The 144,179-nt window shown below is 38.5% G+C and overlaps 1 protein-coding gene and 1 long non-coding RNA gene across 11 annotated transcripts; one reads left to right on the plus strand and one right to left on the minus strand.

Moving 5' to 3' along the window:
- The first annotated feature begins 6,812 nt into the window (after nucleotides 1–6,812).
- Nucleotides 6,813–66,467, plus strand: TRIQK (triple QxxK/R motif containing). 6 transcript variants are annotated; one of them, XM_068185058.1, is made up of 6 exons: nucleotides 6,814–6,937; nucleotides 8,891–8,986; nucleotides 24,515–24,586; nucleotides 25,102–25,182; nucleotides 53,375–53,460; nucleotides 63,360–66,467. In XM_068185058.1, exons 4-6 carry the CDS (start codon nucleotides 25,122–25,124, stop codon nucleotides 63,471–63,473), a joined length of 261 nt encoding a protein of 86 aa, XP_068041159.1. In that variant the 5' UTR covers nucleotides 6,814–6,937; nucleotides 8,891–8,986; nucleotides 24,515–24,586; nucleotides 25,102–25,121; the 3' UTR covers nucleotides 63,474–66,467. The 6 variants fall into 6 exon arrangements, with proteins under 6 accessions (XP_068041174.1, XP_068041159.1, XP_068041155.1 ...); XM_068185065.1 differs by lacking the exons at nucleotides 6,814–6,937; nucleotides 24,515–24,586 and adding exons at nucleotides 7,264–7,413; nucleotides 7,768–7,869; XM_068185073.1 differs by lacking the exon at nucleotides 24,515–24,586 and having other exon boundaries at nucleotides 6,813–6,937.
- LOC137471076 (uncharacterized) lies at nucleotides 28,569–30,361 on the minus strand. 5 transcript variants are annotated; one of them, XR_010997400.1, is made up of 3 exons: nucleotides 29,599–29,877; nucleotides 29,377–29,483; nucleotides 28,569–29,121 (listed from the first exon to the last, which is right to left on the minus strand). It is a non-coding gene; the product is annotated as an uncharacterized lncRNA (long non-coding RNA). The 5 variants fall into 5 exon arrangements; XR_010997401.1 differs by lacking the exons at nucleotides 29,377–29,483; nucleotides 29,599–29,877 and adding an exon at nucleotides 30,190–30,361; XR_010997398.1 differs by lacking the exon at nucleotides 29,377–29,483.
- Nucleotides 66,468–144,179: the final 77,712 nt, after the last annotated feature.

A 144,179-nucleotide genomic window follows, 5' to 3' on the forward strand; every position in this document is an offset into this window, starting at 1 on the left:
AGATATTTTCAGGAAAAATATCCTTCTTGATGTATATCTATATAATGCATAATTCAACATATCATTAGTTAACTATCAGTAATTAATAACTATCAGTATTAGTGACAATGTATTTGCAAAATGTGTTGAAGTAATTCCAGTCAGATCTGGTTGCCCTTCATTTTGGTACATGTTTTATTTGAATAAAGATATTGAAAAGATGGCGCACTTCAGCTGTACTAATCTTGACTATCCTTTTGAGGTAATTTTAGCTTATATTTAGATAATTCTGATATATAGCTCATAAAAAAAATAAAATCCATGCAGCCATTAAAGCAAGGCAGCATCAAGAAGAGCCTCAATATATAGCAGATAGGATGAAACATTACAGCTGCATCACTTTGGTTCGGTATTGTCTCAGTTAATTGGAACAGTGTTTCGCAGTTATTTGAAAGGTGTGAGAAGTTCCAGCTTCTCATTCCTCTAATCTTATTCTACTACTGCAAAGAAAGGAGGAGAATAGAGATGCTCTCCATGAATGCTGTCTGCCACTCTGCTGTTAAGATTCAATGTCTGAAGTCTGGGTTTGGTAACATTTAGACATAGAGGAGAATGACACCTACCAAGCCATATCTTAGTAAAGGGGAATTCAGGACCTAATCACCTTACATCTTTGGACTCATGGCCAGCCAGGAAACATGGGCTGTCTCTGTACTTACTGTAGTGGTTTGAAGTGCTGACAGAAAAAGCATACACATTATTCTTGAATTCAGGCTGTGTAAAAATCCCATCTGTTTTCCCTCACAGGTGATGCCAGGATCTTTCTAGGACGGATCCTTCTGTCTTGTGTCAATCATTACCAAAGGGAAAAGGTGTTGGGATGGGCAGCCTTGCCAGGAACAGCATGTCAGACACACAGCAAATGAGCTGGTGCCTGCATGGCTGAAGAGCACTTGCCACCATTTCTGCTGTCATCCCTCCCAGCCGCAGAAAAGGGCCAGCAGCAAAAATGGCCGAGAGGACAGTGCTGAAGTTGCTCTCACACTTCAGGCCGTAAGTCACAACACATGCCAAAAGTAGCCAGAGGCTGTCAAGCTAAAAGACCTAATTTCTAATTGTGAATTTGTTACTAAACTTATTACAGAATTTTGTCAGTCCACTTGTGTTTGTGGGAAGAAATGGTGAAGGGTGACTTTTCTAGTAACAAATCAATAGAGCACACATTAAAGATATTAAGAAAGACACAGTGAACCCAAAAGATAGCTATTATTGAAGATACATTATAATAAGGTTTTTCTGGGAATGACAGTGAGCCACAGAGGCTTTAAGGTTTTTGCCAAAGCTCCAGTTAGGAACAGAAACTATTTTTTTATAAAAAACTGAGAACAAAAAGTTGGCCAACAGCAAACAACATTGAGGATGGAATTAAAAGAGTGATAAGAATCCATTGCTGGTCTGGAATCATTAAACCATTTTTAAATGAAGCCAAACAAAAGATTACAAGTGATGCTTAAAAAGGTGGAAAGCTTTATTCCAAAAATAATGCTTTTAAAATATTATGGTCATTGCTTCCAAATGATTTAATGCAGTTTGCCAAAGCAAAGCTTTGACAAAGCACATACTTACTTGATGGATAATAAAGTAACTTCCAGGGTTAATGACATGCTTTAATTCTGAATTTGTCACTGATGGGATCATTTTTTGAATAAGTTATACACTCCTATCATCTGTATTTTGGAAAGTATTTTAATAAATTAGGCAGACTGCAGCAGACACCTGTAAAAATTATGTGTAAGAGCTGATGGAAATGCCTAGTGGTAAGAAATCTTAGCAAAACAACCCAAATCTCAGTTTATTAAAAGTAGGGTTAATCTGTGGTCTGATTAGAGTATATAAGCACCTTCCCAGTTAAAAGATGCTGAAAACTACTCTGATAGATAATGACAAACGAACATTAACTTCTGAAGTAAACTATTAATCTGGAGAATGCAGACACCATTGTACTGCTGTCTGTGACAAACTAAGCTTTCTCTGAAATTAATTATATAAAAGTTTAACACTGTCCACATTAAACAAACATTAACTGAGAAATATTTCCAAGTAGCCTTAACTGTATCAGCCTAATAATTTGGGACTATCATGCAATTTGGAGAGAATGGATCTCAAAATATATTACAAATAATTTATAAAATTTTATGTAGGTTTTTGTTTCCTAGATGAAGACACTAATATTTGGAGGCAGTGCATTTCTGAGGTTAATTCTGGCATTGCAAAATCCATATTCATTCTTGGAAGCTGAGCTTTTTATTTGATCCTGTAATAGATAGCTATTATGCTGATACTTAGCAGGTTAGCTTTTTAAAATAAAATGAACCAAACTAGTGTCACAGTAACTTTCAAAACATGCTATTTTCCCCAATATGAAATACATAATTGTAATTACCTAATTAAATCAGCAAATAAGAAAATCTTCTTCCACAACAAAGATGACAGTTGTTCAGGTATAACAACTATGCGTTATGTAGATAATTCTATGTGTTACGTAGAATAATATTTGCAAGCAGAAATTGTATAAGAAAATGATTTTATTATAGTGCTATCAATCTTCAGTTGGAATCAGGATATACATCTATAGATATATGGGGATACATATATATATATACACATACATATATATAGTATATATGTATACACATATGTATTTTTTTAAGGTAAGTGGGGAGGTCTAAGTGTCCAAATTTGCTTCACAAGAATGAAAAATCTCTACCATATAGAGAGATCTGTTAATATTGTAGAATATAAATAAGTAGTTTTTCCTTTTTTATTCTTCAAGGTTCCCAAACAAATCACAGCTTATTTCTGTCTTGTAATAGGGCCTGTTCCAAAGATTTCTGACGCTTCCTTTGACTCAACAGGCTTTGGATCTGGCCCTAAAGTAGTAAAACCTTTGTGGAATGTTTACAGATAACCACTTAGTCTGTGCCAGCTTAAAGAAAGCAAAAGGAAATAAATTAAATGCATCTTCCAGTGACATAAGTCTCATGAAGAATTAACTAGGATAAGCACTTACTCTAGTTGGTGCACTGTCAATCTGAACAATGCAGACAAAAATAATAATTAAAACATAGCTTCATGCTGAGATGAAACTTTCAAGAGTGTCTACTGTGTTAAGCTTATGATTTTTTCTGGTTTTGTATTTGCAAGCATAATTACATCCCAGAGGCAACAGGAGCTAGAGCTTGTCAGTCCCCATTTCCCCCTCTGATAGGAGATTCATTTCTTTACACAGAAATCCAAAAGTTGATGCCAGAGCAGTAATAATAATAATGTAAACAAATCTTTTATTCTTTTAATCTGGAATGCATAATTTAATGGCACAGTTGTATAAATAATGAAAATATCACATCTACTTTAGACAACTAAGGGTAAACTGAAGGTAACATTTAATGTAGTATTGATTGACCACATCAACAAATCAACGGCAGACATCTGTATGGATGACGGCATTTAGGAAAATGCTACCAAGTCTATCAATACAGCTTAAGTAGGGGTGGGATGGAGCAGACTTGATGTCTCAGAGTCCTGGTAATGGAATATGAAGCCTTTCACCTCCAGCACGCTGACTTGAGCCAACCTAGGTCAGTCTGTCACTGAAAGTCATTACCATCAGACGGTTCAGTGAAATGGGTTTGTCCTAATGGCAGGCTGTCTGTGTCACAAAATGCACCATCTATCATGACTGACATCATGTTGAGATTTTCAGCTGGAAGGCTAGAAGGAGAGAGGATGGGCTCCACAGCCCTCCTATCCCCGCAGGAAGCATGGGTAAGGACAGTTGTCTGGGGCTATTCTGCAGACTATGCTGGGATTTTAGGAATGCCTGCTTTTAGAGAGAGTGATGTCAAGCGCGATAGGAGTAGGCACAGCACAGCAGCAGCATAAAGTTACAGTAGCTCTCTTTTGGATGTATTTGAAAGAAACAGTGACACGTGGGGAAAGCAAAACAGGGCTTGGGAAAAAAAAAAAGTACCAGAATCAGAATTCTTTGTTACGCAGAGGCGAGAAACGACATATAAAAGCTAAGTGAAAACAGGACAGGATAGGAAGAAAGGATTTGAAAATGAAGGCATAGTATATACAGAGCCAGCACAGGGAGACATTGGAGAGATCCAAAGTGAGGAATTACAAGGATAATGGGATGAGCTAAAGTGATTATTTCTTTCAGTAGCAGTTCTGGTTGTATATGAGAAGAGCAAGACTGTATCTGTCAAAGCCACCAGAAATTACATTGTTAGGAAGTGACAGGAGCATGAAGACAGTTTTAGCTTTGTGGTTAGATGGGGAATACTATACCTTTTAGAAGTTCTGAAGTAAGGTATTACCTGAAAGTTTCAATGTTAGCCTGAATAGTAGCCCAAATCAAATAGCTGTTTTATTGGCAATATTGGTGACAGCCTAGGAGAAGAGATGGAAAAAACTGTTACTTGGTGATAACAAAATTAATTGAACAAAAATAATTAAGAACATTGTTTCACATCTTTGAACTTAACTTGGTATTTAGACATACATTAGGAGACATCAGGTTAGACAGTAGACAAGTTGCTGCCCTTCAGGGAGATAGTTTTCTGTATGTTAATTTAATCTGTGTTGTCAACTTGGAACAAAGATGTTGAGCATCATTTCCCAACCTTTTTCCTAAACTAACTAAACTCTAAAAGCTCAGGAACAGCTTCTTGGAGCTTTGAAAAAGATAAATAAAAAAGGAAACCTATTTTCAACGGGCTTAACTACACTTCTGTTAAAAAAAGTTTCATAAATCATAAAATTATTGCATATGAGAATGAAACAGGACAGACTCTTGTTCAGTTGTGAGAAGAAGCTGAAGATCTTGTGAAAGAATGAAAACAGGAGGAACTCCAGGAAAAGACAGTCACTGAAAACAGTGGCTGATACATTTCCTTAAAAATTGTGAGATAAAACTATGTAATTTAAAAATACATTTAGAATTTTACATTAATCTGATCCAGGGATGTGACAGCAAACGGATGGGTGTGACAAGATCAACAAAAATCCCTCTCTGATTGACATGCATTTCAGTTACAGTCACATAATAGTAATGGTACTTCTATTACTACCTATAAAAAACAGATTAAAACTATCCTAGGACACATACACTCCACCAAGGCTGCTTCTAATCCCACAAAAAACAGCAAGCTTGTCAGTAGCACTTCACTGTCTAAAAGTCAACTGCCCTTCTTACCATTCCATTCTGACCAGTGTGAATCCCTTCTTAGAGAAAAAAACTGCAGTAGGAAACAATTTTCCCATAAAATGAGGATTAAGAATGAAGATATGAAAGAGTAAAACTAAAATGGTGAAATCATCTCAGTGCATATAGAGTTCTTTTTCACAAAGTCATAATTCTTTATGGCTTCTTTACAGATTAAGTATTGAGGCTGCTGGGCATACACTGGTTTATTACTCAGAACAACTGAGCAGTGAAATGAATATTGTGATTAGGTCAAATTAGGTGAAACTGAACTAGAACCACATGTATTTTGCTACTAGGACTCACATGGACAAAGTCCTCAGCAGTGGTTCAGATAATACAAAATAGTGTATTATCTGAATACTGATCCTGGTATTTCTTAATGGGTTTTTTTTTATTGTGATTCTACAGTCAAAAATCATGTGTAATGTCTGTTTAAATGTGATTGCTTTTTTTTTTTTTTTACATAATACTATATTCAAACATCCATGAGCAGAATCATGACTTGGGTTTAAGTGAATCATATTAAAACAATAAGGAATCGAAATGAAATATTAAAATATTTTACACATACAGGGTTTCTGTCCTACCATTAGGAATACGGATGAAATAAAATTATTGTTGAAAATTCTGAACACAGAAGTTAGAAAAATCAGAGAAGGTGCCCACAGTGGTTGTGGCAACTCCAGTCCCAGAGGGGCACACGATTTCTTGGGAAGAAAATACAAGGTTGTGTCCAGTGATCTGCCACATTCAAAACAGCTAAATACCCTTAGTGTGAGATATCTTGATAAAAGAAAATGGTACAAAAAAAGAATTTTGTCTTACGACTCAAAATCAAGACAGGCTATCCTTCTAAGAAAGCTGTACCATTTAAAGATCTATTAATCTTGCTACAGAAATGGCTGCAGAAGACTGTGGTTTGGTATGCATGCCAGACACAAACTCTGAGTAATCAACTTTTCTGCAGGCTCATTCTCCACTCTGTCTGCATGTCATCTAGAAAGATGGGAAAGTTCAGCTGGGTATGGCTTTCATTTCCAAAGCTGCAGAGGTAAAAAAATGCAATTTTTTTTTTTTTTTGTGTGTGTGTATCTTTCCCTACAGGGAGCGCTACCCTTGGTCATCAAGTGCCATTTTCCAAGAACCAAGGCATGCACTTTCAACATTCACCAGTACACTGTTCTGAGAGTCACTGGCTTGCTTCTTGCATGGAAGTAAAAGAATTATCTATTGCAGAAAGCTCAGCACCATCTCAAGGTAGCCAGAGAATTATCTGGTGGAGCTCATAATTTTCCATGTTTTGTTTTTAGGATTTTGAGTGTAAGTTCCCACTTGGCTTGTGATTAGTGAACACGATGGGGTGCTGGAACTGGATCATTTTTACGATCCCTTCCAACCCAAACCATCCTGTGGTTCTACAGCGTGAAAGCGGTTAATTGCTTTTCGCTCTACAGGTCTGGAGCAACACAGCACCTTTCCTGGAAAACCCTGCAACACACTCGAGTGCCACAGGCGACCGGGACCCGCCGGGCCTCCGCCAGCGCCGCGAGGCCGGGGCACAGCGGGCGGGACCGGGAGGCGGGGACGCTCGGGCAGGAGGTGGCGGGAGCCCCGCTAGCACAGGAAGTCGCCCCGGCGAGGGAGGAGGGAGGAGGGAGGAGGCGGAGCTCTGCCGCTCGGCCCGAGGTACCGCGCCGCGTCCCGGGGCGGGCGAGCGAGCGGCCGCGGCCGCCGGGCCCGAGCGGGCGCTGCCCCGGCCCCCGCCCCTCGCGCGCCGCGGGGGCGCCGCCATTGGCCCGCGGGCAGGGAGGACTCGCGCCGGGGGCGCGCGCGGCCGGCCCGCCGACCGCCGCGGGCCCGCCCTGCCATTGGCCGGCGGGAAGCGCGCGGCCCCGCGATTGGCCGGAGCGCGCTGTCAATCCGGGCGGCCCCGCCCCCGGAGCGCGGGCTGGCGGGGCTGGGGTGGGAGAGGGTCGGCCGTGCTGCCGCCATTTTGGGCGTGGGCGGGAATGGCTGTGGCGCTGTGGTGTCCTGCGGTGGCGTTTGGCGTTCCGTTTCCCCGTACCGCGACCCCTGGACTGCCAGGGCTGCTTTTCCGTGCTCGAAGAAGTACGACCCTGACTAGGCAGCCAAATTGGAGAGAAAACAAACCCCTCACCGAGGTGTCCTCGGCGGGGTCGTGTTCGAAGCCTGGCCCGGGCACGTCAGCGGGGCCGAACTGGCCGAAGCCTGCGATTCCTCCATGGTTTTTTTTCGTGCTCACGGTTTTCCCTTGTTGGCACGACTGCTTTCATGCTGCCGGCCCGTGTGGTGTGGTTGGGTGTGTGTGTGGAACTCTGTCTTGTGTGAGGTTTTAGCGTGTCTGGAGCTGGACAATCCGCTGCTCTGTGTGTGCTGGCCCCCCAGGTGCAGCGAGACCAGGCCGTGTAGTGCTGCTGGATGTGTTCGGCCGGCTGTGGGTGTGCAGTAAATCTGATCCAGCCCGGAGTGCTGAGCTGGCTATGTTTGCCTTACAGGCGTGATGTGTTCCAGGTACATTGGACTTCTTTGTGTCCTCTGCAGAGTGCTCTGGTCATGCCTGTGCTCAGAAAATCCTGGACAGAAATGTGTGAGAATATGTGAGCTGCAAAAACTTCTAAATGTGAAGTGTTGGCAGGGGGTTCTCTGCCATGCTGTTCGTGTGGCTCTCAAGCTGCTCCACCTTCCATCAGCCCACGCAGTTACAAGGACAGATCACAGTAGTATCAGAAACCCCCTCTGAAAGAGTTTCTGGTGTAATTGGGCTGTATGTGCAACGCACACCTTCACACTCAGTAATTCAATTGCATGTCATAGGTTTTGAGTTCCTTCCTGTTGGGGCCCAGGCTCATTCCCAAAGAGCTAATCAGAATGGAAGGGTACTTGCTATTAAAGATACATTTCTATACTGGAAAACTGTATAAAGCTACAATTAAGAGATACATTAAATTCAACAAATGCAGGGAAAATTGAACCCTTTCTCAAGTACTGCAGTTTGGCATATGATCCTTGGCTGAATCACTTCACTCTTTGGTACAGAATGGGCTGGGGACAGCCCATTGTTCAGAAAATAACTCTTCTCACCTAAAGAAAAATTTGGCCACTTTTTTAGTTGACATGATTATCTTTCATCATGCAGTAATACAGTTTATTCTCCAGGACTTCTTTTCTGTCACTGTGAAAGTTGGAAAGGTGTAAGTCTACTTCATCTGCTTAAGTCTTCTAGCTGAACTTGGTTGAGCAGGAATAGGTGAGCACAAGTAGATGATCTCAAAAGGTCCATCAACAATCTTGGGAATTCTTTGTATTTAACTTATGTAGTCAAGAAGAGATTACTACAATGTCTACAATGTTCTTCAGCTGACTTCTTATTGTGCTTAAAATAGTATTTAGTATCTGCAAAAACAATATAGAAAATACTTCTTCAATGCAAATATGGGAGCTCTTCAGACATCTAGGTTTTGAAAGATTACTTCAAATCAGATTACTAAAGCAGAGATGCCTTTCAACAGGGGTAAAATGCTTTATATATTTAGCTTCAAATCTTACACTGAGTTTAATCAAACACACATATGTGGCTTTTATAAAGTCACATAAACAGGACTATGCCTTCCATTTCAGATACAAACAACTGAGTTCCAGAGTTAGTTACTGCATCACATGGAATGACCAGGATTTTTCCATACGCCGTTCCTTAAGAACATACTTTAGTGAAAGGTAATGTGCAAGGAGATACATACTGTCTTTGTAAAATCGGGAATAAGGCAGTACCTTTATTACTGTTTTTTGCTTGGTTAGTTGTGGTTTTTTTCCATGAATTTGATCTATGCAGAGTAAATTTATATGCACTGAAAGATGCTACAGTCACTTCCACCTGTTCTAGATTTCATAGTTCTTGCTGTTAGACTCTGTAGCCCCTTCAGATTAAGAAGCCGGTTTGTGTGCCAGTGTGAAAATCTTCTACTTCACTATTGGTCAAAAATACAGAATGAAATTTAGTCATGTAAGCTAATATATTAACCTCTGGTACCTCTTAGAATATCTTTAGGATTAGTTAATTCAGATATTTCAGCCAAATTCCCACAGCCCAGTCTAAAAGGCATTTGAAGCTCAGTGTACTTTATGGCAGTAGCTCCAGAGAACATCCAGTTTTAGTAGACCCTATGCAGGAAACAAGACAAGAGATGGATTATATCTTTGGATTATATTTTTGCAGTGCAGTGAAGATACTGTCCTTGCATTTTTCTGTGAAACTTGTTTCTCTAGACCATGAATTAGTTCTGGTTAGATTATTTTAAATAGTTTTCAAAATTAATTGATACCATGAAGATTAGTTACTGTTAATTGCAGTTAGAATTTTAGAGTTTCTGTGAGATTTTTATCATGACTAGGAAGTTGTTGGGTTTTTTTCTTTGGGTTATTTCTATATTACATCTAAACTTTGCATTAAGGCAAGCTGTGAATTATAGGAGAGGATAGGAGTTGGGCTAATGTTACAAAATTGGGTTGCCTGTTAAAAAGCTGAAACTGGTTTAATATCATTGTAGGGAGCCGAGTCACTCGGTTAAATACTTGTGAAGAAAAAGTGAATTATTATGTTAACACGTTATGAGATATGTGAAGAGAATGCAACATAGATGATTGTAAGATGTAGACAAAGAAGGCAGTCATTTCCATTTGCAGAAGTCTCCCCCAGTCCTCTCACTCTCATACAGTACTACTCTTGTAATGCAGTTACTCCTGGGAAACAGGAGTGTGAAAGTCAGTGTTTTCTGACCCAAACTCTGCCTTAAGTTTTTCTGCTGTTGTGGATTTTTTCATTTACTTGCAGGTTTACTTTGCTTGAGGAAAATATGTGAAGAGATTTACAGAATAAATACTAGCTGATCGTTTTTCAAAATAAAAAATGAAGTGCTTTACAGTGAATGGCTATCCTCATTCCAAACGAAGTCTGCAATGATTAAATATTAAAATGATCCATGGTTGAAATTAATACAAAATTTTTTCAGGAGATTATTACAAAGATTAACATTTTTAATGTTTTAATAGTCCCATAGTTGATCAATCATAGGCACAGTGAAACTGCTTTTATTTAACTAACATGATGATCCTATATATCACTGCAGTATTATGTACAACATAAACCTTGTGCTGGGGTTGGTAGAGGAGATGAAGAAAGAGTGTCCTTTATAGCTCTTTAATAATCAGGTTTGTTCTTGAAGTATTTTTTGACACATAAAATAAGCAGGTAACAGTTTTTTTGTCATTTTGAAAAGAAAATATGAAGGAAAGATAGTTCCAGAAAAACTGTGGTGTTTGCTGTAGAGGAAGGAGCTGTTGTTGCATGTCATGACAAACATAGATCGTCACTGGTATGGCTGTGAAAGAATAACAAGTTCTTGAACATGTGTCTTCAAATAGAACTTGCATTAATGCAGCTTTAATGTTGCAGAATTATCTGCAACAGCCTATGATTCCTGATACATTTTTATTCTTTAGAATTATGTTTGAAGGTCATGGGAAAATGTCATGGAATCCCAGGTGCTTTTATATCAGTAGCTGCGCACAGATACCCCTGTAATCAGTGAGTTGAGTAAATACTTGAGGCATTCCTGACAGGGACAGTGCTTATTCCTTTGTTTCTCGTTTCTTTTGCATTTTTTTAGCCACAGGGCACAAATCATCATTAGTGATTTTTTAAGTTTGATTCTGCCTTCTTAACACACAATACAGTGATATAGTGGAGCTTTGCACAATACAGTTTATTGTGTCCCAAGATTTTTTGCAGTTTCAAATATAATACATACATCATCAAAATATTGTTCATTCATGTGTTGTGATTGCTCTTGTCATCATCGTTCACTCAGTATGTTTGACAGTCAAAAAAGAGGCAGAATTGGGAGGAAAGGCTGATGAATTAGCCAGCGTAAACCCAGAAGGGTTTATAAAGAAGGATTGGAGCAATGAAAGGAAGGGCGCAGTAGAAATCCGGGGCTAGACATTGAGCTGGTAAAATAAATAAATCAGGAAAGCCTGTTCTGACATCAGAAACTTATGGTGGAAAAGTCAACTTCAGAAAGCACAAGTGTGAGAGAGGGAAAGAACAAATGATGGAAGTAAGTTAATTGGGAATAATAGTTGGAAAGTTAAAATCCAGAGGACAAGCTGAAGCACACCATTTTCTACACAAATTTGTCACTTACTAATGCTGTTATTTTTAGTTTTAGGTAAGACAACAAAAATGGGGTTGCATTGTCTGTAGTTGTTTGCCTGTAGCCAGAAAGCTAAATTAATTCTCATGTATTTCTGTTGAAATAAGTAGTGAAACAAAATAATAACCTTTTCATGTCATGAACTGTTTTTTATATTGGGGAAACAGATTGGGTTGAAAATGTAGTAGGTTTCAAATTCTCAATTTTCTTCTCCCTGCTTGTGCTGTGTGATGTAAATGAAGAAAAGGTTAAGTTTACCCATGATAATTCCCTCTCACATTTACATTATCAATCAGCCTGTGTAGCTTTTTGTGGTTTTATCTATTGTGTTTTCATTGTAATCTTTACATATGAAGTTCTCAATTCTACAAACTCTTATGGTGAAATTTATTCACAAATGGCTCTGACAGATGTACTCTAGAAGCCTTAAATGCTGTAGTTTAAAATGGTGCCAGCTGGTTGCTTCTCCCCACCCCTCAGATTGCATTCTGTATGGAGGAGCTGGCAATACTTGCACCACAGTTCACTTCCCTCACCTGAGCTCACATTCCTTTTTGGGTGCTGTGTGCTGATGTGGAGGCTGGGAATCAGATCATGGGTCCTGGGCACAGAACATCCCCCCTTTTGTTGTCCTTTCTTACAGCCTCCTAAACAGTGGCAAGAGATTAAGCACCTGGGTCAGCAACATCTTAAAGCCTCTCAGACACCCAGAGCTTGTTGATGAGACTCCTCTGTAGTTTTAAGTTGAATAGGTTCAAAACTTTTTTTTTTTTTTTAAATTACCTATATTTTCAGTTTGTAACTGTATCAGGTCAGTGTGGAGGACAATTCCAAGCTTGGCTTTACCATCTCTGCTTAAACTCTGACTTTTGGCTGCTTTTAAAAGTGATCATGCCTAAGAGCGTATATTAAAAACCATAGATCTTTCTTTCATGTAATATGTATGCTGTGGAAATTGTTCATTAGGCGGTGTGTTGCTCTCATTGTCTGAGGAGCTGGTTACACTGCCTCCGATTAAGACTGCATCACTTACTTTACTGCTAGACCAGTTTTGTATTACTTACACTCTTGCCAAAAGGAAATTGTTAACTTGAAGCAGTGGATTACTTGTTTTGTTTCTGTGTCTTGGCTGTGAAACTGAAAGCACGCTATTTATATAGTTAACATTTAAATTTGGTTAGGTCCTTGATTTACTGTTACTCAACTAAAATTAATTTTAAAATTAGAACTGTACAGTAACAATAAAATGGATAAAGAGCTGCTGAGCTGCCAGCACTCAGACGTAATGGCTGGGAGGCCACTAGCGATGGTTGAGAGCCTGTGGGGACTTGTCCCAGCATTTGCATCAGATGTGATGAGCTTGTCGTTTTGGTCGGTTGTATGTAAACATACAGGCATAGTGGCAAAGGACGAATAGTTCAGTGATTGCTGGACTGATGAAAAAAGGATGAAGTTTAAAGCATGGCTGAGATCATGGTAACATGTGTCTGTTAGAATGTAGTCCGTGTGCATGTGCCAAGGAACAAGGAGTGCTGGATTTGTGTGCAGAATGGAAAATTTTTATCTTCTAGAGGTGTGGCTAAGGGAAAACTTAGAGATTTGTGAAGAAGGTCCTGTAGACAAAGGGGATTCAAGTGCAGGGCAGTGTCAAGAAGGGCTGGTGCTGCCTAGGAGAGGTAGAAGCATCGTTTGAATAATAAGACCAGTGCAGGAATGTTGCATCTAGTTTTGTTTTGATGGAAAACATGTCCTGAAAAATTTGAAGGCATGATGAAAGTCCTGAACAGACTTAGTTCTGTTTGTAGAACTGCCCTTGGGAGATGGGTTTGAGATTGGGTCCATGCTTGCCATGGTGTTTCTGACCACACATCTGCCTTACCTCAGCCAGCTCTGTTAGCTCTCCCTCCCACCTGGTTGCTGCAGAGGCCCTCCTGCATACATACTGTTTAGTGTCCTAGGCAAAGCTATGCTGAATCTGTTTGAATTTGTCATTTCTTCCCTTTGCAGAGGACATGCAAAGCATTGTTTCTGTTTTGTTGTATATATATGCAGCATGAAAAGCTTTCAAGAATATGTTTTTTCAATAAATTTGAGTATTATTTTAACAGAGCTGCTAAGAATTGCAGCAACTAATAGTTTACTGGGTTTTTTTTTTTTGATTCTGAAATCATGAAATGGTAAAAACAAGGGTGGATGTTGCTTTCCTTGGATTTTTTTGACATGCTATTTAATTTATGAGTGAATCTTCCTGTAATTTGGAGTGAAAAGATTATAAAGCATTGTTAGATTGATGCTTACTTTTTATTCTGAAAGATAGGATTATTTGAAAGCCTGGGTTATTTTGGTATCTGTCTGTGTATACAATGCTGGAGACCAACAGGCTAAACAGGAAGGGTTTCTGGAAAAAAATAGGGACAAAACCTATTGAAAATGCTTGAAACTATTTTCATTTTAAGTACACCAGTGGGGTTAAATAATACTAATAACTTCTGTTAGAGTAACAGATCATAATAATTTAAAACTAAAGTTCTCAGCACACTTGCTAATATCTTTTATGGCTTCATTAAAATACATCTGAAATAATTTACAGAGCAAAGCTTCTGGGTGAATTCTTCCAGTTCTGCATGGGAAGAGTGCCTGTTTATCTTTGTGCATGTTTATATAGACCCATGGAAATTATGATGTAAATGTGGATGCAGTACTAAAACATAGCCATATATGCAGAGTAAGGAATTCAAAGCATTTGTATTCTGTCATTTGTTAAACACAAGTAACATATGTTGTATAGGCTTGGTTCAATTCTGTGTCCTGACCATAGAAGGGCACTATAGAATATGTACTTTACCTTGAGGGGACCTTGAAGGGGAGGGAATAATGTGTGTAGGTAAAAGCCTAGGGTGCTGACTCTTACCAAACGTGTCTCTTTTCTGGTTTTGAGCCTTCACATTTATGCACATTGCTGGAAATAGTGAGGAGCTGGAAGGGTGTTTCCCTTGTACTATACCATTACGCATTTTTATTTACTCACCTTATTAAAATAAATATATAGATCAGTGTGGAAACAACTGGGACAGATGTAAAGCTGAGTGCATGGGGTAAAGTCTTCTGAAAGGTAAAAGAGGAAGCAGCTTAGCTTCATTTTCAGAGTTGACACAGCTCTCCTTAAACTTTTAAACTTAGTTACAGAGCTGCACAGCTGTTGATACAGTAGTGGCCAGACTGGGCAATTGTAGCAGGAAGAGAACAGACCTCCAGTTTCTTGTGATGTTGGTGTGTTCTTAAGAAAACCAGTCTGAACTCATTTTAGTATATGCTCTAGAAGGTTTTAATTGTTGTATGTCATCTACAAGGTTAGATTTCAGGCAGTGCAATCACCTTCTCCTAATAAAATTTTATGGCAGAAGCACACATTCTGCTTTGACTCTAGCCAAGGACATGTGCAAACCCCTTGTCCTGGTTTGTCTCCCAAGGGCACCTCTAGTGCTTAGAGAGATGCACTCAGGAAATTTGAGCAAATGGAGTGGATTGTCATCTGCCATTTTATCTCAGGCTATGCTCCATAAGAAATGCTCACTAACTGCTTTTCAAATGATGTCTTTTAGCAGTCTTACAACTATTCTGTTTGTAAATGGTTTATGGTATAGGAATCTCTCATCAGAGGTATCTTAGGCCAGAAAAGGCCAACCTTTAACACATTAGAATTCAGGATCTTAAAAAAATGTGCCATCTTCTAAAGCAGCCACCCATAAAAATGTGTTCAATTTTGTATTTCACTACTATTTTTATGGTAAATAAAATTTCACTCATACTGAATGACTCAAAACAAAAGGAATACTTTTTTTTAATGTTTTTGTCTCAGTGTCATCCTTTCTTTTGGCATTCTTCTGGACAGTGAACCCTGAAACAAAATCTCTTCCTTATGACACACACCTGCATGCTGTTCAGGAGCAGAGGGAAGAGATGGGGATGTAGTCTCCTCCCACCCTGTTCCCATTAGTGGGAATTTGCACAAATGGTTTCATCCAAAATCTTCAGCTGTTCACATGATGTTCTATTTCAACTGATAATTTTCTGCTGGTTGATGATTTTTCATTTTGCTGCCCTTCTTCCCAGCTGCATTCCACAATTTTTCTGCCTTAAAATGAGGCAAGGATACAGTTTACTAGATTTTCTGATGATTATCAAGCTTATTTTTTCATTTGGTGCATATAAAGGTTTTAGCTTGATTTTGATCCATTAATTTAATTCAATCTTTGTTCAAGGTTCATATTGTAGATAGATATCAATGATCTTACACTCCCCTTTTTGCCCAAGTACAACATAAAGCTCCCAAAGAGATGGTATCATGTAAGCTATTACTTTATTCTTAAAAATCATTGCCTTTAATGGGATCTCTAGGTAGTTTTCAGGAGAGCCAAGTCTTGAGCAATTTAGATAAAATCTGCAGAGAGTGTGCTTGGCCTATTGTTTTGAATGACTTTGGAAACTACTGAGCTGATGTTATTTAAGCCATATTAAACTTCTCACCCAGTTATGGCCTAATCCTTCAAAACCAAGTAGGACATGGTTTTGAAAATGCTACTGTTAACATCTATGGGTCTGTGTTCACTAAGGCTGACAATTAACCTCATTATTAGGCGTTGTAGGGCTGAACTTTACGTTTTTTCTGTTAACACTTAAGTTAGCTACTGGTTAGCTACTGTTTTTCGTCTCAATTTTAAAGAAAGAAAGTATAAAAAAAGATATATTTTGTTAAGGCTGGTGAAATGCGTGCCAGCTTTATGTTCTGATCTTCGTGGGGAAGATCTGCATCTGGATGTAGTCCTATGCCATGTGTTGCAGGAAGACCCTCCTTGATCAGGGATGTTAGACCAGATGACCCACTGTGGTCTCTTCTAACCTGACCGATTCTGTGATTGCTCTGTCTTTAATCAGCTGTTGAATAATGGAGGAAAACATAAATACAAAACCCACCAAATTAAAACTCCTTCTACTTCATGTTTCTTTTGCCTGGTGACTAGACTAGATGATGTTTTTTTAAAGCTGAATTGCTTTCCTGAATGCTTAATACAGTATGTGAAACAAGAAAAAGGGCATAAAACTATTTTTCTTCATTCATAAATCTCTTTTTAATACTTATTAACGTGCAATAGCTTCAGAGAAAGGAAAAGAAATGTGCATTTGTTCTGAATGCTGGATGGAGAGATTACCTGAAGCAGTGGGCTTCAACGAGTTCTTCTGGGGTTTTTCTGACCAGTGCTTTTGGGACTCAGAGGACGCTTACTACGATGGCTGATGAAAGAGGCAAAGGATGGGTCTTTCTTTGGAGATCCAAAAGCTGCTTATTGCTTTGAAGGGGGGTCAGGGACAAAGACAAACTTGGACTGAGGGCACAGGGTTTTATATGGAGAAAAAGGGGTAGATCTGAGGGTCAGGTACCAATGGGAACAGGAGAAAGTGGTGCAGAGATGGGGCAGCCAACCAGGGGAACCAATGGATAACAGGGGTGGAACACTGCAGCAAACTGGGACCCATGGGGATCGGGAGAGGGGACAACATTCTGGGGAATATACAGATAGGGTGAATGAGGGCTGAACTGGGGAGGAACAGCTGTACAAAACCATAGAACTTAACATGTTAACATGTGCCTGCAAAGGCCTATGGGAGGGAGACACTTCTGACCCTAATCTTAGAGGGGTGTTTTTCCTTGCCTGCTTTGGCCTCTCCAGGACTGAGGTGTTATAGTGGCAGGCCTTTGGGCCTCCACAATTATCCTTTAAGTCCTTTTGTACACCAGGTTTAGTAATGGAACTAATAATGTAATTTTGCTGAAGTGTTACGATTAGGTTTATGTGGACTGAAGTATTATTTGCTGCTGTCATTTGTAGAGTGCTTTCAGCTTTTGCAAGCTTACTCAGGGTAAGAAGGGAAGCAAGCACTAGGCTACAAACATGGTGACCAGTTTTGGCAATTACTATGACTTGAAGTCGTGTTATGGGACATTGTGTGATACTACAGTGAAATATGTTACAGAAGGGCACATTTGTCTGCCTCCCAGCTCTGTGTCTGCATGATGTATTTGTGACTGTTTTCTCTTCTGGTTTTCAGTTATTAAGATAATTTTATTTGCCGAGAGTTGGGTTTCTGCTTGAATGATAGGCATATTCAAGGAAAAGTGGATATCAATGTTAGAATTAATGAAGAAAATTTAAGTGGAGACTTAACCTCACATACTTCAAAAAGTTTGGGTTTTTTATAAACAGTGTGAGAGCATGAGACGAAAGGGAAAATTACAGCAGTTTCAAACTGTCTTGTTTTGATATATTACTTTAAAAAACTATTTCAGCTTTTAAATAATTTACTGTGAAATCTTTTGGTTTTAGAAGTCTTAAGGCAAGTGAAAAGAAAGGCATAGAAATAAAAGCATGAAAAATATGAAATTGCTACCTGTTCCCATTTTTTTGTATGTGTGAATAACTTTAGAAGTTACAAGTTTTATTTTCAATAAAGGTCATTATCCCATTTTGCAATATGGAAAACTTTGTGAAACACTATTCTCTGGATGGCTGAGAACTGTAGTTTAAGATGGATATACTAAAGGGAAGGATAATCCCTAAATACTTCTTCTCACTGGAGGAAAAAATCAGAATTTCACTTCCATCAAAAATGAGCCTAAGCTTAAAAATCTACAAATGAGAAATTAACAAGTGTGTGTAATTGAAGCATTCAGGCTTATAGCAAGGCCATGGCTTGTGACAATCCCAGGAAAGAAGTAGTGTTTAGGAAAAAGAGAACTTTTGTCAGTTCCCAGAACTAAAGAAGGGAGAATAGAGGGCTTAATTTCTCATTTAAAGAGTGGAAAGAAGTCACTCTTCTTTTGCTGTAACACCTAGGAGGGCAAAAGAGTCTCTGAGATTTTGGAGCAAGACTTTGGTAAAACCATACGGGGCTCTATTGCATTTAAGAATGGCAACTTCCTAACTTACTGGAAGTGAAGTGCTTAGGCAGACTTAGCTGATTTTGAAAGTTAAGGTCTTTGACCTCTAGCTTTATAATTAAAGTTAGTCCCTGCTTTATCAAAGGAAGTGAGTGCTGAAGGGGTATGTGGCGGGGATCAAAGAGGGAGTAAAATTGCTGAGATTTAACTGAACTGCAAAAGTGTCCTCTGCTGACATGTCAATTACTGAGACAGAGCAAATAATTGTTTCTCATTGTTGCTCTTGACTCTATGAACTTTGGACTCTTCAGGGAGAGAGCTGTGCTTCACTCTGTTTTGTGTGGTGGTGGTGACATCCTTCCTACACCTCGTGCCACGGAGGTGTCTGTACAGCGTCACCATGTGCTCCCATGAAAGCTGTACCCATCCTTGGCAGACCTGCCTCTGAGCAATGGAGTGGTCTGGGTGTCAGTTCTTCTACCCTTTTTAGCTCTGATTTTTTCCATAGTCCCATGTCCTTCCCTCTCTCCCCAAAAATGTTTAGACAGATTCAGTTATTTTGAAGAATGTAATTCTGAAATAGGGTGTCAATTACTGTGTAATTTTCCCTTTAGCGGAGATTAGTCTTTGTGAAGTACTACATTTTTAACTGTCTGGCAAGGCAGAAATGAACCACATGTGGGCTTTTTTCCTTCATGAACTTCTTTAAGGATATTTTCTTGACACATCAGTGCCATCATTGATTAATAAAAATGAGGGAAAAAAGTTCCTTTATGGACGTTTGGAATTTTAAATTTGTTCAGATGAAGATCTGTCTTCATATTAAATTGAATATATGTTTCACACATGCTATAGCTCTACTCTTCTCTGAAGTAAGTGGGGAATCTTGTTCTGAAGGTATAACAACCTAATCATGAAAATAAAATGTAAGCTGTATAGAATCACTACAGTTAGGAATATTCCTCTGCAAAATTTCCTATTTTTTTATAGCAAGAATAACACCAATTGCAAAATAAATCTCTTCTGTGTAAGTAGTCCTTTTATAAGTGTGTTTTGGCCTACTACATTTTCATCCTGTAGAAGCAGAGACAAACTGTACTCTTCTGGGAATGGAAGGAACCTTTTAACATTTTTAATAGCCTACTTTTGCTTAAGAAAGCAATTTTACATAAATATGAAGTCCTTTTAAAAAAAACTTATTCAGGTTTTGCCACCCTTAAATGTTCACTCTTTTCCTAGCTGTGAGTACATTTAAGGATAATCTTTTCAACTCTTCAGATGTTTAAAAACATTCCATGTTTAGCAAAAGTATGTAGACTCTTCACTAGATGAGAAAATGCAAATATTTGGGTGTAAATAATCCCACCAAATTTTAGGCACTCTGGGGAGATTTAAGAACATAACAAAAAAGCAAGATTGCCAGCAGTGATTTGGATTCCTAACCATTACATTTCTTTCTTCACCCATTGCAAAGGGGGTAGAGATGGCCTTCTGTGTAGCTTTTGTGTCTGAGTTATGTTCCTGAAATTTAGTGGGACTAATCTGTGTCGTTGATGAAATAAGTGTTTCAGAATATATTGCCTTAGGATTTTGAAATATTCATAAAGATATGTTCAAAATGCATATGAATTAATACCTGTTTATTACTTTTGTTAAATAAATGCAGAGCTAATTTAATGCAGTTTGTAGGTACTGTATAGCTAAAAAAACAACAGTGCAGAGGGTACTAATAGGAAGTAACAATGTGTGTTTTGTTCCTAGTTCATCTATGAAGCTGTGAAACAGCCTGATATATGTCTAAGTAAAAGTTGTAGTTCCTATATGGTTTGAATCTTGGGATGTAGTACAGTGTTTCTTGTCCTTGTGTAGAATGTTGAAATTATTTTTAATATCTGTTCTGACTGGAGTTCTGGATCCTGTGTTTTTGATTAATTTTCCTAAATTTAATTAAATTTAAATCACCTCTGCTGCTTTCAAGGTTAAATTAAGTAAAGAAGTATTGCACTCCTTTTATTAACAGAAAAAATAAATAAATCCCCAGATAAAGCAGAGATAGATTCTGCAAGAAGCACCATGGGCAGGGGACTCTTTCCTTGGAAATAATAGTCTCATTCTTTGAGAGTGACTTTCCAGAGGAATGGAAGACTTACCAAAAGAACATGAATGTATTTTGTTTGTAGAAGTTTTTAAGGTAGTAATAGTAGTAAAGATTTTAAAATTCTTGGCTACAGTACAGTTAAATAATTAATCTACATTATTTTAGCAATTTTGGTTGCAGGCTGCTTCCACTGCTGTGTAGACAGACCTTAGTTACTGTACTTCAGCAGTACAATAACAAAAATAAAGCCAATTATAATAACCAGTAGCAACAATTTCTAAAATACCTACATGCAGATGGTTTCCCACTTTAAATGTAGTGCTAGCATTTCCTTGGGATAACTTGATGTTTCCAGATGATCTGATGTACTCCTTGAATTTTACCTGAGGTAGATAAAAGGCTATTTTTGCTCTCTTGTAACTTGCAAATATTATACTATCTATTAGTTATTATCAGCTATGGAGTTAACTGGGAGAAGACCAGTTAGACCAGTTACCCTCCAATGATATCAGTAAGTTTTCATAGCATCTTTGAATCATGTTAAAAATGAATTCGTTTATGAGTTCAGATGATCAACCTGCATTACATCCAACAAAACAAACAAAAACAAACTTATGTTTAAGGTAGATATCTATTTGCAATTAAAGATGAGGAGCTTGTGCATATATACAGATGCCAAAGACTTGGTTCAGTAGATTTACGTTCTGTAGTGGTTCTTCTCTGTCCTGGAGTTTTACTTGCTCTTCTCTCAGCTGACTAAATATATTTTAGCTACAAAACCAGTCATTTCATTGATTATTTCTTTCATGTTCCCACTGTTAATATTTAGGCAACCTACTGGGAGAGTGCAGACATGCTGTCAAATATCACTGCTAAGGAAGTTTGTACACATGCAGATATGCATGTCTTTTGGGTATGCACTGATTTACATTTTATGACTTATTGTTATGAATCATTTGTATTGCACCAATAATGTACAAAGTGCAATCTCTGTATATATAGATCCTGTTCTTATTTTTATTAGTATTTCTAAAGTCATTCATAGTAATTTTTTTTTTATTAATATGATTTTTTCAGTTTTTTTTTTAACTGGTGTAGAAAATGCTGTGTATACATCAAGAACAGCGAATTGGGATTTAAATTGTAGTCAGAGCTTGAATGGATATTTAGGACTGGTTTTAATCTCACGAAATGCTATTGACAGTGGGAGGTTATAATAAGCAATTTATTATGTGTTTTAATTATTATCAGCCACTGCTTAGGAGTAAAAGAGGAGAGGAACAAAGTGTTTTTCTGAGTGTGTAAATTTCAAAGGTGAATTACTAGAGGGGAAGCCAAAGAGGGTGAAAAAATAGTGTAGGGTACCACAAAAACAAAGATGTCTTTTAATCTTGTAGTATCTCTGAAGCAGAAATAAACAAAAATTCAATGGGGCCACACTTTGTTTTCTTAAAATCATCTTTTATAAAAGCTTGAAAGCTGAGGATGGCCCACTTTGCTTTCATATTATTTGAAATTACTTTTCAAGTATTTTCAGTAGCCAGTAAAAGGAGTAGTGACAAGCTCCTTTACATGTTTTTTTTAATGGTTGTATAGTCATTAAAACTTTAGGGACTTGAAGGCAGCTTGGGATGCATGCAGCATGGCGTGCTGCCTGTCCCTTTGGTTTGGCAAAGAAACACAGGAGAAGCCAGATCCTCCATTAGCTGATGTCAGAAGCAGCAAAAGAGTCAGAGACCTGAGTGTAAATTTCTTTTGCAGTAAAGATGACCAATTATTGTAGGATGACCACTCCTATTTTAAATTGAGAGGATTGGTTTTTTAATTCACAAAGGTTTCAGGCTTTTTCTTTATCAAGAAATGGTTAGAAAGTTGCATTGAAAACCACTCCTACAGCAAGGTTCATAAATAATAAATATTACCTCTTATTAATCCATATTTTAGTTTAAGTCTAGCTCATGGCAAGTTGCCCAAGAATGTGGGATTCTTTACAAGAGAAGGTGATGAGCCATAGTCCCCAAGGAATTAAATTGTGAAAACAATCTCAGTTTCCAACATGCTAATATAGATCTGTTATTCCCTTTCCACATCTATCACAACACATTCTAAATTGTGGCTGATCTTCTATGCAAATAGCTGTCTTATTAGACACTGGTCTCTGTGTGCCAGTGTCTCCGTGGGTTTCTCAGGCATTTGCTATGTAACCATCAAAGCAGTGGAAATGAATGATGATTACCTTTGAAGAACAAAGAGGACTCGAGGTTCTAGATGTGAGAGTCGGTGATGCTGAGCCACGCAGGCAAACACGAGTATCTCTGTGGCTTAAGTCAGGAAATAATCTTTGCCTGTGTTTTCTTCTTCTGTTTTATTGGCATTGCTAAAACTGCAAGCATCTTTCACAGCTGATGTTTCGTTATAAACCATTAGTAGACTATGGAAATTGCAAAAGGCAAGTCAAAACAGTCTCTTAACCGTAGCATAAAAAAGCCAAGAACTAGTTTTGTACTGTAAAAATGTATCTGTTACCTCCTCATTTAGCTGAAAGTTCAAATTGTACTTTTATTTTTCCCTTCTAATTATTATGATGTGAATGTTATGAAATACGACCCAGTCATGTGAAGCATAATAGAAGGGGAAAGAAACGCAACCCAGTGAATTTTAGTTCATTGCAACCGTGTTTTATATAAAACAGGGAGTATTCTCTGAATTCAACCAAAGCAATGTATGGAAAAATTAGAACACTATAATTGAATTTTCAGTTCAGATTAAAAATTAGTGGCACTTTTCTCTACCTTGCTACTGTTCCTGAATACATTTTAAAAAAGGTTGCTGACTTTGGAGCATCCCAGTTCATTTTATGCCATATATCCCACAAATGAATTTAAAGAGCCTGGATTTGTCACTTGACATTAAGTGCTAGTAATTCCAATAGAACATATAAATATAAAATAATAAACTTTGTGGTTTTAAAATGCACAAATAACTAGTGGGCATCATTCCTGCAGCTATATTTTAAATCATGTTTGAAGCTATGGAGAAAATAATGGTGGCTGCTTTAAATCTGGGATGCTGGCAGTAGTGTTTGGCAGTGCCATGGCATGCTTTTTGGGTCGTGATTTGGCATCTCAGTGCCTTCCAGGGTTGCACTTCCCAGAAAGCGTGCCTTGGCAGCGACCAGGGATGCTTGTCTTGCTGTAGCACAGCTGGTTATGCCTAACAGAAAAGTACAACTCTTGCAGATAACTCCATGGCCATATGTGCACAATCTGCACATGGTTTGTGGCTATCCAGGATGATTCAGCTGAGGTTTGCCCTTGGCATGGTTCTCACCAGGGCCAGTTGGGAAAAGGCAGGGGTTGGCTGCTGTGCATCTTCTGTGCTTGAACAGTAAATCTGACACTTCTTGAAAACGTCAGACCTCTCATGAGTGTGGGTGTTTATGTTGGGACTCTTGTGTTGTAGAGGCTGTCAGATGGTGGGGCTTATCATCACTGTGGTGAGTAATGTCTTCAGCCCAGCTAAAATGGTTCAATCCCAGTGTTTTGAGCAATAAGCATGACTGTAACAGCCACTTATTTCATAACCAGGGAAAAAGAGGTGAAATGAGCATGTTTGTCGGAGCTGCCGCTTGAGTGCCCTGTGAGGAATTAATATAAAACCATAAGGTTTTGCATGTTAAAAGATACATCAGGAACTTGCTCGAGTACTGTTCAGATGATGCTTGTTCAGTTACATGAATGCTGTGGAAGCACCAGTATACCAGAAAGAACATCTTTGTATGGATGATTATACAGTTTCTTGTGCAATCCTAGTGTCATCTCCTTGTGAGGATCTGTGCAACATGACTGTGCGACGCGAGAATCCCGTTCAAGAGTCAGGATAGTTGTTACTTAAATGCAATGAAGGTGATTTAAACTATTAATACCATGCCTGAGAGGTGTAAAATGCATACAGCCTCAGCTTTCAGTTTTTGTTCTTGACTTCCTGTTCATTCAGAGATATCTAGAGCCCATGGCAGGAAAATAGGAGCGTGTGGGGTTGCTGTGTTTTAGGTATCTGCTTGCTTGCAGGTGGATCTCCTGAGCAATTTCACCTGTGGATGCACACAGCCTAGTCCTGCCTCTGACTCCTGTGTGTGGTGTAAATGTATTTTCAATAATGGAAACAGTTCACAATACTACATTCATTCCCTGGTTTACTAAAGAAATAAATTATATAGGAATGTAATTGGTGGTACCAAATACTGAATTACAGTGGTACCAAATGCTGAATTACAGTGCAATCAGTTTAAATCCTTTCTTTTTTCTTTATTTTCATTCAAACTAACAAGCATTCTGTAATGTTAATAACCCATGCAATGGAGAAAAAGGTATGTTTAGAATGTATCTAATAGTCTTCAGAATGGTGATGATTAACTCCAGTGTCTCATTGTACTCTGGAAAGGCTTATGTCTTTGTGTATAATCATGTAAATGTTGCATGTTACCATTTTTCTGATGTTATAAGCAATTGATTTTGTTAGTAATTTATTTAGGAATAATGTTGTGGTTTTTGTTTTGGTTTGTTTTTTTTTCTGATACTGACAGTGATTTTTGGATAGAAAACAATGGGTAGAAAAGATGCCTCTACATCAAGGACTCCTGTTGACCAGTACAGGAAACAAATAGGTAAGACTTTGAAAGAAAAGTTTGTGTGCTTAAAATAAAAACAATTTTTTTTTCCCAGAAAGGCCCACTGGTATAACAAAATGTAGCATTCCTCTTTAAAAACTTCATTTTGTATATGCTGTTGAGTAAGTCATTCACCTTTTTGAAGACAGTATTTTGAGTGACTTCAGATAAAGTATATGCTGTGTGTTTGGAAACACTAGGGAAATACTGCAGTGAAGTGGCTTCACAGTGTTTCTGAACTGTTGGAACTTTCCTTTTTGTCTCTGATTTCATGTATAGGCATTTCTAACAGGATACTTTCCTCATTCATAACAATTTTTGATACACTGTATGTTACAGACCTTTGCATTCTATAACTGCATTTATTCTTACACTAATGGATATTTTACACATGTTAATTTTTTTTCCTTAAATCTTTTTCTATCTTTAATTAATACTTAAGTAGGTAACACGTATACAAAGTATGTACATGCACACATGTACCTTCACATAGATACTTACATAGCAAATGCAAATCACTCTTTCTTTGCTTAAATGCAAAGGTAAGTTATTTTTGAAATCCATATATGAGGATTCTGTCTCTGTATGTTAAATAATATAAGAGTCACAGTATTTTGAAAGTATATATATAAAGTGAAGTACCTTAATCTGTACTCAGTTATTTAAGTAAATGATTTTGTTTTACAGTTGTTAAGCACACACATCTGTTTAAATATGCAGAAAACAACCAGTGTCTGGGGGAAAAAAGGTTGTTTACAATGTGCATTCTCAAGGTGAAAGATCTAGGGTTATGTGAACAGTCTTACCATGTCTTAATTTTTTAGTGCTGCCTGATTATTTTAATATAACTGTTTTAGTGAAACAGTTATGACCATGTTTAGTGGTCTTCTCAACTTCTCATCAAGTTTTAAGAAAGGGATTATTTTGTATTTTATTTGTTTTAGATAGGTATGGAGAGGTGTATGTTTCCTAATCTTGAGCAGTTTGTGTAGCTGATTTCCTAGGCTCATTCTGTAAGAAACATGGCCGAAAGCTTGTGAGTGCCTTTTTGGATGAGAAGCAGATACAATAGAAAAATGTTTAAAAATATGAACTATATGCTTTTGGGTTTTTTAGGTTTTGTGTAGAAAACCGTGCAAGGAAACTGTTGTCCAGTAGAAGATGACACCACAAATATTTCACCCAAGCATGTTTGGTGAGAAATGGGAGCCCTACAGCTTGTTTTTGAGACAACTCATCCTGTGTAACTGGGTACCTGGATAGAGGATGATTGTATCAACTTTTTGTCATTTTCTCCACCTGTTTTTCATCATGGTCACTTGTTTTTCAACCACCACGTTTAGGGTTGCTTTTTTGGATTTTTGTGAACATATTCAGGTGACCATGGTTGGAGATGTTTCTTGAAATCCGCTACAGGGTGAAAGTGTGGTGGTCAGCAGGATCCCTGGAGAGACCAGGGCAGGTGTAAAGCTTTATTTAAGTAGGACGCTCAAATAATTACCTCCCAGTCTTTCACAGCTTGCGCTGTTTCTTGCACATGACTACTGTGTGGCACAGTTGGACTTCTCAAAGCTGTGAGATGCTTGGACTGATCAGCTGTGCCTTGGGCAGGGGAGAGGGCCCTGTGCTATGGCAAGGTGCTAGGAGTATTGGTACTGGGGTCCAGCACTCAGAGGTGCTGTTACGTTGCTGACTTGGCAGTTTTGGCCTGATGTGTTGTCTGGATAATTTGGCACCTTCCCTGTTACACACTGCAGCAACAACCTCCATTAGGTACTGCAAAATATGGGTCGGGGAGCGGGGGTGTCATAGTCAACTCAATTTCTTTGGATGCAACACATTGCTCTTAACGTGGTGAAAGCAAGTGTTAAAAATCATTGTAGGGAAGAATCTCATGCTGGCAGGCAAATAAACTACATAACCTAGGAGGTGTTTCTGTGATTGTAATACTTCTTAGAGGACAGAGAGCGCAAATAGACTGTGCTCTGCCTTTTGCTCTGATAATGGTTGTTTCAGCTCCTACTCTGGTCATTCACTGGTACTGCTATAGAGTTTGCCAATGGAAATCAGTTCTCTGAACTTAATGAATGTAATAGGGGGAGTTTGAAAATGTGGATATGATTTTAAACTTAAGTTTTGCAGGTGTTTTTATGTGTAACCATTTTGGGCTATCTTTAGGCCTGGTAGCTGAGCTTGGAGTGAGCCTTCTAGTTTCGTTATACCATTAGGTATATTACAGGACATATTGACAAATATAATCCAGTATTGCCCTAATGAATATAAAAGTGGTGTTGTTTTTTGTTTGGTTGGTTGGGGTTTTTTGTCATTATTTCTTGATATTTTTTTTATCTTTTATAGTTTTGCATAACTGGTCATAATTCATCCATTTGTCACAGGATGGTTAAGGTTGACAGGGACCAGTGGAGGTCATCTCATCCATCTGCCCTGCTCAAGCAGGGCCACCTAGAGCTGGTTGCCCAGAACAGTGTTCAGATGGTTTTTAAATATCTCCAAGGATAGGAACTCCCCAACCTCTCTTCCCGTGTTTGACTATCCTCAAAGTATTAGGTTTTCTTCTTACGTGTTTCTGTGTGTTCCCATTGCTAGTTCTGTGACAGGGCACCACTGAGAAGAGCCTGGCTCTTTCTTCTTTGCACCCTCCCTTCAAGTATTTCTATACACTGATGAAGTCTTTTTGAACCTACTCTTTTTCTTCTCTCAGCCTTTCCTCATAGGTGAGATGCTCTAGATTCTTCATTTTAACTCCTCTTGATTCTTCTTTGCCTGATTTAATTCAAGTACTTATTAGAAATTACACAGAAAGATTTTTTTTTAAAGCAGTCATTCTTTAAGACTTAGATTTGACAGCTTAGGTCCTTTTGCAGGGATGTTTTAGTGTGAAGCTATTCTGATCCCGCAGAACACAGAGCACCCTAATGCTCCAGGCTCATTTGTTTTGGAGGTGGACATTTGGTCACCCTTTCTAAGGTAGATTATATCTAGAAACAATAAGCAAAGTGAGGCTGCACTGTCTTTAAAAGTGAGGGCCTGTCTTTAAAAAAAATTAATTAATCAAATGCATTTAAAGCTCAAAATCCATGCTTGGAGTGATTGCCGGCCTTCTTTTCCAGGCATTTGGTATCTATGGATTGTTGAAAACATTATGATAGATGCTGGCTGAACAGCTATCTCCTGCTGACTAATGGTGTGATGTTTTTTTCAGCTTACAACTTAATGTTTTCTAGCCTTGCTGGATAGAAGGTAACCAGATTGAAACATTTTTCATACCTTTTTTTGGATGGAAAATGGCAGCCTTCAAGGAACAACATGTCACAAAGTCATACCAACTTCCAACGTAATTTTCAGTTAGATGTTTCGTGGAGTAATTTGAAATAGGAGCAGATTTTTAATTTCATTTTGTTCCAAGCTTTCTGTTTTGTTCTGAGTTTCCATACGGCGTGCCACATGTTTGCCCTGTGCCATGGTTCAAGTTCACGTTGATTACTTCAGTTCAGCCGTTTGCCTTTTTCTCTTCTCCATGAGAAGAGGATCACTCGTGTCTTGTTTGCCTCTGTGCTGCTGGCAGTTGCTGTTTGCTTCAGCAGCATTTTCAGAGGATTCCCCCAGCACAGAGATTGATACTGTTCTTCCTTGTCAGCTGGCTTTCAGCCATCTCTCCTGCTACCAGCCAAAATTTGTCTGTAGTGCCACTTAAGCTAGTGCTCCAGTATCTAACAGTGGCACTGCCTTCTCAGTGGGGAGCAGAGGTAGTCTTTTAGTTATCAGACCAAACTGGTAACGGCTTCGTGAAGCTTAGCCCCAGGTGACCAGGGGACAGCGACAGCAACCTTTTCAAACTGGCTTTAACTGTGCCTGAAGGAGGGAGGATGGCACTAAGGGATGTCTCCCTGTTCAAATCTCCATGAGCAGCCAAGGCTGTAGAAGAAACCACGAGGAAAAGTAATTTTAACACTTCTTGCTCATCTCTTACTCACATACCCAAATAGATACCTGTAGTGCAGCAGCAAACAGAGAAGCTCTTCTGCAGAGAATTTTCTTCTCCCTGCTGCTGTTTGTGCTGCTGTGCTTAATTTGCTGGAATCCAAGGAAAGGTGTGAGGCAGTATGCATCCTTCTGCATTTATGCAGCTTTCCTCCGCAAATGCTGTGAAAATAGCAACAGGTTTTGTACCATATTTGCTTTGTTTACTGTTATGTGTGCTTTAAGTTCCCAGAACAATTCCACATGTATATTTTCCATCCTTCTTCATCTGGTGTGTCGCTTGCTCGGCATGGAAGCTGCAGGATTTGTGGGTAGTGTTCATGACTTGTGTGATTGTGGGATCCTAAGCAGGCATACTGAGAGGATTATAGCATAACTAAAACCTGGTCTACAAATCAGGAATAGACATACTTTTGGCTCCCATTACTATTGTGTTGCTGTAGCATAATTTTTCATGAGGAGAGGTTGTTTGCCAATCATTCAACCTTCAATTTGTAGACTGAAAGGTCTGCCTATTGTCTGCTCTATATCTCCTGACTTGCCAGCTTGATCTTTTAGGAGCTGGAGCTTATATAGGCATAGCCTGAGGCTTCTTTGGAGCAAATAAGGCTCTTCACATCCCCTGGAAAGGAGTAAAAGTTATGAATGAAAATACATTCTCTTTTTGTTTTGGAAAGCACAAAGCTACTCACTTTGATAGAGTGAGCACAGTGACTTGGTGATGCAGGTGGTGCTTGTTGTGTGGAGCAATAGGACAGGTAAGGGGACTTGGTAGGAGTCTGAATCCTGCTGTGGCAGCGCTGGAGTAGAGAGAACAGTGCCCACCTGAACTAACAGATAAAACTTTGTGGGTAAAGCTGGGCCTTTGTAGCTATGTAGCTACACAGTTTGTGGTATTTGGGAATGGGGCTGCAGCGAGCTTTATCCCCAGTGGGTACAGCTGTGAGAAGCAGGTGAGCAGCATTGAAAGCAATGAGCCATGGAGTGCCCAGGTGCACTGACCAGTCACCAAAGGGAACAGAAGGCACACAGGTGCAGTGCATGGAAAGTGAAGAATATAAAAGACTGGGCTAAAGAACAAGAAGAGCAGGTGCTTGAAGCCTTCTGAAGTGATCTGATGTTACTCTGTATGGATGGATGCTTAAAGCCTTCTGAAATTGCATGGTGATACTCTGTGTATCACAGCCTTCTCAACTGTGACATAATGCTGTAACATATGTCTGTAGTGTGGAGACTGGTGACTTGTCCAGAAGAAAGGTGCCTCATCCTAGGGCTGAGGCGGTGATGTCACTGTAGCCCTGAGATGGAGAAGAGCCTGGGGACTAGTGGCAGCACGAACATCTTTGGGGTTCCCACCTCCAGCTAGCAGCTGTAGCATGGACCTGTTGCCTTCTTGTCTCCAGAGAGAAGCCCTTCTTGTGGCAGATTGCCATTTCTACCTGCCCTACTGCTAAAGAGTTGTCTTTACTCTTACCCCCTCAACTCTTCTGTTTTCTGTTACTGTTTACCTTCTCTCTGCTTTTGTGGAGTTAGCGTGCCTCTATCTTCCTTGTCCTGAGTAGTGCTATTGTATACTCAAGAAAACCAGGCCACTATCAGCCTTCCTTTTCAGCTTAAAAAGAGGGAAAATGTTACATTTTGATACTTTTATTTGAAATATGTTGCATACTTTGACATGAAATGTGGTTGTTTTGCATCAGGAAATGTTTATTATCAGAATGAAAATTTTAGATATAATTTCTGAAATAACAGCAACAGCAAAAAATTTTTGGACTGAATTTGTACTGAAAATTTCAGAATTTCCCCATTTTTCACAAAACAGCAATTCTTCTATCTCATGTCTGTTAAGAAAAGGCATGGTACCAGAAGGCAACATCTACATCATTGAGATTGCCATAAGCAAAGATGTAGCAGGACAGATGTCAATGGAATAAAAATTCTCCAGTCTATTTTTTAACTAGTCATATTTTGTCACTATTTTAATGTCAGTCACCTATTTACTGCAGGAAAGGAAGGGAGGGACAAAGTACAGAAACAAATACTGACTACTCAAAAAGTCTCCTACTGTTTGTTTCTATTGGAAAAAAAAAACCCCAAAATAGCAGTCCTGGTGTACCTTTTTTTTGCATATGGAACATTACATTTGCTGTCTTGAATTTTTCTATAAAAATCTATTACTAAGCACATAATAAAGAGAAGTAGGAAAAAAAGCATTCCTTTTGCTATTACGTGTGACTGTTGGCAAGTTTTGGAATCTGAGTTTCATACTTCACAGTGATAGGCCACTGATACATGTGTAATTCCTTTTTTTGGGAGGAGGTTTTATGAAGAATGAATTTGGTGTCACAAAAAAATGAACTACTTCCTTTGGTCAGTTAGTGCTGTTTTGATTTTAATTTTATGCCAGTGGAATCCCTTTCTGGAAACTAAAGCAGGAGCAGCTGAGGAAAACACTGCTGTGAAACAAAGCCTAGTCTGGCTATACTAATTTAATCCACATTTTGTGATGATTGGGATGTTTTTAAATATGTTCTGTGAAGACTGATGATGAATTTTAAGCACAGGCAGCTTGTGATCACATATTTTGTAAGTCCAAAGCTGCAGAGCTATGTTTTATTGCCTTGGCTCAGACCATGGAAGGTGATGGTAGATCTGGATATGTACTTACATATGTGAGAATATTATTTAGTTTTCATTTGCTGGGCAGACATAGACTCAGTCTAAGCAAGAGTGGAAAGGGTGGCTGTAGATCCAAAGGACTGTGGGAATGTGTGCACACGCCTTGAAGAGAAGCTAAGGAGAAGGGTTGTGTCTACCATCCCTTCTCCACAGCAAAAGTTTCTTAGAGCTTGTTTGATTATACTACTTTTCCTGTATGTTCATACTGCACTTGTTTAGTACTCTTGTACAAATGGAGGCTCATAGTCTGCTCTTATTTTAATCTCATCAAGGATATCACTATTTCACTCAGTGGAGTTGCTACAAATTGATATAGGTGTAAATGAGAGTGAAATTTGACGTTTCCAGTAGCTGAACTGGTTTTTAGCATGGTGTTATTTCAAGCACTTGCAGTTCCTGTAAGGTATGCAGTATCTACAGGGCTGTTGCAATGTTACATATTTGTGTTTGTACTTACTCTCACTTTCATTCAATTCTTCAATGAATTCATTTCTTTAGTCAAAGTCAACCAAGAAAAAACTCTTATAAACCTTTACAAAATACATCAGATTTTCACTATAGACACATATAAGCATGTATATATTACATTCAGAGGCAGAGCAGTTTAACATTTTTAGAAATTCTTTCACCAGGCTTTGAAAATCTTAGCTCATGTGTGAAAGCTGGACTTCAAAGTACTCTCATATCAGTGTGAACATGTAAATCTAATTTTAGGCACCCATTTCTAAAAAATGTCAGACATAATTTTTTGGTGTGTACAGTGTTCATATATACATATTCTCTACGTGTGACACATGTGCTTATATTTGTAGGTGCTATTGCATAAATATAAACGCAAGGAGAGTTGGGTAGTGAACTACAAATTATATTTCCTCTCATTTCATTATAACAAAGCAATGGAACAGGCATGAGAATTAAATGCTCAGCACAGATGCATCTCTCAGGATGTGCTTGATAGATATTTAAGGTGAACATAATTCATAGTTGTAACTGCATTTCTTTAGCTACACTGCTATGAGAAGTAGCTCTGTTTTTTTTTTGGGTGCAGGTAAGTTTTGTCCAGCCATTGTTCTACCATGGAAAGTGGTGGTCTCTGCTGCTTCTCCTCTGTCTGGGCTAGCAGAGAGTCTGACAAGCATTGCAGGGACAGTGTTCTAAGAAGAAAGACATGAGAGTCACCTTGGATCAAGTTAAGAGGTTTAACTGAAGGGATTTTTTGTATTTCATGCTTCAGGATGTGACCATGTGCATTACATAGTTCATCAGGTATTGCACCTATTTATGGCCTTGAAAGAATGTGTTAGATGTCCATGTTCAGGGAAAGCATGACCACAAAATAGTCATCTGGCTTTTGTAATGAATTGAATGTAATGAATCACATTAGTGATTGATATCATGCAGTCCATTAATTGCGTGTTGTCATGGATTTCTGTGACTGGATTGTATTAAAAATATTTTTCTTTTCAGTGGAAGCTTTTGCTTGTATTATATGCCTTATTTTGGAAGAAAATTAGGAACTGGCTACTTTGTGTTTTTCAAGGTCTTGAACTATTTATGGGATTGTCTGCTCAGCTCTACATACTCCTTGCAGGCTTAAAGTGTTGGATAAGAACTTACAGGGCAGAAGGAGAATGGTCTTAGGAAGCTCAAACTGCTTGAATGAAAATAAGAAAAGGCATATGCTTGATTTGAATTACAGAAATCTCAAAAATCATGTGACTAGCTTTTATTTGGTGGTAAAGGCTGATTAAAATAAGCACATTGAAAGTATTCACAGTTATTTTGAGGTATTTCATTCGTGTAGTAGTTGAATCAGTACAGAACAGCACCGTGAAGTGAACAAAGAGCTCTACAAAAAGTGGAATGTGAGAAAACAAATAATTTGCCCTGGTTGAGCACTCTGGTTTCACTTAATAAATTTACAGATAATATAAGGCAAGTCACTAATCTGTTGCTTAATTTTTGAAATACTTTAGTTGAAATCTGGTCCTTGTCATTATCTCAGTTGCATAGATACCCTATTCACTATGGGACCAGCTGAGGGAATTTTGCTCAGCTAAGCTATTGATACTTATCTAGAATAACTCATAGAGTAAAAAATAGTATTTTCAAGAATTGTGATGGCCTGTTAGGCAATGTGGAAAAGCCTGCCTTTTTGTTCATTTATTTTCTGTTAATATCTTATCATTATCAGCATATTTGCTTTGGTGCTGTAAGATTTGTACCAAAACTGGTATCCTCTGTTGCAATATTTGATTTTACATTAAGTAACAATAATTTTGGAATACATGGGGAGTTTTTTGTTAGAAATAATTCCTTGTGATATTTTAATGGAATACTTGTGGGCCATTCATAAGCATTGGTGTTTGGATGATCTAGGGTGTGATAGGTAAGAGGATGTGACACAGATTGTCAGTAAATCACTTGCTCTGGTTCAGCCTAGGTGATAGTCATGGGAAGATGGTAACTGCCTGGCAGATGTTGGGTGGCATTTATGATGCGATGTTTGTGCATTCAGTTCCTAGTGGAGAAGTGTTGAAAAACATCATTATTTGTTGGCAGTCAAAACAGAGAGGAGCTGGATAATGAACTAGCATATGGAGTGAAACAGTGTCTCAGCATTAGACATAGTCCCTTCAGCTCAAGGTTACAGAATTCTGGTAAGAGCGTGGCCCAGATTTACTGAAGCTGTTTTGAGTAAGTCTGAGCTCACACTGTGCATTAAACCCTTCAGCTTTGGGCCTCTTGAGCACTGTCCTTGAGCTGACCTGTCTCTTATCAGCACTAATTAACGTGGCCATGATGCTGTGTACTGTGGCAATGCATCTCCTGCTTGCACCTTACCAGTTCACATCACCGGCAGAACGAGTCTGCAACTGCCCATTTAGAGCTGGCCTGAGGGACCTGCAGTCACTGTGAACTGAAGAGCAGGGAAAAGTTTTAAGTTAAAGTAGAATGTAAATGGGGCCTTTTACAGGCACTGAATGTAGATGTGTAAGAATAATCTCTACAGGCTTCTGTTCTAACAGGTGAATGGTGAGAGTTTGGGCTGATGATTCATGTCTGCACTTGTAGATTAAGCAAGAATTGTACTGCTTTCTGGCACAGAGGTCAAATAACCCTGATGGTACTGTTAAACTCTTTTATTCCCTAAAACAGAGTGGCTGCTTGCACACTGTTTATGGAAAATTGCTCCAGGCAATTTTCAGTTCCTTCTTAAGCTATGTGTAGGAATTACATGGGAGAGAGTGACAGTGGGCACATGTGTCAGAGACTGTTGTAAGAATTGGAGTGAGCATACCCTTTAATTCCAGTTCCTGTTCACATTGCACCTGCAACCTAATATTCAGAGGGTACAGTTCAACATTACAAAGTGACCTTTAACAATGCCTACCTCTCTCCTTGTTCCTGCCACCATGTCACAGTGTATAGTATACCATCCTCTGGGATGGCAGAGCTGTTTGTATGCCATTTTGATCCAGTTTGAAGTAAAACGTGTGCTGAGCAGTTTGAGTTGAGTGAATTCCCTGATCTGCTTCATCATCTGGCTGCTTGCACCAGCTAGTACACATCAAAGCCAGGATGGCACACTGCTGGAACTGGTGTGGCAAAACTCAGGCTAGCAAGTGCAATAAGCCTGTATTGCTGTTGAACACTTTGCAAAGCCAAGCCACGTGTCAGCTGAGTTTAGGAGGAGTCATTATTCCATATCACATGCAGATTGAACAGATTAGGAAGCGTTAGAAGGATTTGTGCCCTGTTTTAGTTTCCCTCGGTTTCTCAGAATCAGTTTTGATCTCAATCCAGTGGCCTCTGTAGGTAAGATCAGGCCTACAGGCTGTGTTACTTTATGTAAGACATAAAGTACATTTAAACTACAATAGTTTAAATCCGTGTATTTTTAGAGGTATTTTACCCTGTCTTCAGTGAACAATGATGTTGCCTTTCATATGTGTGGAAGGCATAACAAAACCTGAATTCAGTCCTGTTTTTGGCACGGCCTTTTCCATAATGTTCTGGTATAGTGCAATGGCGTTCTGCCTAGTGAACAGTGGAAAGAAGTGGAGTGAAATAGCACCCCCCAACTAGTGGTGTTGTTTCTGAAGAAACACTTTTACAGAAAAGATCGGCTGCTGTCCTCTCTGTCTTTTCTGGAATAGATTAGGACTGTGCAAACTAGAATGCACAGAGAGAAACATTGAATAAATTGCAAATCAAATAGAACTGAAGGTACAATCCTTAACATACTTCATAGTGTGAAGTGTCTCAGAAAATCCACCTGTTAAGTACAATACCAGATGGAAAAGATTGGTAGAGTTACAAGAAGGACTCGTGTCTGTAATACAGGAGGCTCTGTGTGTCTTGATAGGCAGCTTGGAAACCCACAGACTTTGTAGCGGATATACTCCATGAAAGAGCTTCTATCCAAATGGTTTAATGGAAGAAAGAAATATAACTTATGTTTGTGTAGAGAAAATTATCAAATTCTAATGAGTAATCATCGTGAAAAGGACAAAGAAGGAAATGCTTTCATGTATTCCTTGGAGAGGGAGAATAAAACATTTTGGTTCTCACAAAAGTAGAAAAAATGTATCCCACAGAGGGTTGTCTTTCTCATCTTATTTCTGTCACAGATGAAAAAAGAGAAATTAAAAGCACAGTTTAGTGTTAATTTTTTTTTGCTTTATTCAGCTACCTTTCAGGTAATTTTTAGTCTGCAGAGAAACACTTCCTACAGTCAAGAGACCATGAGTAGGAAGGTTGGATTTTCTCATGGTGGAAATTTGGGACAGGTATCACACTACTGAATTTAGCAGTTATTTCAGATGCTTATCCTTGTAACTGGGAGCAAAATCCAATCCATAAGTGCGAAGATATAATGAATAACATTTCAGTGCTGGAAAAGCTAAATATGTTTCTTTACCATTTGTTGTTTATAGCCAAAGTGGTATCAAAGAACTGTGCACATTGATGACCAGCTAGTTCGTAACCAGTGATATCAATTCATTGGCTGGAAATCCTAGTGGAAAGGTTCCCTTGCTCCTAGTGATTACCCATGGTCATGAAAAAAGTGTACTTTATCCTTGTATGTATTTAAAGTAATGATAAAAAAATATTAAATAGGGTACCTGGGGACAGTGACTTTGAAATACTGAGTACTGTTTTGCTCATCTGTGTTTAAGAAAGATGAATTGGAAGTGAAAGAAATGCTGAAAGAACTACTAGGGAAGACCAAGAAGAGCCTTGTTTAGCACAGCTGAACACAAACTAAGACAAATATGGTTCATTTTGGAACTCCCCAAGTAAACACATGGGAAAGACACAGTCCATGTATATCCTGTTCACAACAGTATAAATTGTTCATAAAGAAACATAACAGAAGGCAGTTTCTTACGAATAGGAGATTGAGCTTCTTGGGTAATGTCCTGTTGGTAGGCTAAAGAAAAATAAAATAAAACAACCAAAAAAGACCCCCAAAAAGCCTCAAACGGAAAGCTCTAACTTGTTTTCCAACTGATCATTTTCTATGATCAGTTTTAAAGAAAACAGCATGATACATGTGCCTTCTCTAGCAAAGTACTGGATTTCAGTAGTTCACCAAGTCCTTCCTAGTCATATGTTCCATATGGACAAAGTTTCACTGTGAAGTGGAGCAGCTTTCATAGATATTTATAGCAAGAGAATGCATTTGGAAGGATTACCATAACTTTCTAACTGAAGTTTTACTTGTGGAAAAATTAATACTGAATATTTTTACCAAAATCAATTTTTTTTTTTTTTTGAGAGAACATGAAATTCATGCTGAAATGAGAGAGATAAGGGAGAAGGAACACATTTTGATCATCACACTAAACTTTGTTTTTAGTGCCTGTGCTCTCAACACAGTATGGTGAAGTGATCACAATGCATCATTTTTTTCTGTTTGTTTTGGAGACTTTTAAATAAATTGTTGAGTGTAAATTTGGCATTGCTGCACTTTTTGGTTTTTGTACTACAGAAATGCAGTACCTAACAGTCTAGTAGTAAGTATAGTGTGCAGTTTATCAGAGGATCCCCAGTTATATGTCTTAGACAGGACTTTCCTATGTTACCTGTTGGTCCTAGCTATTACGGTGTGTCCCAATGGTAGGATGTGACACAGGCATTTTGTCATCCAAAAATCTCAGTAGGAAACTAAAAGGAACTCATGCCACATACTTCTAGGAATTAGCTCATCTCCAGGGAGTGACAGAAAAGAAAAACACATAGTGTCTGTATGTTGACAAGGAACCTAGTAACATATTTTATTTAGTAAGTAAAAAGAAAGATTTTCAAACAGTTTACAGCAGGCGCCAAAGCTGGTGGCATAAGGGCATGGTAATATGTTCTATCTCCACTGCATATATCACTGACTGAGGTGCTTTCTTTAGGTGGAGTTTTCTTTCTCCACCTATTTATTTATTACACAGCATATGCAAAGCCAGTAATTTGCCAAGTATTATTTTAACTTAGTTTATCACATTTTGAAAGAAATTCATGCAGGTGCACAGCAGTTACTGAAATCTTTCCCACAGAATTGCTCAGGTCTTAGAAGTGTACGCCAGTATGGGGAACACTGGAAGAGCTCTGTTCTCAGTAAATCTTGGAATAGGTTGATATATTGGCTAGACTGGGTTATAGCAGAGTAAGTGCCTGGAGTGGAAAGTAAGGAAGGCACATGTATGCCTGGGGACTCTTGGTCACTAACATATCGCACTGGTGTGTTGACTAGGGCTGCCATTTGAACAGTGTTTGAACTCACAACACTGTTGTGTTGTAGTAATACTCTTTTAATAATTTAGTGTTGTCTATTCTGCATTTGCAAAAACCCTTTGCTAAATTCTTACAACTGACATAGTGAGATTCACTGTCTTTTTTTTTGGCTCTAGGAAAAGCATGTCTGTCACAAGGACCGTGTTGTTACTGAAAGTGATGTTGTGTCTCTTTTCTTCTGAAGAATGGAGCTGTTGAAAAACGAGCCATAGGGAGGGTGTGCGGCTTTTTTGTTGTTGTTGTTGTTCTGTGTTCTTATATCTGTCTATCTGCAAAATGAGACATTCAGAGAAACATTTTATTCCAAATGTGAGACAGACCTCTAGGTTGCAAGGAACTGAAAAATTACTTTGAAAAAGAAATGTATTGACTATTTTTCACTTTGCATGTTATGTATAATGAAGGTGTTCTTTCTGATGTGTTTAAAGAACAGAATCAGCCAGATTGAAGAATGTCAATAGAGGACCATTCAGAGAGTTTACAAATAAACTCTCATCTGCACACATCAATACAGGTATTGATCCTGTCTGCTGGAGCCCACCTGGGAGTTGTGGGTTTCTCTGTGCTGATGGTTTGCATCCGGACTCTCTCACAGGAGATGAACTAAGACCAAGTCACTGGCCACCTAATGGTGCATGGCTGATGCTCTGTGTCTTGTGTCACATGCTAGACCACATTAGGTGACTATAAACAGAGGGCCTTCATCAAGGGAATGCAGGAGGTGGCAAATTGTGATCAGAGCAATGTCCACATACAGTTTGTGAGGAACAAAGCATAGCTAAAAGTTAGTTTTCTGTTTAATTCTGTTTCATTTTATATGCTTTTAATTCCAGAAACTGAAATTGCTCTGTCCATGGATTTATAAATATTTAACACACATTTTTAATGAATAAGAAATTGAATTTAAGGGTCAGTAGCAGATTCAGTTACTTTTTCAGGTACTTGTTTAATTATTTCTCATTATATTTGTAAATGTAATTTTAAAATCTTTAAAAATAAATTAATATAGGCCATCCGAGAATCATCTCCAGTAGATAATATTCATGAGTATTTTTTACTTCTATTATACCATTAGACTAGGATCTCAGGAGTTTTTGATGAGTACCAAAGTCTTGCAAGGAAAAGAGATTTCCCAAGATCATACAGTAATTTTATGAAAGATTCAGGAATAGAAGACAGCTCCATCCTTTATCTGATCTAATCAAATAGTTTTCCAGATGGTAGAATTTTTTCTTAAACAGTCTTTCCATCTTTTGTATGTTTCCTACAAGAGTCATCATACTTAAAAGATCATCCTGTGGAATAAAGATTTGGAAAAAAAGGATACTGGGAGCAACCCTTGATTCTTTGAATAGATTGCCCTAATATATGCCTTTCACTATTTAAATCATTGATAATATAGTGATGTTCAAAGTAAGGCTATTACTGAAACCAACTGATTTTATTCATTAAAATACCAACAGACCAGTGATCCTGATGCAAATGGTGAAATAAAATCAAAGGGTCTCAGATAAAATCATTACCATCACTCTGATGTCAATTATGGGAAAAAATGAAACATATAAGTTACTTGACAAAATTGTATTTCTAAAGAGAAGGTTTGAAGTAAAGCCTAGCTGTTCTTCGCTGTGTATTTTAGATTGCAGTATTTGTGAAGGATTCCAGGCATTCGCCTGTCAGGCAGTAAGTCCAGTCCTGAAGTTAGGAGTAAGATTCCATTGTTTTACTATACACACATGTGTAGTTCCTTTTCTGTGAGCCTTCAGAAAGAGAAAAGGATGGAGTTGAAGGCCTGAAAAAATAAATTTAAAAGTTAGCCAGGCTCCTCTGTCCTATTATCTTAACACCCATCTCATCACTGACAGAAGCCCAGTTTGGCTCTTGAAGGTAAAATTCTGTCTCCTAATATGCCTTCAAGGCATTATTACACCTTTAGTTCTCAGGTCCACAAACCATTATTCTGGGTGCTCATAAATATGCATTTCCTTTACACTTTTAAGTAAGCTGCTATTGCTGTCATTCACTTCTAGTTAAGACCTGTCAGGTGGTGTTTCTGTTGAAGGAAAGAAGTTTAAATTATGGGCGAGATGAAGATTCGTAGTTCTTAGGCGTGCTAAAATTATGAGTGAGTTGTAGAGATTATTCCTCACAAGGAATTTTAGGATCCCAAGGGATAATGGTGATGTGTACAAGAGATGTTCCCTTCTTGGCTAATTCCATTAAAAGCTTCTGATTTCTGCATTGTTGGATTGAGGCTCCAAAAATCTGCTTTTCCATCTTACATAATCACTTTCACAGCATCCTGTAACATCCACCTCTGCTACAACTGTCAGTGCATTGACTTCTGGAGTGACAGTGATATGTAAGTCTGACAAAGCATCCTTTGCAATGCACTTCATTGAAGTGAGGACTGTGAATGCTGCCAGTATTACTGGAAACCTTTTACTTAGGCAGAATTAATACATTACACCTTGTATTTTGGGATGACTTTGTTATAGACAGCTGGTCCAGAATGATATGACTTACTAGTGAGAAATGACTGCATCTTGGCAGAGAGCATTCTATTATTTTCAATTCTGAGAAAAGCATTATCCACTGGATAAGATACTGGATCAGAAGTTAAGGTCTTCAGGATCATAGTTTTGCCATTCTTACAGTGCCTGACTTCTTGCAGATCTCCTTACTCAGATGTTTTCTTCCTTTCACTTTCCAAGCATGGTTGTGATTATTCATAGGATATCCCCCTCAGCTCTTGCAGGTCTTCTGCTCCTAGGTGAACAACATGAATCCCATCCCTTGTACTAAATCCATAAATTTAGTATGTTCCCCACATGTTCTAGCTCCAGTCCAGGCTTTGTTTGGTTCAGACCTGGGAAGCTTTTCTTTAGCAAGTTGTGACCAGTGGTGAATTAATGTAAACTTGGCAGCAAAGTCTCAGGTTAACATTTAAAGGGATTTCTGCTCAACAAAGCAGGTGTTGTGGAGAAGTGGCCCTAGCTTCTCCTGAGCTGTGCTGTCTCTGGTGCTCTGTCCCTGGTTCATTATGTGACTTGTTAATCTTTGTTTACTGCAAGGCTTTGTTTGTTTCTCATAAAATCAGACACATGGCTTTATACTGTTCAAATAGTGCCATCCTATTGTGTGTGAGTACAGAAAACTGAAGCTGATAGAAACAGATGTGATGTGCTATTAGCAGAGAAAGTCCTTTATTATGTTTCATGTGGCCTCATCTGTTGCCCAAGTTGCTCAGGTTTTCTGTGCCACCTCCAAGGCCTCTCTGTTCCTATTGGGAAAAAGAAGCTGTGGGTGACAGATTGTGTCATTCCCTTCCTGGACTTGTTGTCACCATCCCTCCTTTAAGCAAAGCCCCACAGCAGAAAGATTGGTGAGGTATTGTTGGGGATGTCTGTGTCTCCTTGGAGGGTGCTTGTAGAGAAGCATTAGACATAGGAGAAGGGATGACTCCAGGTTCCTGTGGTGCCACAGTCTCACTGTGTCATGCCCCAGGGACTGGCCCCAGTCACCTGATAAGGTTGGACATGTCAGGTAGTGTGATGTCAACTACAGCAGAGAGACATCCTCTTCTCCTGCAACACCAGTGACTCTTTATCCAGAAGGTTTAATAGTGTTGCTACAGTACTTGGTGATATGGTGCTTATTCAGCAACCGTTTTTGGGCATGACTTCGTAGTGTTGTCTGGCAGTAGCACAATACACACCAGAGTAATTAGGAAGTTTAAAATTACCGTTATTGAAGAAATATTTCAGGCAGTAGTTGGTTTGGTCCTGCTTAATGCCAGAGATGTGCTCTGGAAGAATTTCTTGACAGTTCAGATGGGCTAGGGCTGCTGAACAGATTTTCTTCAGTGAGGAATGAAGGAAGGTGGCATCATTTTGACCAGGATCCTTTTGATCCTGGTGCTAGAATTATATACAAGTATGTTGAATTTTTTCCTAAAAAAACCCCAGTGGGTATCTGACTTCTCCTTTATTGATTTAGTGATTGTAGTGGCTCCTGTTCTGTTCAAGGTCAAAAGACAGTAATTAATATAAGACAATCGTAGAAATTTCTGGCTCTTTAGTTGCAGAGATGAAAAGAGCAGGGAAGATATTTTGTGGAACATCTGTTACATGGATATGCTTGATTGTGGGCAACTGAAGAGGATGACCTGGTTATCAGTCTCTGTATTTTCCTTTGTTGTCTGTAAGTGCTCTCAATAGAGAACTATTAGTAGTATTTTCCTCCCTTCCTGCCTAAGCACAGGCCAGTGTTTATTGGAGCTAACCTCTGGTAATTATAAAGCCAACATCGCAGTAACAAGCAGACAGATGGAACATATAATATTCATAAATTATTGATTGCAGCTTCCTCATCCTTCACAGTAAGCTCTTCGGGATAGGGACAGTTTCTTGTCAGGTTCCACAGTCCAACAAGGAGATCAGCAACAGCCGATGTGTTTTGTCCAATCAGTTCAGTTTTCTTCTCTGAGTAGCAAACTTAGTATTGATGGGGAAGAGGGAGAAGCGCCATTTACCTTGACCTTGTCAATGTATTCTGGTAAACAAACTAGAGATATATGAATATTAAGCTACTGCAAACTTTTATGAAAGCTGTTCTCAATAGTTACTACTGGATCCAGACTGGCCTGGACCCAGTATTTTAATTGGCAATGGGATGATGAATTTAGTCTGCGAATTATACCAGTATGAGAGGCAAATTCAAACTAAATTTGAGAAATCAGGGAAATGGCTTGGAAAAATAGAATAAAATACAACAGAAGAAGGGCAGGTTTCTTAATGGTGGCATAAATATTCAACCTACAAACTGAATAAGTGTAAGAAATGCTTATGCAATAATCTTGGTGAAGGGGTTTATAACAGTGAGTAGAGTCACAGGCAGACTGATTGAATGTGTAAGAAAAGTATGTACATAAAAGGTACCGATAAGATCTGTTTCCACTTTTGGGGGAGATATATCACACTTCCTCTATTTGCAGCCAACCGTTTATAAAATCAGTGTAAGCCAAATTGCATCTGGGTGCAGCCTGAATCAGAGGCAGAAAGACTCAATGTATTCTGTGTGTCTCTCCTACCACACCTTATGCTGCCTTTTTCACACTTCTTAGCATCAAAGAAAGAGTACAATAGTTTCTGGTCCCCAAAAATCATCTCAATAAAATATTTTATAAAAATGTGGCTTTTAATTGCATTGATAGTGAACACTTCACAGAATGATAGAAGATTTGGTGTTGGAAGGGACCTCGTCTTGTTTCAACCTCTGCCATGGGCAGAGATACATCTCACCAGACGAGGTTACTCAGTGCTCTATCCAACCTGACTTTAGACACTTCCGGGGATGGGGTATCCACAGCTTTTCTGGGCAGCCTTTTCCAGCCTCACCACCCTCACAACAGAGAATTTTTTTTTTCTAATATCTAATCTAAACCTACTCTCTTTCAATCTGGGGCCATTCTCTCTTGACCTGTTACTATATGCTCTTGTAAATAGTTTCTGCAGTAGTAGTTTTGGTTTGCTTTTTTTCATTTTCAGAATTTATACTAAAATGTGGTTGTTTATATCAGAGTGTAACTGCAAGCAGTTGTTCCATAGCAAAGTTGGACAAATGTACTCAAAACAACATGTACAAAGTAATGTATATTTTATGTAGGTAGAGAAGAAAGAAGCTAAATACCCACCCAGTGATCTGTTTCAACTGCATTGTGTTAATTTATTTTTAAGAAAGGTATTTAATGTTTTCGTAGTTGTCTGTTTGAGTAGGAAATGTTAACGAGATTGTTGGAAAGGTTAATTGAAGAGCTGCCATCCTGTGTGAGTAGGCTCTTTTTACATGGAGCCAGTACTTTTTAATGGCTGTAGGTATGCACCTGTTGGACTTAAGCACAGGATTGCAACAGATAGTTTAGCACTGAAAGGCATTAAAAAGGACTGCCTATCAAATAGTAGTAGTAATCATCAATATTTTTAGTGCTGTTCTTCAGATCTTTCGTTATAGTTTTACAGTTGAGTATTTCTACAGGTATTGAAAACAAATTCCCTGAATAATTGGCTGATTTATTGGTTTTATTTGTTATTCTGTTCATTATTAATAATTGGTTTCCTGAATTTATTTTCTTCAATAGTTATATAGATCTTTAAAATATTCCTTAAGTATCAGAAAAGGTGTTAATTTAAGTATGTTCCTAATTACTTGTTACAATCAAAGTATGGCTAATACAAATTTTAAATGTAAACCGTTTTTTTAAATGAAACACTGCTTTTCATGGCAACTCATTGAAAATTTGAGGGATTTTTTGCTTCCAGTCAGAATATTATATTTAACAAATATTACCAGACTTCTGGTTTGGAATCAGGGAAAGATAGCAATAATTAAATGGGTACATTTTGATGTACTTAAGAATGCATTATATTTTGGGGTTTTTAAATCTTACATGCAGCATAAAATGAAGTTATTCATTTTAATGCATCCTTCTTGTTGGCTTAAAGCTGAAATATAGTTGCTTGAAAATTAATTTACCCCTCATGAATGACTGGTTGGATTATCTTTGTAGCATTAAATGTCAACCCTGAGCTCAGAGCACATTGTGTCTACGGTAAAAAGTTGTCCCTGAGCACTTAATGTTGTGTTAAATGATGATGTGTCCTTTGCAAATGTATTATTAGTGTCAAGCTGTTCCGTCTCTCAAGATTGAAAAATGGTCAGTGATTTGAGCTGCCATTAAACCTGAATAAAATAGAGAGGCTGTGGGGGGTTTTCATGCCTTTTATGAGTACAGACACACTCTTGTGTAGGTATAAGACATATAAAAATCTTTCTGTTAACCTAAGACTCCAAAAACTCCCTTTGGAATCACAGCAATTAAAAAGAAGAAAATCTCACTTCTGCTTCTTAGGAAAAGAACGGTCATTGAATTTATCTGTGTGACACTCATAGCACAAAACACAATAATAAATACTTGAGAGCGTGATCTTGTTTCCATACATGTGAACTAGGGCTATTTTGCTAGTTGCCAATAGTTGCCAATTCTCAGACATAGGTTATAAAACTGTTACTGCTGTGTGGTTTGCCAACTGATTTTTACTGAAGTTAGGCCTGAAATTTCCATGGAATTTTGTTTTTCTGAGGTTCCTCAACATTCTAAATAAATAGTTATTTTCAGAATGAAGCAGGCGTGTTGAAGATGTGTTCTGTGAGAGTAGAGTTTCACAGAGTTTCACTGGGTTGAAATAAATTCTATTATTCAGTGAGTATACAATGATTGGATTAAAATCTCTCAAAGATCATAGAATTAAATACTTGTTCATGAACTTTAGGAGGCTGGTGTGTAGGTACTTCTGTGGTTTTCAATGGTGTTACAAAGCACTTTAGAAAACACTTCTTTCCCCATGCCAGACACCTAACTTCTTGGCATTTAGAAAGGCACTTAAAGAAAAGTTGTACTACTATGTATGAGATGATAGAGTTCAGTTTTGAGTTCATACTCAGTTTTTCTTACATCCCAGGGCATGTAAGAAAATATATCCTTGCCTTTACTCCTACCAAAAGACAAACTACTCTAAAGTTAGGGAATTGGTGGTAATGCAAACTGATTTGAACCTTTTAGTCTATTGATTTGTTGTTTGCAGACCCTACTGAATTCCTTTGGTGCACTTTGGTTCCATTGCAATGGTGGCATTAAGGTACATCAGACAATGTGATTTTTTTACTAAATTCTCTCTCAGCTGTCAGCCATTTAGCTGGTTCCACAGAAGTGATTCCCTGATAGTTGAAAAAGGCAAGTGCCATGCACATGCAGCAGAAAACAAAGAGGACATGGACATACTAGAGTGAGTCCAGTGAAGGGTCAGGATGTCCATCTGGAGCACAGGATGTACTAGAAGAGGTTGAAAGAGCTGTCTTTACAGCTTTAAGAAGAGAAAGCTCAGCTGAGATGTTATTGCTGTCTACAAATACTTAATAGGAGGCTACAGGCAGGGTGAAGCCTAACTTATCTCAAAGGTGCACAATGGTAGGACAAAAGGCAAGTTAGAATGGCACAGAAGTGACGAATTAATATTCTTGGTAGGTAGATGAAAAATATTTTTACTAGAGAAATGACCAAATGTTGGGAAGAGTTTCTTAGGGAGGTTGTGGGATTTCTACCTTTGGGAATACTAAAAACTCAGCTGGATAAGCTCATCTAGACTTGCTCCCAGACTTACTGGAGCTGGCTTTCAGGTTGAATACAGTTTAAAAACTGGCTCTGTTCTGAGCAGAGGGATGGATCATATAACCCCCAGGATTGTCTACTAACCTATCCCCTGAAACTGTAGCTTAAAGCAGGACCATAGCTGGTACACGGGAGTGGTTCTGAAGAAGCAGTGTGCTAATTATGGTACAGAGCACAGTGGCTCTGTAGCACAGGCATAGCTAACTGGCTTGGGAACCACCACGTCATAGCTGGGAAGGGATGGAATTCCGGCTGTGGTTTTCAATGCAATTCACAGTCTCTTCGTGGCTCTGTGATTTTCTCTCTGTAGTACTAATAATACCCAAGAGAATTACTTCAAAAGTAATTTGGCCATGTCTGTAAATGTCTTGAATCAAGATAAAGTCATGTAGGAACTGGTTCTTCTTCTCTGTTTATCCCTTAGAGCTATTTCCTTGGTTCATATTTATTCTGCTTAACCTTAGAGTTGAAGCCAACCCACCTGACTTGAACATCTCTAGTTGTTCTTGACAGTGAAACAGGCAGCACCAAGGAGCACTTTAGGTTGTGCTAGGCTGCTGTCACTCACTCTTTGGAGAAGTGTCTCTCTATGGGAGGTAAAGAGAAACCTAAACTAGCAATCACCTAAAACTGAACTCGGGTGTAATGGGTGTGATCTTCTGTGTCTTGCCTATAGCGAGGTTGTGGAGAATGGCATGACTGAACCTTCCTCCATCCTGGGCTTCTGTCTATGCTAATGAGATCTAATTCTCCCTTACCCCTGTTACTGCAGGTAAAAGGATAGGATGTGTGAAGTCAGACTCTGCAAACCCTGAAAAGACCAGAAGTCCGTTTTCTTCTTCTGTTTGTTCTGTGGGGTTTTGTGGAGGGTTCCTGGAACCTTCACTAATTCATATCAATAATCATGATAAACCAATTGATTTCAGCTTAACTAGGTGTGTGATTTCACTCTTGCAGTTTGTCAGTTAATCTTGCCACAATCTGTCTCTAGTTTCTAATTAGATATGTATGTATTTTAGTATGGTTTTCAGTATCAGTTACAGTAAGATACTTCAGTTAAACTGCTACTAGTAACTAAAATTTACCCTCTAGTTGTAGTTTTATTGATCTTTAAGCAGTACTTTAACATATGAAATGGATTGCTAATGTATGGAAAACATCTTACTAATGTTTTGAGTATGACTATAATACCAGCACAGAAAGATTCAGGACAGCAGTTTGTTGGTTGTTACAAATTATACTGAAAGTGTTGAAAGGAATTTTAAATCTGTAGCATGATTAAAAAATTTAACTATCTGTCAGGTTTTTTGGCAAGCTGTAAATAACTCATCTTCAAATTATTTGTCTGAGTAATTAAATTTAGATTGCACATTTCTCATTTCAAATATTTTGACTCTTATCTATTTGGTTTTCCATTGTGGCTTAATTGATGTGGTCTATATAAACGGACAATAAATTTATATACCTTTGTTATAAAGATCAGTCAGTGAATAGAACTTGGTATTCATCCCAGACAGAATTATGATTGAATGTATTTGCAAGATTAAAGCACTGAATTTACTTCTTTCTAATTAAAGGCAATTAAAGATTTGCAGACACAAATAAAAGACAATGAATTGAGGAATAAGTGTAGAAGCAAGTCCATTTGCAGGTGAAAAGAAGTGCCTTTGAAGCAGAACCAGCTGTATTTTCATTGAAAGAATAACAGTTTAGGAAGCTTTTCTGCATGTGCTTGCTTGATAGCATAATGTACTCATAAGCAGCTTACGCAGTACAGTATTCAGAAAATAGCAGTGCATTAATTTTTAAAGTAGTAAATGCAGGCGAAGAGCAATGCTGCCACATGATGATAATGAAGGTGGATATTGTAAAGTCTGCTGAGAGAAAAGAAAGCAGGGAGCTCCTGAAATGTGAACATTTATAAAACAATAACTAGATATTCATATGATAATAAGCTTGGACAGCAGCATCAACAAAGGCCAAAGATGCAGTCCTCTTTCTGCTTAAGCCTGATGAATTGAAAAGCAGAGAGGCAGTCTTTAGTCTGTTATTCAATTCCAGTAATGAGCTATTGTTAGAATGAAAGAGTAAATATCTAGAAGGGTTGGAAATACAATTTTTTTTCCTCGTGAAGTTATTCTGTAGATTTTTTCAGGTTGTGTCTTAAACTGCAGCATCTTTAAACACAATCCTAAATGTAGTCAGTTTTCTGTAATACACTGCTCAACATCCTGCATTCTTGGTTGCATGCATAAAGGAGCTTGGTATGTATGCAGAGGTACAGTGTTGTGCATACTACCTGGCAGTGTCACAGGATTTCTGTAGACTAAAAAAAATTAATCCAGAACTTAAATGAACTTGCCTAACTTTTACATATTATTTTGGTTTTTTGTGTTTATCGTCATGTCATCGGAGGTTTTAATTAAAAAGAACACTGAATAAACAAGATCAGGTCATCTCTAATATGTTACTACAATTATTGAATTGAAGAGGTACGGGATCTCAATTTCCCTTTTAAGTAGAGTTAAATACAAAAAATCTTGTGAAATTCATAGATTTTTATTCCTAGTTACATGAAGGGAAACAAACTCACTTTGCATGTTGTATGAATGTCTAATATTCACTCTGAAGGAGGCACCCTTTGTCATTTTTCACAATATAGCTGTTTTAGTAGCTAAAAATCTCCCTTATCTTCACTCTGTTCTAATCCTACAGCTAGTAAAATAGTCTTCATTTCTATCTGAGGAAAGTTTTCCAAACAAGATCTGTAAACATGGCACAGCTCAGTTCAGGTGCTACTGAGGCCACTTTGCCACCAAAGGAGTGGAAAAGAAGGATGGAAAGAAGGGGACGAGGTGCGAGATGAACTCTACAGAGTTTCTGAAAGAGAAAGGCTACTTCAAGCACTGGATGGGAAGGTAGATGATCTTTGGAGGGACTATCAGGAAGCAGGACAAGCAGAGAGCTGTAGTCAGTAAAAATAGTTGCCTTATCATGGAGTACTTTAAGTCTTTGGCCTTAAAAATGGAAAGGAAGTGATGGATCTGAAAAAGGAAAGAAGTAGTGCATTTGTTTAAAAATAAAGAAATAATAGTGGTTGGGAAGCTGGCACTAGAGTTTAGAGTTTGAGAGAAGAGATGACAAATTGATAACAATAAAAACTAGTCAAAGAGGTAAGGATTATGTTTAATAAGAAAAGTAAGATTCAGTCTGGAAATCTTCCAGTGGTATCTTTTTGTCTTCTTCTTGCCTTCATATATTCCATCAGGAAAACTTGGTGTCTCAGGCATTGAATAAAGCAGACAAATGGGACTTTGTCTGATGAGTCTGTCTCAACTGGCTTTGATGATCACTTCCAGAGAAGAAGAATAGCTTAAACTGATGACTCTGACAGATAAATGTACAAGACAGCTTGCAGGATAAGTGAGATAAAACTAGAAGACATTGAGAGTGTGAATATAGTGGTTGAATTTGCAAGCCCGAAAGAAGGGAGGCTGTAGGGAGCCTGTATTACTTTTTTCTGCTTGTTTTCCAGGTGGTAATGATCAGTATTCACGTGACAGAAGCTTTGCTTTTCATTGTGCTTTGTAGTCCTCTAATGCAGATCTCTTTTCCAAGGCCTCAGAAAGTTCACATGTTTTAAGAGTCTTTTAGTACAATTGCTGAATCTGGTTTTCATTACAAAGAAGTCCACAGATGCCCTTTTTAAACTTCTGCACTTGGTGGACTCAGACTGTTTCTCTACCATATTTTTTTCCTTTTGGCTATTACATTTAGCAAGGAGAGTGGTAAATTAATGGCAGGTGCATGGATTTGGAGAACTACCAGTTCTAGAGTCATCACTGAAATAGCCTGGTTGTTATAGGAGGGTTAGTTGTTAGTATCGGACTTAATAGAAATCTGGAAGCATCCTCTAGAAGTAGAATTCAATCTTAGCTGTAGCCATGATACTGGAATAAAGAGTAGCAGGGTGCCAGAAACCAAGGGAAAGAGCAGCAGCAAGCTTTCTCATTTGGATGAATAAACATGGTTCTGCCCATGCATGTATTTCACAGACTGGGTCTTCTATGCAATATTTGCTCCTGCTCATGGCACCTTCACACCTGAGCTGTGGAGAAGAAGAGGGAGAATGGGCAATGGCAGGAAAGGGAGGAGGTGGGTTTTACTAGCTGACTTGTGTCCCCTTCCTAGTGGACCTTACCAGGCTTTCTAGTTTTCATTATCTAATGCTGTTGCATCACTGGAAAGGAAATTTCTGGCTGTCTTATTTCATTTACCCCTGGTGGAAGAGCAGCAAACCTGAATTATGAGAACTGAGATTGAACTTAGCACTTGTCAGTTATATAGTTCTAAAATGAAGATACAGTTTTAAATGAAGATATTTTTCATGCTTAAAACATTTCAGATTGATACATTTTTATAGTTTGTTCACAAGTAAGTAAGAACAGCTGCATCACTTATGAAAGTTGGCTCCCAACAAACAAACAAAAAAAATCAAGGCTGTGGTGTGTCGATGCCAAATTTCAGCCTGGAGTGTATTTTTATGAGTAATAAACTCCTGCCATTTGTAATGGAAATTCTGAAAGATCTTTTAACTATTTCATGGCAAAAGTATGAGTATGGGACTTCAGGGAGAAGAAACCCATTCTCACTCTGGTTGGTGTCATCTCATGACTTAGCCATTTTTGTGGTTTCTGCAAGTCTTTCTCCAGCTGTTCTAAAAAATTATTGTACTCCTGTTGCATCCTATTATCAGATATTACTGACTTCTGAAAAATAATGCTGCAGTGGTCCTGTCCTGATAATAAGATGTATTGACTGGATGAATATATTGGAGCCTCTGACATAAATAATCTTTCTGTCATCCTTTCTTCACTCTGTCTTCTGAGTTTTCTTGGATATATGCTGCCTTTTTTTTATTCCTAATACATATGGTTTCGGTTATTTTTTCATTTGTTATTGAGTATTTTTAAGTTATTTCAAGTCTCTCATGAATAATATCTGACCAAAGAATAGTATGGAGACCTTCCCAATATATAATCCATAGGACTAAGGAAAGATTATATAATAAAAGCAAATTTGTAATGCGAGTTCAGCGTTCATGTTATGCTACACAGTCTCTGTATTGAGTATGAGCAGGGTGATACAAGGAGTAGACAAAGTCAGAAGTGGGTTTCCATGAATTCAGTGTATTACTGGAAAGAGATATTCACATTTCAGAATTTCATCACTGCACAATAATATCCCAGTTTTCAAGGTAGCCATAAAATGAGAAGTTTGCATTATTGATTATGAATGTAAAATCACATCTGCCTAGATAAATGTGATTTTTGTATACAAAACCGCTGGACAAAGTTTTAGAGGAAAGGTTAAACTATTTGACTGTAACAGTAAAGAAAGCTAACGTACAAATAGGTAAACTTGGTGATTTGAAAAAGGCCAGACACTCTGCTTTAAGCATTATAGTTAGCTTTGGAATTAGGCATAGAGAAAAAAAAAGTTATGTATTCATTAGGAGGGAAAAAATAAAAAGGACTTTTTTTAAAAGCCAAAGCAGTTGTACTGAGGCTGTATCCTTCCAAGCAGTTTCTTCACAGATTCTTCTTTTTCTTCTCCTTTCGTGACTGTATCTGTACCTTGACTTCTATTAACTTAAAGAAGCTATGGTTAATAGTTCATAATATAACAATAACAGGCTTTTCAGACAGCAGAAATGTCTCTGAGAGATATCAGGTGTTTTATGCTTTGTTATTAAGTTGAGATAAATGATTTATACCAATTCTACCATTTCTGAATGCTTACATGTCCTCCTCTGAACTCAATTCATATGGACTCAGTGTAATCAAGCCCTGGGCTGCACTCTTTGTGGCTGCAAGAGATAGTCCCTGTGACTTGTAGAAAGTTAATCTAAACTTTTTTGTGTAACGTGTTTCTACAAGCAGAGGGTGTCAAGCAATGATTTTATTAGCATTTACTTAGACTGATCTCCATATCTCTGAGTTCTGATACCTGCAAATAATGTTCCGGTTCAGAATTACAAACCTATACATTCACCAGAATGTCTTGTCTTGCACATTTATATGTGCGTTAGAGATGACTAACTAAGAAAAATTCTAATGGAAATTTTTGTTTTGATTTCAATGAGAGGAAAAAACATAATCTACCTTTAATCTACTTACTTGCTGACTGATTCCTATGGAGCAATTTATTAAACATTGTACTAGTGGATATCTCTCCATAGATGTATTTTGATGTCACTCTGGAGTAACAGGTTCTACACTGATTTGTCAGATCTTGTTTCCGTCACTGTCTGTGTTTAGCATCGTTGTTCCATAGATTGAATCCCTGTGTGACAGAGTAGCTGTTGTTTAAAATGCTGGTCTGTGGGATGTTTTTAATATTTGAATCTGACTTTTCAACTGAAATAAATGCTCATGTTCTTTATATTATTTTTGCATTGTTTTCATTGAATATGCTTTTTTACTCTAGGGAAACAAGATTATAAGAAAACCAGGCCTATGTTAAGAGCTACAAGATTAAAAGCAGAGGCCAAGAAAACTGCATTAGGCGTAAAGGTAAAGACTTCTTTGATAGCTCAAACCTTTGTGTTTGTTTCTTTTCCCCATAGATGTACTGTGTGAATATTGATTTCTGAGAGATATTGTTTATGACACTTCAAAATCTAAGTAGAATGCTAGAATCTAAAATATTTATGATTAACTGCTTTTACTTAACCCTAAAATGACTTGAATATTTGAAGTGCTGAAAGATTTTACATAGTCTATGTCCTTGTTATGATGCATGATGACTTTAAGGTTTAAAGTACTGTGTGCTTAGAAAATTGATGGTTTTTGGGAGCCTGTCTACACACAGAACAAATTCTTTAACTATTTCGTATAGTTAGACAAATTACAATAAACATTTCCCATGTTCCTCTTCTCATCCTATGCCAGTAGTAATTTAAAGACTGGGTTTGTTAAGTATTGTTAATTCTCAGCATTATTGTCTCAGTCTGCATCCTTGTGTACTACTTCTGACTTGGAAAAAGAAGGCTTATCTAACAGCAAAGGAAAGCATATGGAAAGATAGTAAAATTTATTTTGAAAATGTTCCCTTTTCAGGCAGGTATGAAGTATAACAATTACTTTAGATCACAGCTGTGAATATGAGCAAGGAGGACAATTAGAAATATTCTCTGTTATCTACTACCCAGTGTGTCATCAAAACAGGATCTATCTGAACACACATTATTTATGTTGCCTCCAGTATTTTTTCCTCAGATTTAGTTTTTTTAATCTAACTGATACACTATTAACTCAACAGCAAGAGTAAAACCTGAGGAAAATAAAAAAGTAGATCCATTATCTGGGTATTCTAGTAAAAGAAACTTCAGAAATGTTAAAAGGAGAACATTTTCTTGTTTCTGGCAGATGAGAAATCAATTTTTTCAAGTTATAGCTTATAGCAAATGCCAAGGTATTACTACCAAGCTGTAACAGCTGTTAGGCTGCCAGATGATGTATTTGGTTGTCTTCCAGAATTTGCTATTATAATCACGAAACAGTGCTTTCTTTTTGCTCCTGATTGCTGATCTCGATCAAGCATTACCGTGTGATGCAGTATGTTTTCACAACATAATCTCCTCAGTTAGTGCTGTGTGTCAGGTTTTAATGAGAAAAAGTAGATTGCCTTTTTTGTTTAAAGGATAAATTATTAACCTTTTGAGTTCCTTTTCCTTCCTTTCTTATTAAATTTTCCTTTTTCTTTTCATTATTCTTTCAATGGCGTGACCTTTTCAAAGTGATGTTCTACTTGGAGACTTAGTGTACAGCCTAATTCTTTTAAAATGAACACGTTTTTTGCATGTCTTTCACAAGTGAGAAGAGTATGAGATTTAGTCCTTCAAAACCTGTTTCATTTCCTTATTTTCTTAAGTAATTCTTTCTTTAAAATGAGGGTGAATGGGAAAGCATATGTGTAATCATATATGTAATGAAGAATTGAGTATTAGTGAATAAAGGACTTTTGCCATCAAGGTGCACATGTGCTCTCCAGGTCCTGAATGGGTGTGTTTCTGGGGTTATGCTAGTTGCACTGTGTGATGTCTCAGGTTTACAATTCTGCTTCTGCCTTAAAAAAAAAAAAAAAAAATCTTTAAAATGTTTTCTGGACCTTAAAAAAAAAAAAGTCTGGGTCTTCCCCAAATAGATCACAGTAATTTATTTTGCTTCCAAATTTCTGAGAAAAGCTGACAGAGCTGAAGCAAAAAGGAAGGTAAGTTGGGCATCTTTCCCTTCGGGGATTTGCTTGTAGGGGAAGGAAGGCAGGGCTTTTAAATGCATCCTTCTCACTGAGCCTGCTTAATGCCAACAACCTCAGGCTTAGTAAATGTTACATTACTTCTTCTACCAGAACATGCCCTTCTGCTTACAGACCTCACAGTGCTCAGCATGGAAGCGAAGTGTATTTAATGTCTTGGGGTAAAGGTGCACCTCTTCCCATCTCACAGTGACAGCTCTTCATCCTGCTCAATCCCTCCAGTAGCTGAAGTTCACCATGGGCAGTAGATGCTCCTGGAGTGTCTGCAGGGAAATCTCCTTCCTTACCCCTGGAGAGGCTTAGTTGTGAAGCCCCATAACCTATACCCCTCTCTCGAGCATGGCTTGTTTTGCTCAGTCCAGCATTAAGATCCTCCCGCTGCCAAGTGCCATCTTTTTACATCCATCCTCTACACCTATCCTAAATCCTTCTCTGTTGTTTTCTGGATAATTTTTGAAATTATTCTTGACAGCTTATGTTTGGTGTGAACAGCAACTGGCAGGACAGAAGAGAACACAATTTGTTCTTCAGATCCCTTGACCAGTTGTCTCAATGCCCTGAGGTCCTGCTTAATCATCCTTAGTCTTGTTGGGACTTTGTATGTGTCCACCTGGAAAACCAGTGGGCAATGGTCAGTGGGCCATGCCAAGCTGGGAAGTTTGTTGGTGATTTCCCAAAGGCTCACACACCTCTCTATGGGCTGGGTCCAGTTGGCATATTGGGCCCTCCATTCCTCTCAAAAGGGAGTCACCAATGACTATTACCCTTATTTTTTTCATAATTGAGGAGGTTTTGATATGCAGGGTAGGTTGCCCTGCCCTAGGCAACCCCTCTAACCTGGATGTATCTTCATCTACATTCTCATCTCCCTGGTCCTCAGATTCCAGGGTCTCATATCTGTTGTTTAAGGGCACCTGAAGAGGTGAGGTAGGTCAGCAGGGAATTCACCTGCCACCCCAAGCAGAAACTCATTTCCACTCCCCACTGTCTCGTAAGAGCTCCTCCTTTTCCCTGGGATGAGTAATGGCAATAAGCAATATGATTCACCTTCCAAAGGCTGGGATTTTAGTATTTTTTTATTATATAGGCCCTAGTTCTCTGCTGTAGCAATTTATTAACTTAAATTTGTGTTGAGAGAAAAAAAAAGTTATATAAATACAATGCAATGTAATAAGTAGGCACTTTAAATAGAAATGTCCAAAGTTCTTGTAAATCTTTGAGAAGAAACCAGACATATACATGTATTTGGAATGTACTTTGTTTATATACATATCTATTCAGTACATGATGCAGTATGCAGCATTTTAAAATAAATTACCCTTTTATTATAAAAAGCTAAATTGAAGCTAATAAAAATATTGTGGAGGAAGGATGAATGTAGAAGTATAGACTCTCTGGGAAAGGGGAATATGTTTGTAGTTCTGTGAAATACATACACACAATAAGCTAACACAATAAGCACCATACAGCCACTTAAAACAATAGGCGTTTTTATGTCATTGATAACTCTAGGGTTGTTTTGCCTTACTGTCCTGAAGAAATTACATGCTTGGCTGTGAACTAAGACTTAGTGTAGTATTTAGGGCAGAAAAAAAAGAGGACTAGAAAATAGTGAAGGGATTTTAGTCCTTAATTTCTACGAGGATAATGAAATTCAACTGTTGTGTATTTCACCATGAGAGCTGACAACATTAGCTTCAAAAAAGGCCCTATAAATGACATAAAACTTTTCAGAGCCAATCCCCTGGAGATTCTTCACATTTCATCGCTGGCATACTAATTAGTTTGTCTTGTCAAACTTTGATTGCCTTGTCATTTTAATGCAAGGTTTAAAGTAACAAAGTTTCTTTCAGTCACTGGCATTTAGTACTTTCTAATTTCCCCAATGAGGGATTTTTATCTGTGTTGATAATGTCAGAGAAGCAGCTGAGCACTAATAACTATACAAAGTTAGTTCAAGCAGGGTGACCATGCTAGTACTTGGTGTGTCATATTTGCTCTTTAAACATGTTTAAAGATTAAATATTGTAGCAGAGCTATTGTACTGGCTCTGTTTGTATATGTGACACTAATGTAGACAGTGCCAAAATACATTGTGTCTCTTGGAAGAGCAGGACCCTGTCTCAAGAAACAGCTCCAAGAGAAAGCAATGTGCTATATGTCTCCTGGTGTTTGGATAAGACAAAATTCTTTGTAGCAGTACCAAAAAGGGAGCCTCCGAACTTTCTCTGGGTCATTTTGTTGGCCCCCAACATGGGGCTTGTGCTGGTGGAAGCCCAGCTGTTCATCCTTACCAAGTAGAGCAGGAAAGCCTTTCCACTACTGGTGCTAGCTCTGCTCTCATTGGGTGAAGAAAACATGCCAGCACAAGGGTGACAAGCAGAAAATGGTTTGAGAGGTGTGGAAGCTTGGGCCCCAGATAGCTGGCGTTTGGTATGCAGAGACTAAAAGTTATGGGAGTTCTTGGGGAGAGATTTTTTTTTTTACAGGCTGCAAGAACAAATCAGTAGTCCATGGGACAAGTGATGAAGTTTTCTCTCTTCTTGAAAAGTAGACACAAATCTTAACAGTAGTATTTGCAAAGTACTTGCAAAGACATTATTGACTGCAGAATATCACTCCACAGAGAATTATTAGCAACACAGTACATCGATTCAGCTAAGGAAAAAATGTTTCCTAAACAAAGTGAGAGCTTACTGTCTGTCATTCTTTTGCATATCTGCTTAATCTGTTGTGTAGTTAGATACCTCACTATGGAGAGTTTCTCTCATCTGGAACAACTTAGATGGGAATAGATAGCAACACATTCCTGGTGTATTTTAGCAAAGGATATTCTCCAATTTCATGCTGTTCATAATCTGCTAAGTTTGTGAACTACATTTTTCAAGATACAGTTTCATAGCTTTGTAGAAATTAAGGCCACAAGAGACTATAAGATTATTTGATCTGCACTTCTATATGTTATAGCTCCTAAAAGTTCATCCAAATACTTTCTTCAAAGTCCAAGCACTTTGTAATAGCCAAAATACTGGGTCTTCAAACCAGTTCAAACCACAAAATGCAGAGCAGCTTCATGTGCCAGCAATAGATAAAGTGTGATATTCCCAGTTACTCCTGTAGTCAGGCTTTGATCCCTGACCTTGAAATGAAAGGGAGGGGAAACAGCACGTACAGAGAACAACAAAATCAGATCTGTGCCTGACCTGAGCACAAAAGTATCGTAATCATGGTGGTTTGAGATGTGAAGAAGATGCACCAAGCAAAATCTTAGGAGGATTTTCTATACCAGCTTGGAGCAGTAGACCATCTTTCTCAAACCTTCTTATGTCCCTACTTCGGACCAGTCTGTGGCACTTCAAAGAATAATCAACAACAGCAAAACCTCAAATCCTAGAAATGAAATCAATACAATGGAGGAAAATGTCAACATCAGAAAACATTTGATGCTATATAAAAAAGTCTGAGCATTTAAACATAGGGTGCTGTTACTTTTAATAACTTGGTATTTGTGGGGTTCAGAATGTAGCACTGACCATGGAAGTAATCTGAGGTTTCCTGGAGCCTTGAAGGAGAGGAGCAGCTAGGAGAGTTGAGTTTGCTGACTCCTGGCAGCCAGGTTCTTCTTTTCACACAAGCAAAATTTGAAGTATTCTTTCCAATTTCTAAATAAAAATGTACTGCTTTGAGAGAGATCAGATGATAAAGGACTCACAGGTATGGAAGTCCATATTTTCCTGAAGAATGTTCAATCATTCTTGCTCCTAAAAAATGGCATCTTAGTTCAAGGCTGAACTTATCTAACTGCAGCTGGGCCTTGAAAGTTTCTTGTAAACAGGATAAAAGGACCCCACACTGTGAAATGCTTTACTTAAATAGAGGTGTATATAATTATATGCTGTAACCAAACTACTTCTCATTCTTCTCTATGATAAAATAAATACCGGTCATCTCCCTGCTGGAAATCCCTCCACCTTTGTACATCCAGAAATCACACTGAGGGAGTATTTACCCATGAAAACCAAAGACCTTCTTAGAGTCACAGTTTTTCAAGGCAGAGTACTCCACTTTATAAGTACTGTATGCATCTTTGATACCTATATATATTATTTTGCATCTAGCTGTTTTAAAATGAATCCTGTTGTTTTGTAGGCATATAGCCAGGTATTTTCGATGACTCTCTAATAGTACCTTGTTCTCATTATTTGAGACAACAATGATCTTTCTTCCATCTGAAATTTTCACAGTAAAAATTAGAGCCTTAAAAGTGTGGATATAAGTTCATAAATTACTTTTGTTGCCTTCTGTTAGCTGTAGAATGTCCTGCATTAAGGAAGTAAACATTCATGAATAAATACAATTTTGTTAAAACTCTAAAACATGGTTGCAGTGAATATCCACTAAAGTTTTCAGTTAAAAATATGAGATAAAAAGATTGTCAGTTCCTGTATATGTATTTTTACAGGTATTCTTGGTCAGCCTGATTTTCTTTTCATCTCTTTTCAGAAAGAACTAGGGAGAGTTTAGCAATTCAGAGAGCAATTTGTTGTACTCTTTCACGTAGTTTTAAGCAGGTTTCAGGCAAAAAAGGTGTGGTTCTATTTGAAGGACAATTAAAAAACATGTAAAACCCCCCTGACATTTCCTGGAAGTATGATATTCCTCTATATGTGTAGGATATGAAGCTGCCATACACAGTGTCCAGATTTCTGTTATCATAGCTAACATTTTTTCCTCACCCCCTCTCCTGATTAATCTTGTTTAGATCCCAGCTCTGCCACTTGTTCCTTCAGGGTGAATTGCAGGACACAATCCAGGTATTTTGGCATGAGAGACATAAAACTGACAAAAAATGATAAGAGAACTAAATCTACATTATGCTGTAATGGTATGCGTTTCCTTTATGAAAAGTTTCTAGAAAACTTAACCAAACTGAAATCAGTAGGGTTCTACATATGCTATTCTACATGTAAGAGAGTAAAATAGAAAATTCTGTTCCTTTTTAAAGGCTTCTATGACTGTACTTTGGGATTTGAGAGTAGAAATGTTGTTTCCTAGTGTTCTGTGTACCATGATATAAAAGAAAAAAAAAAGGAGAAAAAGCCCTGGGATCATTTTAAGTTTATTTCTATAAAACTTTTTTCTCTATTCTTTAATTATTCATGGTAAAATCCTTTGAGTAAATGGATTTTGCAGAGGATGATGGGGATGATCCATAAAGTGCAAGAGAAAGGGAGCTGTATCTGCCAAGCAGGGAGTATTTTAACATTTCATTTCTATGCATGACTTAAAATACAAATAGCAAAGCCTGAAAAGTATAAAACAAATTAAAATGACAATATATATCTGTTGTTGCAAATACAGTATGGTGGTGCAGCATCTCATTTGCTATTTACCTTGCAAAATTTATGTTTATAAAAGTCCATAAACTGGATGCAATTCTTAAGAGACTGCATATCCCTAGCTGAGAGCCAGATGTCCTTTGTAAGGCCATTTATTTTATATTTTTGTTACTCTGCCTTTTTCAGTAACTCAAAACTAAGGTTCTTGCGTAACTCTCCAACCTGGAGTTTTAGTAAGACTTTTCATTCCCAGGGATAATAAATACTGATCCACCCACACAGTTCCTAATGGCTGTGCAGGGAAAATAGTATTGTTATCACAGTGTTACTCATTGTGAAACTTAGGCAGAGGAATTAAAGAACTGCTTCTGTCAAGCAGTAACTGGGCAGCCTGAGAATAAAATTCAAGATTTTCCCAATTCCACTTCCTTTGAAACAAATCTTTAATGCAAAGGTTCCTGAAAAGTTTACTGCTGCTACTCACAGCATTTCATAAGGGAGACCAGGGAGAAGGGAGGGCAAAGGTAAACCTTTTGTAAAGCAGAAAGAGTGGGATGTGTGGCGTCCAAACAAGGGAAAAACTTTTTGATACTGGAACGAATCTGCTCTCTGTGTCAAGTGTGAACGGTGCCTGCAATGTACGGTTTTGTTGTCCACTCTCCTGAGCAGATGGAGCCTGCAGTTGTATGTCACTTGTTTATTACATCCTCTTAAGATTAGTAGCTGTGTGGCCAGATGGGTCTGGGAGCACAGCTGTGGATACAAGGAAATAAATGAAACCTGTCTGATGCTGCCATGCCCTTTTGTGAGATACTGACGTGTTGCAACTGCAACAAAGCAAAAATCACTTTCCTTTAATATATGAGTGAATTAGATGTACTTTTTTTTTTAAATCAAATCATGAAATCAGAAGGATGAAGTTCAGAGAATGGTACAATTCTAAGAGGAATTGTAGTTGATATCTGTAGCCAACAGCCTCGGCAAATTTGCAGGAGCAATTTTAATGTAGTAAAACAAATTTAAAGTACATCTCAATCATCCATATAAAATATAAAGCAAAAGTTTCTATAGAATAATGAATATGCTCTTATAGAACATATGCCAACTAGGCAGTAGTATTTCAAAATTTATTAGATGGCATATGTTGAATTATTGATCCAACATTCTGATAAACTATATAATGCATTCATGTAAATGCAAATTAAATGCTGCTCTATAGAAGAATGCCAGATTATGGGCTAGACTTTAGAAAAATGAAATGCACAGTTTTAACTCCTTCATGTCAGTGAACACAATGCTGGTCACAAAGCCACCACCAACCTAGAGATGCTGGGTAGGATTAATCCCACAGTGCACAAAAAGAGGTGCCATCTGCACTCCCTTCTAGTCTAAGGGGAGAAATGGTCATTTTTGGGAAGAAGTCTCCTGGCCTCTCTTAGAGGACACAAGATGGACAGATTCTGTTCTTGGAAAGTAAACCGTGTCTTGTTGATTGGTTCAATGTAGGCATCTCATTTCAGTCCCACTGACAGAGTAGGTTTGATGTGACATCTTCTGTACCAATTCAGATCAGTTGTTATAAAATCAGTGAACTTTTTTTCTTGTCTCATTTTAAATGTACATTGGGATTGTTCTGATGTAATTGTTTTATAGCTTAGCATGAAGCTGAGAATTGGAGGGGAAATTTTGCTTCTTTCCTTAGAGGGAGAGTGGGATTTGGAGGTACAAACTAACCTTTGGAGCATCTCAAATGCACAATTTTAAAAATTCATCATGATGATCAGGAGTCAAGCAGTAGATGTTGTTAGCTGTAGAGTCAAACTTTCTGTGAGCTGAAGGGACATAAGGATTTTTCTCAGATTTTTATCTTTCATCTTTCACTGTCTAGCAAAATGAGAGTCAACACTATAGGAAGTGTGCTGTGCCTTAGAGAAAAATAAAAACTTAAAAATGAGAAATACGCTATCTTTGAAAAAAATAAAAAGGAAAGAAATACAGGCAGTAAAAGAAATATTAAGAGAATGATTGTACTGTAATTACATTTTTACAGAGTCCAGCCTTAAGATGATATCAGTCACATAATGAGTATAATGTGTATATAAAATCATTTTTCTGCTTCTGAAAGCTGCTATAAATCATGCATACTTTGGAAGTATCTTCTATGTTAATTAAGGAAGAATGCAGCAAGTTGCAATATTTTATGGGAAGAGAGGCAAGTGCAAATTGTTGTGCTTTTTGCCTTATTGCAGAGCCGAAGAAAGAAAAGTTTCATCCAATTCTGAAGGAGTTTGTAGTTCCATGTTGTACTGCATGCCAGGAGGTTGGGAGGTAGAGGTAGCAATTTTCATTGACTTCCACCATACTGTGTTTGCTTCATTAAAAAATTACAAATTTGTTGGCAAAAAGCAGTAACATATTGCTAGAAAACATCAAAATTCACAGTGTAAATTCATAACTTAAATTTGTGTTCAAAACTGTGGTTTGTGAATTCTGTCTTTTCCTTTAAAAAAGAAGGAATTGGATAAAAAATATATAAAGCTCCTATTTCTAGGTAAGAATAAAGATTTTTGAGCTAAATATCCTCTTTCTGATGGTATATCAGATTCACCAAAATCTTTATTAAGTAAATGGATTCTATAACATTTGGAATGGTAACCACCATCGAGAAATCATTAAAGCATCAATGCCGTATGCAATTATATTATGTCTGGTGTTATTTTGATGTGCTTTGTAGAAGGGAAATAATATTTATTCCTGATTAATCTGAAAATATGGTATTATTTCTAACAGGTTTTTGTTTTCTTTTATTTCTACAGGAAGTTGCCCTTGTCCTTGCAGCTATACTGGTATTTTTGTTGGCTTTCTATGCTTTTTTTTATCTTAATGTTTCCAATGAAGTTGACCTTGATCTGGACCCAGATGAAAACTAGCAGATGCAATGAATCTATCATCAAGATTTCTTCAGCTTCAACAAGACTACATAGGAACACACAGTCCCTTCACTGTAAGACAGTAAATTATGCCATTTCTTGCAGTCCAAAATCATAAGAAAGTTTTGCAATACATCAGTCACATTCCAGGTCTCCAAAATAAGAACACTTATGCCTGGCCAAGTGTATTTGTCTAACACCAGAGCCAGGAGCAACAGTACAATACATGAAGTTTATTGTTTACGTTATGTTTTTCTCAGGCAGAGGACTTTGATGTCAAAAGACAGGTGCTACTATTATCATGGGTATTGATGCTGACTTCACAGGAGTGTCTGCCTTGACCAAATTTAGGAATCAGAGCTTCCTAATAACTAAATTAGTTTCCTGTTCCTTTCAGAAAAGAAAGCAGAAATACCAAATAAAAAGTCTTGTCTTAATTTGTGTTTAAAATAAATCAAAATGCCCTGATCACTTCTCTCCCTTTTAATCTTTCTTGTGCATGTCTGCACATGCATGAAGATTGAAGAAATTGTAGGAAAAAACTATCTTCTTACAAGCAGTCTGTCACCTTCTATAGGGACTTAATTTTCTGTCATTCCAGATTCTGTGTGCCCATATATCTGCAGTAATCTTTTTCATTCTTTTGCCAACTGTTCAGCACACATGTGTTCTGTTAGAAATGGCACCTGGATGACAGAAGCTCTAACATTCACATATGCTTCTGAAACACAGTTCTTTGCCTCCTGTGCTGTCTGAACTAGTGTAAATAGAAAGTTTAGTTGATGTTGGTTTTAATTAGTGTATTGGTCTACTATTAATATAAAGTCAAAATTGTGTTTTAATTATGCTCTTCCTGATGGTTTTGGTATCAACTTACTCTACCTATTAGGAGCATGTTGTATAACAACATTCCTTTCCAGCTATACAATCATTTTAGTCATCAAACTAATGTGAGAGGCTGTAAGTAATAAAAAACCACTTTTTTCCTGGCATACTAATAACTGGTAAATCTTGGCTCCATTATATCCTTCAGTTCTTGCAAAGTACCTTTCAAATTAGGCACTGTAGATAGCATTTTTGTTCCTTTTGATAGCCAAAAGCCACTTGAAGAATTTGGTGTGTCAGAGCAGCTGCAGGGAGCTTTAAAAATTCTGGCTTTATCTTGTTCTGCTTTGAGTTTGGCATATAACTGAGCTTGTGGATGTAAAGACTCAGTTTTGATCCTCTTAAAAGTGTGGTCAGTCTTTCTCTGACAGAGAAAGATTCAGTTCCGAATCAGTTTGGTATCAAAACATGTAGAGCCATTGGTGCTGAATGTTGCAAGGAAATTTAAGCAGACTGACTTTCAGAAAAGTTTCCATAATTCTGCAGCTTGGTTTTGCCATTGACATGAATTTCAGAGCTGAATGTTAGGTTTAATTGCAACTGAGGTATTTATTGTCTTGTTCCTGCGATGCCCGACTAAGATTTCATATAGTGATTTTGAAGACAAAGGGATACAAATCACAGCAAATATTATAATGGAAAATATATTTCTTTTAAATTGACACAGTCCCATTATCACCACTTATGAAACTTGGATCAATACAGTTAATTTTTAAACCATACAGTAACTATGATCGTATACATTATGAGTCTCTAAGGATCCACTCCATATGTGTCATAGTCTTAATTCACTTTCTGCCATGTGAAACAACAACTCTAGAAATTCAGAGTACAACAGTCTTCCGAAAAATATATGAAAGAGAAACATATATATGCAAATATATCTCATTTTCTACGTATGACTCTTACAGACACAAAATCCTAACATTTGTGTATGCATATGATTTACAGTCCGCTACTAGTCGCACAGTTGACCAAACACCTTGCAACATGTTGAATTTATGGTGAAGCATTATCTGACACATGGCCCAACTTCCAGTGGAGGGAAAAGCATATCACAAGCTGTCTCCTTGGATGTGACATGCCTTTCACTTCACCAGCACCCAACCACATGTCACAGAAGCTGCAGACCTCTCCTGTTACTTTACATTAGCAGTTTTCATGTTCTATAACATGCTGGAGGGATTGCTTCCTTAATGTCACCATATGGCTCTCTGGGTCATGTATGGTCTGAGAAAGATATGTAGTTACTCCCTTCATGCAGGTCATCTCATAGCCTGCTCTCTCAATTGGTTGCATTAAAAAGCAAGCAATTCTTATTGTCAAATTTATGAACATGAAGCTCCTAGAACAGGAATATTCCATTTCCCATAACTGTGAATCAGACCAAATCTGAAGTATGTATATATGTGATTCTATCAGCTTCCCCGATGTGTGGCTTATGAATGCATATTGCCCACAGTTTGTGTTTTGGTTTGTCTATTGGCTTTGTTTGGATTAGGTCTTTTCATTTGCATGAAAGATCATAGAATCATGAAATCATTTAATAGTTTGGGTTAGAAGGGATGCAAAAGATCATCTATTTCCAATACCTATGCCATGGGCAGAGACATCTTCTACTAGAGCACGTTGCTCAAAGCCCCGTCCTGGTGTCAAACACCTCCAGGATGGTGCATCCACAGCTTCCCTGGGCAACCTGTTCCAGTGCCTCACCACCCTCAGAATAAAGAATGTTTTCTCAATGTCTAATCTAAACTTACTCCCTTTTAGTATGAATCAACTCTCTCTTGTGCTGTCACTATATGCTTTTGTAAAAAGTCCATCTTTTTTGTAGGCTCCCTTCAGGTACTAGAAGGATATTCTCATGTAACAGGAAAATTTCTTTCTGCTTAGACCGGGTAGATTTCTGTTCAGTGTATGTAGAAATACATGGTAAATATTGCAGCAAATACCCATTTTCTCTTATCAGTACAATAATTCCTAATAAGATATGTTGCTTATTTTGCCCTTAATTATATCTGAGATTGAAATATGTCTTTTTTATTTTGGACCATTTATCTTTGTATGAGTTGCTCAGTGACTATTTTGTTAATAAATGACTTTTTTCTATTTTGGTTCTCTTATTAATGTTGAACACACTGAATTATGTATACATTTGAAAAGACATTAAAGCAATCTAAACAGCACAATGTTCAAAAGTAAGCACTGTAAAGTAAGCAGTTTTAGAATATCTGGATTACTTTAGGCAGTTCTAGCTGCTAAACTCATATAAAACCAAATGTGCCTATGAATACTTAAAAGACAATGAAGAGAACTTCCTTTGGCATCCTACCCAATACGAATAGATCAGATCTCTTTCTAGAGTTGATCCATGCAGCTCTATCACTTCAGTTGTAGAAGACTTTTTTATTATAAAATTGGTAATTTTATATGCTTGTTTCAAAGAAGGATTACTGATCAAACAATTTACATGGCAAACCTGGCTTAATGAGTTTTTTCAAAGGTACTCACCTGAAGGAAAAGGTAGACATCAGTAGTTGCCCTCTACTCCTGGAGTAAACTGAATTTCTTTCTAGCAGAGGTTGTGGAGGAGATGCCTATACTGAGTCCTTGTGCTGTGGGTGGGAGCAAATATCCTGTCTGGGAGAATCTCTGGCTAGGAAGGCATAACAGTCTTCCAGAAGTGATTTTGTTCAGCAAATCTTCCTCGGTGGTTGTCCTTTTCTCTTTGATTCTTCAAAAGCAGAACCACCATATAGACCACCAGGACAGAAGCCTCAGTCTAGTATTTTTACTAGTGCTTCTAGTGAGCATTGCCAAGAAAAGGCTCTAGCTCTACTGCCTAGAGTCCATAAACATATTTTACTGGAAGCTTAGGAGGCAAGTTAAGCATTTCCCTAATAGACCCTAGAGATACATTTAAACTTTTCTTGAAGAATGCTGTAGTTAAAATTCACTGTTGCGTATCATATAGACACCATGTGATTCAGAATCACCTCCTTCCATGCATCAGACCAGCTGTAGCAGGACATGTAGACTAGGACATTGTGCTGCAACACGTAACTACAAGTAGCTACAACATGAGCAAACTCATCTGTTTACTTAGGTGTTCTTAGGTGACCTAAAAGTTTTGTTTGAAAACACAGGTTTTGAACTCTACTAAAGGAAAGCACAGTGAAAGCCCTACAAAACTGTTCATGCCTCTTCCATGAAGGTTGCTACCATGGAAGAGGCTCATCTGCTGACTTAGGGCCAAGTTTTGAATGCTGCCTTTTTCAGAAGGAAAATGCTGCTAGAAGCTCCCAGCAGAGAGATGACTGATAAGGGATTGTCCCTGTAAGGCACAACTGAGCGAGTTGGTGAAGGTCCAATGCATTCAGGACAATTTTCTTTAGAGAACTGTACTTGAAAAGCAGAGTAGGCAAGGTAGAGTGCCAACAGAAAAGATACTACAGATCTTGATCGCATTTCAAGTTCTACTTACAGTAGCATAGTAATTAGTGGCTTATGACTAAGAAAATAACAGCATGGCACATCAATAAGACAGCAGAAATGTGATGTTGGAACTGCATCCTAAAAGATTTTACAGTGGATTATGCCTGCACTTTGGGAAGTGAAGCCATGAGATGAATAAATTGGCAAAGATTATCTGTGATCTTATGCTTACAATATTTTTTCCTGAAAGAGCCAGTGGAGATATTTTGCAATACTTTTCTCTATCATCCTCTTAGTTTGCTGTAATGCATTTTTGTAGATGTATTTCTTTCTATACATTTCAAAGAGTGAAAAAATATTTTTTTTGCAGTTCATCAATTCATTTAATTGACAGAATCCTCTACTCATCCTTTTATCCCCCCTTAATCACAATCAAATTAGTGGGGAGACAGCCAAAATGTTAGGTACTAGTGTCTCTCAAGCAGATGTCACACCACTATTTTTTAGCTCGTTTAAATGAATAAACATGTTAAACTGTGAAGTATTACATTTTAGATTTTTTCATTAAAAAAAATGGGACAATCTGTTTACTGTCCTTAATTGAGACAACAATCCTGGTGGTTGCCAGTTTTGGCAGTTGTAATAATGAACTATAAATATTGGGACAGACTAACTGATGATTGTGGAGGATAGTTCAAGTACAATACTCATTCTGCATGAATACTTTTTTCAGTGCTACATTTTTTCTAGCTTCTGTGATTGTTGTACTGGTTTCGCATGTTAAAAACAAATACCTGACTAGTCAATCAATAGGCTTGATTATGTTGTCTTATTCTCCATAGCTACATATAACATAGAAAAGCTGTCCACTCCGGACCATGGTTCAAACTCTCCCTAAAAGGTATATGTCCAAGTCAGTTACAAATATGAGCCACAAAGAGCTTTGTTTTGTTGGACTGTGGAAAAACTGAGCAACATGAAGATCTTTAGTACTCTTTTTGCCATTTCACAAAGATATTGTAGAAATATAAAATAGTGCAGCCACAGGAGGTGAGTATGTAGTTTGGTGACAAACAGATGTCATTGTTCTATTGAACTTCCTCCAGAAAAAAGACTGGAAGAAAATTGAAGCAAAATGGCCAGTTCTTCCAGGAGCCCACCACCTCACAACTCACCATGTTGTTCAAGAAGAGCTAAGTCTGATACTAAGTCAGAGCTACTACAACTTCTTCTTTTTCATAGGATAAAAGGGCCACAAGGAGATAAAGGTGTCTGGAGCAAAGCGGCTTTTTCTTGGACCAATGGGTTGTTTATTTAAGTAAGAAACAGGGTTTGGGGGCAAAGCATAGGTCAGAGCAGTTGCTGCTGCCTTCATGTGTAAAAAAGTCACGTTATGCTAAGATAGAGTGGCTTTGTGTGTCTGTTACAGAGTTAAATGTAAATGTTCTGATATTGGCAATGTCCACATTTCTCTGGAGGCACCTTCTCCTGTGAGACTATTAGCAGAGAGGAGGGATGTGGAGGGAAATGGCAGGGGAGCCATTTTGCTGATTCTGCACTCCTAAAGCATCTCTCCTACTCAGTGGGGAACTGCTGGTGTTTAGAGTAGGACTGCAGTCCTTGGTTGCTTTGGACAGGCTACAAAAAGAATGGATCAGAGTTTAACCTACTGGGTGATTCTCCTACCATTACTGGTGCCTGAATTGTTACCACAATTAAATAGAAGCTGAGACACAGCCTTTTCACTTTTATTTATTAGGTTCTCAGGAAGGTGCCAGAAAAATTGTCTTTTGTTGTCCTTTTGAAACTGTTCTGCATAGTTGTTTCACTTACTGTCTATGGGACTCCTCGCCAGTCAGAGAATGCCACACTCATTCCTAGTGCTCTTTGGTAGCATGAGGCCTTATCCTTTTGCAAGGAGGGGCTGGAGAGTGACCTGCCATCTCCCCTGCTCTCACCTGGCTGGAGCTGAAGAGGCCTCAAGTCACTATTACTTGTGTAATGTAGTAAAACTTTTTCTGTTTCGGTGAGGACAGCAAATTGTGAATTCAGGGCAGCTTTATTTAGCCTTTCCTGCCTGAGGAACCTTTAGAGCTGCAAGCATGGTGAAAAACAGGATTTTCCCTACTTCCCTTTTGATGACTTCCTTCAGCTTAAGATGAGCTAAGGTACTATGCTTGTCTACTTAAGGCAGGGCTGTTTTAACAACAGTATCATGGGTTTTTGGTGCCTTGAAGAGCTTATGACTGCAGGTGACCATGTTTATATGTTCATTAATCATAGCCTTTCTTGAACTGCTCTTCTCAGGCAGTACTCTGCCTTTGTTCCACTCAGTCTCTGCTGCTCCGGTAATAACAGGATGCACTAAACAGAAAAGAGAGTAGAGTGGCTTTTTTAGATCCTTGCCAAAGCCACTAATTAATTTAAAGTTAGTCAATATATGTGGAGGCATTCTCCCAGTACACTGTATAGATATTTATTTTGAAGAGCAGCCTGTTCTTGTGAATTATATTTGACAGTCCTTGCACTTATACATGGAGGTTTTTGAGTTCACATTAAAGTAAGTTATAAACATGACTGTGTTATTCATGAGAATACATCTGAATTTTTTATTTTCTCATAAACTGATCATCAGCTGCCTTTAATTAATAGAAGAGTGGCCTTTATTTTTCAGTGATACAATTCGGTCAAATATAACTTCTTATCTGAAATGTTACAGAGTGGTAATTACATCCCTTTGGTTAAGGGTTACCTCAAAATAATAATTACTTGTAATATGTATGACTTTTCCTGAAGGCTGCAATGATGAAATTTGGTAAATTCTCCACAGAAGTATCAAATGTATGACTCCAACAAAGCAATTGTTTTGAAAATTTTCCTTCAGTGGGTTTTATCTTCTGTCTTAGGAAATTTTCAGGTTGATATCAGGATGGAGTGGGAAATGCCTGAAGGCCAAATGAAAGGACTAAAATAAATGCTCAAGAGACTGTTCCCATGCATTATTCAACCTCTCATGTACACACGGCTGCAACTGGGCTTATGTCAGTGTCATGAGGTGATGGAGAGGCAGCACATCTGAGACAGCCCACTTTGCTTGTGAATGTAGCACCCTCAAACCCACAGTGGCAAGTGTTTCTTCTACACTATATTAGGCTCCTTTACACAGAAGAGATGTCTCTTCCTAAATTAATTCCTATCTACTGAAAAAGATAAATTTTGTTTTATATGTCTTTACAGATAGAAAAAAGAAAAAAACGTTCCCCACGAGCAAGGGCATTTGGAAATAAGAATCATTCCTGCGGCACAGGAGTTGTGCATAGGCATCAAACATGTTCAATTTAAAAAATAATACAAATACAGAAAGGAAGATTTCATTGATTCACCATTCCTTACAGTACAGATCTCTAGAAAAAATTCCACAAAGTTATTATTCCCCCTATTCTAGTACTAGTTTAAGGATTGTCATTGCCAACTCAGAATGAAAAATGATCTTGTATTTCCCAGAACTTAAACAAGAAGATTAATCTATCTTTATTAAACATTGAGTTACTCAATTGCTTTGAAAGGGTCTACCACAGGGTATTTACAGTAATGTATAACGCAAAGTGATGTAGAATAACAGCAAAAAAATATAACTGGATTTCAACCAAAGAACTACAGAGCTGGCATGGGGACCTTCAGCACTTCCTTGCTACTTCCTTGCAAAGCCTTGAAGAACAGATCAGTCACATCCATTCATTGATGCTTATCTTAGTTACTTAGTTTTCTTGTCATTTGTGAAGAATTAAAACTCCTTGGTCATTGGTCTGGAGAAGGCTAGATTTGATCTTTATATCTAAATTAGACTTTTCAGCTTGCTCAGATCAAGGTTCTTCATCAGGTTCCTTCCAGAGAGCCTAAGCAGTTTGAAAAGAGTCTGAGTAGTCTTCCATCAGGTAAGCAATGAGGTAACACAGGATGAAAACACTGAAGCCTCCCTTAGAAAGAGAAAGATTTGCTGAAGTTGTCTGGCAGTGGGGTACATGATGTGTCAAGTTCTGTATCAAGGGAGGAGTGAGCCTGGGCAGACAGATCTCAGGATGTCAGCAGGGACTTGATGCAGATGTTCTGCCAGATGCTGCTGCTTATGGACTCCCTCCTCCAATGGCAGAAACCCAAGAAAACTTATGAGAGGACCCCAATGCAATCTTTTCATGAGTAAGATCATGAGAAGTGTTTCTCATGCTAAAAAGGAGGAAAAGTTGTTCAGTTAATTAACAACTCAGCATTATAGGAACTGGAGGTACTACAATAAACCATTCTTAGCCTAACAGCAAAGGTTCCTTTGTAAAGCTTCACAGAGGTCTATGCACATGACAGATAACTAAACAATTTAATTCTTGTAATAAGGAAATTGATGCAGCTGAATATGAGAGGAAAAAAAAAACACACACCACAAAAACAAAACAAAACAAAACAAAACAAAACAACCCCAAAAACAAATACCAAACCCCAAAAGCATTTCATTATGAAGTATGCTAATTCTCTTCCAGAGCAAATACAGAGGCCCTTGCTCTGATGGAGTCTGAGGAAGGAGTCGTACACTCCTGATGTCTCCTTTCATCATGTGGTAGTCACAGGGTAACACATCTATCCACCCAGCCAACAGGAATACTTTAATTAAGTAAAACAGGATTACAAAACACCAGGCTACCTCACTTCCCTGGTTTAGAGACCTGCAGAAATAAACCTCTCAGTTCATTAAATTATATAGATACCCCACTATTACATCCCTCACAGCCAAATATCAAAACCAGATCCACCAGCAACATATTCGTGCTCTGTCAAGTTCTACTGTGTCTCACAAATCTTGAAGAATACAGACTCTATGAGAGATTTTGTATTATGTTGGTCCTCTCACAATGTTTCTTGACCTTAGCATGGGCTGAGAGATGACATTGACAGGCTAATGAGGAGGAAAAAGAGGATCATCTGTAAAAACCTCTACTCGATGCCAGTCTTAATTATTTGGAGGCAGATATCACAGCTGTCCTTGGAGGTGGAACTGGAATAAAGTATTTCAGGAAAGACACTGTTGTTCCTCTTTGAAAAGCCCAGTGGATAAAGCTTTGGGCCATCTATGTCCCAGTGGAAGAATAATCAGTGACGTGGAAGGTTGAATAGATGGTACTGAAATGAAAGCAACCAGAAAGCAGAGCAGGCTCTTCTTCCAGAACCTCAAATCCACAGCAGTGCCATGGCCTGGAGGAGCAGCACTTCCTCTCCATCTGAATCCCAAGCCTTTGGCTAGTTCACTCAGCCAGGGAGCTTGGGAAAAACAAACCTTGTGTGGCCTTTAGCAGCAATTATACAGGAGGTCTCTGCAAGAATGAAAATTTGCTCACAGGGGAAAAAATAGCTTGGAAAACTGAGTAATACTCCCATCCACTGACACTCCCTACTTGTGAACTATATCACTGCTTTTGATTCCTCTGAACACAGAGTTGATTTCACTAATACTGCTATGTTCCTTAATGACTTGTTCTTTGGATATATGGCAGCTGCATTAAAGGGGGAAAAAAGCCCACGCAGATAGTGGCTTGATTCACTGTGCTGGCACAGAGATGGGTGCAGTGTCTCTGGCAGGGCAGCTTGTTTTGGAGAAGGCAAGAGTCTGTTCATGGTTATGCCATTGTGACACACTTCTCCCAGTGGTATTGCCTGCTCTGGGAGTTCAGGTCCCTGCAGGGCCAGTGCAGCTGATGTGTTCCCTGCTGCTTCAACAGCCTTCCAGGCAGGAAGTATTAGTATTGACAGGGCGGGTCTCTGCAGTGGACCTGAGCAGGAAATACCCTGGAGACAAAACCAAGTCAGGAGTGCACATGGCAGGATGAGCAGAAGCCACAGGGGACACAGAGTTGTCCAGATTTGCTGAATTGTCAGGAGGCTGGTGTCTAAATCCAACTCTGGTCAGAAATGAAGGGAATTTAGAGGTTGGTTTGGTTAAGGGCTGATTCTCAACTGATCCTGAGTGTACAGTGAATAACTGGGCACACCAGAAGCCTCTGTAGAGCAGAAAGCAGTCTGGAGTTGCAGATGTGTGAATATGCCACCAAAGTGCTACCATGTCTGGCCAGGTTGTCTGCTCCCAGTCCACAGTGGAATCACAGGTGACTTTTGGAACAGCCTGTCTGACCCACTTCATCTCATGGCAATCTTAAATTTACTTGTGGGTGTGCTTGGGTGTGTGGTCCCTGAGGGGCTGTCTCCAGCTGCTCCTAGGCTAGCCTATGTTGGTTGCCTGCATGATATTGTGCTGAGACTCTGTGGGCACATGCATAGAAGCATAGGATGATTTGGGCTACAAGGAGCCTTAAAGATCATCCAGATCACACCCCCCTGCCAAAAGCAGGGTCATCTTCCACTGGACCAGGTTGCTCAGAGCTGCATCCATCTTGGCCTGGAACACCTCCAGGGATGGGATATCCACAGTTTCTCTGGTAAACTTGTTCCAATGTCTCAGAGTGCCAACAACACAGTAAAGAATTTTTTCCTAGTATCAAAACCTATCAATTTCCAATTTAATGCCATTACATCTTGTCCTATCTCTAGTAGTATAAAAGTTGTAAATTTTCTCTGGCATAATTATAACCTTGTTGTTTATGACTTGTGATTTGTGGGTTTTTTTTGTTTTTGTGATTTTATGACTTGTGATTTTTTTCCAGTGTTTTTCACATCACTGTATCTAATCACCACTGAGATTTTAGCAGAGCTCTAGTAGACTGTGTCATATTCTTTCTCCCACATGTATGTGTGTTTTCTTGAGCTGCATTAAATAAGATGTTTTGCACTCACTATATTTTGCAACAAGCCAGTATAACAGAGTTGCAACTTCTGAACAGTGCTGAATTGAAAATACAGAGAAATGAAAAAACCTAGTCCATTATTTGCAAAAAAAAAAAAAGGAATTTAATAATATACATTATTCAGTCACTGATTAAAATACTTATTTCTAATTATTAAAACATTAATAATTTAAACACTTTAAATATCTTTAATTAAATCCACTGTGCTGAATAATACCAAATTCATTAAGATGAAAGTGATAGGTTGGGATGAAAGGAGTCATCTTAAAAAGCAGTTCACTACATTCAGTGCATGGTGCTTCCTCCTGAAACCTCCTCAGGATATGTTTTACAGCCATTGGGAAGTTACAGTGCTGGTATGTCACAGCCAGGTTTTTTCCTTCCTCCAGTATGGTGTGGGGATCGCTGGACAACTTAAGATTTTGCCGTTAGGTTGAAGCAAACTCAAAAACATAATAATTACTAAACACCATGTAGGACTTTTGTCTGAAGCAAAGGGGTTTTAGCTGTTGTTTTCCTACAAACCTGCATTCAAATACTTTCCCTTTCATTGTTACATAATAGTACTTATTCTCTCTCCTGATCCTAATCAATCATACAGGATTGACCTTACCAATATTTGAGCAGATGTTGTGATTCACTCCAGAGGTGGCTGCATTTCAGCAACTGAGTAAAGTGGTCCCACTGCATCATTTTGCAAAGTTTGTAGAATTATTTAATGGAAACATTTTATTTAAATGTAAATTATTTCACTATTATCATCATGATCATCATCATTATTATTACTGCCATTGTCATCAACTACTAGGGGTGAATACTAAGTATTTTTCTGTCCACATTAGGAGTAGAAAGAAGCACTCAGGAATACAGAGATACAGCAGAGATAATTGTCTACCTATTCCTTAGTGTGAATGGACACACAGTTTACTATCAGCTTTGTATTTTTTATTTAATTCAGGTATTAATAAATGTAATGAAAACAGTTCAGAGGTATTTGTCTGCGTTCAGCAAACAAGTTATTTTAAACAGATTTAACATGAATTTTACATTATGTCTTAATTTTCCTAGCAGACTTTATTATTCCTTTGTAGGACATCATTACACTGGCTCTGTGAAGCCCTCAAAGAAATGTTTTACAGGTGCATCTCACCTGTTGTTCCTTGTGATGAAATTCATACCATTAAGAGAATGGCTGTAAAAATGTTCTATGTGGAAGTGCATTACCTCATTATCTAAACATAATACATAAAATTTATTCAAAATAAAATCTGTTAGTCATTATAAACATAGTCTGTTCTGCAACAGTGGGGAAAAATTTGTCCTTTGTACTTTTGAAGCACGCTGGCCAATGGCAGAAAAATATTTGGAGTTTCCCAAATACAAATCCCAGGATTTAAGAGGATTCAGAACCAGTGCAGGTTTTACCTATCACAACACTCTACCACTGACGTATGCAATTTCTCAGTACCTGATCCTTGATTGGGTGTCCAGGGTCCATGAACAGCACATGGAGGTGCTGGAGGGTGGAGCACACTTGATGGCAGGACATGGATATGTGGAAGTCAGGAGCCTGTCTGAAATCCCATGCCCTTCCCCACTTTGGAATGGCTTTTTAACAGGCTTTTTAATGTCAATGCCATCAAGAAGACTTGTCCATTTCCTCACCATCTGAATGCTCTCATGATGGCGGTAGGTGCCAGCTCTGTCAAAAGTGGAGCACCTGTTGGATCTCTTAATCATGATCCTGATGGAAATTACCATTCCTTTTCTGAGAAGGGATGAGATCTCACAGTGACTTCCAGGGAGATAAAATCTTCTGACTAGAGCATATCACAAGAGGAATATGTTCCTCTGGGGGTCCTGGTCAGTGGAAAGTTGAATATAAGTCAGCAGTGCCCTGGCAGCCAGGAAGACCAAACCTGTCCTGGGGTGCATCAGGCACAACATCACCAGCCAGGCAAGGGAGGGGATTGTTCCACTCTGCTCTGCACTGAGGTGGCCTCAACTCAAGTCCTGGGAGCAGTTTGGGGTGCCACAAGAGAACATAGATAATAAACTATTAGAGAGTGTCCAAGGAGGGCAGCAAGGATGGTGAAGGGTCTTGAGAGGAAGCCGCATGAGGAGCAGCTGAGGTCCCTGGTCTATTCAGCCTGGGAAAGAGGAGACTGAGGGGAGACCTCACTGCAGTCTGCAACTTCCTTGTAAGGGGAGGAGGAGGGGCAGGCACTGATCTTTTCTCTCTGGTGACCAGTGACAGGACCTGAGAGAATGGCCTGAATTTGTGTCAGGGGAGGTTTGGGTTGGATATCAGGAAAAAGTTCTTCACCCTGAGAGTGGTTGGGCACTGGAACAGGCTCCCTGGGAAAGTGGTCACAGCACCAAGCCTGAAAGAGTTCAAGAATAGTTTGGACAATGCTGTTGAGCAGATAGTGTTACCCTTGGAGATGGTCCTGTGCAGGGTCAGGAGTTGGACTTGATGATCTTTGAGGGTCACTTTCAACTCAGGACCCTCTGTGGTTCTGTGAGCTCTGACTGGGCAGAGTAAGGCATTGAGCTGCATCTCTCATATCCCATTCAAATACTACAGTAGCTTAGACCAGGGGAGGACTCTAGCAGCCGTATTTCAAAAGAAATCAATAGCTGCCATTGTGTTTTATGAAAAATCCAATTTCAGAGCTCTTTGGTAGAAATTCTTGGAGTGCTCAAACCAGCCCTGAGGGAAGATAAACAGAGGAACATATTTTTATGTCTGAACTAAGGTGGTGCCTGAAGTGGATGCTGGGCAACTTGATCTTTTTAACACCAAAGAGCTGGTGGGTATGACCCAAATTCAAGATGCCTGGGAAGCTTTTGTACTGGCAGCTGAGCTTAGAGTTTGGAAACCTCCTGAAGCAGACAGCAGAATCTTTCTTTTGGATGTAAGCACATAAATTCCAACTCTGCCAGGTTGTAAGCACCTAAGTCCTCTTCTGAGTATAAAGCCATGACAGATACATCCACACTCTTCCATCTGAACTCCAAGATTTCATTCTTGTTGCACAACTCAGGAAACTTTTAAACCTTAATTTATGCTGAATGTATATTGAAGATTGTGCTAGTTTTGGGTGGGGTAGAGTTAATTTTCTTCACAATGGCTGGTATGGGGCTATGTTTTGGATTCGTGCTGAACACGAGGCTAATCATATAGAGATGTTTTAGTTATTGCTGAGCAGGGCTTACCCAGAACCAAACTCTTTTCTGCTCCTTGTGCTGCCACGACGGCAAGGAAGTTGGGGGTACATGGGAGGTTGGGAGGAGACACAGCTAGGACAGGTGACCCCAAATGACCAAAGGGTTGTTCCAGACCATGTGGCATCATACTCAGTACATAAAGTGGTGGGAAGAAGGAGGAAGGGAGGATGTTCAGATTGATGGCGTTTGTCTTCCTGAGTAACTATTATGTGTGATGGGCCCCAGCTCTCCTGGAGATGGCTGAACACCTGCCTGCCCATGGGAAGCAGTGAATTAATTCCTTGCTTTACTTTACTTGTGTTCATGGCTTTAGCTTTCCCTGTTCCCTGTCTTTAACTCGACCCATGGGTTTTCTACCTTTTGTCCTTGGATACTCTCCCTGATCCTGCTGGTGGGGGAGTGAGCTAGCAGCTGTGTGGGACTTGGATGCTGGCTGGGTTTAAACCACAACAAATAGCATTTTCATCCTGAGTTTTCCTTTCACCATTTCTTGCTAAACTAGCATACAGCAGACATGAAAACACATGAGGGGTTTCTATAACAACACTGTGAAATAATAAATTCTACAAAGCAACTCTGGAATCTACAAATGATGTAAATGGGTTTTTTTCATTTAATTGCTATCCACATTTGTGTCCAGCTTCAGAATAATACAGCTGCAAAAGTAATTAATTAATATAAGAATGCAGTTTAGTAACAGCACAAGGGTTCTGTGTTCACCGGTTGGTTATGGGCAGTAGCTAGCATATTGATAACAGGTTGTTGCCATTGTTGCCACCTCATTAGAAAATTAGCATTTAATTAACTTAGGAAGATATGGAACAATTTTGGTATGGGAAATATTTGTACACATTGTCTACTGGAATTAAAAGCTCCCATCCAGCAAAAAGCACAGCAGCCTCTACAGCTGGTGGCTGTTGGCCCACAGAAACTAAACAGACTCGCTGGTCTGTGCAGCTGCAGCCGCTGCCTTTGATTTGGAGGGGAAAGGGAAGCTGTGAGACTGTTATCCGAGGCACCAGCTGAAAGGAGCGATCCAGCTGTGATGTCAGTGCTTGCCTTGCAGGCACCGTAGCAAGTCCCCAAAAGTATTAATGCGCAGACATTGCGGGCTCCAAACTGTCGAGCAAAAGTTTCAAAGGAAAGATGGCTCTGCTTCAAGCTGGGTTTGCTGCAGCCTCCCCTAAAGCCAGTGGGAGTATTTCCACTGACTTCACTGGGCTTCGGATGGCCCTGCTGGGGTTTCCTGGCCCGAGCATTGGTGCTGATTTGAGCCAGGTGCAGGGAGAGGCAGGTCAAGCTGCTCAAAGTTTAACCACTGCTGGTTTGGAGGAGCAGAGGGTGGGGAAGAGAAGGGGACAGCTAGAAAGGGAATGGACAGCTGAAAGGCAGCTGGATTTTCTTGCTGTTGCTTTGTTCCTGTTAACACTGGCTGAATGGTCTGAGGTTTTGTATGTTCTTGTGGATGAAAAGATCCTCTTTAAACTCCCATGTTGAAAAATAGCCCTAAACCTCCTGCTGTCAAACACAAAGCAGAAAAAAGGCTCAGGGTTCCCAGGGTGAATTATTTTTTTGACCAGCCTCTTCAATGCAAAACCAGAGGAACAGTCAGATGACATTGAGCCTGACTCCTGCGGGGTGAGGAATTCACACCTACGTGTGCCAGCTCTGCCATGGGCATCTGTGGGGGACTCCTCCAGGCGGGGGTAAATGGTTATATCACCTCTGTCATCCCTTGGGCTCAGGAGCACATACTGCAAACCCTCTGCACGTGTTTAATGTTGCACATGCTAAGCCATGGAGTCGTGCCAGCATCCCACAAGTTTCTCCCACTGACGTCCCCTCAGCTGCAGCTGCAGCAGCAGGATCTATCCTAACCCCAGGCTGAACCAGCGCTCTGCAGCAGCCAGCCTGCCTCAGCCGCTCTGGCAGCCCTGCTCCAGCGTCTCCAGGTACTTCTGAGAGAGATGTCACTGCCCTTGCCAGCAAAAGCTGTGCTCCCAGCTCTTCATCTGCCCTTCCCCCGTCCTGCCAAGCAGATTGCCACCTGCCAGGAGCGCTGCAGAGGGACATCAGGGTCTCACTGAGCAGGACGGGTGGGCTGTATTGTGTAAGGCTGCCTCCCCTGGGGGATCTCACTCCTGTCAGTGCAATGAGCTGACAGGTAGGGACCGACGACACCCATCAATCACACCCTTAGAGCCTGAAACGCTGCCATTTCTCTTGTGGAGAGCAGCAGCCAAGCCGACAGGCGGCGGGGGCTGTCAGTGAGGAAAATGTCCTCGTTGACAGAGCTGCTCCTGAGAGGATCTCCCACAGTCATTCGTGTTTATCCCAAGCAACTGCCCCCTGTTCTTCCTCCTGGTGTGAGGTGAACAAATGCCTGAGCTGGGGGGATTAAGAATAATTGTGTTGTGACTGGCGCAGATGCTTTTTGAGGCAGACGCTGAGGTGTGTGACACTGCTCTGCGCTGTGTGTCAGGCCGTGAGGGAGGCGGATAACGTGCGGTGCAATTCCTCCACACGAGGACAGACAGGCCGGGCGCAGTGCGGGGCGAGGGCTGTGCCTGCGCTACACGCCGTCAATTGGTGGCAGCAATTAAAGGCTCTTTGGGCCCGTAAAGGCAGTGATGTAGATGAGCATAAGTACCGAAGCTGCACCATTTCTTTGAGGGGAAAATTATTTGGGCTTGAGAACTGCAGCGGCATTTTATCACCCAAAAATCATCTGGCCCATTCACAGTAAGATTAGTGCTGAAGGTCAAAGGTGCACCTAATGCATCTCAAAGTCTCATTGCCCAGCAGCAATGGTTAAATACGAGAAGGGAGGGACAAATAAATTAGGAAGCGCCGCAAAAAGCAGCAAACAAACAAAACATCTCATTAAAATCTCATTCTGTGTCAGTTGTAATTTTTCCCACCACTAATTCAGAAGAACTGGCTGTTTCTACCTTACAGGCTCTCACAGGCTTATTGTACAGAGCCCATGTTGGGCCCTCGTGGACAAGTGACTTGCTGTGTGTGTGGCTCTGTGGGAAGGCAGAAGGACAGATCCTTGTCAAGCAGGACCTGATGAGCCACTGTGTGACACAGACTGACATGGGCTGGGACCTTCAGAAGAAAACACCACGAAGTCATACACTTTTATGCTGGCCTTTCCACTTATATTTTCCTCTGTTTACACATTGCTCTCACAACCAGTCATTTATCTTTGGTGTGATTTTGACGACCTCCTGTGACACTAAAATTCAAGAATATGTAATTTAAGCCTAGAGGCACCCACATTCATTTTAGTAGATTTCAGAACTCCTAGGAGCAAATGCTTCCTATTCTTGGTAATATTTGGGCATTTGAAGGAGTACAAATTGGAACATAGAGCCATCATCTTGTCACATCCCTGCTCCATATACTCCATTCCTCTCAGTCTGAATACCTGTGGGACACATCCACATAAGCAAACCATGCCAGGCCAGAACATGGTTATGCCTCCCACAGTTGTCCAAAATGCTTCTTCGGCATGTTTCTCCCCAGCAAGATTCATGCTTCAGCCCACCTGCTATCACCAGTCAAGGTCAGGTGGCAATCTGGGGCACTACATCCATCTCTGCTCGTCCTTTATATAACAGCCACCTCTACCATCCCTGGGTACAGACATGCAGTGGCCAAATCCTTACAGCCCATCCAATCCGTGCTCTCAGAAAATGTACAGAGAGTTATGCTGCTGAACACCGATGAAATTTCAGGTAGTGCTAAATCTCCCCACTACACGCTACCTACATTCTGGCATTTCACTAATTTGAATTGCTGATCTATTTAAAATGTAAATTGCTGATCTATTTAAAAGGCTACAGCAGGAGCACAGTTTACATGGAGATCCAGCTGGGATGGAGGGTCAACATTCAAGTTCAGTGTTTTCTTTCTAAACAACTTGGCTGCTAGAACAGCACCTCAAGGATTTGAATTTAGTATTTTCTTCACAGTACATTCCTACTGACACCACTTAGGTCAATGGACCAGCTTGTGAACTCAGTTAAATCAGCATGTATTGGGAGTAACATTACAGAGAGTAGTGGAACTATTCCAGATTTAAATTGGGGATAATGAGACCAAAATTTGGTCCAATGTACTTGCAGAGATCTGAGAGCAAAGCATTCATTTCAATCCTCAAGTAAAATATTCCTGCAGACTTTTTTAAATCCTTGAACACAAGTCTCTTTGTAACTATAAGCATGAACAGAGTGAACACTAAGAGAATAAAAGGTTAAAAGTCATCCACTAGATTATACCAAAACTAGTAAAACCTGGGAATGTTCCTGGGTAGATGCAAAATTTAAAAATCAGGTAAGTTACATTAATTTTCAGATTATGATCTTGCAAATATTTTTAAATGTTCTAGTTTAACACAATATTTTGAGAGGAGTACAATAATTCAAGGTCCCACCCTTGCAATAACTAGGTACATTACATTTGTTAGTGGCACCAGCATCCCTTTCTATCCATGTTATTTTATTATGTCATTTTATCCATTTTATTTTATCCATGTTTTATTAATCACTCATATGATTCTTTGCACTTGGGGACTTCAGACTTCAGACTAAATACTGGCCAATTCCTTTCCTTTTACTCTTCTCACCTTAGCTGCTTTGTGATTTACCAGCTTTTCCAGTGATTATTTCAGAAAGTTATTTTTTTATTACATGCACGAAAATTTTATTATTGATTAGTTCAAGTTCTTGAGTGCTTATTCATAGAAGAGACCTCCCCCTCTTTAGCTTATTGGAAACATCTGTATTCTTCCTGTTTGGACAATGAAAAGTGATAACTAGCATTGACAGCTGATCTCCCGGAGTTAATACATACATGATGCAATCGTAGAAAACAATATGCCATTCAAAAATAAAAGTATGAACTGGAGAACAACCATAACAGCTCCAGCTCCTCCAGCATTACTGGAGCTCAAAGACCCTGCCTATTTGGGCGGAGGAACAAAAATCTCTATATTGCTCTCCACCAAATCAGTTACTTTTTCCAGCTGTGCAAAATTATAGTCTGGAAGGGTGGGATCAAAACAAACAAACAAACAAACAAACCGAAACAAGAACAACAACAACCAAAAAAATCACCAAAAAAACCCCATGAAAACCCCCCAAAAAACCAGCAGGAAAGATTTTTTTGTGATTTGAAAAACAGAGAGAGAGATATAGCAAATATATATATCTAAGCTCTCCTGTCCCTTTCCTTTCAAATTAAATAAGGACACAGAAGTGAGTGGTAGGAGAGGGAGGTTAGGACAGAAGAATAGGGGAAAGCTGAAGAAAAGCTTTAATTCCTTTTATTCAAAGATACCTCTGAAGGAGGATGTTTCCCATCCTCCTGTTCTAGGAGTCCTATTTCTTGGGGCTTGCCTTTTTTTTTTTTTTTCCCTTCTTTCTTTTACAGTTATATCTACATGGACTAGAATTCAATATAGAAGAATGTATATACACATGGGGGAGGCTCAGCTGTGTAAACCACTACAGTTTTTATGGGAATCAGTGGAGCTGTGCTGATTTACATGACAAGAGGATCACACCTTTGAACCTGGTATTTAAACTGAAATAGCAAACTACTGGTGGCCTAATTTGGACAAGGTTTGTATTTCTGTTTTAGCCAGTTTCTGATATGGACTAGGGGGGAAATGCAGAGATCTTTGTTATCATCTCTAATAAAAATCTGAGCTCTAAACTTGATAGTATGTGACGGTGCATAAAATTAACTAGATGTGTCAGTTAGCAGATCTGGCTGAAGTTGTGCCTGATTATATTCCGCATGCATATTTGTTTTCAGTCATATTTACAGGGGTGCCTCTATCCTGATGCTTCAGTTAACTGTTACTTTGAGGAAATAAACAGAGGTGAGGGTCCAGTCACCTTCAGCTGTTGGAAGTTAATAAGGTGTTAATGAAACGTTGGCAAATAGCAGCAGTTTAGCACTTGGTTGACACTTGATTTTTAAAAGAGACAGAGTGTAAATAAGCTGTGTTTGCAGTGAAAATTAGAAAAAGTGGGAGGTGGGGGAACAAATAACACTCTCACAGCTTATTAGTTTTAAGCAGGAAATACTCGATAGACCACATCAGGGAGAGTAGCTCTGATGCTGCAATCACTGGCAGCAAACAGTGCCCGAAGGCAAAGGGGTTTGTTTTCATACAGGCTTTTTAAGATACTCTTCTATAAGACCAGCCAATGCACATAACGAGTGTAAGAGGACCCTTGGCACCACTGCCTCTGACCTCTGGAAATGCTCAGAGGGAGCATCTGGTCGCTTCAGACCACAAATCCTAGGAACCCTTGTGGTTGTTTATGAGGGATGGGCAGTCTCTTTCTGCAGGACACTTAAGGCTGTCAAGGAACATGAACTCTGTTATTCCTGCTGCGTTAAGGACAACAAACGACACCTTGAGAAATTGTAGCACTCTGAAGATTTATTGACTACTGTGTGCCGTTAGCAGGGTTGTGGGAGTGATCTTTGGGATTCAGGAAGCAATTTAGGCTTGATATATATTAGGCAACTCTAAATAAGACAGTACAGCATCATCCTGAGTGAACCTTGCCTTTTTACACCTCTCGCAGTATGTGAGTGTGTACAGTCAAGCTTTCTTTACGGGGTCTCTTGCTCCTAGCTCTGAAAAAAAGAGGAGGATAGTGATGAACCAGGAGCTTCCTTGGTGTGGGAGTAGAATTAAACAATGGTAGTTTATCAGGCTAGCATTTCAGTTGCTAATTGTCTGGGAATATCATTAGCAACTTTGTTTCAGAATGGGTTCTTTGAATAGGGGTCATTGACATGGACACCCAGCATAGATCTAGGCTAAGTAGGGATGTGAATAACGGTACACTGAGAATTTTCTGTTCATGCAATATAATAAAAAAGATTTCTTGATAAAATGTTCATTGACAGAAGAGTTAATGCCAAGACCATTCAAAAAGGGAGAAATCCTGGGGACATCACCTTTTCTGCATAGTTACAAAGACATGGTTTGTTTTTGCAGGTGAGTAGTGTGTGAGTGATGCTTCTTTGCCAGGCTGGAGAGATTGGTGGGTTCCGGCAGATTATCAGCCACATCTAAAATTACTTTAGCAGTGTGGAGTTGTTATAGTCAGAAGCTGGAGCTACTTGATATATCTTTTCCCTCATTCTCATGTGTCACATTCATTCACAGCAGTCCTTACCATGGTGTACCTTACCAGAATAAGGTAGCTCCTTTGGCACACATACTGTATAATAATCTCTTACAGTGCATTACGATTGCATATTAGAGCTACCTTTAATTTAAAATTTCATTTTCTTGAGTAAGCATTGTCAGAGGAATAAACCTGTGGGTGTAATATACCCATGGGTATTAGCAATTCTAAAGTGTTGAATAAATGAAAAGCACAAAGCCATATTTTTGTGTAGGGTAAATAAAGTCATACATAAATATTGACGTATTGGACATAAAATACTCTATGCAGAAATATAGACTTTGTTTGCTTGATTCTCCTGATGTTAGAAAAGCTTTAACCCAAGGAGGACTGTAAGTGCAGTCTTTAAAATTAATTGAAGTGTCACATGTTGTCTATAAATTTCTGTATTTAATTATTGTCTTATTTTAGTTTGAGGCAATATATTGTTTTGTTTATGAAGACTACTGAGTAGCAGGGATCTTTTTGGTATCAACACACTGTGAGATAACATCTTGCAATATTTTTGAAAGATCCTGCAAATCCACACCTCCCAAATGAGGTAGAATCTCAAATTTTGTAATATACTTCCCAGTAGCACTGGAGTTTAGCCACAGTCAGAACTGGGAGGTTGGGCAAGGTACAGGGGATGTCCCAAGTTGATTGTGAAGCAGTTTGGGTACCTGGCTATTCAATCACTGAGGACTTGAGGTCAGGATTTCCCTTGACAGGCTGGCAAAGAACACTGAGAGTACTTTCTCTGCCTTTGTAGTATATGGCAAATTGACTAGGTTAATCCATTTTTTCACTAGCAGCTATTATGAGGACATAAGACACAAGGAGGTGCCCTTTGACCTCTCCTGTTCTCTTCTGTCATACACAGAGTATTTGAAGCTTTTGGCCTTTTGTACCAAAGGTCCAGTTTTGTTGTAGGATGTCAAGGCTCCTTTTGTAAGGGACACAGAGCATAATTCCTATGATGCCTTTGTCACAACAGTGTATTTGTTTTAATGACAACTAAGCCACCTTTAGCAAAAGCAATTGACCTTTGGTGATGGATTGACTTGCTTGCCATCAGAGTGTGGAACATTTGTTTTGACATTAATGCAATAATACCAGTACTGCTACTTTCTCTAAGTATTTGTCTCTTACTGTGTATCCAAAATTTTTGAATGCAAAACCCTCAGTAGATACAATATAGCATCTGAGTGAAAAATCTTTTGCCAATCGAACTTTCATCCTTTTTCTCCTTGTTTAGCAGTTAAAATATGGAGTACAAGGTCTGTTTTCTTCAGATCCAGGTCAGTGCAGCAGAAGATTGTGTAACCACTTATAAAAAGAATCATTTGAGGCCATGAAACAAGAAGACAGTTAAGGTGAAGCAAAAATTCTGTCATTTATGGTGTAGCAGAAATAAAGAGGAGACCGAGATGAATAGAAGGAAAGAAACACTAATATTACTTAAGTGAAATTATTTCCTCTAGAATATTTTAAAGGCAAAACAAAAAGTAATAAGGGATTAATACCTGAGGAAGAACTGCTCTATTATTTTGCTTTCTTTACTCATAAGGCTGAAAAGTCTGAAAATTACCCATTTGGATTAGTCAGGAGCCAAAAAACTCTGGCACAGATTTCTGCTTGATTGCAGATCTTGGGGAAGTTTATTGTGAGTGTACCTTTTCCTCAACCCATGAAGACAATATTTTCCTAGACCAGGCCAGAAGTTCAGGGCAGTATTCAGTCTGATATTAAGACATGCATGCTTGAGTACCTAAATGCAAGTGTCTTAATCTAAAACAAGTCTAAACCATCTGACCCTCCATGGCTGTTCTGGAATAATGTTTAATTTCCATTTATGCTCATTGAACATGAACAGTCCTCTCCAGAGGAGCTGATATCCAGCCAGTGGTCAAGATTTCAAACTAAGTGGGAACAACATTCCTGGATGTGCTCAGGTGGCTAATTGGTATTGGACACCTAAGTAAATTTCATTAAGATGACTTCTACATCTAGTCTTTAAAATTAACTCTTCAGCTATTCCAGATTCCTGTCAGTCCTTGATCATCTTTGAAAAACACGCTGTCCTGTATTGGCATACACGTCTGTCATACCACAAGGACACTGGTGTTTTACAGACACTTCTGATGGGCAGGATGGCACATGCTGCTGAGAACAGATGTCAGCCTCGGAACAATAGTGTGCTGGACATGCCTGAATTTCAGCTTCTGTTCTGGTCAGCTCTGGAGGAACTTATAGCTTCCCCTTGTGGAATTGCCACTAGTTTGCTTGCAGTGTGCAGTGGAGGGTGGTTGTTTCCCATGCTTTGATAAGGAATTTTATTTAGCACTATCTAGAATGTACTGCTTATTTTGCTGCCCTTCTACACTATTTGTGAAATTAGCTTTTGGACGCTCTTGGTGTTTTTTAGCTGTTTTCCCCTTAACTGTGGCACATGGACTACATACATAGCTTGCATTCAGGCTGCTACCCTGTTTGGGTAACTTTTCTGGGGCTCATAAATATGTTGCACAAGCTCAGGCCCCCAAGGCATAAATCACCATTGCAAATGAGAGGAAGGGAGGCAGACCCACACAAATGGGCCAAGTTCCCAAACTAGCAGTGATGCAAAGGATGCTGAGACCTTTCTTCCATATGTAATAATACCTTGTGGTTTCTCTTACTGTGGCTAGTTTGAAGTTGATGTAGGTGATTTTCTGATGGATATCTGCTAGGGTGTTCTGATGCCAAGCAGCTGGACCACTAAAGTTGGAAGCTCTGTTTAACTGCATTCTCCATGTCCAGATCAATAGTCATTCTGTTATGAAGCAACAAGCATGACTGTGCACAAAGGGTTGAGTCCTTTTTAATTAGGTGCTCCCTTGATGATTATTTTCCTGACATACAAAAAAGGAAAATTAACCAATGTGTAGTTTGCCTTCAAGCAGTCTTCAAGGATTTCATTTAATTTGTCATTGATACAGAAAGAGGACTAATTTTTTAGTAGATATTTATCTGGAGGGAAGAAGGTGGTAAATAGTTACCCATGCCTGTGAAGTGCAGGTGTTCATTAAGTGTACCCTGACACAAATATCTTCCTTTTTTCTTTTGTCTCTTCTGTTTGTTTGCTCTCTGCTGTTTTATTCAGGGGCAGCCAAGTGTTACCCAGCAGGGATATCCACCTGTGGTCACTGGGGTAGATATGTCATAAATGTTCCTGGAAGCTCATTAAAATTAATCTAACTCCCAAGCAACTTTTGTTTGCTTTTGAGCATTCTCTGAAGAAACTCTGTAGCCAATATTTTTCTTACATCAAAATAGAACTCCTTTCTTTTACATGGACTTCTCTTTTATATCACTTCAAAAAGAACTGGCTGTGCTCTTTCTTCGAAGTGAGAGTTAAAATTTTATTTGTAAATTACAGAAAGACGACACTTCCTTAATAGGCTAGAACAAGAGCCTTAAAATAAATTCAATAAGAAACAAAACAAAAAAAAAGCCCCCATGACCAAAAGCCAAAACTTCAGAAAGCTTTAAACTTTAGTCTGCAGTTTGCATTACTAACTTTTGGTTTGTTCAAAAGCTAGCCCCTTTTTTACTCTTTCACATTTTTCTCAGTTTGACTGTCTGTATTTTTCTGGTACAAATATTTTACAGTTATACCTCTTAAATGATTGGGAAGGATTCCAGCAAAAGCAGGTTTAAGTCAAAAGGACCTTGAATGTGGAGTCACATTCCAAAATAGTTGCACTTTGCATTTTTCTGACCTGTTTCTAGGAGTTAGTTTCACAGATTCGACCTCTTCAATTATTCTACTTCCAAATTTCAATAGCCTTCATTATGGTTGCAACCATTTACAGTAAACTTCAGCACATTGAGTTGCAGCTACTTTGGTGGCATCTGAGTTAAAAGCAACTATTAATATGGCAACGACTTTACCTGCTCTTTGAAAATTAGAATCAGGGAGTTTCTAGGAGTTAATTTCACAGATTCCACCTCTTCAAATATTCTACTTCCAAATTTCAATAGCCTTCATTATGGTTGCAACCATTTACAGTAAACTTCAGCACATTGAGTTGCAGCTACTTTGATGGCATCTGAGTTAAAAGCAACTATTAATATGGCAATGACTTTACCTGTTCTTTGAAAATTAGAATCAAGGCACTGACCTCATGCAGTTAGACTGAGAATTAGATATGAGTTTCGAGTACACAGAAACTCTGGACTTTTATTGCCTTTCTCTTTTGTTAAAACTATGCAATTTCTATGCAATTTCAAACATATCTTAGGATTTCTGATAAATGCATGAAGCTTTACCAAAAATAACTTAATTTGTTAATAAACAAAGTCATTATATAATAAAATATTATTTTCCTGGTTTGTTAGGATTGTTGTCATGTGCAACACAATATTAAAATCCAAATAGTTAAACCAGAAAACTCAGAATTTTTCTTTGCTGTATTAAAGCTTGCAGAAAAGTGTTATTAAGGGATTGAATGCCATTAATTTTAAAGTTTTTTGGCACTTGGTCAAAAGAGAATAATGATGATTTTGTTTGAATGCATATGGTTGTGTCTATATTTCAGTAGAAAATAGTACCAAAGAGAAGAATAAAAGCAGTAGGCATAAAACTCAGTTGTGATCAACTCTGAGAGAAATTGCTCAAGCTGGGTCTGAAAGGCAAGTAAAGAAGACCACCTAAACCAAGAGGGGATCAGCAGTTAAGGTCAGAGCATGATGAACTTGAATCAAACACAACTTGAAGAATGGATTCTGCAAGGCCTGGGGACCCAATGTGGTCTACTGGTGGACTATGCCCTTCCAGCTGGAGAGCCCCTGGCAATGATGTCAAGTGTAAATCAGCTACAGATGCAGATGGATTGTCCAAAGTGTGCCTATACTCAAAGCATCACCAAGCACATAGAGCATATCTGCTGGGATGACACTGCTCTTTTCTGCCTTCTTTAGTCTTGCCTAATTGATAATGAAAAGTTTGGTCAGCAAACAGATATTGGAAAAGAATATTTGCCATTTAGATATTCATATAATTATTATTCAGCGTATGTTATATTCCAGTGGGGATGTTTGGGGATGAATGCATAAACTATTCAGGAACTGTTTGATAATAATTAAGGAAATAAGTTGCCTAGTGTATATAAAGTGGGCTTTTAATTATAAAAGAAAAGAAATTCTTCAGAAATAATTTGTGAGATAACTTATTTCTCAAGTAGGTTTTGGCAGGGTTTCAAATAATGTATCAGATAGTGATCACATATTCTGTGAATGGATTGCAGCTAACCCAACACATTTTACAGGCCCAGCCGAAGCCCAGCTCCCATGCAAATTTAACGGCATTCCGGGAAGATATCAGAAATTTTCAGTCTGTATGCAAGATTTTCTGAAATTGAGTCAGAACTGGAGAAGTGTACTGTTTGCTCTGACGCTCAAAATCCTGAAAGCACGTTGATAGGATGGTCTTTGCTGGGAATGTGAGAAGCACTTACTCCCCTTTGCAGGAAGGTAGTGGCTGCACAGTACAGTATTGGCTCTGTTAAGTCCACATTTGATCTGGATCAAAAACGAGTATGTGGGCATTCCTGATAAATTAGCCAAACCATGCACTAGGGTTTAGACCTCATGCTTTTATGTCACTCCATGTCAAGACAAAGAATAGGACAAAGGCATTAAGGCTGTCAGAAAGTTTTGTCAGAACTTTTGCATGAATTTGTACTGGGAAAGTGAAAGCTTTCTCTTTTTATCATAAAAAGCTAGCTCTTTTAATCATATGACTAGTGCAGGTTTTGCCCCATCAGAATTTATAGGAGGAGGCTTGTGCATGTTCTCTTTAGTGAACTTTGATCTGGTGGAAAAGCTTATGCTCACCAATGCTTATGCTTGTGAAGAGAGTTGGTGCTGCTGTTTTCTTTCCTCAGAGTGTCAGGAGTTGAAGAATATCTGCAAGGGAAGAATGTCTTAGGTTTAACTTCCTCTTTGTTCATTTGCAGGGATATGACACTCTACCAGCAAACTCCCAGGAGACAGCTGCAAGTGTCTAAGGACCTTATGGGATCTGGAGGCAGGCTGTTGTCAGTTCCTGGGACAAAAAACCAAGGAAGTTCAGTGGTTCTGGCATCACCCAGGAAAGAAATACTAAATTTCCTGAGTTCCAAAATATGTTGCAGTGCATATTTTGGTGCTTCTAATGATAACATGAGTGTAGCAAAGCTGCAGATAATCCTTTTGTGTTTGGGCTTTGTCCTGAGCACAGGAAGCCCAAGCCTGCTGTGTGTGTTCATTTACCATTAATACTGTAGTAACACCTGCAGAGAAGATAGGAGAAATTCAGAAAAATGCCACCTTAGATTACAAGCTGCTGATTAAGGAGTTTTCACAGGAAGATGAAGGTGAAAAGGGAGATACCTTGGATTTGGTATGTGAGCAGCCATTCACGTGGTTGTGAGAGGGCACGAGGCTGTGCACCATAGCTGGCTGTATATCACAGTTGCATGCCCACCACCTGGAAGGGTAATTACTAGAGAATCATAGAACAGCTGAGGTTGGAAGGTGTCTCTAGAGATTATCTAGCCCACCCTTCCCCCACTCCAGTTTTGGGAATATTCTTAGAGAACAGAGAGTGAGTCCTACTTAGCTTTATGCTTTTGAAACCTCTAAACCTGTGATACTCTTGACAATATGACCTTTGCATATAATACCTTGAAAGTAATTATAACAAGATCTCCCTCTTGAAATACATATAATTCTTTTTAATTCTCTGTCTTGGCTTATAAATTAGTGTCATATTTGCAGTTGTTGTAAACTGCCCTTGGCAAATAGTTTCTTCTCTTCAGCTGTGAATATCAGGCTGTATACAAAGCCAAGGGTATAGCCCACAGTTTGCATTAAGTAGCATTTGATTAGGTGGTAATAACATTAATTGGCACCCAGAATCAGTTGGCTGTAGGTGATCTGAAGTGATAATGCACTAGAGCTTCCAACATTCTAAGTCAAAATGCTCCCTTAGCCTGGGGAAAGATGCAGGTGTTTGGGATAAAAGAGTGTTTTGTAAATGAAGGACTTGAACACTGTGATTCCACTTCATTACTCCTCTCCTGATGCTTAATGTAAAATGATTACTTTATTGCCACCTCTCTTCTGTGTTTTAAAAGTATTAGAAAATTAAACCACAGACTTTAAAGATGTCCCAAGTTATTTAAAAAAAACTCAAACAATCAAAAAGGATATTGAATAACTAAAAAATAATTTTGAAACATTCCAGATTCAAGCCAGTATATCTATTGCTAAAAGATACAATTATAAATGATCAGTCCTTGATTATCTTGCTTGCCTTTGTAACAATGAACCCCTCAAAACAATTGCCTTTCCTGAAAGACTGTTTCAGCTTTGTGGATTAGGGGTCTTCATGGAGATAGAATATATGTATGCAGCTGGCAAAGCAAGTGTCTTAGTGAATGGTAATTGTTCCCCAATTCCCACAAATCCTTTCATAAACCATAGGCCTGGTTCTTTTTTAAAATGTTCTTTCTTATATTTCATTAACAGCTGAGCCATTGCTGAATTATACTTGATATAATCAGGAGTTGGCTTTAGCAAAAATAGCATTGCCAACTGAGGGAGTGTGAGTGTTCCAGTAATTTTGCACTCTTTGGAAAAGGAGAAAACACGAGCAAAAAATTATGAAGGCCTCTCAAATTTGTCTACACTATATATAGCCATATAGAATCTTGGCATAAATATTAATTTTGACATTGTGAAATTGCTTCACTGTGTCTGGCTTCAGGAACAGCATGTCATGGGGTGCTCGGGCAGTGAGGAGGGCTCTGGCTGTGGTGCCTCTGACAGGTTTGTGCAGTCTGTGCTGCAGAGTGTGGCCTGCAGCTCGTGCTGGACAAGCGGACAGTGCTCCGAGTGCGCGGTGGAGGCAACTTGTGTGATCTGTAGGATTAAACACATACCTCTTCTTAAACGTATGCGCTCTATTTGTCTGTGGTCTAAATTATTCTCGTGGATTATTTTGAGCAAGGTTTTGGTGTCCTCAGTTGTACCGCAGAATAAAATTGGTTTTCTTTATTTTTAAATAACAGGAAAGAACAAGCATAATAGAGAAGAACAAGCAAATAATGAAGACACATGGGGTGAGTAAAGCTGTGCAAAGAACAAAACAACATTTAGTGATGTAGATCAGTGTTTCTTAAATTATGCTATCGGAATATCCGTGGGGTTCTATGGGCAAATCATGCGTAAAAAAACACTGAAGAGAAATGTGTAGTGTAAACACTACAAAGATCTGATTCTTTTCTTCAAGACTACTCTGCAGTTTACATAGCTTGTGATTCCCAAACAAAGACTGGTTTTGTCAGACAGGGAACAATGTGCATTGCTGCAGGCATGAGAAAGGAGAGCTGCATTTGGAAAGTATTGCAATTATAATGGGAGTAGATTATGAAGCAGATAATTAATGATAGGGATACAGGATCTTCCCTTCCCACTGGGATTCATTCTCACTATGTTGGTGTAACTTACAGCCCTGAGGAACACCCTTTTTAGTTTCAAGACTCTGTTTTCTAATCTCTAGGTCTTTTGGTGTTTTATTGCCCTGGTCACAAAGGTTCAAGGAGGTCACTCCAGAAGATATTCTCTGCAAGGGATTAAAGTGACTCAGAGGAACAAAGTAATTTGGAAGTTTTTGCAGAAGCCTTCTTCCACCTTTAAGCTAAAAAACTATTCTCTTCCACTCCTACAAGACCACTTCTGAAGTGTTTTGCTCTTCTGATTTATATAATTCTTCCTTCAGGAAAATGTACATGCCTGGGATGATGAATTAATTAATGATATTATTACTGATAAATATAGCATTGCTCTTTTAATTTACATTAAATAATATAATTTTCTCCCCAAAAGTATCTTTTGTTATTAAAAAATAAGATTTTTATAATAAATATTTTAAGAAGATGAAAAAAACTAATTGACAGAAGATGATACTTAATAGGGTAGATCAGTGTGTGAGATTTATTCCTGAAAAACTTGAAATAGATATTGAATATAGTTTTTCACAAGACTTAAGAAAGCAACACAAACATTGCAAGCAGTGAAATAAATTTAGATTTTGGATTGTTGACTGGTCAAGTATATAAGCAATGGATAAGAAGCATAGGTTACTATATTCTTTAGATTATCTGATACAGATTGGTTTTCACTTAGTGTCTGGCCTGTAAATAGAAATCTTCCAATTTGCATGCTAAGCACATATATAAGAGCAAGAGAAGACTTGTAAGTGGAACACAGCATCACCTTGAAATCTTTAAAGTTATTCAGAGTCATCAAAACAGTAACTCAAAGTATCATCAAAGCAGTAAGCAGCATAGCCTCCATACAGCAAAATGTAAATAATTAGCAGAGAACCATCTGTAATGCATTATGAGCAAGTGTGTTCTGGGTATTGATCTATTAAGGCATACATGTATTAATGTAGTCAATGTGTTGGGATATGTCATGCTGCACAGACTGCTAAAAAAGAGGAAAACTATTTTAAAAGCTTTCATTTTTTTTCCTGTGTACTCTAGCATTTCTGCATTTTTGTTGTGCATAATATCAAATTTAAACTTCACTGATTATATTTGTGTGAAGATAACTAAGTCTTTCAGTAAGCCAACTGGTTTGGCCTACTGGTAAGGGTAAAAAAAGGCTTTTATCTGGTCACTCAACCCCCCTGTGGTTAAACAAGCGTGCATATTGTCCATTCAATTAATGTATTTCAGTACAGAGTAAAAAAAAATTAGGCAAGTTTTATAATTGCTGAGGTTGCTGGAAGAAAAGGTATATATATTCATGAAGAGGACCCTGGACTTTGATGTTTTGCATAATATAAGCCCTAGAACCTCACCAAAAGACAGTCCTGCTTAAAGAAAAATGCTGACTATATTGTTTAATAAAAAGTGGAGAAATTTATTGATTTTATAGTAAAATTATAAATGCAGAATTGTTTAAGCTTGAGTAATGTTTAATTCATAGCTGATTCTATTTATTTTGCAGAAGGTTTTGTGCAATTCAATCTTGCTGAAAAAATAGTATTTCTACAGTCAAGCTCAGGGCTTGTGATATGGTAAGGTTGAATAATGTTGAAATATGTAATATCTTAATATGCATAAAATTTGTGTTTTATGAATAGCATATAGTTATAGTTTCACTGAGACCTCAACATTTTTCTCTAGCAATTCTAACAGGCTTTTTTTTAAAAAACAATCTTACTGTAAAATTCTGCACTTCATATTTCTTTACCTAAGCCCCATGGGGTATTTTTTCATGAAAAGGAAAAAATTGTACCAGGCACTTAGGAGAGCCTACCTCTCATGCCAGTGTTTCTATGGGTGAAGGTGAGGAAAGAGGACAAAGAAGCAGGAAGAGAAACAGGTGTAGGTATTATCATGTCATATATAAGAAAATGATATGGGAGACGAATTGGCCAGCATAAAGTTTTTCAGGAAAACTTCAACACAACCAAGAAGCAGGTCACTTGTCTGGCCCTAAGTCCTATTACAGGTTCTTAACCACAGGACTGGTTTTCCTTCTTCAGTTGCAAATAATTAATAGCATTCTGAAATTATAATTTCACTCAGCCTTGTTTCCTGTTGTGCTGGCTGGTGGTTTTCAGGGTAGCTAATATCTTACCTCTTATTTTTCATTAATTGGTTGGCATTTGATTAGCCACCAGCCCCCAAACCACAGGGAGTTTTGTATTTGAGCAAGCTGAGGTGAGAATTGAGTCCAATATATGTCATTTGAGTGCAGCTGAGCTGGAGATTCAAGGTGTTAAGTACTTACTGAAGACTGTTCTTATAAATCAGGTCAGTCTGTGTATATACAACTGTGCAATTTGAATTAATATGCTTCTGCATGTGCTGTATTTTAATAGAGCTAGACAAAGGAGGTACAGTAAGGAACTGGATAACTCAGGGAAAGCCCAATATGCCTTAATGCCAGTGGGATAAAAGTATCACCATGTTTACCTTCAGTGTAAACAGACAATTTTTCTAAAATTTACATGTTTGTCTGCCCTGAATGTGAAAAAGGAGAGGTGAGATAATATGGGACATTAGGTTCATTGCTGTGCTTTTGCTTCTGTTTGCAACTATCATCTTGGTTTTCTCCCTCAGCTAATATTGTGTTGAGGACACCTTATCAGAAAAGAGGTTCTACAAATGTCTGCTCTGTTCCCTAAGGAAAGAATTTTTAAAATATTTTTGCTTTTGTTTTTATTTTCTTTATATATGGTAGAGCAAAGGGCTCCAATTCACTTCTGGCTGGCGTTGAAAACAGCTTCTTAGAGTCTGTCTCCCTTTATGTTTTGTACCCTCTGCAGTGCCCTTTTGCTGCCTGAATATTTACTGCACAGCAGAGGAACAGAGATCCTGGAAATGTGAAACAGAATTTGCAATGTTTTGGAATCAAAATATTTTAGCACTAAAGCTTCCTGTTTTTCTAGCATTATAGGAAAAGAAGAGTCCATAAATTTGTAAAGCAAGTCACTAACTTAAATGTCATACGAACTGTGCTTGTCATGCAAATTTAGAAACTCATTTACAGGCTGAAAATGTTATCAATTGAACTAGAGTATTATGTAATACCTGAAGTAACTGCTTACCCTGCATTATTCAGAAGCATGTATTTATTAAAGAAAAACAAATTGAGCTCAACTTTGGTTTTTTGTTAAATTTAAAATGGGGAGGAAAGTGACAACTAATCAGTCAGAGCTTGTGAAAATGATTTGTGACTAGAAAAGGGAAGAGAAGGAAAAGAAAAAGACAAGGGGTGAGAGGTAAACATTGTACTGTGCAGATTGGTTGTGCTTTATTCTGGAGCAAATTTGTCCAAATGTGTATAAATGTTGTAGCTCAATAATAAATGAGGAGCAGGAGAATAGAAGCAAAAAAATTAGGTGAATTCATAGAGTCATCTGTATTTTAGTTAAGTGGATGCTGTAATGTGGTAATAGAAATGTATTACCTACACATCCTGTTTTAATGAACATTGCTTCATTACACTGCTGTAGTGAATGCTTCTAAATTCCAAGAACATAAGAGTGTATCTTACTGTGGGGAAAAATATACTTATTAAACTGCAAGTTGCCAGCATGCCATTCTTGACAACCACATACACACACGCATATGTATAGAAAGTATAAAATAGTTAAAATATTCCTGAACCCATGCATACAATTTCATTTTTGTAATATTCATTTCATCTGTTGTAGAGAAGTGCTGTTTAATTTGAATGAGGCTGTGAATTTTGCAAAATGAGCTGGTAATAGCATTTTACTTAAACTTATGTCATCTCTGTTCATATTGTATGGTTCAGGAATGGTTTCTTTATAATTAAAGTGTCAAAAAACCACATTTGAATCAAGAATGATGAAATTCATTCAGGATGATTTGCTAAAGAATAATAAATTTAAAGTTTCTCCCTTTAAACAGAATTGTTTAGGCTCTCTGATCAGCTGTCCAGGGTTTCCTTATTTCCTTTTCTAGCTGCCTAGGAAATGAACTGGTCTCTTACAATGCTTTCTTTATTTCCATATGCTCTGCATATTATACACATGTTATGGGTCAATTATTGGAGGCTGTTGTACCAATGATTTATGGGAGCATTGGTAAATACTTTTAAAATTTTACTGAGTAGGTAAGAAGATGCAACATATTGCACCTCCGGTACAGAGAGTATAATCAGTGAAAGTCCAAATTTTTTGCAGAAATGTGGAGACTTCCAGGAATCCAAGTTGATAAATGTGAATTTTTTGGCATGTTGAACTTGACTCCACAATATTTGGCTTATTAGTTCACTGCTGAGCACAGGATGGTACCTCTGGCCTTGATTCAGCAGTCTTTATATAAATGGATAAGTGCTCTGCTGAATCAGGGCCAGACTAGTGAAGTGTTGATATAGGGCATTTTGGGTGAAAGAAAATGTTGACCACAGGGGGTTGATTTCTTCTTCCTTGTAGGGGAACAACTCTAAAAGAAATATACAGAAACAGTAGCAGGAAAGAAGACGGACTGAAAGGTTTTACCTAAAAATAACTTTAGATTGTATGTTCAGAGCAACAGTGCTTGTTCTGTGAGATGGAAAAATATGCTTGACTTCAGTATTATTTTTTTAATTACTCAGTGGGGTTGTATATAATAAGGGTGGGATTTGCTGCACCTTAATGGCTATCTGAAAGCTGTCTGGTCTGAGCTTCTATAGGTGGAAAGAGACAGCCTCTCTCTAGGAGCAGATTTATCCTGTTGTAAGGTATGTGTGGTTAATTACCCCCAGAGATGCTGCTGCATGGAAGGAAACTACTGGACTCTAATCAGACAGAAGCTAGGTGAGATAAAGAAGATGCTACCTGACTAAATAAAAAAAAAAGGTTTATTACACAGGTGTCTGTCTTGTCTCCTGCCCAGCAGAATTAAGACATGAAACAAAGGGAAGAAATTAGGTTTACAATTTACCCCTGTGCCTGTGTGAAGCAGGTGTCTGAATATGAGCCAAATAGCCAGCCCTTGGATCCAGCTTAATTTCTGGAGAATGACTGCTGTAGCAAAAGCTCCCAGTGTTCCTCACATTGACCTAGTTTTCAGTTATCTAGTGACTCTGTGATAATGTGACCCAGTATTTCTTTGCAGTTCCCTGTCTGGTGCATTTAGATTTTTTTCCTTTTTGTTTACCTTTGGTGTCTATACTCACCAGACACCTAATCCTGCAAAGTGTTAAATCCCACACGGGAGGTAGGGGCTGTTCTCTTTTCTCATCTAGCAGGAGTCAGGCTGCCACATTTCTCCCAAGATTAGGCTGGATAAGAGACAGGTAAGCATAAACAGCATTGTAGCTGGTTTTAGGATTGTACCCCAGCAAAGGTCAAGCATAATGGTGCAGTGAAAATAAAGCATTTTGAGTCATTTATTCCTTTAAAAAGGTTTGTATCATCCATGCAGCTGCAAAGCCATAATGCTTTCATTAAAAGTCACATCTGTGCTGAATTAAAACAGAAGCCTTTTCCAGCCAAGGAGTATTTGTCAGCTTGAAAGTTTTTCTCTTAGCTCCTGAAGCTTTTTTCCAAAATCCACGGGCTAAGATAGAGAGCAGACCTTGTCACGAGCTGGTACCGAGGTTTAAGTACATTCCTGCTCTGTTATTCACCGTCTGGCTCCAATTTAGAGGTACATCTCCCTTGTGTTCACTTTATTAACCTACATATGACTGGCTTTTTTGTTTAATGTTTAAATGAAAAAAATAGATGCTGGGCCCAAGAAAAGTAGTCTGAAAACATCTTTTTCCAGATTTTCTGTTCCTTGTGGCACATTAACCACTTGTATGGAATGTTTGGTGGATAAAATATATTTATAAGACATTTTTTGAGAGTAGGCATTTTTAGCTTTATGTGAAAAGATTTAAGCAATCACAAAATCTTAGAGCTCTCATCTCCCCTATCTTTTTGAGCCCATTTAGCACTTTCTACTAAAACTGATTTCAAAGATGTGAATGTACCAAATCAATGAAAATTTACTAAGTAGATAGAAGAGGATAGCCAAAATTAATTCCTCAACTGAGAGTGTGTCTGTAGCATGAGCCCAGCAGCTGTGTGCTGTGTAGCTGCACCAGTGGAGGAACAGATGTGTTTTCCTCACACACTGCTGGATGCCTGTTCCACAAAAAGCCACCACACAAGCTACTACTGATTTGTCCGTCTGATGGGGATGAGACCTGGCAAGTGGGAGGACTTGAAGGAGGAACTGAAGGGATAGTGGGAAGATCTGTGGTAGATGTGAATGTAAGTGTGGGTTGCTGGGAAGTAATGTTTAGGACAAAAGACTTTGCTGGTTCCACAGCTCACAGGCCAGGTGATTTCGACGAAGGGTAGAAAGCTTCAAAATTTGTCTTTTCAATGTGATCACTTTAGTTAGAAAAGGACAAGAAGCAGCTCTCTGTACAACAACAGTAAACAGAGACCCCAATTAAGTAGGGTTCCCAAAGCACAGCAAATTATCTTTATTGGATTACTGAAATTTTCTTTTTAAATGCAAGAGCAGCAAAGCTTTGAGAAGTAACTAGGAAGAAAAAGATGAGCGTATCTTTATCAACACAAGTGACAGCAAAAGTTGCAATGGGACAAGAAAGGTAACCTACCTTTTATGCAACTGTGCTATCCAGGAACCTCTGCTATTATCCAGGATTCCTTGTGCTGATCCTTGTATAACTGAGAAGAAAAATGCCCTACCCTCAAGGATTTTTATCTATTTTTTTCTAGGTAAAATAAACTTTCACAATTAGTTAGGCTTTTAATGCCTAACATACATAACATATTTGTATAAATTAACTATCTATACATATGTACACATAAAAAAATTTGAGTGTGTCTTCAGTCCTTTAAAAAAGGCCAACAAGCAAAGAGATCAGATTTTACTTTAGAAACAATAGCGTTTCAACTATATTGTCCCTTTCTTAATCTAACACCCCACATTGCTGATGTCAATGCCTTCCCCAGTCACAGAATTATGCTCTTATTTTTCCCAGTAAGGACTGTCATCTCAGAGGAAAAGTTGTACCAAGGTTTCCTCCAGGTTTTTGGCTGCGCTGCTCCACAAGGGAAATATTTTGTTTGAAGAAGATATTTGGATGTAATACAAACAGTGTGAGGAGCTTCCCTCTCTGCAGAGGAGAAGAGGAAACCACCTCCAATTTTTTTTTTCATGAGACGTGGCAGATTTTCAGGATGTGTTTAACAGTGCTGTGCTGATTCTCATATCCTGGGGAAAAGTTCTGGCTCTGTGGAAGCTCCCATCAGTGCTCCTGCCAGCTCCTGTGAAGTCAAGCAGAGGCAGGACTCCCAGGAGCAGGGAGGAGCTCATTTCTTCCTCCATACTCTGGAGTGGGATTTGTGGGGGGGTTTCCTCTAGAGCCTGCATCATGCCAGGTCTCTGAGCTCATGCAGCTGCAGCTCTCCCTTCCTCTCTGTTGTGGAATAGATAACTTGTTTCCATTGCATATTTTTATGGAAATAAATTTAAGGAAAATACCCCTGAAGATAACCTTTGACTTAGATGGTCCCTCAGGGTTGTTGATTGATTAACCTTCTCCTTCTGAAATTATTTAAAAGGAGAATAGGATGGAGATAAATGTGAGGGAAAGCAGTATTTTTCTAAGCAAAACAAAGAGTATTGAAAAATAAAAGTTGATAAAAGAAACTTTTCTGACACAGTCCAAGCTGGCTTTGCAATGATGCAATTTCCTTCACCCTGTAAGGTTTTACTGCCCAATATCTCTTGAGTGCAGAGAAGGAGATGGGCAGCCTATGCCCATGTTTCTCCCAATAGATATTCTTGGAGTGGTAGTAGCAATCAATATTGAAGCATGCTTTGATATTTCTAGGTTCCAGTAATTGAGAGTTTCTGAATTTAACTGTCAGGTGCAAACATTAAAGAGGATGAAAGGATTTCATTATTGCCAAGTTGCAATATTGTTCAGAATCCGCTGTCTCTGGAGGCTGACTGGGCTCTTGTTCTTCTTTCCTTGCAAATTAAAGGAAAGAAGGCTTCAACAGAATTCCCCACTACACAGATTTTGCTAGCTAAGAATAGGCATCTAGAAAATTAGAGAGAAGTAACTTAAGTTAAACACTGATCTCTGTAAACTCATAGCAGTGGAAATTTGTATGCAGAAAAGCTGTTAATTCAGTGTTTCTTTTATCTTACTGTTTATTGGCTCATTTTAATTTCCAACAAGTTTAGCCTTTAGAGCTGCTGAACTCAGGAAGAAGTAATTACTTATTTAACAATAAAATAGTTTTCTTTATGCCCATCTTTCTCCTTGTGCCTCATCACACAGGAGGGGGTGGGGTGGTGGGAAGAGGGGTATCACTGTAACCACTCCTTCACTGAAGAGGAGATACAGATGATCTCCTGGAGCTGCTCATTATCACTCATGGCCTTGTTTACTATTTGAAATAGATGCAAGGTGGATGCTGCTCTCTGGTGCAACATTGCATGATGGAATAATGTGTGTTGGAGAAGACTTGGGTGAAACATCTTCCCTGACAAGCTTACTGTGAGGAAAGCACTGGGAGAAAAGCTCCATGGGGCTTGTGAGTGTTCAAAGAACAAGGCATTTCCCTACTTCTACTGGAAGGGAGAGGTCTGAAAACCTATAGTACATAAACATGGAATTAGATAGAGTTATCTTTATGTTTGCAGGACCACAAGTTCGGTGCTTGAAGGATCTAGAAAGTGGAGGTAAGAGATCCTGGCAGCCCCAGGCCACCAGTGCTCAGGACACTTGGCAGTGTTTTGGCTAGCTAGCCAGGAAGTCAAGCAAAAAGGGGAACCTATGATCTTGAACCCCACTTCTTTAGGTAGGGGATGTTGGTTCAGATGTCTTTTCCCTGTAAGGTCACTGACTTCTGGGTGGAGCTTCATATGTTTCAGACTGTTGTCAGTTAACACTGGCTGAAAGTGGTCAAGTTGATTCTTGGCAGCAAAGGTGGAAAGTGCTTCTGGGTAGGAGGCTAGTTGCCTTTAGGGGCTTGGGCAGAGTTTGTGGGATTGCTATTTTGAACAACAGCACCTAGACTTATCAAGTGGATAGCTTAGAGTTTTGGATCTGAGTACAAAAGAACTTGCTTTTCAAAACTGCAGGCGTTTTCCCTGTATCTCCAAGTACAGGTACAGATTTCTCTCCTCAGAAATGCAATGTTGCATCCGCTTGTTTTGCAGTTCTCCTTAGCTGTCACCTGCTAAGAATGTCCCTGAAATGGGACATGCAATGTTTGCATGTCTTTCGGACAGCTGCATTGAGTGATCAGGATCTGCATTTCTGGACATTATTCAGGTCTAAGAAAGGTGATGCTGTCTGTACCTTTTCCTATCTGTAGGCTACACTTTACCACTGGTGTTCTCAGAAGAATGTTTTTGACCCCCATTTAGTTTTCCTTACAATGGATTTTTGTCTAAAATGCATACCAAACAAGTAGCTTGCTTAAAAAGAAAAAAAGAAAAATAAAAGAAAAAAAGAAGGAAAAAAAAGATAAAAAGAAAAAAGCCAACCTAACAGCAAAGTAACAGCAACAATAATAATAAAATCCTAGTTCTTGCTAGGTTGCAGTCTCGATCTGCTCTACTTTGACTGTAGCCATGGCAAATTGCTGTCTGAAAATGACTGCCCTATTCATCTGTTAATATTGTTAGAAAGAAAGCTACAACTGTACCTATCAGTGTAACTAAATTAGAGCAGGTTCACATAAGGCAGGCACACATAAAAATGTACTTATGAAACAGATGTATCCCTCAACAGGAAAATGACAGCAATTCTGATAAAATGCTTTTATTATTTACTTTCAACAAGTATCTATAACTGCAGCTTGACTATTGTTGAATCATTTCAATAATCTCGTTATAGGCCTGGCAATAAAAGGAAAAGCACTTCAGCACAGTGAAATAGCCTGGCTTCTGACATCTTCGGTGGCATGTCAGTGATACAGTGATGGTTTTTTTAGCTGTCAAAACCAACAGCTGCATTATTTATCCAGGTGATGAACTGCTTCAAAGCAGAGCATATCTCTTGTGTGGAAGAAGGCAGCTTGCACAGGTTGGGCCCTGCTAGTAGGGAGGGAGGGGTGGATGGATGGATGGATGGATGGATGGATGGATGGATGGATGGATGGATGGATGACTGCAGTGTGAGGGAAGCCTCAGTTGTGCTGGGTGCAGGACTTGTATTCGTGTCTCTTGGAGGTACACACAGCAGTGTGAAAGATTGCATCTGGAAATAAAAAAATTATTTTGGTCTTAAACTGAGCAAGTGTTTGCCTGGTATTTGCAGGCTTCTGCTTATTATATGCTGTAAAATTTATGGTCCACTTACAAGTTCCTGTAAAACTAGTGCCTAGAGCATGTCTCTTGTTTCCAGCCTTAAGTTTTTTGGATATGGATTGTGTGCATTTTGAAAATGGATGCAAAAGGAGATGAAGAGTTAGAATTTATGCATTCAGTGTCTTTCCAGGTCTTCATGGATTTCAGAAGAACTGTGAGATGATAGCTAAGTATATGCACAAAGCACTGCAGTTGGCAAATATAGAAGTATCTTTTGCTATCTATAGGAACACAGAGAAATAGACTCAGTGGCTTGAATATAGTCATGTAGGTTGTTTGTGGCAAACTAAGTACTATCTTTAGTGTAGTTATTTTTAACCTGCTACAAAATAAAATCTATTCCACTTCAGAAATGTGAAATAGCTTATTTTCATTTGTTCTCAAACTTGCAGAAATTTTCAGAGCAGAGAATGAAGTTCAGAGCATTTTGGAACTGAAAATGTCTAAAAATGTTCAATAGTGGACAGTATCTATAAGAAGTGATATGAAATGAAAAATCTAATGTCAAAAAACCTGTTCTGATTCTTCCGGTAATTCTGGTGATTGCTCCAGGTGGCTATAAAAATGTACTCTTTAGCAGAATATGTTAAATTACAATCTCTGGTAATGAAAGTGTTAACATTTCTGTAGCAGCAACACATTACTTTTTATTGTGTATCTCATTCTAAATAGTAGAACTTTTATTTTAATGTTTCTGAATATTCAGTGTAAGAACATACTGCAACTGAAGCCTTAAGCTTTTTAATCTTTAATATATTTTGAGGATCTTCCAGTGAAATTTGCTATACGAGTTCTGCTTTTTATAATTGTTTAAATTTATATTTCCTCTGCTATATTTATATCTCTAAGTAACTATTTCTTTTTACATTTTGCTTTAATATCTGTTGATCGAGAGACAAATAAATGTATTTTTAAAATATTTGCTTAGAATTTATAAGTTTCTGAAACTTCCTCCCCTTACTCTGAACACACTGTGATTAGATCCCACCCAAAGGAAAATAGCTATTCTGAAACTTAGAAATATACCCCATAATAATTTCCTTTTTGTTTTCTTTTCATTTCAGACAATGGCAAGTGAAAAAGTGCTCCATATATCAAAAATGTAGAATTTTAATCTTTGCTATCCCAAGAAGCAAGATAAATAATTAAATTTTGAACTGTTGTCTTCAGTGTGGACCACATACTTGGACAGTTTGAGCAGAAGATATCACAAACATCTCAGGCAGTTGCCCAAGCTCTTCCCATGCATGCTTAATGAGTCTCTGCCAAAATATCTCAGGCAGAAAATAAAATTGCTTCTCCTTTGAGACCTCCTATTGCCTTGTTTCCTTGCTCAGCCCAAAGGAAGGCTTTGAATGGGGAGATTATAAATATCTCAGCAGAACAGACATAACACCTACAGTGAAAAGGTAGTGGTAGAAGGAAGGAGGGAGGTGGGAAATTGGGGATATTTTTGGGAAAGGTGTTTTCTTTTCCACAGGGAATTTCCTTTTAGCAGGTGCTGTACTGATCCTGACTCAGATTAAATAAGGTTTATATCTAGATCTCTTTTCTAAACCACATGTAAACTTCATCATCAGCTTTACCTGACTGATAATTCCAAATACTTTCAGGTCTAAAAAGATATTTTCTTTTAGATGACATGAAAATTGATTTCTAGTCAAACCAAATATTCTGAAATGCCCATCCAAATGGAGAAGCCAATACTTCAGTAAAATACTATCAGTGAAACCTGGCAAATGCAGGGAAAAAAGGTTTACTCGTTCTGCCTACAAGAGCTGTGTAAACAAAAACAAAACAGCCTTTCAGGACAGAACATGAAGAACTGGCAAGCAAACACAAGTGTAACAGAGAAGATTTCTAGGTCACCCAACTGCCTAATTGCTGGCAACATCTCTGGATTTTTACAGCATGTCTCTCTAACATAGTCCTTAGGAAAAAAAATGCTATATAGTGCAAAATACTTATAAATCTAAAGCATTTTGTATCCAGTAGATTTCAGCTTTTACCTACGGCAGGGTTTTTGAGAGACTTATTCTGCACATTGAGCTAAATAGAGCAACCTCTCTTTTCATGACATATTAAAATTCAGTTATGATAACTGCAAAACTATTTTCATCTTCCAACTTGATCTAGAGCACAGTGGTGGTATTACTTACTGTTTTCTAGAGACAATAATGAAAACCCTGGATTTTGTACAGCCTTGTACTTGCAGTGTCCTTACTGTGCTGCTGTGAAATGATTTAGCCATTCCCATGGCTATTGGGATCTCATCAGCAATGTTTGATATCCGATTCTTTAACAGTATTATTAACACTTGATGGGATAGGATATTTTTAACCTCTGCTAACAACATGTATTAAGATGAAATACCAGAATTAAAAAGCAAAACAACAGGAAAAAATCCCTAAAACTCAAACCTACAGGGACAATAAATAGGTTTTATTCAGTTTCCTGAAAATGTGGCCCTGCTTCCTTATACATAGAAGTGGTTGTTCTAATGTTGCCTTCCCAACTGTTAACATCTGTATAAAATAATACAGATGTATGTAATTATAAAAGTATTTAATGCTTATTTAAGATTTCTTTGTTTTAATCTTTGCAGTCTTTCGAGGTTGAAAGAAAACCATAAAAACCATGTTGAAAGCACCTGTCTTTATTAGGAGAAATATTTTTTTCCAGATTTGAACAAAAAAGCTTAACTCAGTTTGTCCTTTAGTTACTACTCTCCCATGATGCATTGTTGATGCTGTTAATACTTTCTCTATGTATTAAACTTTGTTATCACAGTATTACTGGGGGAGTAATTGCAATCCATTTAGCAAAAGCAAAAAAAAAAAAAAAGGTGAGTTACTGCTCTCCCCAGTGACTAATGCTAATTAACTCTGGCTTCACCTGCACTATGAAAATGAGCACTTTTTAAATGGTTGTGAAATAATCTTGTGACTCAACTATATTTATAAAGTGTATTTCCATTCTTTACCCAAGAAACTATCCAGTAGTTTGAACACTTTAAGATCACACCAGTTAAGGAAAAAAAGTAATATTAAGTCAGGTATGTACATTTCCTTCTACTTACAAGAAAATATCAATATCCTGTTCCATGGACACAGAAAGATCAAATTCCTCCAGATTGTTTAGGGGCTTTACTTTGTCTTCTCTTATCTGTATCTTTAAGCCTATCCAAGACAGCACCCTTTGCTCCAGATGGGCTTTTCCATTGAGGCTCACTGCAATCCTAATTCTGGCACTAACAAAATCTGCCTCATTTGCCTCCAAAACATTTCTTTCTCTTTCATTCTCATCCATTCCTACACACAGAGGTCAGAAAAGCTTTGTCATCCATGTAAGTTAGATTCCTGAGGGCATTTTCATACTTCTGTATTTTGGGTTAAGAATCTGTTTCAGTCATTACCTGTTTGTCCAAATATGCTTCTTGCTTCCACCCAAACATCTGAACATAAGCTCAGTAGCTACCTAAGTCAACCATAACAATGCTTAATACTAATTCTAATTATAATATTATAATTATTATAATTAATAATTAATATTATAATTATTATAACTATTATAATTATTATAATTAGTTTTAACGCTGTTCATTGGCAGTAAGACTATTATTTTGGTGCTTATAAAAGCATATTTAAATATTTTTAGATGTCTAGTTTCTGTGCATAGCATCTATAGGTCAGAGTTTGCAAAATGGTTGTCATCTGGTCCTCGTCCAGTGTAACTAAGTTAGTTCAGCACAAGAAAAAAACCTTCTAATGATGAAGGGGGGAAAAAGCAGTCAAATTAATGCAAAGTGACCTACTACAAGAGTGCATATTGCTTGTGTGAACTGGCTTGTGTGTCATTTTTTTAGATAGAAGACACAAAACCAAACCACTAGCAATGAACAATCTATGGTGAATGTCCCAATATCTTGAAAAGCTGAGGTCTGGCAGATTAAATCATCCCCAGGGTATCAGAGAGATTTCAGGGCACAAGATAAATAAGCAGGAAGAAAGTTTGGTACTTTGGCTGATCATACTCTCTATATTTTCCTGTGCCTGATTGTCCAAACATATTATTCACACAAGGTCATGGCATGGTAATCAGGGCATGTTTCAGAGAAGGCACTCTGAACTCATTGTCTCAGGAGACTAAAAATGTCATTTCACTCTGCCTGCACATTTTGATTATTTATTCTCAACAAGTTCTATTACAAATAGCACTGCTGTGGCGGTTGCCAAATAAACATATCCTAAGTTATCCTCAGCCTTTAGCCTATTAATTCAAGACCTGACCCAGTTCAGATGGGATAGATACAACATGGATGCCTAGATGTCTCATAGGTATGTTCAATTAGATCAAACTTGTATCAGTGGATGGTGACATACACCAAACCTGTGTGCACTAGGAGCTACACTGCTATGTGTATTGCTCAGGCCTTTGAGATGGTGTAGGGGTACCCTTCAGGGATTTAAAACCTTTAGAACATGAGGGAGACAAATGCTGGCTTGCAGTAAGTACTGTTGGTTTGCTAATTGCTACTTATTTTGCTAAGTCTTTGGTATTTGTGTATTGCTTGCATAGAGTGGGTAGCTGTGTTCTGTCTCATTCAAAACAAAAGCCAGAAAATACTACACTGTTGCCCTACACTACTTGTGTTATCTTGGGTTGCTATGGCATTGCCACACATAATACAACATAATGGCAACAGAAAGCAAAAAAGCATTCTGGCCTGTGAGAGTGTTGATGTAAATAGATAATGAAGCTTTCTGTTGTATACCATGATAATAGCAAAGTAATGGAAACAGAGCTGCATGCGATAGCAGTTTTGATTTATTTACTGGGATTTATATAAGGCATTCTTCATGATTCTCTCCTCCTGCACAAATAATTGCATACAAATTCCTCATGCCAAGATATCAGAGCTGCCATCTAATGCAAGGTTTTTTCACTTGTCAAAACCATTTAGCCACCAAATAGACAAACCTTTTTTAACTGCACGCTCCTTGTAATCCCAAACCTTTTGAAATGCTGGCTTTTGGACCATTCTTTTTTAGTCAGGCAAGGGGATGATTTCATTTGGGCTCTTTGCATAGGCTGTTTGCATGTCTTTTCATGTGAAAAGTACTGGTGGGCACCCTAGAAGCCACTTGTTGCAGCAGTATGACACCAGGAGAGAGACACTTTCCTTTGGTGCTCAAGTTTGGGTCAATGTGAGAATAATTTTAGCCACACCAGACAACCAGCAACACAGTCACACAGCCAGTGAATGTCATCTGCAGCATCAACCACAAACTGAAGGCTCCCTGGATGACATGAGCATGCTGAGAGACAGATGCACTTTTTTCCTGCAGGATGTTGAGAACTGACCTGATTCTCTGGGCTCAGACATGCAGGAGCAATACCACAAGTCCTCCTTCCTGACTTCTGGCAGTTCTGCATCTGTCGCCTCTCTTTGCTACCCGTAAGTCAGTGACATGCAGACTGATTTCTGTAAGCCTCCCATAGCATGAAAGAACCTGAGTTATACTTCAAGGTTACCTTTGAGAGTTCAGAAGTGCAACATGGACAACTTTGCTGAAGGCTATAGGGCATGGAATAGATGGAGTTCTGTGTTAAGGGATCTGTAAGGTTAAAACCACGTATTGGAGTAGAAACCATCTAAGTTTGCCGTCAGCTGAAATCAGAGGGGGCTTGACAGCATGTTAAGTCTCCATAGGGAGTGAAAAGGTTGAAATAATTTGAATTGGGAGCCCTCTCCCTCCCTAACCAGTTACAATCTTAAGTAGTTTAAGGCTCAATAGAGCAATAGGAGTGCTTTGCATTGGCCTCCAAAACAAACTGTAAAGTGGTGCAACTTGAGAAGCTCTGCTGCAAGTATATTCCCTGGCTGCTGCAGTAAATGATTGTATGGGTATTCTGGTCCCAGAATGGGAGTTTCAAATTCAGTAAGTCCTCCCCACACCCACACCACCAAAAATTTGTCAGTGTTTAAGTCAAATGAGACAAGAAGAAAAACTGTACAGCCCACTCCCACCCCTTTTCTATAATTATTTTTCCCCTAAACATCCCCTTCTACACTCATTTTGACCACTGGACTGAAAAGCTACGATTTGATAAATTCTGTTTAACAGCAATGAGAAAGGTGTCATATCAGCCGTCTTGTGAAAGGGACTCCAGGAGCTCTCTGATGCTGGGAGATGGTTTATTTGTGTCTGTTGCAGATGGATGACATCTTTACAGAAACAGTTAATATGTTCAGCTGAGAAAAGAAACTGATGCTTTAAGATGTCTTCTTGATTCATTCAATTTAAGTCATCCAAAAAAATAAGCTTGCTCCGGAGCATGGTCTAAAAAGGGAGAAAGAGAAGATGATAAGTTGGTGATAAAGATACATGGGAGCCAAAGCTCTTGGAAGCATCCATCTGAACCTTGGCAGTGCCCTGGAACTCTCAGGAGCTCCGAACCTTGTAGATATCTCTGGTCTCCTGTGCCACAAAGGAGAAAACTGCATGAGTTCACTAGGAGCTGCAAAGACAGTTTTATTCCGTCACTCTTTGTGAGTCTTTAGATAGGTAACCTAATAAAAAATGTAGATAGTAAAAGAAATTAGCAAGGATTGTCTCTTTTAAGGTTTAAAATGTTAATATATATGTTTTCAGCCCCCATAAGTAGTCCATATATTATGCCTGTTAATATGTACCTTTGAGTGATATTAAAAATAGAATCCTGGTCATATGACAAACCAGTTGCTATAGTAACTACATTTTTGCTGTAGAACAGCAAAGTACTAATGTGTAAAATGTGTAAATTATCAGTGTGCAAGAGCTATGATGTGTCTTCGCTCTGCTACTCTGTTTTAAAATGAATCTTTCTATGAATATACATGTCTCATTCATGTATTCTCATGACACTCCTGTAGCTGGCTCCATCTCTTCTGTTGGCCACCTTTCTCTGCTTAAGTGAGATGTGACATTTCAGCCAAAAGAGAAAGAAGCAGGAGAAACACAGATAATGGACTTGATCCAAAAGAAAAAGGCTTATACTGATTTCAATAGACTTTGCCTTGGGCTTTATGCAAACAAAGGTGATTTATGAGGGATAGCAGAAAAAGGCAGAGTTCACCCATTTTTGCATGCCTGTTGCCACATTCTCCTGCAGAAATTTGAAGAGATGTTGCCCTTGATGTTGGGGAAAGGCAGGATCAGCACTAACATGTTGGAGATTCCCATAGCAGGCTGAGCATATCTCAGTGAATGTGGAACCAATTTTTGAGAACTTGTCTTCCTTCACCCCAGATTCCAAGCTTCTAGATTTACATGCATGTCAGATGTTGTTTTGCCATTTAAATTTCTTAGGATAGATAAGATAAGCGCTACTAAAATTTAAGAGTGAGTGAAACATTTGGAATGAAGTCCTGGCTTAGATGAAGTCAATAGCAAAACTCTCATCGACAGTTATATCCCCTTTTCTGTTTAGCGTCACACTGAAGAGGGCACTGACCTACTGCCCTGCGGGAGATTGCAACCCCCCAAAATGCAACAGAGGTATTTATTTTGGACTCCAGAGAGAGGAACAGTGTTTGTAGCAGTGCTGGCTACAGATCAGATGTATTCCCATCCAGGGGGAATTATACCAGTTAACCAGTAAATCTTTTGCATGACTCGCTTTAATTATACTAAGTGGCTGTGATACTTTATTTTATTGGCCTTTCTAGTTTTGCTGTAGTCCACATTTTAAAGAGAGTTAGTTGAACCTGAAGTCATTCTAATTTTAAGGTTTCAAGGCACTGTGTTTTTCTTTTTGCAACCACAGCGTAGATGTAATTATAATCTGCCTTGTAACAGCACCTGCCTGAGTGGAACAGTTAGTTATTTACTAACACTCCAGGAGGGACTCCAGATTGAAGGAGATCAGCTGTGTCTCTGAGCTCGTGGGTAGCCCAGTACTAAAATATGGCTCCAGATTTACTGTCTGAGCTTCATGACACAGCCCACCCCCTGTTCTCTATTGCTAGGCAAAGGCTTTTTGCTCAAATGAGACAAACCCCATTTTGTATGCAAATACATGTTCCAAAATAGAAAGTGTTAGTTTAAAATCAGAATTTATTTTTCATCTTAAGTCATCAGCAGGAGCTTCTACCTTTTCCTTGGAACTTTTGACAAGCAGAGCTACTGTCTTAAATTCTGTTGTAAAATTATGTTATGGGACTCCAACCAAGAATGTTTGTTTTGTAGCTTTTTGGATCAAAGCTTTTTATAAAGTAGTGTTCTAAAATCTACATATGGAAACCAACAGACTTTCTATCAGATTTGTATTTGTGAAAGGTTGTCTTTAATAGTTTTATGTGACAGCAAACTAACATTTTCCCTGTTTCTTTTATCATTGTTGCAGTATCAGCTCTATCATTTAGTGTCAGATTTTTGTATCTATATCAACAAATTGTTAAATAATTTTGCTGGAAATCTCTTTTCTTTGGAGTGGAAAATTTCAACTTTTGGCATATGTCAGAACTTGTTAGGTGGAGATGATGTCTTGGTACCTCCATCTCTCTTGCTCCTGTGGACTTGGTGCTCAGACAGACTCTTGCAAAGCTCTGTAGAGGTACCAGGAGATGAGGTGGCCCAGGCTCCAGAAAGAGTGTGGGATTCTATCCTGCACAAGATAATATGCTATGAAGCTTAATTAATTCCAGTCTTAAACTTATTTGGATATTTCTATGCTAACCTACAATATTCTCTTGTTTTTGTATCAGTAGTGTGGTGGAGACAAATGTAGTGATAGACAATCCAGCCCAGACAAATGAAAAGCAGCATGAGGGCTCTGACTGCAGAACTTAAAATGTTTTCCAAAGAGAAAACCACTGAATTGTTCTCTTTAAAAAGGCCTTGGGGTAGAGGGTTTGTGCTCAAACATTCACCTGGAATGCTTTTCCTTTGAAACTCTAGATGGATCTCTGCGGAGATCCCGCAGTTTTCTAAACAAAGGAAAATCCTTCTTTTTCTTTTCTTTTTTTTTTTTTTCAAACGACCACAAAATTTCATGAGAAGTAGTATAAGGAAAATATGCATCAATTATCATCAAAATAAATATTTTATTAATTTTTTGTGATAAGAAATAGGAAAGGTAAGTTCTTCAAAATAGCAATCAGGTTCATTATTTTTCATATTGTTCATATTGTTCATTATTGTTCATATTGCCACATTATTGTCATTTCCTCAGATTTCTTGTCCACTAACAATGAAAGATTCAGTAATGTGTTACTTTCTCTTTTTTAATAAGTATGATAAAGTGTATTCTGCTATATGTCTTCCTACACTTCCTTGGTATTGAAGTTATAGCTCTTATTAATGAGTCACCTTTAACTTGATAAGTCAATTTGTGGAGTCAGAATTGAGTAATTTAAACCTGTTGTCTTTCCAGTAGTATGATCATTATGGAAGGTTGTGAAATAAAGCCTATAATTAAGAACTGCTCAGGAACTGCACTGACAAAATAATTTTTCCAGGAAACAATTAATTGACCTTCAAGATGTGAAGATATGAAGTGGTTTCTTCAGAGAAGGTTTCTTGGATTCAGTCTGGGATTTCTGAGAAAAGCAAAGACCTTGTTGTATACTCTGAATTAATTTCCTTCCCTCCTGCATTGTGTCCCCTTTGTATGAAGGATCATGATTTTGCTAAGTGGTTAGGGTGTTCCTTGTCTATCCCTGGACTATTGTAAGTACAACAGGATTTTTCTTTTATTCTCTTTTCCCATTTCTTCCTCAAAAAACACTGATTTTAAGTTATCATGAATTCATGCCAACATGGAAGGGAGGAGATGCCAATGGAGAAAATTTTTCTAAGATTTAAAGAGAAGTCAAAACCATTTTCTTTGATCCCAAGGTTCAACTGCTTCAGTTTTGCAGGTATGAGACCCTATTTTTCAAATTGGGAGTAGAAAGCTCACAGATGCACATATTTTGTCACAAAACTCTTCACATGTAGCTTACATATGGTAGCTTAAGTTATGCAAAGCTTTAGAAATCTATAGGAATATTCAGGGAATAGTTCACAACTCAATGGAGATAAAGACAGCAGAATCTAGCATTCAATTTGCCAAATATTCTGAACAGAAGCCAGAAGTCCATTTACATATAAATATATAATTTATAATGTGGAAATGCTTCAAGGCCTTGAATGCAAATGCTTTGGATTTTTCTGGGGAAAAAAAAAAAGAAAAAAATTCTTTTCATCCTCTTGTCTTTTGTTTCAATTAAATTGTGTTCCACTGTTGCATGCATTAAAATAAATTAAGAGGGCAACCTTTTCTCTCTTTGCATACAACTGGCATATAAATGACACTTCCTGCATGACATAAAAACCTCAGATAATTGTTTTATAATTAATTTACCTAAATTAATTTAACAGATAAAAAATTACATTATTTTATTATAAATGTGTCCAATTCATTTAGAGAAAATAAACAGAATATAGTTTCTAACTCCAGCTTTTTTCTTCAAAATACCATTCCTCCTGAAGACCAGATGCTTGCGATTTTTAGCTACTGATGGTTTTTTTTCTTACTACTCTTGCTGAGTATCAGTGTGTTCTGGATGTTGGCTGGATCAAAAAGAGATAAATACAAAACATCAGATCTGAGAAAATGTTTTTGTAAATATTTTTAATATTTTTAATTTTGCAACAAAAACTTTGTTTCTTGTTTGTGTTCAGCTGCTGTTTTAATGTAGTTAGTTTGCTGGCAATACTAATGACAAATAACTAATTCATGTGAGGAAAATATTCTGGCTTTGGAGAAAGAGCTTCTGATCACAGGAATTTGTTTTTCAGACTATGGAACTGCATATCAAAAGTGGAGATGTTTTACAATAAGTTGGGTTGCAGTCATTTATTCAAAACCAAAAGTCCTTCAGCAAATACTTTGATGAATGGTTACATGAGAAAACCATATTGCTGGTAGATCAACCTCAGCTAGGAAAAAAATCCCAACAGCTTCCTGCCATTTCTACAGCTCAAAAATAAAAGCTCTTCTCATGTGCATATAGGTCTCTCGAACTCCTAGATAAAGAAATAGCAGATTGTAAAAGAATGGACGCTAAGAAGAAAAGGAGCATTTAAGCAGATTAAGTAGCTGGAGGGATACAGTATTTTGTCTATTTGACTAGGAAAATGTGTGCATTTTATGAGAAATAAGTATTTGACCATAAATTGAGAAATATATTTTCCTGATACAGATTGTGAAAGCAGATAATCCAGAGATAAGGGAAACGTAGAATCACAGAATATCCGGAGTTGAAAGGGACCCACAAGGTTTATCGAGTACAACTTGTTGGCTCTGTGCAGGACACCCCAGAAATCACACCAAGTGCCTGAAGGTGTTGTCCAAACCCTTCTTGAACTCTCTCAGGCTTGGTGCTGTGACTACTTCCCCAGGGAGCCTGTTCCAGTCCCCAGCCACCCTCTGGGTGAAGAACTTTTTCCTGATATCCAACCCAAACCTCCCCTGACACAAATTCAGGCCATTTCCTCAGGTCCTGTCACTGGTCATGACAGTGAAGGGATCAGTGCCTGTCTCTGCACTTCCCCCTGTGAGGATGTTGAGGACTGCAATGAGGTTTCCTCTCACTCTCTTCCTTGCCAAGCTGAACAAGCCAAGTCACCTCAGCCACTCCCCACATGGCTTCCCCTCAAGGCCCTTCACCATCTTCACTGCCTTCCTTTGGACACTTTCTAATAGTTTAATGTCTTTTTTATGTTGCGGTCCCCAGCACTCGAGGTGAGGCTTCTCCAGTTCAGAGCAGAGCAGGACAATCCCCTCCCTTGCCCAGCTGGTGATGCTGTGCCTGATGCACCGCCACACCCCAGGCTGGAACTCCTGGCTGCCAGGGCACATTTCTTACTCACCTGAAAACCTGAAACCTGAAACTTTTTATGTGAACCCTGGTCAAAGAGAACCTGAGCTTGGAATGTGGCAATCCATAAGAGTAGATGGAAAATTGCTCAAAGGAAATGGAAAAAAAAATAAAGTTAGTGCAAGACTTTAAATGCTAACAGTGTAATAAACTGTTCAAAAAGAATACAGCACACAAATACCACATTTGGAATAAATTTGTTTTTGAGAAGGCTAATAAACACCTTATTTTCCACATGGCAGTAATAGCGGTAATCATCACACTTAGATTCAGAATGGACAAACAGCTTCTTGAATAGAGGGAGTGTTGCCAGGAGCTGTAGGGTTGTGCTTTAAAGGAGACTTCAGCCACAGCTGAAAGAGCAGCCTAACATGAGATGTTTGCCTGGTGCAGTTCTTTCTGGATGTGGTGGTTGCCCTATTGACACAAAATTGCTGGACCAACAAGAATTTATGAATTGGTGTGAGTAGTGAGAGCGTTACGAGAATTATTGTCTCAGACAATAACATTTTATTCTCATCAGTAGTGATTTCTTTTTTAATTGAATAAAATCTAAATAAAAATAGGTGCTTAAATAAGGTTTATTTACTATTTGAGACATTAAGAACCCAATTAGTAGAGTGTGCTGGATTTAAAAATTCAATGTCTTGAATATGGATGAGCCCTGGGGTATGTTAAAGTCAAAACTGCAAAATCTCTCTAAAAATTTGAAGTAGCAAATGTAGAAAAAGTATCAGGTACAAATACATTGAAAGTAAAAAAGGGTTAAACAAGACAGGCTGAGAGAACAGTCTGTTCAGCCTTGAGAAGAGAAGGCTCTGGGGTGACCTTATTGCAGACCTGAAGGGGTCTATAAGAAATCTATAAAAGAAATTTTTTCAAGGGCATTTCATGAGAGGACAAGGGGGAATGAAAGAGAGTAAGTTTAACTTAGATATTAGGAAGAAATAATTTACTGTGAGGGTGGTGAGACACTGGAAGAGATTGCCCAGAGAAGCTGTGCATGTTCAAGGCCAGGCTGGATGGGGCTCTGAGGAAGCTGGTGTAGTAGAAGGCGTCCTGGCCAAGGGGGGGTTGGAACTGGATGATCTTTCAGGTCCCTTCCAACCCAAACCATTCTATGAGTCTGTGATTCTAATTGTGCAGAAATTCTAGATGGACACAAAAGGGACAATATTTCACAATGAGAACAATCAGCCATTGGAATAATCTCCCTAAGGAAATGGTGGGTTCCCCAACACTGGACACTTTTGATATTCAGCTGGACAGGATGCTGGGCCATGTTGTCTAGACCGTTTGTTTGCCAAGAAAGTTTGGACTAGATGATAGTATTCTATGATTCTATGAGATAGCAGAAAGCTATTGGTAGTAAAGCTAACTAAAGAACAAAAAGAAAGCCATTCTTCTTTTCAGGGGGGTGAGGTTAAGATTTAGCTATGGATCGGACCCAAAATGTTTAGGTTTTCCTATTTTTTGCCAAGGACACAGATGAATAATTATTCAATAATAGCTAATTATTGACTCATTGTTCAGTAATAACAAATATTTCAAGATTCAAGATTCAATAAGAATCATGGTACCCAAGGGAAAAAGAAGAGAATCTGAAATCTCCACAGCTGAAGTAAAATCAGAATCTGGAAAGTTTACTTTCATTATGCATCAGGAGTAAACATGAACTTAATCTTCAATGACACATGAAACAGTAAGAATTTGATAGCTGTTATTTTTATAAATTACAAGGTGGAGAGCATGGATGGAGTGTAGGAAGTATAAACCCATATAAAGAAAGGAAATTGTGATCTGGGCAATTACAGGTTCTGACTGACTTATCTAAGAAGTAGGGTAGGTCAAATCTGCTTGGACTTCAACAGGGCATCTCACATAGTGCTCCCCTGGATTTTATTAATTGCAATAGGGAGAATGGGGATTAGAAGAGAATTTAGGAAAAAAGCTAAAGAGCTGAATGAGGACAACATAATCATGCAAAGGCTCTTGCTTGAAGGGGATCATCAGACTGGAAGGAGGTATTGTGGATTCTTGAGGGATCATTAGGGACTGATTAAGGATGCCTAATCAATTGTCAGGACCATCATGGGCAAAAGTGTGAGTTTGCAGCTTAAGCACAGGACCTATTTATCTCAAGACACTTGCTGCTCAGTATGCTGTGATAAACAGGAGACAGCTACTCTGTTTCACTACAAGTAGTTGGATGCATGTGGGCAGTTGCTGCACAGAAAATTATGTGCTCAGGTTTTTCCTCTGGTAACTATTTCCTCTCCTCATACCTTTCCTTAATAGCTTTAGTAATGACAAAGGCATAAAAAGTGGCAGTGTGGTAATGAGACAAAATTGGAGGTTTTGTCAATATGGAGAAGATCGAAGCATAATGCAGGAAGATCTGTGTTACCTAGAGGACTGGAATAGCAGAAAAGAGCTGTAATTCAATAGCAAAATGTGCAAGGGCACTCACTTAGAGGGGCAGCTAGGAGGAATTCTCTGATAAGCTCAAAGGCAGGAAATGGCAGAGGAGAGGGAGCAAGATACCCTCATTGGTTTCAGGACATGTCTGAGAAATCCAAGAGACGCTTCCAAGAAAGTGGTAAGCTCTGGCCTTAGATAAATCAGCTGAGCCTCATGTCTCACCCTAAAGACATATTATGAGCATACAGAGAAGTTTTTGCAGATTCTGGTCACTCATATTAAGACAGCTAAATTCAAATTGGAATAATGGTTGTTGGGAGGAATGATGGATTGCTTTTATGAGAAGAGATTAGAAGATCTTGGTGTGTTTGCCTCACAGGAAAAAGAACTGGGAAGGAACATGTTATTGTCCAGCAGGGGAATAAAAAACAGGAAGTGGAAAGTATATTTGAAAATATGACAAAACTGATTAAAGGCAATAGTTATAAGCAGACCAGACCATACATGAAGGTAGAACTGGGAATGAAAAGCTGTCAGATTATTTCAGAATAAAGTTTTGAAATTTCACGGAACTTGAATCCTCATGTAAAATATAGGAATAAAAAAACACGTAAAAAGATTTATTTTAAAAAGTTGTAGGGTTTTTAATTGTTTGGAGATGTAAAAATCACATCTCTAAACAATTAACATCTCTAATACAATGTGGTTCTCAGTCTGAGCTGTTAGTAAGACCTGACAAATGGGTAAAATGCTCTAAAGACTTACAGAGGAAGAAGATGAGAGAATGGTTCAGGCTGGTAGTTCCAAAGTCTTGAGCAGAGTGCATATCTGCTGATATGATATTGATGCTGATGTTCTTTTGATGTTCTGGTATGTTGTATCTCAACCCTCATATCCTGTTCTATTACTGACATTCTTGCAATAATTAGTTGTGTGCTACAGTGCTGTGCTTAGTGTGGAAGGGCTAAAGGACATGCTGAAATAATTTGAGGAATTAAGACCACACAGATTTCTGGGCTGATATTTTAGGTTTTTTTAATTAATTTTTGTGGTAATTTTTTTCTGTTCTGTCATTTTAGGATGCATAGCAGAATATTTTAATGCTGTATTGTTATGAGAGCCACTTGAAATTATTTTTGTTGTTGTTTACAGAACTCAGAATAAAAGTTAGGAAGATATACGTCCATAAGTTCCATTAGAACATAAGTATTTTCAATTTCTGGTAGCACTAATAAATCTGTTCCTTTAATTATGAGCAGATTAAGTGTGTCAAGACTTTATCTTCAAAGTCATTATATACAAATATGTATATATATATATATATATATATATATATATATATATATATATACTCCTGCCCTGTAATTAGTGTAGGCAAACCTTTGTCCCCTTGTCCCCTTTAGGTGTATTACTTAATGGAAATTATTGTTCTGAAATTTTAATGCTTCTAGCATTACAGTTAATGAAAGCCAGATGGAGTCCCAGCCGTGACCAGAAGTAAAAATCCCATTAATTCAAGAGACACAGGAGTAGATCCACAGTCCATTGGAACCTATCAGTAACTTGTAATCTTTAATGTTTGGAAATACACTTCTTTCATCTCAAAGTTAGTGCCAAAAAATCCTTGATGGCTTCATCTGAAAGTTGTACAACTCAATGAGAAGTTAAGTGTGAGATTTTAAGAAAACAAGAATGAAACGTGTTTTATGGTTACTAGTAATGAAATACTAATGTGATCTCATAGATAATTCAAAATTGCAGTGGGAATTACCTGTGATGAAAGACAGGTGTAGTGGAGAAGGGTGCCTGTAGATAAATGGAGACTTCAAGGTCTCATTGCACCATAGAACAAAATAATGGGTTTCAGAAACTGGAACACTGACAACTAAAGATTTAAAAGGAATAAACCATCCAACACACTGGAAACTACATGTAAACAAAAGGTCACATTGCATAGGGGTTGAGAATGTGGCTTTCAGCAAGCAGAAGAAAAAAGATTAAAACATGCAGTGTAAAAGTCTATAGTGGCCTTACACATGAATCAGTCTGAAGGTAGAGAGCTGCCTTGACATCTTAGGTACATGTAGTGTAGACCAAGCCGTTGTGGAACAGCAGGAATGGCAGGAGAAGAACAATTAACAAATAGTCCTTAGGCAGAATGAAATACTTGCAAGTCATAGTAGGAATTAGATTTGCTGATGTAGGAAATTATTTATTTGGAAAAATCCTCTAACTGGAATACATTGCTTTTCAGTGAGAACTGGAGAAGTTCAAAATGGGCAGTTGTAAAATTTCAGGGGGTTTGTCTAACTGACCTCCACTTCAGGTGCCTAGATTGGCATCGAGGCTATCGGAGTGAGTCATAAGAATTGTGCCTAGGTTTGGTATGTCACATAGAGCACCACTTCTGAAATAAACACCTAAATTACTGCTAAATGATAGCTACTACATTCAGGGCAATAAGGATGCAGAGGACATCAGAAAAGACACTAAAGAGAGAGAAAGCAGGTGACTTTCAAAGTCACTGGAGAAATCTTCCAGGCCTATCACCTCAAGAGGGTTAGGAAAATTGGACCCTTGGAGCCTAGCTGAGCTGAAGGGCTTTGGGAACAGGAAGAGGTGGGAGGTGGCAAACTACAAATCTTGACTTTGTGTGAAGCCATTTAGAGCAGGACAGAAATTTCTGTGGGCTGGGAGAAGGGCTCTGGTGCAGCACAGGTGCATTGCAAAGATACCAGGCACTATGGAGGACTGTTTTCACCCACCCTTCTACCCAAGGGCCCCTAAACCCCTGCTCACACCATGCCCTCTCTCCTGTCAGAAATGGGGCAGCTGGCTGTCATCCATTTGTAAGGGGCACTGCACTGCACAGCATGTGGGGATGCCTGCCAACTGGAAGTGGGTGAAATTCACTAACCCCAGGTTTTCCTGACACAGGGAGTGTTTACATTCATTGCCTTTAACACACGAAACTATTTTAAGCTTCAATGTGAATAAAGCTATTTTTCTAGATGCACAGAGTGTTTTCCATTGTTCTATGTACCTCGTCACATCTAGTGTGTAAAAATGCTCTCAGTGGAAATACCTGGAACAAAACCAATGAGGAAGCTGCACACATACTTCAAACACCTGCATATCACAAAAATTTAACAGTGCCAGCACCAAATAGTTCTGGTTTATCTCAGAAGAATGTTTGCAGCTAATCCTCTCCTGTGGACATAGATAAACATACTGCAGCTAATACATACTTATCATAATTCAGTGGAGACATTTCAGAGTGCACCACTTAACTGCTTTTCAATTTCTTTTCCTGTTTTGTCATTATCATTGTTGTGGAGATTTGGTTTTGGTTTTCTTTTTTTCTTCCTTAAATTTTGGGTTTTGTTTGTTTGTTTGTTTTCCAAATAATATACAGGTGATTGTTAGGTCCTTTCTTGGAACTAAACAGTGTACTTCAACTTTCTCTTACTTTCACTGCTGCTTCTCTTAACATAGAAATCTGCAGAGCTGTGGGAGAGGTACACATAGAGCACCTAGCTGCATTGTAAGTTTCTTAGACCCTGTGACAGCACTGCTAGAGTCACTTCAGGCATTGCAATTTAAATTACAGGTATGTTATCTACATTTATTCTTCTGTGGGACCATTGGTTTTCTTAGTCAGATTTCAATTCTCATTTCCTAAGTATTATACTTTCATTCAAACCAAGTCAATGCTATTTTTTCATTGCCTTTCTTTTAAATGTATAAAAAGTTAAATCCAGAGTCATTATAGATCAAGACATATACATCAATGTAACAGTTTGCATTAGCTGCACCAGTACTTTCCTGTCCTTGTATTCTTGCTGTAACTTCAAACATGCTATTCTTCAATTCTCCCTCTTAAGATGGTATTCTTCTCTTGCATCTCTCCTGAATTTCTGCTCCACAGACTTCAGATTGTCTTTAAATGGTTTTGAAGTTTTGCTTATGTATCTTGTGTCCCAAACTTTCTGTCTGCTCAGTCATATGGTTGTACTGTCTCTGATATGAATCTTCTGTTGTGAAGAACAGATATTTTGTCTCCTGCATCTTCCTCATAACCATATTGTCGGGGGGTTAATGCCAACCTCCAGGTAGGTAGCTAGGCCAGAAGGCTGTGTTTGAATGCCATTCCTCTAATGTGTCAAGCAGTTCAGTTGCAGTAGTGAATAAAAGAGAGTATGTTTGCCAGCAGGTTTAATCTACTTGAGTTTTCTCATCATCTGAAGACTTCTCTGAGACATTGTTGTCGTCTTTTGATTCCACAGTGTCTCTCTCCCTTGCATTTAACAAGATGTTACGCGCACTACAGAGATTTTTATTCTTGTCTGTGTTTTCTTTGAGACTATGCTGAAGTTGCAAAGTTGGGAAAGACAGAAGCCACTAAGAGAAGCACTACTTGTTCATTGTAGCAAACTTCTGATTTAAGAAAACAAAGAATTGTTGATTCCACTTCCATAATGTGAAGCTTTCCGTCTCACCACCATGGGTTACCTCACTGCCATGCTTCAGGATGGGTGCAGGCTGAATGTTATTAATCTTTGAGTCCATCTTTTGAACTAAGAGCATATTGGCATCTTAGGGGTGTGGAGGCTGTTAGACCAGGTAGTCTTTGACACCATGCAAGCGTTTCTGCCACACAGCAGAGGTTTGAAGTTATAGCAGGACAGAGTTTCCTTTCACTTCCGTCACCAAAGGTCATGAGAGAGCTTTTAGGAAAATAAAGTGTTAATTTGCCACAATACTTCAGCCATCTCTGAAAGAACTGTATTTCAGTGTTTTCTCAGCCCAAATCTTTCCCTGTTCATGCATACCTGAAATTGGTAGCTTGCCTCTGTGCAAACTCCTTCTGCTGATTGACCTGATCTTTGCATATTTACTCATGCGCCTCCACCTTTAATGTTTCCTGCAGGACCTAACCCAACATGTGCTGCATGTGAGGCCAAGAATTAAATGCAAGGTTTTGTGTATTCTTCTTCGAAACGTGTGTTTGACAGTATGGGAATCTACCTTTGTTGTGCTTTAGGAATGGTGATCTCCAATTCAGTGTTCCCACTGAAACTGCTCTAAACCACTCTCCAGTTTTTCACTCCCCCCTTCTTCACTCGTCCCCTTCCCCTGGATCAGGCTGGAGAGGAGAATTGGAGGCACAAAAGGTAAAAAACACAGGTTGATATAAGAACAATTTATTGGGCCCAGCAATTAGATAAGAAAAGTAACTGTAACAGCAATATTTAATAACAAAGGTGTTTAAGAGACTGGAGGGATTCACATACAAATGCTCACCACTATCCCACAGGGAGCCACCACCACCCTACCCCTACACAGAAGAGAGACCTTCCCCACTTCCCCATCCCCAGAAAGTTAGGTGGTATAGAATAATCTCCAGCTCCTAGCCATGCCCCTCTGCAAAAATAAACCCTGTCCAGGAAAACCTCCTATGAAAATGTGTTCAGCCTGTGCTTTTCAATGTTTGTCTATAACAGTTTGGTAGTGCAACTCCACCACAAAAATTCCTTTTTTTTTTTTTTTTTTTTGTGACAGACATTCCTTACAACAAATAAATACTAATATTTTGTTCCCAGAGTGATTTGATGACAATTATTCTTTTTGGGTGGGGACAGAAAGCATGCCAGGATGGAGCCTAATTATCAACTGAACAAGCAAGGACTGGTTTTGCCAACCAGGAATGACATAACAGGATAATCACACACTCTGACAAGTTCAATATATACCTGGCTGTCTGAATCTTGAGAGTCGTTAAGCATCTCAGTGTTCTAGGATGCTACAGCCTCTCCTGGATTTCTCATACTCTTGTTCATTGACTCAATTTTCCTTTTGCCTTTTGATTTACAATCCTACTATAAATTCTTTGTGAACAGAGATTATATGTTTCTACAGTGGTTGGCAAGTGATCCCATTCATAGCTGGAATTCTCCTCAATAAAAATAAAGACTATACTTTAGATGCTGGTGGGTATTCTTTCTCAGAGAGGCATAGCATGTAATATCTGAGAGAGGGCATGTATATATGATTTTACATATTAAGTGGGTTTGAATCATTCATAGGCTTTAGGAAGTGCCTTTAAACCCATTTCACCACCATAGCAACCTTGGAGCAAATGCAATGCTAATACTCCTGCTTAGTGATTTTAAATAGTTTGTAAGCTGCTGTAAAAAATGTGTTGTCAAACTCTGCAACTAATTTACTTCTTCCAGTCTATAAAACAAGGAAAGGAAACATCTGTTTAAATAGGAATGTAATGGCAGTGGGGATTATACTTTTCTTGTCTCTGATGTTGTTCATTGTGTTTAATCGGTTTAAATATACAAAAATATTGTCACTGATTCATAAGTAGTAGTATTTATTAGAGCTTGAGACCCTGTACAAGCCTATGTAGATGAACATTTTTGTTACACTGCTGGCATTTCTGAAACAAATTAAGCAGATGTGGGAACATTCCAGACATTGCTGAAGACATAGTTCACTCCACACGGATGAAGTTATGGCAGAGTTAGCACAGATGACTGGAGCTATCAACACAACATCTTTGTCCATAAATTCTCTGCAGAAAGGGTTAACATATTGCAAAAGGCATATCCTGCATGGGAATTTTCATATTCCTCTGTGTGATTCATTTATTTATATGTGCTCTATGTCTGTCTCTCAGATTATTCAGCCCCTGGAATGCCAGAATAAATGCTTTAGAAAGGTCAGCCCTGCTTGCGGGGAGCCAGCCTTGCTGTCCTCTGAACTTCCAAAACCCAGAGACTGTTTCTTGCGTGTGCTATTTAACGGCCATGAAGAAAATGCACTAGAACAGTATTCAGTGGAGTGTGAAAAGCACTAAAGGGTTTTACCCTGACCATTGTTTCCTGTGAAATGCAAGTCTTGTGCTCTAGCAAAATTTGGGCTGAGGGCTGTGCCTTGTCTGCTGTATTCTACTTGGTTTATTTGCAGATTTTTCATTTAGAAGCTAAGACAAACTAAGGTTAAGTTGTTGCTTACAGACAGGAAATAAATAATTTCATATGAATGTTTTGACACAAACAAGTGAGATGAATAGAAATACTGGGGGCACACTCTATTGATCATTTCTTACTCTGGAGCATGTGGGACTCTATTGCTGAGACTTGAGGACCCTGGAAGAAAACTGGCCAAGGCGTGTTATTTTATAGGTTTAGATATAGAATGTAGATGGCAAAGAATATGTAGCAGTAAAATAGCGGGCAAAAGCTTTTTGTTGATTCAGGCACTTCAGTGGTATTTGTAAGATCATCCAGAAAAACATTCAGGAGCAAACCCAGTGGAACCAGAACCAGGTAAACCTCTGCACTGGAATGCAAGGAAAGGAGAGTGACGTAGAGCGGGGATCATCCAGAGACATGGCTGGCTGTGGCTCAGAACAGAGGCTCTCCACTGACTGTGCAATAGTGTGTGTACATTTCATGTGGTAATTTTTAGAAAGACAAGCAAATACAGATGCATTCACAGTTTTGGTCTCCATATGGAAAATCACGAGTGATTATGGTTCCTTTTAATTTACCTTGGATAGCTGGAAAGGGCAACTAGAGCTTGGTGAAATTGCATAAATTGATCAAAGTCTGGGTATTTAATTTCTAGCTTCCCTAGCAAATTTTTGTCTTTGACTAACATTTTCTCATCATCAAAACAAAGCAAGCCAAAATAAGACAAAATTCTCTTCATCAAACCATTCCCAAGACTTCATTTGTGAAGTGTCATTCCTCTTCCATGGTGACTGATAGAACAAAATCAATGAGGACACTCCTCTAGTGAGTAAAACAAAGAGCATGCACTAATGACAAACTCTCAGTAACAGGTAAGGACACTAAACTTAAGACTTAAATCTGCACAAGGCATCACTGAGGGCCTAATTAATATTTATATGAAAAACAAAAATTAGTTAAGAGATACAACTGGATTTTTGCAAACTTGAGCTTTCTGAGTGAGAACTCAGATGTAATTCCATGGGCTTAAAATGAATTTTCTAAGGTCAGCATTTCTTTCGGACTAAGCAGGAAAATGCAGTTTAAGAGCTCTTTCAAACATAGGTTATGTATTTTGGTTTTGTTTTTTAGAACTTTGTATTCATTTTAATCACTCTTCTGGAAAGTCTAAACCAGGTATTTTACACCTCATAATGTCCAGTGGCTACTCCATGTCAAAGAGTGAAATTCAAGGGTGAAGGTATTTATGTCAGAATAAAGTATATTTTTCAAACTCAATGAACGCACTAAGATGAAAAAATCATCTTTGATGTTTTGTTTTAAACACTCCTTTATTTCCTTGAAGACTCACCAACCAATGCAATTTTAAAATATTTTCTTCTCAACTGGGAAAGGAGAAACAAATATGTCCTTTCAAATATGGCCTCTTCACAAGAGTAATGAAATGAAATAAGAAGGTCAGCATATGCATTGCCTCATCAGGATATGAATGAGCCTTTTTTTAATGTCTATGAAAGGCAAGATCAAATAATGGAAGGGCTTAAAAATCCTCCATGCAGGCTACTTGTAACACTTGAACAATGTCAATCAGAAAGATTTGAACCAGTGGGAAATGATTCCATTGGTTTTCTAGCTTTGATCACAAGAGGGAGTATTTGCAAGTAATCTTTCCTTGTAAAAACAAAAATGCTGCTTAACAGTGCAAGCACTGGGTTTGGGCCATTAACTGTTTTCTGCAATGCTCTAGCAACATCCAAATCAAACTTGCATCATGTGCAATTTTTTCTTGTCTGTTTGTAGAAGTATGCATGATGAGACCTTCAGAAACTTCATGCAGGTTGTATACCAATCATAGGGATCTATTTTAGAGGAAGAAATGATAGTCTTACACTCAGAGCCAGATTACTGTGGCATAAATTCTTTGTCAATGTATCAAAGTAATAAATGAATCTTCCTTCTACTTGTATCTTTCTGCCTAAGAGAGACTGGTCCTTCCAAAAAAGAAGTTTTAATTTCTCTTAGTTATAATCTTTAATTATAATTTTTTTCAGGAGATAGAATGTCAAGGAAAGGAACATATGGAGTGTAAAATTAAAAAATGGCAGTTTTGGACTAGTGTGATTTAAAGGTCACACTTTAAAGCTATCTGCAAGTTCATAACAGCAACAAAAAAGTCCTCATTCATTACCAATGACATGGCTTGCAGCTGTGTTTGGTGCTGATCAGTTATCTTGCACTAAATAAAGGAAAGCTAACCCGACTGATAGAATTAAAAATAAAGATTAATACCGGCATAGCTTGTTACATGTTCAATCCAAACATCTTGAAACCAAGCTATGAATTAGTGAAGGTTCATAACTTTCAGGCAAATTAAGAATAATTTTTGCCTTCTTTTTGACCTATAAGCAGAATTTGACCCAGAGAGGGAAATACTGATGATGCAGTGGGAGTGCAATGACACTTAGAGGAAAGAAGGGGGGAGCCCATATTGTTGTAGGAATAGAGACCTGCTTGAGGTTTCAAAGGACAGTGGTAGCAGGCTTCATAATTCCCCAACTGCTGGATTAACCCTTTCCTTATTTAACAATGTTACAGACCTGTTTGGGAATCAGAGGAACATGGAGCAAGGGAAGAAAGATTAAAGCCACACTGTCAGGTAGAATTATGCTCTATATAAATGTGATTTTTTGGAAACGTGTTAGATGAATAGAAAATTTCCATGATATAAAATGTGGAAAATTATTCCACTGAAAAAAAGTCTTCTATTTGTATTTAACCAATCCACCACAGTGTCTGCAATCCGAAGGAAGGGTCTTTGTTCAAACCCCTCAGTGCCAATTGTTCTGGCCTTCTGTGAGAGCACTTTATCATTTTGCAGTAAGGAGAGCTGCTCTTTGTGGTCAACACGTACTTTTCCTGACCGCACAGAGGTGTTTTGATGATGGCTGGCAGAGCAGTGTGTCAGGAACTTGCTTACTGACATAAGTGATAGGTGGGAACATATCAGAGCCAGTGGCAATGTCTGACTGGCCAAATTATGGAGTGGAAAATGCCAAGCCATTGCTCAGAGGTGTGAGCAAGGATGGTGCCTCTCTGCCCTTCCCCTCCAACCACACACATACACCTGTTGGCTCTGCAAAATGCTGGCAAAGCCTGTGCTCTTGAGGATAGTGTGTGGAAGAGGAGAGGGCAGGACAAGAGGACAGGAGGAGGCACCAGCTGTCTATGGCCACATACCCTTCCCCCCTCCCTCCCCCGCCATCCTTGCAGTTGGAAGGAAGCATTGCTGCTCTCTTAACAAAGAGAAACTTAAATTGGAGAGCTTGAAGTGAGTTTGCTCATCTTTGTGCATAGGCTTATAATTTCTTTCCTCACTCTGTGTGAGTAGCCATTCTTCTTAACACCTGGAATAAGCACCAAAGTACCCAGCCTCTACCTACTCTGTCCCTCTGATGGTACCACCTCATAGAGAAGAGGTGACAGGATGACATCCATTTCTGACAAGTGGAAGTGTTCATGTCTTGGGGTGACTTGGAATTGAACCCATTTAATAGCTCCAAGAGTCAAGATACAGTGATTCTTTGGCTTTAACTACACTGGGAAAGCTTTCAAGCAATGATTTAAGAGGGTTTCTATAAAATCATCCTTTTTTCTGCCAACTGTTTCTTGATTGTCCCCAGTTTCCAAGCTTGATTGCTATACTGCTTCCTCTTTTAAAGCTACATGTTCTCTTTGTCCCAGGGTTGCCCTTAAAAGCCGGAGTGCAGAGGGAGAGAATATCCTTTCAGCTTGATGTGAATTGCAAAGCAGGGCTCTCTCCTTCCATTCTTAAACACGAAGGGTGGTACAAGTAGCAATGCTGACAGTGTACATTTGCAGATGCCACCATATGGGTCTTGAAAAACTAGTTGCACCGATGATTCCCTGCACATGTAGGAGACAGTTTGCATTGTTGGCATCGTCCCTGCACAGAAACAAGCACAGCTTAGCAAAGCTAAGCAGATGGCACTAGATCTGGTGCCAGGGAAGCACTGAATTAAAGGTTATACCCACCAGGTTTGATGCGGTGCCAGTTTGAATTGGTACAGAAGCTTCGGCCCACCTGCTTATTGGCCCCGTGACATCTGGCATCTTTTTTTATTTTTTTTCTTTTTCCCCTTGGACTAAGCTAAACGCAGTAAGGAAAAATGTCATTTTAAAAGCTAGTTACCAATAAATGGGATTAAAATTCTCTGAGAAAAAAGAAAGCCTTGCAAATGCATTCTGTTTAACACTGCTATATTAGAGATCTTGGGACAGCTTTGTGAAGATTATATGATTGAAAATACAGATCTGGGTAAAACCAAATTTTACAGAAGGCCTAATGGTCAGGGTGGCATACTAATGAGCTCATGGAGCTGTTAGGAGTTTAGGGCTATCAGCAGCCTGCACACAACAGCTCAGAGTCTCAGACTGTCACCCTACATATGTTGTCACTCAGAGCAGGAGACATATTTTATGCTATGCCACCTGAGTGTGACTGGTGGAGGTGCCTAACAAACAGCAATGCACCCTATTAAACTTACTGCCCGCTCCACTTGGATTTCTCTTTCTCCTTTCTGTTGTCACCCTTCACCTTCTTTTTTTTCTTTTTTTTTTTCTTTTTTTTTTTTTTAACCAGTCTCTCCTTCCTCTCCACACGTTCACATGCTGTATACACAAATATGCTGCCATGAGGACTGTGCTTGTTGCAGAGACTAAACCTTTTTGGATGTCTTCTCCATTAGGGATTTAATCCTTGCTCCCTTGGTGTGAAATGAAAGCATGCAGCTGTATGGCACTCTGGAGATGATTACCAATAGAGCTAAACCTGAGTTTATACACACTATGAGCCAGATTAATCAACAATTTATTGACTCAAAATTGAATCCATACAGCAGTGTTTTAGACTTTTTTTCTTTCTTTCTTTCTTTTAAGAAGGTCTCAGACTGGCTGAATAATTTTGGTAAAGAATTGTCAGAAAATCATTGAGCCAGATTTATTAAATATCTGAAAAATAGTGACAAGCATTGTGTGAATTCTAAGGCTCCATCACAGAATGGCAGGGAGGTCGATGTGCTTATAAACTGTAGACATACATTTTGAATTCATCAGTGCTGGTTTGCAGTCTTCATTAAAAAAGAAAGAAAAAAATGCTCAGCTTTGGACTTTGCCTTGAATTTTATTGGCTTCTCTATATCCAGTACCAATGTTATTAAAAAAAAAAAAAAGCTGATAGGAATGGATAAATAAGGCAATATATATCTGAAGAAATAAATGTACTGGGGAACCAGTTATAATGCAAGTATGTTTCACAATAAAAAAACATTGATCTCCTCCACACAAAAAAACAAAAAGTGCTGTACACCTGGAAATTCTTAGGCTGGGAATATTTTGTTACAAAAAAAGAGACTAATATTAAACATCCAAATTTTCCACTGCTGACCTTTGAGTTAGAAAGTATTTGCAAATATATCCAAATCCCACTGAAGTCAGTGGAAAGACTTTGTTAGCTTATGCTTGTCTTTTCTTGACCTTATTGCTGGTGTCTCTGTCTCTCACTTTTTCCAGCACAGGCAACTGTGTTGTGCCCATCGTTGCAGGAGGCTGCCTCACAAGGCCATTCCTGGCACAGATACATCTTGAGTTTCAAGTGGGACACTGTGTTCTACAGCACAGCTTTGGCATCTGCTGGGCTATCGATTTCCAGGGTCAGAATTTCATGGCTTTCAGCTCTAACCCTCTAGATTTGCTGCTTGTAGACAACTGCCTCATTGCACAAAGTGAAATCACAAGAGCTGAATCTCTTAAGGCAAGGTTTCAATAAAGATCAAAGTCTTGGAGGTAACTTCCTTCTTCAACTGTCTCTGAAGCAGCTTGATCTGTGAACTCTCCAGATCTTCAGATTTTCAGAGATGAAGGTGTGCAATGGCAGCTCTATTGGTTTTGTTTTGAGTGAGGAGAACCAGGCGGGCCTTTTTGTGTCACATTTTACAGGTTTCCAAAGAAATACTTGGGTTATTTCCATGAGTTTTGATGAATGTCAACAGTGAAATAAAAACAATGGACAAGGCTTTGAACCCTAATTCACAACAAATCCTCCTCGTCTTCCCCAAACTTGGGAAATTTATCATTCAGTCCAGTAGCAGTACTAGTTGCAAAGTGGTTTGTTTGTTGTTGGCTTTTTTAAAAATAATTTGACAAATATTCTATTTACATAACAGATCAGTAAATAGTTTGGCGACAAATTGCTTTTGTTAGCTCCTCAGATTTCTTAATCTAATACTGCTTTCTCAGAATATTGTCTATTAAAAGTTTTCCCTAGCATTTTAAGTTAAAGACAAGGTCTCATGCTACCCAGGGACAATGACGTTGAATTAAAAATAACATCCCTAAATAAAAAGGTTATAATCAAAGAAATTTATTGCATATCTGTAACCAACACACAACAAGGATAGAAATTTCATTAATTATTTGCCTGAATATTTTAATATGTAATGGTTTATTATTGTTGCAGTTTAAATTTTCCATCTAGCATAATCATTTCCATCACTGTCATTCTCTTCACCATCTTCAAATTCTTTCCCATGTTTAGTGTCTTCATCACCCTCATCTTCCTCTTTGAACTCAAATCATCATTGGCTCCTCTCATGGAATTTGAAATTCAGTCTTTCCTAAAGTATTAAGTGACAACATCTGGATTTATCTCATCCCATGTTGTCTTGATCCAATGACAAAGCTGTGCTGCACTAGGACTTCATCTTCCCTGCAGGAGTTACAGCAGGATCCTGTGCCAAGAGCCATAAAGGCTACAAGCATTCTTTAAAGGGCTTGCTCTCTGCTACATCAGGCACCTACAGTTGTGACATTCCTGCTGGTACAACTGCAAGGGCTGCATTCTTTCCTCCAATGATATTCTTCATTGCTGGTGTTAGATACCCTTTGAATGTACCTAGGAGAAGCATTCTCCTTTTGTGCACCAGCACACCTGGTCTCCTGTTCCAAATGATGTTCAGCCAATCCTTCATTAAGTCTATAGACATCCATCCTTGGTTTTGACACCTAACAATTATTCCAGTAGGCAGCTGGTCCTTCAGCATTGTTTTCCGCTTCAAGATCACATACGGTGGCAATTTTATACCATCTGCTAACACTGCCAGCATTACTGTAATGCACATTTTTTCATTCCCCAAAGTTTTGATGATGACGGATCTTGTGCCTATTTTTTCAATGACGTTATTGGATGGCTCATCAAAGGAAACTGGTGTCTCATCTGCATTTCCCATTTGGCTCAGCAGGTAATTGTGACCTTTATGCAATCCAATCATGTACTGCTGGAATGCAATGACTTTTTTGCTGAAGTTGGAAAGTACATGTTGGCAAAATGAAGTCCTTCTCTTTAGGCAGAAACCTTTATAACACATCATCTTTAGGCACAGTTATTAGTGATTTTGAACTTTTGCCATGTAATTCAATTGTAATATGTCATGAGATCTTCATGTAATGATTTCCCGTGCAACAAGGGCTCTATCCTTTCTCCTTTTTTATTTTTAGGTGCACACGTTCTCCAACTCATCTTTCTACTTGAGCATGTAGGAGGATGGATTAGATGACTTCCAGAGGTGTCTTCCAACCTCAACCATTCTGTGTTTCTGGCCTTCTGCAATAGTTCATGGAAGTGCCCTTTTCAGGCACTGAGTAATTTCTGCATTGAGTTACTGCATAACAGTTTCTGTTTTCATTATTTCTGTCTTGTCACATGTGCCTCAAGTAACATTATATTTCCTCTTGGCTCACAATTGCTCATTAGTACCCAGAGTTCCACCATGACTTTTAAATCTGTGTTGTAACTCCTACTTGCTTTTTGGTATGTTCCCTCTTGTACTTGTCTCTCTGACCTCCAGATGTTTTGCTATTTCCTAATTTACCTAAAACTATTTTTAAAAATCTCACGGGAATTTTCTGATCCACCTCACATCTATTCTCTAGCTGCTGAAAAATCAAATAGTAAATCATTGTATTCAAACTTCTTCAAACTTTGGGCTTCTTTGGGCAAGTTTGTGGACATAACTAAGGAACCTTCTGCAATTCATAGTAATGGTATCATTATAATACAAAGGAAAGAAAATCTCCAATTTTTAGGTTAACTTTCTGGACAAAGCCCTCTAATCCTACTTCTGTGCAAAGCAAGTATTGGGTTTTTTTTCTGGAACTGTGGTCAGATTTAGTCAGAAGTTTTTTTAACTCAGGAAACCACCAACAAAATCTGTGTATCCACTCCAGAACAGCTAATTTTTTTTTATTAAATCAGTTAAATGAGATCTGCATTGCACATGACCTGTGAAATCATCTTTTTTGGCCAGCTAGTCCTGCAGCATGTGGGCTCTGGCATGGGCAGAGCTTGGCTGAGCAATGACCCTCAGCCATGGGCAGGCCCGAGGCCCCACACTGCAGACATTTCTCTGGTGTGCTGGCCAGTCATGCCCTTAGTGCTTGTGCAACCAGAGAGACAGACCAGCTCTCTAGCCCAGGATTCCCTTGCTGTGGATTATATGACATTTATACTGGCCCTATAATACATGGACTTTTAATCTGAGTAATATACAATAAACACTACACACATGAGTCATGTAATGCCAAGTGACAAGCAGAATACTGCTCATAACAGCCCAAAATACAGGGTAATTTCAATGCATAAATTAACATATTCATAAACATTTTAAAAATTAAAGCATACTTATTTGAAACTTTTGACCACATTTTTATATTTTGAAATATATAGAAGTACAATTAAATTATCTGCATTAACAAAAATAATCCAAGAATCAACTCCTTGTCTTTGCTTATAATTTCTTGAAACTAATTGCTAGCATGGTTGAAAAATAACAACAAAAGAGATTGGTAGCATCCTACATTTCTACTACCTTAATCTAAACCAGCAATCATTTAACTTATTTTTTTTCACCCAGTGACTAATTCCAGATAATAAATTGTGTATTGCTGTGAAGTGCCTCATAGCAATGGAATGTATTTAACTTTAATTAAGCTACAACCGGATCTATATTTAAAAGAACGTTGTTCCTTCATTATTTTGGTGAGTTGTATTTAACTTCATGAGTTACAGAGTAGAGCTATTTTATAGACTTTCTTTATTATTTGAATGGTAGACAAATAAAAGTGGACATAAAAAAGGTCGTTTGTATTTGAAAGTTTTATTGCTTCAGTTACAGATAGTACGTATGAGTGTAAAAAGACTGTAGCCCATATTAGTTCCGCTATATATTTCTGGGTTTGCTCTTTAAATTTAAAAAGTGTGGAGGCATGAAAAACAGATGCTTTCAACCAATTTTCGTCCAAAGTGAGAAAAAATATATGTTTGTTTTGAGGTGCTAGGAGAATTGTATATATCTGAAAAGATTGTCTACTTCCTGAGCAATTCCTTTGAAGCTGGCATGGACCACATTTAGTTCATGGGCTCAGGTCTGAATTTTGGAGGTGAGTTCTTAATGCCTAAAAATACATAGGGTTTTTTAGTGCAAAATCTGCCCCGCCATGTAAAGCCTCAAAACAACACCGCATGTACATCTGTTGCCTGTTGCTTTCTGGTAGAAATCTTGAAGCTGGAGGCCACTGAATGGCTGCAGATCTGTTCCATGCTGAGTACGTCTGCGGTGTAAGAATGCAATGTGCTGTGAAGAAGGAAATTACTAGAAGCCTTCACTTGGCAGGTTGGCATAATGTGGCTGCTTATGATTTTATTCATATAGCAGTACAAGTAGAGTTTAGTTTTTTGTGTTCATTTGTCATCAGATATTATCTCTATAATCATAAGGAAAAAATAAATGTAGGACAGCTTGCATACTCCTTTGTGGGTGTTCAGGTTCCTCTTCTTGATTAGTTTCTTTTTCATTTGTATTAATACCATCTCTTTTTTTGTGAGATAATTTTCTCATTTCCCCCTGGTTATTTCTTAAAATGTTAATACTTATTTTTTCTTTTCTAATTTGACTTTGTACTAAGATTATTTAATTTTCAATTTTATTTCAAGAGACTAAGTAATGCAGTGCTAAAAATGAGTATAAGTGTTAAAGGTATCAACTAGAGTAAATGTTAGATCATCATCAGAACAACAGGCTTCTTGTTTAATGTGGTTTTGCATTGGCACACCATGCATTATGTCATTTATAAGGACTGGCACAAGTAGACCGTCTATAAAGTATTCAGATACAAAACCTGTATGGTTTCCATTGGATTTTCTTGTAAAAATGTCCTAGTTTTCATACAACTGACATTGTCATACTCAAGTTTGAACCCTGTCAAAGGGCAAAGGGATTGTAATTTTAAAATTTGGGCTTCAAGATCCATATTGCCACCACTGGTATCAGCGATAGAGTCTTCAAGGACAGCCTTTGTCTTTGAATTTTATAAAGCTTTGATGCAAATTGTAGCATGCTGTTCATTTTGTGAACAAGAACATTTGAAAACAAGACATATAGGGAAAGAACTTAGAGGCACATCTCAAATACACCAGCTAAAGAATTAGAAGATAATGCCTCAATGCAACATACAGGAAAACAAATCAATGTGTCAGCCTGTATTAAAAATCAGTCCCCCTTCCAGAATGGGCATGCTGTGGTATGACATCCACCATAGGGAGCTGCTTCTTGGAGTATATAGAAACAACTCCTAAGGAGGACCAGCACATGTCTTTAAGATAATTTAAAGCAAACAAATAGCTTTTTGGAAAATTAAGAGGGGAAAATAGAAAAAAAATTAATAAAATTTAAATAAAATTAAAGCTATGATTTATAAGAAAATAATTACAAGAAAGATCTACAATTATTTTTTCCTTACATCTTACAATTAAAAAATAAACATTATATTGTCTTCAACAGGCATTGCCTACAACTAAGAAAAAAATATTCTGCTATACCCAGCTCAGTGCTTGAAGGAAAACAGCAACTCCTGTGATGTGTAGGATGAGTAATGAAGTCCAGCCATAGGGCTGGGAACATGGGACAAAGGCCAGTCTTCAAATTATGAGTCCCAAGGTTATTTGGACAGGATATTTGGACACTTACTCATGGAATCAGTAGTTCATTACAGTATCAAAGGCAGAAAAAGATAATAATTTGGAGGGTATTTTTTTATTATTATTATTATTTCTTCTGTGCAGGGAAGTTTTACATAATTAGAGGATGGTCTGGGGTGAAATAACTTTAAGCTGATGAGTTTTGGTGATGAATTGAATTAGGACAAAATTTCCTTGCTGGTATGTTGTGATGGAGATTTAGGGGAAAGAAGATTTTGTAATATTTAGGGGAAAGAAGTATACAGGAATGGCAATACTGCAAAATCTCCATTGAGAGAAATGGAGAATTTAAACTCTCCCACTTAGACCATATATTGCTTCTTTACCTCTCTAAATATTCCTGTGGTATAATAGCTGGAAAAGATTACTTTTCAAAGACACGTGGAGGAACGTCTCTTAAAATCTGTTTCAGTTTCCAGTGTAGCATTTCATTCAAAAAACCTGAAGAAACATTAGTAGCAGCAATGGCTTCTCCTTGGAATCCTCAGTCAATGAGTGAGCAGAGTTATGCCATATTGATACTCAACTCACATGCTGCTTATTAAATACATGCAACACAATGGCCTCAAAGTTGAAAAGAGAAATTATATGACGAATGTTTTGGAAAAAAGATGTTCCTTTTTTTTGTGAAAATATGCAAACAGAATTATATGATTAATTATTCATATGGCTTTAATAAGGGCAGCAATTCAAAATTCAGAGGAAATGCCTACAGTGTTTCAACAGTAAGATTAAGCAGCATCTATCAAATATAAAACTAGCTGTAAGATAATTAGCTCCAATGTGATTTTACATTGAAGTGGTTCTAAGGATCCAGGACTTGGTTTGTAGTCAGCAATGGCAACTTTTCCATGGTTCTTTGCACGACAGTCATAGCACCAAGTAGAAATGACCACCACAAAATGCTTTTCACATAACTACAGGTAAGAGAAAACTAAGCAGGGACTGCCATTATCAGAGTTTTCCATGCAAAAGACTCAGCATGCTCTTGAAAAGTATCTGCCGTGTGACTACAATGTCGCTAAGTTATGACAAGGAAATATCTGTGATATGACAGTGGCATCGTACAACTGTCAATATAGAGTAAGTGCGATGGGATTGCTCTGTGCTCTAAAGCAACTGTCATGTAATGGGGCTGTGACTAGGCTGTAATAGCAGTGTGACTGCAATGTGCCAGCAGAGTGACTGATAGGTAACTCCTAGAAGAGACGGTTCCCAAGTAAAATTGGCTCTAATCGTTTTGAAGTGCTGCGGACCCCATTTGTAGTGACAGCACTGCCCATCAACTTTGGCGAGCTTTTAGTCAGTACCTCATGAGAGACCAAGGCAGTTTATTGCTGTGCTTCTGGCAGCCTTAGAGTTATTCTGAATAAAATATTTTGATATTTGTTCAGAATTGCACTGTGCCAAGGGAGCTGAGTCTAGGTACAGCCTCATGTGCAAATGCCCCTAAGCCAAAGATGGGCAACACTGGCCAGTGACCAAAACACAGAGTCAGAGTGGGCTCCCTGGATGTCATGGCAAGAAGTCTTACCCCTAGACTCCATAGAACAGTATTACCCTATAGCAAGCAGAAAAAAGACCTCCCTCTTGGGGAGGTCCCCACCATCTAGAAGTGCTTTGGACCAGACCTTGAGTTCTTGACCTCTCTGCTGGTCAGCCCCACTCGCTCCCCAGAATTAGACCTCCACAATGAATGTTATGGGCACTTGGCAAGCAAGGAGAGAAAATATGGCAAATTAATTAAGAAAAGGGGAAGAATTATTATATTCATTTCACAGATGGAGATATTGATGTTCAGATTAATTGATTTGCCCTGAAGCCATGCAGCATGTCATTAGCAGCCTTGTGAATACAGTAGTGTTGCTTGAAAAATGGCTACTGTGGACAGTCTTCAATTTTCTATTATATCAATGGAAAAACCTATTTCTCTAAAGAAGAAATATATTCTTTGAAAAAAGTAAGCTGTTATAAACTTTTCATTATTTTTATTTTTTAAAATTCTTTGTCTCCTCCCCTCCATCAGATTTCTTTATCTCTCAGTTTGCCTTAAATAAGATTTGGAACATTACAGCTAAAATGAGAAAAAAAAAACAAACAACAACAACAACAAAAAAAAACACCAAGAAGAAAGGTTTAAGAGTGCTGATGAGCAATTTATACTGAATTCGAAAAAATAATATAGTCAGATTGCTGTCCCCTTGCATTCCCACCTTCAAGAATCCCAAATATGTTAGTTCATGTAATGGATCATTGGTATGTATGTCATTGTATCCAGGTCACAAATCAAAACAACTGTGTTGGAAGGAATGCAAACATCACTCAAGTGGAGAATAATATTTCATACTAAACAAAGGAGAACAGGAATAGAAGTTTATCCTATCTGAAAATGGTTCTGTTTCTGCATACCAATGCCTTCTATCAGGAGAAACACCTGCAGCCACCATAAGGTCCACCTTTCAAAGGGAACATTTTCATCTTTTCCCCTTTTCTTTCATATAAAGGAGCAAAATAAGTATACTGATGTGCAATTAATTGTAAAGGCTCACTGCTGAAAAGATTTACTTGTGGTTCAGCAGTGTAATCATCTGTTGGGCATTTGCTATAAATCATGGGTGTCTGCTGTTGTCTCCACTAATTAGTACACTAACTTATTATGAAGTCCCTTAAACATTATACAAGATATGGGCTGTGCACAGAATTACTGGGGGAATGAGAACACTTGAAGTTTTATTGTGCAGCTACAAAGCATACAGTAAATATCTGGGTGGTGGACAGTTGTAAGGCATAAGACAAGATGGAATATATATCCTTTAGTAAGTGTTCTACCCATCCATAATTATAAAAGCCCTTTATTTTTCAGCCTTCAGTGTGTCTGTTCAGTCACTCAGGCACCAAATAAAGGTCTCAAACACAATAATTCAAAGCAACTGGTACAGTAGTAAGTGAAGTTTTAAACAACAGTAGACAAGTTGATTAGAGCCTTTGGAGATGCATGCCCTGAATAAAGGTTAACCTTTGTGAACTTTGAATACAAAGCTTTCAGATGAATTTTATATGAAATCTGGTGACAAAGAAAAGCACTATTCAGCAAGGGCTGATTAATTGAGTTACACTTCATTGTAAACCCCTGACAATGATGGAAAATAAATTTAGCAATGTGCTTTGTAGCCATACATGCTGACAGGATCTCACTAAAAAGCAAGAATCAGACCACATAAAGGCCCTGTTGAATACCTCTGAAGATAGTCTGGTGAGTGAAATGTAAAGCCAGGATTTACAAATATTACATAAGTGAACACTGTTACTGCACTCAGGCTGAAAAATCCTGTTCAAATCCAATAAGTGGTTTAAGATGTGTAAATAGAGGTTTCTGCAGGGAGTCAGGCATTAGAAGCCACCTGGAGCATGTGGTAAAGATTGTATCCATCAATACAGCAGCTGGGCTGAAATTATAAAGAGAGCTGCTTTCCATCACGCTTGTTTTAATGCATACATTTCTCCTGTCACTAGCACCCCAGGAAAACTACTAACTACAAAAATGAATGGTACCCATTACCTGATATTCATACTTGTGACAACAGAGACAACAATCACAACACAACAGTAAGCAAAAAAACTGATATCCAAATTATTTTTAAGTTGTTGCAGTGGATAGATCTTGAGAACCAGTTGGTAATATTTTAATAACACTGTGGGTTAGAGGAATGAAGCAGGCATCTGGCATTCAATCCGAAGTTTCCTTCTGCTCCACACATTCCATCAAATCATGCACCAAAGCAGTTTAAACAAATCAAGATTAGTAAAAAATTGTTCCAAGAAGGGGAACCCTATGTAAGGTTCAGTTGTATGCCAGCACCAGGGAAAATTTGACATTGGTTTTCATTGTGATTATTTAAAAATATCACAGATTTACTATCAGTGTGTTCCCAGTGCATAAAGAGTGCTTTTTGACCCTACATTAGTGTTGGATGGTCTGAAGAGGCAAAGTAGGCAGCTGCTTGCCTGAGGTAGTAGCTCAGGGCATCAAAAACTCCTTTGCAGTTTCCTTCCAAACTGGCAAGAGTCATGGGTGAGAGAAACATGGTCTTCAAATTACAAAAAGCTACAATGAAAGCAACGTGCAAGTGTCACTCCAGAACAGGCAAGGAAACTGTTAAATTGCTCATTATAAAGTCAATGTTAAAAAATAATAAAAAACAAGCAAAACATATTGCATGTGTAGGGACAGACTGTGCCACTAAGCCATGGGCCCGAGCCGTGGGTGGTGTGGAGTAGCATTGTTCCCCAGCAATTAAAATGAACATGCTTGCCACACAAAACTGCAATGTGTTCCTTCCTCTGTGAGTTGTGCCCTCCTTCTGCTCCCTGACACAACCAGCCATAGCAGTGAGCCGAAACTCTCTCGTGTTCCAGGGAATTCAGGGGGACTGCAAGCCTCACTGACATCTCATTGCAAGTTAGAAGGTAAACAGTGTTCCCTGAATGATTTCTGTCCTTCTTCCTGTGCATCAGTTCAAGCATCAGCACTGCCAGTCCGGTGTTTAGGTTATTATCTTATTCCCTGTGGATTTTGAATGAATGCATTAATAGTGATTCTGGGTGTACAGCAAGAAGCAGGTTTGCATCTGGATGGATGAGATGTAGGTTGTGTAGTTATTCCTATGCAGATCTGATACACAGGGTCAGGCAGTTGGACATCAGTCCTCCATCCCAGATTTCACAGGTGAGAGCAGCCACCTAAGGAGAGAGGACCACATCCATTTCTTACCTTTTTTCTTGCCTTACTTCTGGGTAATTATGTTTCTTTTTGATTGTTTATGAAGGGAACAGCAAGTCTGTTTTTAAACTTTACCAGAGTGTAGCTTTTCCATCAATTAATACTTCTTTGCATATGAAAAGAGCTGATAACAGCCCAAATACTTCACTGTTTACTTTGCTGTACAGCTTATTTTCTCAGTAGCCAGCTTGATTTAAATGTGTTAATGAGGGTGCCACAACCTTGCTCTGAATGATTAGTGGGCCAAACCAGTTGAGATGTTTCAGGTGTTCTCCAACACACCTGAGCTAACATCAGAGATAGGGATCACAGGCACTAAATTGCTACATGAATAATCTCCAGCCACGTCCTGCATGTGTGCACAGACACACTGATTAACCTCCCTTGGGCTCCCTCCAGGCCTCATGCCTTTTGTTCGATGGCTCTCACTCACCCCAGCTGCAATGATAAAGCTTTCCCTCCCCACCATTACATTCTAGAACTTCTTTCTGAAGTATTAATGGAGGAAGGGAGGGAAGAGGGTATTTTTCCCTGTGTCCTTGCCTCCAATCTTTAGATCCTTTCACTCTGTAGAACTCTGTCTCTCTTTCTGCTGCCATGGTGATTCAATGAGATTGATATTATTCTGTTAAATCTGCCTCTCCCAAGAGACAGTGGTTTGATTCTCGGTATTCTTAGATAGGTCAAGAATCGTATTAGCTCAGGGCAAAATTGCTCACTGTACAAGGAGGTGAGTTTCAAGATCTTGGCAAAGCAGCAAAAAGGACTTGCTCTTGACTCTTGTGATAGATGTCATGATGCTGCCAAATAAAAGCAGTTTTGCTGAAAGAAAACTCAGTGATATTGCTGCAGCCATGGACGAACCAGCAGTGGTGCAAACAGTCCAACTACAGCGGAAGAATATAGCATGATGGCATCAGGCAAAATAAAGGAAGGGCTGGCAGGTGAATGGCATGCTTATTTGGTGCCTTTGGAGCCATTTAATTTGAGACGAATTGTTGTGCCATAGCTACTCAGCAGCCCAAAGGCAGCAACACATTTATGCTTTGCATTTCTGTGTCTTGTGCTGCACCAACAGCAGTATAAAAGGCCAGTGTTCTTGGTTTGCACGTGCGCACATTTAGGTCCATTCACAAATCCACTTTATCCTGCCCTGTTATTTATGTATACACCAGTCAGCTACACAATGCAGCACATGGATCTTTCTGAGCAGGCAGTCTGAAAGCCTTTGCCTTCCTATTTTGAAGCACAAATGGGTAGAAAGCAGAGTTTTTAACCACATGGCAAAGAAGATTTGAAAATAAGTGTTCTAATTTGAAATCTATTAGCAAACTACCATTTATTGAGTCATTTTCCTAAGAATTATTACAGGGACCTGTGGTAGTTATGTCATAGTTATGCCTAATACTATATTAATATTCTATTAATATTTTCAAGATGATGACCTATTGCTGTTAGAGAAGATATACTAAGTTGAAGATTCCACAGAACTGACTCTTGTGGACCTTTGTTTCTCACCATTAAAAGTTCGGTAAAAAATGCAAACTTCATGTTGTGGCTTATTTATGTTTTAATATCTCGCAGATCAAGCTTTTCCTAAAAACTTCAAAGCAATTGGCAAGCAACAGATAATGCTACTGTCCAGTGGAACTTATTATCTTATCAGTTTTATGAAGAGTTTTGACTGTAAAATCAACTGATTTCTAAACTATTTCTCAAATTGAAGCTCGTTTGGGTGGTTTTATTCATGGCAATGGTTTTCTACAGTTTTATCAGTATCTTTAAATTCTGCTACCAGTCCTGCATAAATCCAGGAAACATCTTACAACAATCAGGGTGTGTAAAAAGTGGTGAGCTGATCAACTGCCCATCTTTGCTTTTATTGCCACATCAGCATACTACTATGAAAAGAATATTTTGGAGTAGGCTGCATTTCAATTTATAGTAATAGTTAGTCTACCATATCGGGATTCGTGCAAGCTTTTTCTTCTGTGACCATGGACTTTAACTTCTTCTTTATGAGTTCAGAATATTGCAAGGAATTTTATTTCTTAATGTTTGTGTTGTGTCCTGACTTGTTCCACATGACTTCTTTCCTCATGTGTTATTTTTAGCTGCCAGCCTTGTAAATGCAGACTTACCAGTAAGTAGAGTTCAAGTTCAATCTCAAAAAAGCAAGACTTTTAAAAAATAAATATGTTGTCTAAATATGAATTTCAGGAAAGAAAACATTCTCAGATGAAGCAATGTCAGAGTTTTTGATTTCTGTGATTTAGAAAAACGTGATAAGGAAAGAAATTGGTGTAATTCTTTTCATGGAAGTTTGCAATTTTGTTAAAACAGTTAAAGTCATTAAGTTGTGAGTCATTCAGAGCTGCAAACCAGATTTACCTACATATGAGAATACATACCTGAACTCTCAAAGGTAATGGTGCTGTGGGTTGTTTGTCTTGGAAAGACATTTTTTGGTCATAATTTTTACTATGTACATGTGTTTTTACAGGAAATTTTGTCTGTTTCTGCTATTCTCAAGGAAAGCTAACAGAGAAAAACTGACACTGCTGTCTAGCCCTGGGAAAGTTATTAAGGGATTAGATTCCATTGTCTAGGAGCATGAACCAGCTTTCACATTGCAGCCAGGACTGTGGTGGTGTGTCCTGCTGTAGAGGGGGAATGTCATGAGTCCATTCTCCTGTAAATCTTTGCTGCCCAGCATCAACTGTGGTTGATACCCACTGTGACACAGCTTGACAAGGTGAAAACCACAAATGCCTTTCACAGTGGAAAAGACAGTTTAGAGATCCATAAAAAGTTCTTGATGACTCCAGCTTACACACAGGGAGGATCCCAAGCATCCAAATCCAGATTAGATTCACAGTCCCAAAATCCAGAAAATTTGCCAAAAAGGGGGGAAATGTTGTGTGTAAAATATGAAAAGGTAAAACTTTAGATAAACCTGGAGATTTGAGGCTGGAACATTTACCTA

This window comes from Anomalospiza imberbis, chromosome 1 (assembly GCF_031753505.1).
Source record: "Anomalospiza imberbis isolate Cuckoo-Finch-1a 21T00152 chromosome 1, ASM3175350v1, whole genome shotgun sequence".
Classification (NCBI taxonomy): Eukaryota; Metazoa; Chordata; class Aves; order Passeriformes; family Viduidae; genus Anomalospiza; species Anomalospiza imberbis.

Coding starts and splice junctions, on each gene's coding strand:
- TRIQK (XM_068185073.1), top strand. CDS start 25,122: ATGGGTAGAAAAGATGCCTCTACATCAAGGACTCCTGTTGACCAGTAC. Junction 25,183..53,374: donor CCAGTACAGGAAACAAATAG/GTAAGACTTTGA, acceptor TTTTTACTCTAG/GGAAACAAGATTATAAGAAA. Junction 53,461..63,359: donor AAACTGCATTAGGCGTAAAG/GTAAAGACTTCT, acceptor TTATTTCTACAG/GAAGTTGCCCTTGTCCTTGC.